The 144,179-nt window shown below is 43.1% G+C and overlaps 5 protein-coding genes across 8 annotated transcripts in view; 2 read left to right on the forward strand and 3 right to left on the reverse strand.

The window, feature by feature from the left end:
- The first annotated feature begins 4,436 nt into the window (after positions 1 to 4,436).
- On the forward strand, positions 4,437 to 13,825 carry LOC118771845 (6-phosphofructo-2-kinase/fructose-2,6-bisphosphatase 3-like). 3 transcript variants are annotated; one of them, XM_036519954.1, is made up of 15 exons: positions 4,437 to 4,811; positions 7,762 to 7,890; positions 8,297 to 8,390; positions 8,486 to 8,552; positions 8,956 to 9,030; positions 9,171 to 9,227; positions 9,514 to 9,638; positions 9,759 to 9,966; positions 10,204 to 10,350; positions 10,471 to 10,575; positions 11,142 to 11,271; positions 11,547 to 11,609; positions 11,700 to 11,764; positions 11,879 to 12,058; positions 13,487 to 13,825. In XM_036519954.1, the coding sequence occupies exons 1-15, from the start codon at positions 4,730 to 4,732 to the stop codon at positions 13,538 to 13,540; spliced, it is 1,581 nt and encodes a 526-aa protein (XP_036375847.1). In that variant the 5' UTR covers positions 4,437 to 4,729; the 3' UTR covers positions 13,541 to 13,825. The 3 variants fall into 3 exon arrangements, with proteins under 3 accessions (XP_036375847.1, XP_036375848.1, XP_036375849.1); XM_036519955.1 differs by having other exon boundaries at positions 7,765 to 7,890; XM_036519956.1 differs by lacking the exon at positions 13,487 to 13,825 and adding an exon at positions 12,276 to 12,332.
- Positions 13,826 to 36,530: 22,705 nt separating this feature from the next.
- Positions 36,531 to 58,751, reverse strand: LOC118771811 (protein kinase C theta type-like). The gene is made up of 19 exons (XM_036519869.1): positions 58,639 to 58,751; positions 52,977 to 53,106; positions 52,408 to 52,598; positions 50,429 to 50,628; positions 49,828 to 49,888; positions 48,242 to 48,416; positions 47,172 to 47,203; positions 46,980 to 47,065; positions 44,757 to 44,886; positions 44,062 to 44,171; positions 43,664 to 43,793; positions 42,798 to 42,955; positions 42,267 to 42,440; positions 41,896 to 41,987; positions 41,715 to 41,777; positions 40,687 to 40,825; positions 40,272 to 40,460; positions 38,162 to 38,290; positions 36,531 to 36,936 (listed from the first exon to the last, which is right to left on the reverse strand). Exons 3-19 carry the CDS (start codon positions 52,523 to 52,525, stop codon positions 36,778 to 36,780), a joined length of 2,145 nt encoding a protein of 714 aa, XP_036375762.1. The 5' UTR covers positions 52,526 to 52,598; positions 52,977 to 53,106; positions 58,639 to 58,751; the 3' UTR covers positions 36,531 to 36,777.
- Positions 58,752 to 80,123: 21,372 nt separating this feature from the next.
- LOC118772180 (scm-like with four MBT domains protein 2) lies at positions 80,124 to 122,742 on the reverse strand. Of its 2 annotated transcripts, XM_036520474.1 has the most exons (22): positions 122,656 to 122,742; positions 116,293 to 116,468; positions 114,977 to 115,071; positions 111,366 to 111,606; positions 109,854 to 109,874; positions 100,128 to 100,216; positions 98,464 to 98,707; positions 96,048 to 96,145; positions 93,776 to 93,877; positions 92,661 to 92,808; positions 91,848 to 91,930; positions 90,384 to 90,510; positions 88,656 to 88,769; positions 88,265 to 88,307; positions 86,510 to 86,577; positions 86,058 to 86,197; positions 85,365 to 85,474; positions 84,109 to 84,284; positions 83,126 to 83,295; positions 82,527 to 82,787; positions 81,795 to 81,923; positions 80,124 to 81,302 (listed from the first exon to the last, which is right to left on the reverse strand). In XM_036520474.1, exons 2-22 carry the CDS (start codon positions 116,426 to 116,428, stop codon positions 81,162 to 81,164), a joined length of 2,736 nt encoding a protein of 911 aa, XP_036376367.1. In that variant the 5' UTR covers positions 116,429 to 116,468; positions 122,656 to 122,742; the 3' UTR covers positions 80,124 to 81,161. The 2 variants fall into 2 exon arrangements, with proteins under 2 accessions (XP_036376367.1, XP_036376368.1); XM_036520475.1 differs by lacking the exon at positions 109,854 to 109,874.
- Positions 122,743 to 127,042: 4,300 nt separating this feature from the next.
- On the forward strand, positions 127,043 to 134,611 carry LOC118771670 (coiled-coil domain-containing protein 3-like). The gene is made up of 3 exons (XM_036519678.1): positions 127,043 to 127,422; positions 128,690 to 128,864; positions 134,330 to 134,611. The coding sequence occupies exons 1-3, from the start codon at positions 127,043 to 127,045 to the stop codon at positions 134,609 to 134,611; spliced, it is 837 nt and encodes a 278-aa protein (XP_036375571.1).
- Positions 134,612 to 142,478: 7,867 nt separating this feature from the next.
- LOC118772086 (calcium/calmodulin-dependent protein kinase type 1D-like) overlaps positions 142,479 to 144,179 on the reverse strand; it is a 60,442-nt gene continuing 58,741 nt past the window's right edge. Inside the window, exons 10-11 of the mRNA XM_036520337.1 lie at positions 143,948 to 144,110; positions 142,479 to 143,148 (exon numbers count right to left, since the gene is read on the reverse strand). Coding sequence (XP_036376230.1) covers positions 142,991 to 143,148; positions 143,948 to 144,110 — 321 coding nt within the window. The 3' untranslated portion in view covers positions 142,479 to 142,990. The remainder of the gene's footprint in view (positions 143,149 to 143,947; positions 144,111 to 144,179) is intronic.

Consider the following 144,179-nt stretch of genomic DNA (forward strand, 5'->3'; position numbering starts at 1 on the left):
TAAAGGGCTGTATTCAGTGTATGGCTTCCAGTAGTTGGTGATGATCAACATGATGATGGTGTTGAAGGGCAGGAGTGCTTACAGCCTCCTTGCAGCCCCTTGTCCTACAGTGATCACAATGGATGCACCTGCAGCTGTGAGCCTGTGCCCATAACACACCCATGCTCCCACATTTGGCTGACTTCAGAGTTACCGGAGTAGGAGCTCTGCCATCAGTTATGGCCAGAGAAGGCACTGTACTTTTTAGTTTTCCTTTTGGTTCAAAAGCACTCACTGTGTCCGCCAAACATGGCTTTTTAGACAAAGCAAAGTACCTGTATCAGTTTGCTTTCCTCTGCTAAATCACGAAGGTCATGAGCTCCTATCAATCTTAGGGGTGCTGCAGTTCCTAAGATTCTCTATAGTAACAAGACATTCCTCTCCACCTCCCTCAGCACTGACAAATCCATTTCCTCTGTTACTGAACCAAGTGTTCCAGGACCAAAATTCCTCAGCAACGTAAAGAGCAACCAGAATTTCTCACCGGAATCAGAAGGGAACACTTAACATTCAGATAACATTTCGGCAACACTGTGATAACTTTACCTAGATACAGACAGTCAGAACTATCTAAACAAGAGGCTCCTCCAGATTAACCTTGCACGCGAAGTCGATGCCCCTCTCAACCCCAGTCTCAGCCCTCACCCTAACTGAAATTAGAGCCCAGCTAGCAGGACATCCCATCTCTGCTCTGGGTCACTCTGACGAGGTTGCGTTTTTAGCCAGACCTGCTTCCAACAGCTGTCCAGTCTGCTGGGTGGAACTTGAGTGTGATCAGCAGTTAGACCAGAAATTTACACCCACTTAAGGGGAAAGCCTATCACCCCCCTTCCCCCCTTTCCGATTACCTAACCCTGATATCCCATTTCCCCTACAGCCCGAATACCTGTCACAGACACAACAGAGACAAAGAACCACTCCAGCACTGCAGAAAGGGCAACAGGGATTGAGGCTTGCAACCTGAAGGTAGTGGGTTTGATTCTCAGGTGGCATACTCCAGCTCTAGTTGTGAGACACTTCACCTGGGTTCACCAACTGATCCAGGATAAGGTGGTCTATCAGGGAAAAGAATGATGTAATGCAAAGCTGTAACATTCATGACAGCTAGGTGCTGCTGGTATTTGCCACCCCACCGCTGTCTATGTAAGGTTCTGGGGGAGGACAGCAGAACTGGGTCAGCTGGGTGGGGCAGGGAAAACTAGGTTATTAGGGCAAGTGAGATCTGATCCAGGGTCGAAAGAGAAACTGCTGAGTTTGCTACTTTACTGGCTTTAAGCACTGACTAGGAGGCCTCTGTCCGCAACAGCTGATCCAGAACCAGCCCACCCAAGCATAACTTTTATGCCAACCATTACATTAAAAAAAATATACCTGAATCTGATCTAGGGTCAGTTTTTGGGTAATAATCTACATTTTACACAGTCTCCACACAAACTGACACAGATTAGGTGAAACACTTCCAATGAAGCAGTGTCAAACTCTGCCAAAGCAAATGTAAGGTGAAACAAAAACTGAAAGCGTATGTTTCAAGTACCTGCAATCTGACAGAAAATATGTTTAATGCATATCAATATCAAAAATGCCAAAAAAGGTCAAATAAAATTGCATTTATATTTCTACATTTTTGGTACGTCCAGACTTGAGCCCACAAAAAGAAGTGCTTAACAATTTATTCCTTCAAATGCATTTGATTTTTCAGACATTGTTGTAGCTTTTCACTTGGACCCCATAGTAAGTGAAGGACAGCGTCCGACATGATTGAATTTGTATCCACGGTGAGAGGGATTGTGGGTAAAGAGTAAGTCCAGGGACCCGCTGTTGTGAGAGTCACAAGAGAAAAATCAGGAGTTAAGTGGTACACACGCTCTGTTCAGTCAGGCTTTACTGATAAACGTAAACCTCGATGCCCATGGATCTTGTTCTGAGCACTGTGTGTGTGCTGTTTTGGTGCACAATGTTAAAATTCTGCTTTCACAGACATGAGTGCACACAACATGTCCTCTAAAACTAAGGGGGGTTCAAGACAGTCTGTACCCGTGCACTAGCAATCCTATGATTTCAGGGCACACGTGTGTCCATATCACTGTACAAAGAATTACACATCTATCAGTGGGCAACATGTCTCCTCAACTCTATCTGTGGACAATGCAGAACCTTATACATAGCATCACTGAAAGTTTAGCTGCTTTGATTTTATTTGCAGTTTTTGTTTCTGTTCACGAGTGTTTTAATGGTTCTCGATGTGTTTGGAATCCCTATAGGTTAGGCAATAAGAGTTCCCCACGCGTATGTTCAGGGCATACCCTTTTTATCCTGTCCCATCTCAGCAGATGAGGCCATCACACAAAGTTCTTTTGCCACTAGAGGGCGCAAACTTGTGGCACTGGGAACATTTTAAATGAGCAATAAAGAACACTACACCGCACGTTTCATTACTGATTTCTGCCATACCACGGGTCATCAAGGCTAGGTTAATGTTAACGTTAACAAACTTGCCTGCCGCTGTCCCCTGGAGGGGAAAAAACGCAACGATGTTGCTGGTCAGTCTTTTTTGCAATAATAGGACATGCACAACTACAGCTCACACAGCTCCTGGGGTCGCTGACCTCTCATCTATGACTCAGGTATCTGGGGTTTAGGTCTGCAAATACTGTAGACCTAAGTGCTAGGCGACGGCAGATTTGGCCACAGCGCTGTAAACAATGGCCTTGCCAGCTCTCCGGGCAGCGGCACTGCGGGTTACAAAAAGTGTTTGTTTTCTATCCCTGCGGGGGCATTATGCTGTTGACTGAGGCCGAAACATTAAAAAAAACATTTCCGCCGCGGGGGCCACTGCCTCATTGGCAGGAGCAGATGCGTGTGTTGCGGCCACAGCGAACAAACGGCCTCGAGCATTGTCACCCCACAGTGACACGGGTCTTACATTCTCACCATTCCAAAACATCAGGCGACCGTAAAATAGTCGCTGCTGTTTCAGTATTTTGAATTGCGCTGAGGGGTGTTTTTTTATCTTAATAATGGACGAGGACAAAAATCCCCACGTGATTATTTTAAAGTAGGAATAGACACTATTCTTGTTTTTTTCTTCGGCGACTACCAAAACTCCGTGACTTTATAACCCTTCTCATTTTAAAAACCTATTTTATTTGTATGTCTTAAAGCTGACATTTGTCACATCTGTACGTTTACAATTATGATCACATGAAAGGTTCAAACAGTAGCCTAGATTTGTTTAATGGGAGGCCTTGTAGAGAAGCGCGGATGATGCTCCACGGAGAGGAACCACACCCTGAGTACGATACTCCCCGGCTGTTCCTCCGGGGACCCGCAGCGGTGCAGACTCGTCGCAGTTTTGAAACGACTCAGCACTTCATTACTGCATTGTTCTTGGAGAGGTTTCTCAAAGGGCGAAGCAAGACCGGTGAAGTCACTTCGACCCCCGTCCAGTTTAGGAATCGCGAACAATGAAACGGAACCTTCACGGAAATCATCGCTCAGAATATCCTAAACCATCTAACCCTACTGTTTTATTGCATTGTAACATTTGCACAATCTTGTTTTGAAATTAGACCAAAGACTTTCATGCATACACTTCAACAAGTTTTGGCTCCACATACCAAATTGCATCTTTAAACGTCCCGGAATCTGCTAATTGTCCGATTATTGTAGACCATATTCTGGTTATGTTTGCCGTTTTATGTCTAAGTAAAAGCGTACAACTGCAGTACGCTACAGCAGTGCAAACGCTGCAGTAGAAACGACGAAAAAAGAACATCTGTGGCGTGTGCGCCTTTCATGATGGATTTTTTTCACACCCCCTCCCCCCCGAAGGAGGGTTCCATGCTGATGTCTGAATCTGCACGTGCACCAGGGATGCCCATTCTGCTAGGAGCAATTTTTAAAAGAATCCCTACAGAATGAGTGACTCACGACCCAGACGGAATGCATGATGTACGTGCACCTTGGCCCAGACACTCCCCTATCCCGACTTTTTTTTCTTCGTTTTTAAAGATTGTTTTCTTTGTGCGTTCAGGAAAAACTTTTAGCAATTGTTAATTGTATTTGATCTCGTGTAATAAAATCAAGTACCTTCCGGACGTCCTAAAACTAAACGTTTATGCATTTCAGAAATACATACATACAGATTATATGGTTGCAACATGGTTTTCAGAGTACAGGTTACAATTTAAAATTTATGTTACCCTAGGATTAAAACAAATTACCTGTAATATAAATCTGAAATATTATCTCTGTCCACACGGGGGCGTAAAATGAATTGCAGTGAAACTGCCGGCTCGATCCACGCCTATCCCGGCGTCACGGTTGTCACGTTGGCCCTGCGTTTATATAGAAATCTAGGACGCACAGTGGATTATTTGACCGGTTCAGGCAGTTGATTGGCTTGGTTGTAGGCAGCAATAAGTAGGAGAACCCTTTAGGTTATTAAACAGCAGCTTTTCATCTGAAAGTTTTTTCCGGATATACGCATCCACCAGTAAGAAAACAAAGAGCGCATTCTAAAAAGAAGTGGACCATCTATAATTTTTTGTAATAGAAAGATGTGCTTTCGGCGTCTCGCTTGACGAGTTCGTAGGAATTCTAGTTTCACTGAAGTCACTTTTGGCTCTGGCAGGACTAATTTAATTCCGATTGGCCAAATTCGTCTCTTTTATTCATCACTCAATAAGGAATGCCAAGAGAGCTCACGCAGACAAGGATCCAAAAAATCTGGATTCCTTTTAGGGATGACAAACCAGCGCTACCGCGGAGACGTAAGTTCAGTATGTCTACCTGTATAGTGTCTCGTAACGGTCCTGTGTGATTGTTCAGCCGTTGGAATATGTCTGATGTCTGTGTTTGTCTTTTAATAATGACGCGAAACTACATATATAATAATATTTTGATGGCTGAAGGTAACCCAAATAGAGGGCAGAGAAAGTGCAAAGAAATATTAATTTACATTGCAGTCACGTCCGATGCACACTGAAAGCATTGGAATGCATTCTGCCAGACTCTCCACACCAGAAGCTACGTTGTATCAAACTCTACTGTTAAAATGCACAAGTTATTGTTTACTCACATATATCCGCTTAACAAATACGTCGTTCATAGCTACTTCTAAAATTAAAATACGTTCCCCGCTTTGTAATTCCGAAACAACTCTTTGATGCACAGTGCACAATGTTATATGGGTTGCAGAAACTTCAGTAGAATAAATAAGTGACTACGACATGCACACGATTGCACGAGTAATAATACTTATAAAAGTTGGCATGTTGCAGAATGTACGACGTCCACCCCGTATTTTTTGGATGATCCTGTTTTACGTGCTGGCCGGTACTTCGCTGCATGCTCAGACCGGTGATGGTCTAAGTATGCAACGCGTTGTTGCAGAACTGTGTTATTCCGGCCGGTCGCGGGTGCCGGTGATACGCGAATATCTAACTGCGGTTAGTGCACAACAATCTATTGTTGATGCAATCCTTTGCAATACATGGGGGGGGATTTTGTGATCATTTTGTGAATTCGTGTACATGTAGTTTAATTGCACGTGGTACAAGGTTCCAACCTGCAGTAATGTTTTTTTAACCAAATAAATGGTTTTCTCGTGTTTGCATACGAGATTTTGAACGGATAATTTAATATAGATTTAATCGCTTCGACAGACTTAATTTAAATCAAGTCAGATTTAATTTAATCTAACTTGAACAGAATGAAATATTTGTAAAACACCATTCGCATACCCCAATTTAGTGGTGACCTTTGAGTTTGTGGTTAAGCCCCAGAAATATAACGTGTACCTCAAACAGGTGGACACTGTATACCTTTTTTAAAAGGAGCCCAGTCAAGCACTTTTGTCTCGCACGTAATGTGGATTTCCATATATGGCGTGGTCTTCTGTTGCTATGGAAACGTCGACTCCATCACATCACTCCCGCGAGCCGGTACGGCGCTCGCATCTGAGAGCTGAATGGATCAGTTTGGGGCGTTGGCAGAGGTCCAGCTGGGGTGGGATTTGGGAAGGGGGCGGGGGCGGTGTTCAAAATGGAAGGAGGCTGCGTTATGATTGGATTACCGGCATGCGTCCGTGTGGTGCGAGGCTAACCGGTGCAAAGCGCGAAGTCATCAGCTCGAGCTTGAATAGATGCTGCTGATCAAATGACATCAGTGATTTAGGGGTCCCTTTCACCACAGCCTTGTCTTCATGTCCCGAAATTTATTGCATGAAGTGAGAATATGGTCCCTGATCGCTGCCGATATTCATAAGGACACATTTTTTTTCGTTTTACTATTTACTGTCATAACCATGCCACAGTAATACATTTTAGATATTTGATGTCCTGAAACTTGGGAACACAGCTGCTTCTTTTTTACTGTAAGAGTGGTGAATATTGCGATGCAAATACATGATGTTTTATCTTGTATTGGAATCCAAACCCTCAGGCACCCAGTCTACTAGTCCACACTGCTGCAGACTTAACACGGGTGCTTCAGGTGGCCCTTTACGTCATGGTGTTTTGTTTACCTGGAGGCTGTGGGACCATTCAGCAGTGCGGACGTGACTCAGGTGGTTTTAATCAGATTGCCTGCTTTGCTGACTGACTCCCTCTAAGACGTTTTTCCATAGGAGATGCCCGTTACTGAGATAGATTACTGGAGATCACAGCACACATTCCACACACAGCTACATAATATGAATATGCATAACCACTGGCACACCAAAATATGAAATATGACAGTCTGTGAAATAACTGAAGTGCATCCTGCAGGGAGTACACTGTGAATGATTAAGTGCCAAAATCACTGTGTAGTGTATGCCTGTGTGTGCTTCCAGAGTGATCCCATAGATGAATGTTTGAGTTACACCTGCTATGGATCCGAAATTTAAGCAGTGAAAGGTCTTCAGTGAAATATATTGGCTTTACCAGATCAGCTTTATTTAAATGCCTGTTTGAGTCTGGAGGCTTAGATAGAATGGAAAGTCTGTATGGCACCCGATGGTGTGAGTGTGTGCATGTGTGCATACGTATGTGTGTGTGTGTGCATGCATGCGCAAGTGTAAGGGAGCGTAAAGCGGGGGCAGTGAAGTGTACATGGTAGCTCCACGTGAGAGCCACGCACATGGGGGTCGAGTGGCGGGTTGGGGGGGTGAGGGGGGCACTGCATCATGCATGCACAGTCACGGATGGGACTGACCCAATTCCGTCAGCCTCCTCATGCCCCGGGGCAGGGGGTTGTTCCGCCGATCCATGGGGTTATTTTTAGAGCTGCTGGGAATCGTTTGTGCGTTTCCATATCTGTGAGAGTGACATGGCACATAGTTACAAAGGGAAATCCTCACTCATATCAGTTTCCACCTTCTATGTCAGTGATCTGTGAATATTCCGCCTTACACTGCACTAGACAGACAAAGCTTCTGTCTGCTTCTCAGGCTTTGAATGCAATTAATATTTCAACATCTGAATTTCCTGCACGTGTCATGATTGATATTTGTTGTGCTTGATACTTGAACTGCTACATTCAGATTATGTGTATGAGTGTGTGATTTGGGATGTATAATCTGAATTCATGTAGTTATTGTCCAATTGAAATCTCAGTGAAGCTGCATTTTGTTTGTAGATATGAGTGTCTTCCTAGATTGCGTGAGACCAGTTTAGATACTGGAAGGGAAGTCTTATTTAAAAAATTCTCTCTCTCTCTCTCTCTCTCTCTCTCTCTCAGCAGGGGGTGGACCCCACCTCGCCAACCCCCCCACTGTCATCGTGATGGTGGGCCTGCCCGCTCGAGGGAAAACCTACATGTCGAAGAAGCTGACCCGCTACCTCAACTGGATCGGACTGCCCACTAAAGGTACCTGCCAGTGCCAGGAATCTGCTGAGGAATCGGGGTGTGTGGGGTAAATTCCAGGGGAGAGTATAGTCAATCAATGCCAGCTAATGCTCACCGTTGCTGCAACAATGCTGAATGTCGAATATCTTGATTGAATGTTAGATATGAGTGGCGGAAGAGCCTTTGACCACAGTGCAGTGTTGTTTGGTTTATTTTTTTGCCCCCCCCCCCCCCACCCCTCCCCCAAAAAGCAGCGAACTCCTTCCTGCTGTTTTAGTTGGCCACTACAACATAAACCAGTCTTTTATCTTATGTTGCCTCTTTTGCTGCGGAACATTCCGGTTTCTGTGTTTAACGTCTGTTTGCGGAGCTGCCTCTTGTCCCTTTGTTTCTTATTGCTGTTTGTTTCACGCCATTTTGGTTTCAGTTTTCAATGTGGGAGAGTATCGGCGGGAAGCGGTCAAGCACTACAGCTTCGACTTCTTCAAACCTGACAACCAGGACGCGGTGAAAATAAGACAGTGAGTGATCCGGCGGATTTTTAGCCCACCGTTGAACCCGTGCAGGGCGTGAGGCGGCGGTGCTAATCTGTGCGTCTGGTCTTCTCGCTCTGCAGGCAGTGTGCCTTAGCCGCCCTGAGAGACGTCAGGACTTACCTGACGGAGGAGGGAGGCCAGATCGCTGTGAGTACAGCACCTACCCCAACCCCAACCTCCTGACACACAAACAGTGACGGCAGTGTAGCATAGTGCTAAAGAGCAGGACTCGTAACTGTAGGGTTGCCAGTTTGACTCCCCGCTGTGGCACTGCTGCTGTACCCTTGGGCAAGGTACTTAACCTAGAATTGCCTCAGTAAATATCCAACTGTGTAAATGGACAACATGTAAAAACTGTAACCTATGTAAGTCGCTCTGAATAAGAGTATCTGCTAATGGAAATAATGTAATGGAATCAGTGGCTGTGTATAAAACAAATTGGTGCTCATTCGATTCAGTCACTCAGAGATAATAATATAGGACTGGCTGTAGACACTCATTCTCTGTTAATAAAGCGCATTTTGGTCACTGTCAAATTCTCATCCCGCAGGTCTTTGACGCCACCAACACCACAAGGGAGAGAAGAGACATGATCCTTACCTTTGGCAGTGAGAATGGATTCAAGGTAAGGACATCTACAGATCTGTAATTCTAAGAAATAACAGCATCACACCAATGCGCTTACTGCGCAGTGGAATTAGTAAGGTGCATTTTTTGGCATAGTAACGTGCGATTAACACTCTGGGTGCCACCTCTGGTTGGCAGATCTTCTTCATCGAGTCAGTGTGTGACGACCCAGACGTCATTGCCGCAAATATACTGGTGAGTAAGAACTTTGTTTCTCTTCCCCTTTCTCCTTTCTGTACTACAGAAATGTAATTGATTTAGTCATCTTAAAAACCATGTGTTGAATGTGGAAGAGTATAATGTTGTCTATGACCTGCAGTTGAAGTCCCAGACAACTGGCATCGTTCTCGTAACATTGACATGATGTTGTGGTAGCAACGTGTTGATGTGGTAACATCACAGTATAACTGGGGTTTAGTGCGTCAGACCGATTCTGCTGTATTCAGTGTGTCACCTGTCTCTACTTCCTCTTTGCAAACAGGAAGTGAAAGTGTCCTGTCCAGACTATCAGGACTGCAACAAGGCAGAAGCCATGGAGGACTTTCAGAAGCGAATCGAGTGCTACCGGGTGTCGTACCAGCCTCTGGACCCAGATCAGTGTGACAGGTACTCACCCATCCTACCACAGGACAGTAGCATATGAAGCAGCTTGAAGATCCCTGTAGCATAGGCAGCTCTGTCTATCAGTGTTGACTGTGTTTAATCTCTCCCCCCTGGTGTCCCCAGGAACCTGTCCTTTATCAAGGTGATCAATGTGGGCCGGAGGTTCCTGGTGAACCGAATCCAGGACCACATCCAGAGCAAGATCGTGTACTACCTGATGAATATCCATGTGCAGCCCCGCACCATCTACCTGTGTCGCCACGGCGAGAGTGAAGACAACCTGCAGGGCAGACTGGGAGGAGACTCGGGCCTGTCTGTCCGGGGTAGAAAGGTACATAGCCACAGGAGACCACACTGAGTGACACGAGACCATACTACATTATATTACATTCATTTATCAGATGCTCTTACCCAGAGCGACTTCCAGCACAAAAGAACACAAGTGTATCTATATACACTTATATGTACTTCAACTATACTGAGACGCGAGAGACTATACTGAGACGCAGGAGACTGTACTGTGACACGTGGCAGACATGCTCAGACAGTTCTTTTTGGCTCCTTGCAGTTCGCCGGGGCTCTGTCCAAATTTGTGGAGGAGCAGAACCTGAAAGGCCTGAGAGTTTGGACCAGTCAGCTGCGCAGAAGCATCCAGACGGCCGAGGCTCTGGGCTTGCCCTACGAGCAGTGGAAGGCGCTCAACGAGATCGACGCTGTGAGTGCCAGCGCACGCCCTCACGTATATGTGTGTGTGTGTATGTGTGTGTGTGTGCACACCTCCTCTTTTCTGAATGCTGTGATCTCTCTCTAATAACATGTGTCTCTATGACTGCAGGGTGTATGTGAGGAAATGACCTACGATGAGGTCAAGGAGATGTACCCGGAAGAGTTTGCCCTGAGAGACCAGGACAAGTACTACTACCGCTACCCCACGGGGGAGGTATGTCATCACCACCTCTGCGCTGTTGCCACAGTGATCCCTGAGGAGCACTACATGGAGTACAGGCTTACAGTGCCCGGGGGGCTGGGGGGGGGGGGGGGGGGGGGGGTGCGTCGCAAAACAGTTGCAGGGACATGATCCTTACTTTGCAATGCCCTCAGTAAAGTCACCTTCCCCGCTGTCTGTGCAGAGACAGCAGGCAGGGCAGGCACATGCAGGTTTCTCACACTTTCTCCTCTAAAGAGCCCGAGGCTGGAATAGGTCGGTTACTCACTGCAAGTGTAGGATGGCAAATCAGCCAAAAATGCCAGTGGGTGTAATTGAGTCATTAAGCAGCCTGCTCAGTTCTCCACACGCAGGCCCTGGAGTCAGCGACTGCAGCCTTTTTTGTGTGCTGGAGTCGGTATTATGTTATTGCAGATAATTGAGCCAACCCCACCTCCCACATGGCAGGCAGTTGCAGTCACGCTAAAATATGTTTTTCCCAGAAATAGAGCTTTCCTGCGTGCTGCGGGTTTGGGAGTTGGCGTGACCGGGTGTCCGTCTGCCTGTGTGTCTCTCTGCAGTCCTACCAGGACCTGGTCCAGCGGGTGGAGCCGGTCATCATGGAGCTGGAGCGGCAGGAGAACGTCCTCGTCGTCTGCCACCAGGCCGTCATGCGCTGCCTGCTGGCCTACTTCCTGGACAAGAGCGCGGGTGAGCCGCTATCCCATCAGCCCCTGCTCCGTTTCCCACACTTATTTTGCTTTCGTTAAATTCCAGAGACCGATAGGTGTACGTCTGCACGCTTCGCAGAGCTTCAGGATTTCAGCTGTCACTAGTAGCGTTACACACCTTTGCACAATAAACTGCCTGTTCAGCTCAACTGAGTTTCCTCCTGGTTGCAACGTGGCGTAACAGATGAATGTTCACAGAATGATTGCTGTAAAGTTGGGCTTTTCCCTTTGTGACCCTTGACCTCCTTGTTCCAGATGAGATGCCCTACCTGAAGTGTCCGCTGCACACGGTGCTGAAGCTCACTCCAGTTGCTTACGGTGAGAAATGCAGAGCCCATCAGTCCTCCTCATTTCCTGTTTTTGCCTCTGTGTCGCCCTATTCACTGGGGTTATTTTTCATGTGTGTAGGGTGCAAGGTTGAATCCATCTCATTGAACGTTGAAGCGGTGAACACACACAGGGACAGACCTGAGGTATGTGACCTTCCTGTCTGCCCATCCATCTGTTTGTCTGTGACCTCGGGTGTTGCATGATGGGATGGCCTGACCCCTGACCCCTGACCCCGACCCCTTTCTCTCTGTGAGCAGCAGGTGAAGAGGGCTCCTGGTGTGCTCATCAGGAGGAACAGTGTGACACCCCTCACCAGCCACGAGCCCACAAAGAAGCCCCGCCTAGATGGCCTGGAGGACCATGCTATCCCAGAGAGCCCATCTGGCCCCTTGTGCCAGTGCCGCTCCGCGCCTCTCCCCCCTCACCTGTCAGGACAGGTGAGTTAGCACACCCTACAACCAACACCCAGGGGATTCCCCCAAAACCTCAGACATCTCATCTTACATACAGCCTGGTTGCCTCTTTGTTTCTGTCTGCTCCTTGAGGGCGAGTTTCTCATATGGCTTTAATTAGAGCCAAATTTTCCTCTTGCATGTCACCTCTTCTTTGAGCTGCTCCTTCATCTTCCCCGTCTTTCTGTTCTTTACTTTGCAGCTCTGGCTTGGCAAAGCTTCTCTGTAAGTACCACTGACTGTCCCATCCCTCCCGCCAGAAATGGTGTCAGATTACCCATTAGACACACTGAGGGTGTAGCCCGCGTTGTGTGGTAGTGTTTGGCTCCCTTCACGTTTCATGCACAGTCACATCCTTGGGCCTGGTATGAACAGAGCTCTCTTGTAGCTACAGTTTGATGGAATTCTCTTGTTGCACAACAATGCTGCATGTTTATGCATCACCCTCATTGTCTCTCGTTCTTACTCCCTGATGTCACGGTTACACAACAGTCTGACATATTGGTAACATTTCCCCTGAGTTTTTCCTGTTACGCATACGCCAGGCCAGGAGGCATAGAAAGACTAGTATTTATTAACAGTTTGGGTTTGTTTCTCTTTCCTGTTCCCCTTGTTTGGCCTGAAGACGCACGTTTTTCCATTATCTGAAAATTGTTGTGCTTTTGTTACAGAGGTAAAAGACCTGCTGAGAACTGGCTTTCTGCTTGTGAAGCAGTCCTGTAGTGTAGTCTGATAGATAAAGACAGATGCTCTGCGTTGACATAGGCCTCTAGTCTAGGCTTGTCTGTTGTATGCTGTTTAGTTAGATTTACGGTGGTATAAATCTGAAGAGATCATTGGGGTGGACCCCTATGAAGATCCTGTCCTCTCCCTCATCCTAGAACAGTCTGTCAGTGGCACAGCAGTCAGTCCCAGGATGCTTGTGGTTGGTTTGTCAGGAAGTTCCCTGCGTGGGAACTTTCTGGAGTTGAAGAGAGGAGTGGGAACTTGAGCACAAGCGAGATGATCAAATTAGAACCCAGGCAGCCTCAAAGTCTCCTCCCGACTCATTCTTAGAGCTGCTTCCAGCCACTGTTGGACACCGTTCTCAAGTGCTTATCTAAAATTTGCACCTGCAGAGGTGTGGTACCTGACAGGCAACCTCCATTTTGAAATAAATCAATATCAGGAGCAAATGGAAGGGATACAATTAGCCTAACATTAAGAGGTGTGGGAGAGCTGGACAAAATATGAATAAGGATGGGGACAATGACAGGATCACAATGCCTGTATAGATGCCTATATAGATATGTAGATGACCTCTAGAGTTTATAAAGTACGTGTACATGCTCTGATCTCCACCTGACTCTTTGATTGTTGAACATCATGTATTTCATGTCTGGGTGACCACTGTGTGTCTGTGTGTCTTTCCAGAACTTAAGGAGAAGCCCCCCAGACCTCCCTGAACTTCTGCAGCTCTGCCAATGAGACGGCATCAAAATACCGCCTCATCTTGCACCCAGGAAGTGATGTCACAGAGGGGACATTGATCCTTCCTGTTTGGCTGGCATGGCTTTATCTCTTGGAGATCTTGTGGGGACAAGTAGCTGCTTTGAGCACCATCATTCTCAGTCGACTTTCACAGCCATTTCAGTGAATGTCCCTGCACTGTTATCTGTAAGTGCTTATAGTACACATGTTCTTCTTCTGTAAATACATGATTCAGAAAGTCTCTGTAAATAGTGTAAAGTTTGTGTAAAGTGAATGTGGTGGAGGTGGATTATTTTGTGTAGACAAAGGAAAAAGAACCCTTGAAGTGAAGCTGAAATGCTCAATACTGTTTTTTAAAAGGTTTGTAAAGTGGCTTTATTCAAGAGTTTGTCATAGGCACTGATAAGCTCAGTACTTCATTGAATATAATGCATTGTAGCCTGGTGTGCAGTTTGCCACTGTAAAAACATTAATGTGTTTTTTATAAGGTTAAGGTTAAACACCCTTTCAAAGGCTCTGTAATGATGTTAACAGCAGATCTGGTTAGCTGTTTAAAAGCTAAATCCTTGTCATTCATTTCATTTACGTGATTCATGCCATTTTGTCATATTTTCACAGTGTTAACTCAACATGTTTGGGCGAACCCGCTCATATTTTCCACATTGGTGGTGCTCACAACAGTAGCAGCTACATGGTATTACAGTATGGAACGTTTCATTGTCTCCCAACCGGTTTGTTCCAGAATGGAGCAGATAGAACCGGTTCCACTGATTGACGTGCTTGCACACATATGAATAGTGTGTGTTGCATCCATCGGTGTTATAATTCCATGAGGAATTTCTCCTTTACAGTCTCTTTTAGTTCCAAAATCATAGTACAAAGAGAACTTATCAGAACTTGAGGTTTCTAAAAGCTAATTGCAAAATGACAAATGAATGTAAATTTAATTTGTAAACTCACAACCAAAAGATGATTATTTTTACTGGATTTTTTTAAAAATCCAAATTTGTTAGTTTTATGTGAATATTGACAGGTGTGTTCTTGGTCATAATGCAGGTGAAACCATCAGTAGTTAATCATTCTGATAGTTCTGAGAATTTTCTATTTTTCTGATACTCATCTTTTCAAAAACATATTTTTACATGTATGTATTTGGCAATGTTTTTCAGACACCAATAATCACTGATTACTATATTTTTACAGCACTTTATTACAGACTTATTCGAGCAGTAGTGCATTATACGTTACAGAATATTAGCTGATGCTTGGAAGAAGTGATGAAAAAAAAGTTTTTATGCGTGATCTGTTTGTGTTGTCATAGTCATTATGACGATGCATTAGCAACCGACAGTGATTTGTGTGTAGGTCTCCTTCATTTTTTTTGTCTCTACATGCTAACTTTAGTGACGTGATATACCCTCAGTGCCTAGGGCTTCTTGTGCACGGTCAGTGCTGCTACAGTAATGAGCGCCCAACACTTAAAGACAGCAGGAAGAAAACAGCTGCAAGTATCTGCTGCTCTTAGACTGCTCTGACTGTCCGTCTCTGTTCAACATGCTTTATACTCCAGTTCAACATATCTTCACGCAGTGTGTTTTATTTTTTGAAATTTTATTTCTTACTATAATTTGCTCTTTGTCATTGAATTGCCGTCAGTTCTTTGTATTACGCAGTGCTGTTGTAATCCAGGAGGTGACAGAGTCTTACATGTACTTACACTTTAGTCTAATATAATCTGTGGCAATCAGCTGTTTACAGGTATTTTTACTGGTATTTCTTTCATAATTGAGTTTAACATAAAAAGCCATGTACCTAAAGATGTAAGAGCATCAAGCTGAGAAGAAAAATTCAAGAAAGCTGTTGCACAATAGTAAAATATAATTAATGTAACAATGTTGAGGTGAGATAAGAATACTAGCATTGGTTTTGATGAGAAGTATGAAATACTGCACACCAGATTGGCTGAAGCTGTCTTTATGAAGGGCAAATGGCATTTCAGGGTCTGGTCACATGACTTTGCAGGTGTCTTGTCTTCATTAAATGGTATCATCAAAATATAGAAGCAACTTTTCATTGCTTGCTTCTGATACTTGAATTTTGTCTTGTTGCGAGTTTGGGTTAAACTATTTATTTGCATGTGGACATGGATGACATACTTTGGGTGGTGTGTGAGCACATTCGTCTGTTTTTCTGTGGATGTCTGAAGAGAGAGAGAGTACATGATGCAGTATTACAGGGTATGCCTTTTCAAATATCTGTGTATTTTGCAGTTGCTGGACCAATAAATAATTTCAACGAAAGAAGCAAGTTGTGTGGCGTCCTGTGCATTTGATGTTTTGTTGGCAATTCTTTCAAAGGTTCATTTACATTACATTATTGGCATTTAGCCAACGCTCTTATATCCGGAGCAACTTACATCAGTTACACTTACAGTACCTTGCCCGAGGGTACAGCAGCAGTGCACCAGCGGGGAATCGAACCATTTCATCATTTAGACTTAAGTGCAGCACAGTGCATTGTCTCTGTTAAACGAAGGGAATATTTATGGTTTACCGATGCTATTCTTTCCACAAAGCCCTGCTATATTTCCCTGCTGTATCCCGCTCTGTCGTCCCCATCACTCCGGCTCCCTGCAGTCCTGTGCCGTTCCACCAGGTGGATCAAACTGTGATTGATTGAGAGGGTCTGGTGCCCCAGATTTTGACTGGTGGATCAGCTTCCTCTTTCCTGCCCCTGTTCCCTGTCTAGACATGATGAGGATGTCTGCCCCACATCTAGCGCTGGGTGGATAAGCTTTGCACCAGTTGACCCCAGACATTTTCAGCTTGTATGTCCCATTTCCATCCTATAAAAATCAGCTGCATACAGGAGCAGGGATTAAGGCATTCTGACATGGTGTATTATGGGTTGGTTAATCTTTCTATAGAGAACTTCTGCTCATAATGTGCTTTGAGTAACGTACAGAACCATGGGAAAGCAGAGAAGCCCGTCTTAATTTCCTTTGTCCCTAGAGGATGCTATGCTCTGTGCAATAGGTCCATTTCTTCCAAAAAATAAAGATGACGAAAACAAATAAATGTTTTGATGTTCTCAAACAGAGCATATGATTGTGATTGTTGCAACTCTAAATGTAATGTTCCATTGTATACCTCTCTGGGTCTTTGGAATGATATAAACAATACAATTCCTCTGGGGTAAGTCTGTGCTTAGTTATTTTCAGGGGCAACAATACCGACTTGAAAAAAGCAGAATTTCTAGTTCAAGCTGTATTGCATATAATACATAGCATGATCAGGGGAGAGACTTCCTCTGCCTCACCGAAGATAACATGGGGATTGATAGGTTAGTGGGTGCAATGCTTGGTTATGGAGCGGTGAGCTGAGCTCCTGTGCTAATCCTTAAATTCCTGTATCCACCTTGGGCGGGCAGGGCACGGTGCAAGAACCCTTTTGTCTATTGTGTGAAAGGGAAGGAAACGAGAACTAAGCAAGTTTCTTTTTTCTTGCTTCAGCCAATTTACTGGAACTACAGCAACCAGGGAGCTGGCTTTTATAATGCAGCTCAAGGTTCAATTTCCAGGACTCTGTATTACAGAGACTAATGGAGGTTCAGTGGTTCAATGTAAATACCTCTGGATCCCTGAAAGACACCTACAAGACAAAGACTTTTAAAGCTTGAGCTGGAAGACTGGGACTTACTATTTTATCCTCCCTGGAGCAGCTATTGTTACAAGTGAAGTTTGGGGACTGATAAGAATGGATTGATATTTACATTGGCTTGAGCATCTTGGCATTTCATCGTTATCAAGTGCTGTTGCTCAATACAAGAGGAGATATAAGTGTTTCTCTTGGGGAGTAAATGTTTGGAGTTGCAAGCCTTTGACTTCATCCACCTACACTATTGTGTTTAGGTTCCTGACAACACCAACAGAAAGCAAGTCTTCCTGAAGGGACAGAGATAATATGGTGATCTCTATTTGGCTTGGTGACCTCCACTCCTAACACTGGTCATTTAGAATAAAAAAAAAAAAAAAACTTTTACCGTGACTCAGCTGCAGAAAGTGCAGAAGTACAGGAAGTGTCTACTGATAGGGTTGAGTGCAGGGTATCATGGGAAATGGACTATGTGACTGGTGTCAGGTCTGTGCTTGATTCTGCGTCATGGCCCGGTTTCACAGGTAATTACACTTTAATCCTGCTGCCTGCACCGTGGTGTCAGAGAAGACTTTTGACTGGTCTTCCTTGAACTGAGATCTGCGGACAACTTTTTATTTTCTTGACATGGGCATAGCCATCACTCTCTGTAAACGGACAAAGTGGAAACTGCTTCACATAACATCACCCCCTTCTCAGCTTCACACAGCTGTTTCCTGGTGACTAAGCATTTCCAGTTAATAAGGAAATCAAACGCTCAAGATCACTATAAGAGTCAGTGTCGTTTCATTCCTTGACTTTGCTGCAAACATCAACAACAGTCAACCAGGAGCAAATTCCAAAAACTCAATAATAAACCTCTAGGATATGTCCAGGGTTGGAAAAGCAAACGGGGACCAGAGGACAAACATCCTGAGGATGTGAGCACATGCATTTTGTTTGTCATGCTTAAGACTTTTCCATGTGTCCATCTGCGCAACGGAGAGCAGCTTTGCCTGACCCTCCGGTGGTAAGGACAGAGATGAGGCAGTCTTCCTGCTCTGGGCATGCTGTGTGTCTGTAGAGTCGCTTGGAAAACATTCGGCTTAAGCCTCCTTCCAGGCCTGGCCGGCTTTGGGGTCTGACTCAGGGTTTGGAACCTCGGCCCCAACCGCTCCCCTACGGTCCATGCGCCTATGTGACCGCTGTCATGTACGCCCCGCCACGCCTACTCTTTGTGTCACGTGACCACGGCAGCTCAGACTCTGAAGGGACGGGTCTGTGGGCGCAGCTGCCACCGGTGGCCCCTCGCGATGCCATGGTGGCGGGGGAAGGTCACCTCAGGTCACGTACTCATCCTTGGCATGCTGCCTGGCGGGGGTGCTCTGTGGTTTTCCATTTCCTGTTGCTTGTGAAAGCTCTTCTGCTTGTGTTCAAAAATCCACCCTTTCAGAAGTTCTAGCAGCTAAAGACATGCGTTTTGCGCCAGCTCCTCTTTTACCCTGGCAGACAGGCAGAAAAAGGTTTTTCTAATGAGCTCAAATGCCCAGCCATTACACAACTACTGAAATCAGTTCCGACAAAGCACTGCTGTTTATTTATCTATCGACTGGTTCCATTTTCTCATTGTAAATGGGGTGCATCCGAGACAGAGGAAGTCCATAAACACCTCGTCAGCTGAGTTCCACACAGTCGTGCCAGGCCAACGTCCACAAATAGAATCTTAATACAGATGAGGGATTTGGTGAGAGGCATTGACTGGGCACACGCTAAGTCCAGTTTCACACTCTTACGATCACGAACACAAACAAACTGTCTTCCACCCCCCCCGCCCCCCCCCCCCCCCTCAATTCCTCTCGCTCTCTCTAACCTGTGGAAACACAGAGTTTGTTTTCACTGGAAGTCATCCTCGGTGCCAGCAGATCGGCTCCCAAAGGACCACTTAAACAGAACACGACGGATCCGCCATCACTAATGCTGATAAACAAACAAAGTCACCTGATGGCTGTTTGTGTACCTTAATAAAAACAGCAGGTGACTCGCCGCATGTCATTGGCTGTAAGGGGGCTGTAGTCTTGATCATGCACACCAGCAGACTGCTGGACATTCACATTCATTCATGTGGCAGAGGTTATTAGCCAGATCATGTACAAAATGTGCATTCACCCGTTAGGCATATAGCCATATAGATACTCAATCATTACTGCCACAGATGTAATATAGTGCCATGCTGGGAAACATGACAGATGAGTGTTGTGTAAGGCATACAAACATATCCTACTTTCACCTCTCTGTGACAAGAAACCTGTAAGGCAGATAAAGCAAGCAGTCAATCATAAGTTTTACATAAGCAAAAAAAAAAATCTATTTTACCCACAATAAAGCTATAAGCTGGTTAATTATCCAACTAGTTATCATAGCTTGTTCATGTTCTAAATTAGGTTATTAGCTACAGCCAGCTAGCTAATTATTATATTGCCAAGCAGGTAGATAAATATTCATGCAGTTAGCAAGTTTTATCCATATAGATAATACAACCTGTCACTGAAGACAACTACTAAAAGCCTGTGTGGGTTTTTTTTTTTTTATGACATTAAAAAAGACGCTTTGAAAAACTAAACACCACTAAAAATTTGACTACAGATTTTCCAAAATATCATTCAGTCAATTTACCCTCTCTGGCAGTGAGGTGTGTAATTGCAAGTAAATCAAATTATAAAAAACACCACAGACATTCTTGTCTGGAACATCGGGAAACACACAAAAAAACACAAAGCAAAATACAGCGCGAGTGGCATGCAAAGCAGCGGCAGCTCCTAACCAAATATGAGCTGAGCGGTCAGGGCCTGGCCTTTGTAAAAAGGTCGATACAGGCAACCTGGCAAGCCAGGGAGCACAGGCTCTGTGATCACTGTGAAATGAGAGGTTGAGACAGATGTCACTTTTTTTTTTTAACAATGTGGTAAATACTCCCCAGCAACGGAAGTATTCATTTAAATATCACATCACACGCCCACATTTCAAAAAAAAAATGTTGTTTACGCCATCGCTTGGACTGCTTTTGCCCTGCCAATAGAGCGCCAATGAATTAAAGTGAAGTGAGAGAAAAGGGGAGAGAGAGAAAAGGGGAGAGAGAGAAAAACTTCAAAGGTAATACAATTGTACCCCTCATTCCTTCATCAGAGGAAATGGCACGAGTAACACTTTGATTTTGCTCCAGTGACAGTTTCATTTGTAAAGGTGAAGGCTAGGCCATACAGATCTGTGTTGATATGCATCATTGTGAAATGCAAAATCTAAATAATGCAAATAAAATTCAAGTGCATGACTATGTCGTAAGAGCAGGTGAAACCATCATCTCACACACACACACACACACACACAACTATGAGGACATTGTGACAGTAATCAGGCCTCTGTCTAACTGTGCTCTGAATTTCTTACAATAAACAAACATTACTGTCATTTAACAGATGCTCACATCCAGAGCCACTTATATAGGTTACAGTTTTTACATGTTAACCATTTATACAGCTGGATATTTACTGAGAAAATGAGAGGCAATTCTGGGTTAAGTTCCTTGCTGTTCCTGCTGTTCCTAAGTGTACAGCAGCAGTGATCCAGTGGGGACTCAAACCAGAAAACTTTCAGTTACAAGCCCTGCTCCTTGCTAGTATGGCACACTGCTGCCTACACTACACTGAAAATGCATTTTCTTCAAAAATGTAGCATGATAAAACTGCTTTGGATCAGAAGCAGAAGGTGACATTGCCAGGCTTCTCTCCCAGTGACCCTGTACAAGCATGTCATTCAGCGCTTGGATAATGACATTGTATCCTGCCCATGTATGCTTAGTGTCGGCTCTGTATCCTCAGTTCAGTGTAGGTGTCGGAGGAAGTGGAGTGGATTGAAGCCAGGCTTAGCTCCATTTGGAAAATTGCAAATTCAGTGGGCAGTAAGGTAGGATAAGGGCAAGGACAGTGTGAGAGAGGGACTTTGCTCTTAGTTAGCAGTTGAAATCAGGTTGAAATTCACAGAGTTAGATGTGAGCAGCATTGTAGCATAGTGGATAAAGGAGCAGGAGTTTTCCTTACTGGGGCACGGCTACTGTACCCTTGAGCAGTGTACTTAGCCCAAAATTTCCTCAGTAAATGTCCAGCTGTATAAATGGATAACATTGAAAAACCTTAACCAATGTAAGTCGCTCTGGATAAGAGCATCTGCTAAATGCCAATAATGTAGTGTAATGTAGATGGAAGTGCACTGTCTGTCAGTCCAGGGGGAATCACAGCATCAAAATGGCCTGAAGGATGACTTTCCACTAAAAAAAGACTTGCCTTGTTCACATCCATTACCACAATGGAAGTGCCTTCATGGTGAGGCAAGAGAAGTTTAGGGATCAATGAGTGAGGTACAGGTGTAACAGGACAGGGACTCCTTCTGGTATGGGCGTGGCTGGGCGAGACAGAGGTTGTCAGGGTGGGGTTTTCTGCTGGCATAGGTGTGGCCAGGTAAAATATGGGCATGGCATTACAGGCCAGAGGTGTTCCAAGGTGGGGTTTCACATTACAGTAGGTGTGTTCAGGTAAAGCGGTAGGTGGGGAGAAGGGTGGAGAGACCCTGAGGGGCGTGGCCAGGCAGGGCAGAGGTGCCGCGGGGTACGTGCCAGCCGGACATAGAGGAATGCGTCTGGGCGCGTGAGCGATTGGCATGCTTCACTGCTCGGCGTAACGGGTTAAGTTCCCTGAGCCTTAACGTCACGGAGAGACAGAAGAGGAGAGCGGTGAGGGATTTGTCAGACATCCAGTGGTGACTTTTCCCATTACACACTAGATTAGCTCTCAATGCTCTGCAAGGCAGAGCATCAGGGACCGGCGCCACATACTGGGTCATGTCAGTGGGGTCATGGTCACTCAGGCCCTGATACTTTGCCCCCATTGTACCTGACCGCTACCCGATCGTGGTCTGACCACAGTCTGACCGTGTTCTGAGTTTCGGATCATACATGTTTTCAGGAATGACATTTATCATTGCCGAGAAATGACCGGGGTCCTCATGACTTCATTCACAAGAAGCTGTCAAGATCCATGTTCCATCACCCCACAGCAATTTTATTTATTCCACCCATTGACTTTCAGGAGAGGATTAGTCAACTTGTAAAACATACCAATTACAAACCAAATCATTAAAAACATTTTTTTGGTATGAAAACTTCAGTGCAGTGAATATATACCACCTGTTAATTATTAGTATTGTTGTATGTTGTTCAGTGGAAACCCATGTTGGTGTGTATTGTACCTTTTGAGTCTGAGTGAATGTCTGAACTATTCAACTTTTTCAACAAATTCTTTGGTGAATGAAGTCAACTGAAAGTCTGTGCTTGTTTTCACAGTCTAAGCATTTTCTTGTGTAACCCTCTTCCTAGAAGAGATGAGCACATAAGAGTCTGCACAGGGCTTGCTTCCCATGTATATTTAATGTACTAAACAATGACTTGCAACTCTCAACATGGTTTTCACACAGTTTCAATTTTCAGTTAATCATTCAAATATTTCAATATGCTGCCACCTAAAGGAACACCAAGGATGAGTGCAACATGTTTAAATGCATCTTGTTTTGATAAATAACTAGATGCCAAATAAGAAAAAGATTAAAGAAAAAGATTAGTTCGTGATACACAGCCATGTGGTACTATCCAGTATTCAAACAATTCAAGACATGTGCACTCAGGATACAGACTGGACATGCATTTGACATGGGAGGAGATGCCAGGACCACTTGAATGGTGATTACTATGGGACTGATTTAAAATCAGTCTAACAATTCAATTTTCTGGAAGAAGCATCTTCAGTAGATAGTACGAGGATGCAGTGTGACATGGACGTATCATTAACAGCACCTGTATTTTCATAAGAGCACTGGGATTATGGAAAGAGGAGCTGGTGGCCACTGGCGTGTGTGTACGCACGTGTGTGTGTGTGTACATGTGTGTTTTTGCACTTGTGCATTTGTCTGCATGTGTGTGTCTGTGTGTGCGTGCACATGTATCTTTGAGGCTTTTCCTTTCGATACGTTGCCAAAGCAAAGCTCCCCGACTCACCGATTTTCTGGCCAAGGTAATCAAATGTATAAAAAAAAAACGTCTGAACATGTATATTCTGGGGTGGTGTTGTCTGAAGCAGTACCTGCTTTTCTGAGATGCAATTGTCAATTAAAAAATCTCTCTCCTCCTCCCTGTCCTCCCTCTCTCCCCCTTTCCCCTTCTCTCTTCCCTTCTCTTTCTCCCCCTCTCCCTCTTTCTCTCCGTCTGTCTACGGGCCCTTGGCATCCTCCCCTCTGTTGAATAATTGAGCAGGGAATGTGGAGAGCCTCACGTCTCACTCCGGCTCCTGGGGCGGGGGGGCAGCCCCAGGCTTTCTCTGCTGTTTATTCTGGGGGGGAATCATGTCTGTGCTCCTCTGTGCCTGCTGCTAGGACCCGGGACCACATCAAACCAGCCTCCTAGGATCTGACTCACCGTGCACACAGAGTATGGAGTGTAACGCTGTATGTGGCTGGGGAAATGTAGAGTAACACTGAATGTAAGCATAAATGTATGTATATAACTACATAGCATTACATACAGCTATGTAATTTATATGACTATACAGCATGGATGTGATGTAATGGATGTGACAGAGGGAATGTAGTGTAATACTGTAAGTAACAGAAGGAATGTAGAGTAATGTTATATGTGACAGAGGTAATGCAGAGTAATGCTATATGTGACAGAGGTAATGCAGAGTAATGCTATGTATGACTAAGGGAATGTAGAGTAATGCTGTATGTGACTAAGATAGAATGATGCTGTACAGTATGTGACTGATAGATGAAGTAACACTGAAAGTGAAACAGAGAGAGTGGTGACTGTGACATGGCAGCTGATGTTTGATGTCCGCTGTGTTCATTGATTAAGTAAAAGGTATTCAACACTCTCATGGACTGACAGTGTGGCCGGAGGGAATCTGGGACAGGGCTGGGATCAGGCTCACTGAAATACCAGCACCACTTCACCCTATTCATAGAGAGAGAAAAGAAGGAGAGAGAGAGAGACGACAGAGAGAGAGAGGGTGGAGAAAGGGAGGGGCAGGAGCAGTGGACGTGAGTTTCTTCACGTTGGTTGCAGGGGCTTAACTCCAAACTCCACAGCAGCAGCGTAGATCTGTGTCCTCTCTGCTGCAGAGGCTCTGGCTTCTGCGCAGACTTGATAGTATTATGGAGATGAGATGGGTGACCTGTGATAACAAGAAGGTTGCATCTGTGTCCCCTGCTCCCTGTGTGAAGAGGTTCCAGTGACAGACAGCTCCTGATGCTCACCTTATACATCTCAATCCTTCATTTCATTGATTATGCACAATAATCTGTTTGAGTGAATATACAGTTAGTATGACTGTGTCCAACAAGATTTCAAATCTTGTGTTCATCTTTTAAAAAAAATGTTGCATGTGGCCCATATGCCGCATGGAGGGAAGTCATGTGACCAACCAACATGCAATCACAGTGCGTTTATTGGCTGATGAGTGCTTTCTCACGTTTGACTCTTGAAGCAGCAGCGCTGCACCATGGGAGTTTAAACTTCCCTTTTGTTCTTTGTTCTGTGTTGACATTTGAATCTCCAGGTGCACAATAAGGGCTCCATTTATGGCCTTTAATTCCCAGGTGAACATGTCTGCGTTTGGTGCAATTTGAGCTAATGAATCATTCCCGCCTCTGTGTGCTGGTGGATGAGTCAGTGTTTGTGCAAGGCATGGAGACAATTCTCACTCAGTGGGTTGAGACACGGACCAAATGAGCTCATGTTAAGCAGGATGAGTGAGGCTTTGTGACTGGCCAGTGATGACAGAGGACTGCATTTGTGGCATTACTGTGGGAAACACAGGTTCAAAGCTGAACAATTGTTACCAGGTGGAGTTTGAGGAGCCAGACCTGCTACCAGCAGGTTGCAAGTTTAAATCCTCTGAGTTGCACTTCTGTCGTTCCAGAAAGGCAGGTACTTAATCAAAACTGCTTCAGCATTTATCAAGAGGCACAAATGAATGATAAAATTGTAAAAAATTGCAAGTGTTTACATTTCCCTTTATGAGAGAATCTGCAGCACTGATGGGCGTGCTGTTGCTGGGAGGATGTATTGTTGTGAAGTAAGATAACCACTTCCCTCCTGATATCCTGTGATGCACAGCTGCATTGCTCAAAAGGGGGGACAGAGGTCGTGTGCGTTCCGCATCTTGTTGGCAAAGCCGAGAGTCGATGAAGCGCAGCAACGGGGAAAAGGGAAGTGACAGCCGTTCTTCCTGGAGATCGAGTGTCCGCTCCGGCAGCATGGTGACTTTGGGGACTCTGACGCACCCTCCCTTGCCACCTGCTGTGCCCCCTCTCCGTACCTGTCTGCATGCTCACTTGTCCTCTCAGAACACGCTCTAAGAAACCAGTGACCTGCCACAGGTGGGCATGTTTTCAATAGGCAATAAGACATTCACACGGTGTCAATCCGGTGATGAGAAAGAGGCTTTTTAGTTCCCTGAATATCTCACACCTAAACAGTGGTGTTGAAAGACCTGTACATTTGTGTAAACACTGTCTCACACACACACACACTTTGAGGGTAGAGCAGGGGGAGGGGTGGCTACTAAGGAGAAATCTGGGAAGGGAAAGGAGAGGAGAGAGCAGAGAGAGAAGAGCAGAGAGAGGTGGGGCAGCAGCATAGGTACCAAAAATATTGTTTGCCTGGGAAACGACCACAGATCCCAGTAAACATCCGGAATAATATTTCCATTGAGCTAGATGAGATCATTCCGGACAAATAAAACCAGGAGAGAAGACGAGACATCAAGGCCCAGAGGAGAGGGTTTGAGCTGAGCCTACGGCTGATAATTAAACGCTGTTATATCACCCACACAGGATGCAGGCAACCGGCCAAACGTGTCACACTCGGTCTGCCGTTTAGAGCAGCCTTACGTAAACCTATTAGCGTTAACTTTCTACGTCCCCAGCACTGAATGGATGGACGCATATTAACATCTAAGTCGTGGATGTGTTTGTGCATATAAAAATTATGATGTGTCTTTGTTTCAGGCGAGGGATAATACTTGAACAGTTGCACAAATGCACAATTAATTGAGCAGTGCACACGAGAGCAGTATTTTCATTGGTCTGCTTCTCATTCAGGCAAGAAAGGCACTCTGTGATCCTTTGACCTTTTTCACCTTAAATCATCAGGTCAGCTCAAGGTACACATTGTCCCGGGAAGGCACATACCCGGGTCAAAACTGACTTGGCAACAGTCAGCAGAATAACAGATGAAACAAGCACTTACGATGCCCTTATAAGAGAATGGCACCATAGCTCTGATTTCCTAAAACTGATTGTACTGTAGTGCTCTGATCTGAGGGGATGCTGAGAACAGCATGTATGTAGAGCGCTCTACCAGGGTACTGTGCCAGGCACGTCTGAAATAGCACTCTGCACCAAGGTACTGTACTGTGCTGGGCACATCTGAAATAGCACTGCATCAGGGTAGAGTACTGGGCAATGTAATTGTAAGATTAGAGTTATAGGCTGGGTTCGTTTTTACTTCCTCTAAGTACCACTGTGCAGTGTCATCAGAGCCTTGTGGGGAAGTGCTCGCAGCAATGTCAAAATTGCACAACTGATGAGATGCAGCTGATCTTCTTGTTTACCTTTCCTTGTGATTATGCCTTTAACCGCAACATCAACAACTCCTTTTTCTGCTCTCACACACACATCAGATCATTACTGCAATAACAAACAATAGACCACTGGTCCAACTGCACACAATGAACGCCTAGTCCAACCACACAGGTCAAATCCCTGGTGCAATCACACACACCAAAGGGAAGTCCACTCACACATTAGGACTCTGTCCTAAAACATCCCATAAAGTTAATTTTCTGCACTCTCCTTTCATGCCACCATCCATTAAATGTCTTACCATGTAGCCCAATTAAAAAAAAAAAACAGAATTAAGAAATTTTGACCATTTTTCTTCAACATATTGGAACCAATTTTATTTTAAAATAATAACTAACTATCTGAAAACCAAAAATAGAGATGTGATAGATATTCCTGCTTGACCTTTAGGACAGGTCCAGAGAAGAACTTACTTTCTCGCTCACCAGTGAATATGGCTTTTCTATTTTTCTTAGTCTCTGCACATGCATTTCTAACACTCTGACCTCCCAACCTGCTGAGTGATTTAGCTTCTTCAGTGAAAATGATCGCTATCAACATCATAGTAAATTGTGTTTACAATGATTATCTGACAATTTTTAAGCACTTTAGCCATCTTTCTGTTCATAAATTAAGCATTCAGTCTGACTATGCCTATGTTATAAACGGCTTTCAGTGACTAAACTTTAAAGTAATACATGGCGGATAATATCTCAAAAAATGTGATGATTGTGGACAGAGTCTGTGGCTACTCATGGAATGAGAGATGCTTCAGAATGGCATGTTCTGCTGCAGGCTATATAATTAAAGTTAAAGGAACTCCTCAGTGGTGCTGAGGTCCACACTTTCATGACTAAGTGGATCTGTGATAGGGGGTAAGCAGCAGGGCGTGTAACCATGAGTTTGATTCCTTGGTGGGGCACTGCTACTGCACGTTTGCGCAATGTGCTTAACTCGAATTTCCTCAGTAAATGCAAGTGGACAGTATATAAAAATTGTAAGCTGTGCAAGTTCCTCTGAGATCATACATCTGCTCAGCAAATGTGAAAGCGGTGGCCTCTAATATATATATATATATATTCACTGCATACATCAGTCTCAGAGTCTGCCTTGCAGAGACATTTTAGCCTTGGCTAGCAAATCGCTAGCTGCAGTGAAAAAGCATGGAAAACTCCTAGCTGGAGACAACACGGCAAGCGGCACGTTGTCCAAGTGCTTCATTTGTATACAGTGCAAAGGGCTGCACCCTCTTGATTCTTGGAAATAAGCTTATACTGCCCTCTGAAAGACCTTCATTTAATGCCATTTTATTCATTTTCCCAAAATATACTAAACCCATGATGCATTTAGCTGGATATACCCAAGTGTCCTAAAGAGCACCTAACACAGCAGATCAAAATGTTAAATTGCCACTAAAGTTGGCCTTTAAATCTAATCTATGATCCAGGAGGGAGTTGAACGCTGCATTTGAACTCTGACTGTTTTAGTTGTCATTTAATTGACGCTGCATGCGTTTGGATTGGTGATATTGGATGAACTGGTCAAAGATGCCTTCCTTTCACGTCATTACCGGCTGCCCCATCTAAGCAGTTTTCCTTCCGTGTAACTGACCCCATTCTGATCTCATTTACCCTGTCTCTATTAGCCATGACATTTATATCCCGTGGGCTCCTCCCCTCACCTATCTGCGGTGGGACCTGGCCCTATCCCATCATGCGCCTCTAAATCCGACTCAGCTCTCATTCATCCCGTTGGGCCTTTCTATAAAGGTATTCATACAATGTGGCCCTTCCCCCAATCCCACGTACAGTCAGACTGAGAAAGCTGACTGACTGCTCTCATAGTAGAAAAAGGTTTTAAAGGAGATGTTTAAAAAATATATATAAATTATAAATAAATAAAGCAGGCTGAAACAGCCCTGTGTAAAAATGACAAAAAAAATTCAAACAAGAAATAAAAACCCCTCCCACCCCAGCTCTGCCCTTTCTCTTTGTGGTCTCTATTTATTTCCTGAAAACCCACCTTTCATTTATATCACATGGTGGGCGTGGCTAATCAATTAAGAATTTAACCAATTATCCAATGCCTGTGCAGCTATTCACACGCATTCTCATGCTTCCAAACTGACAAAGGCAAACTATTGACAAAAGCTTATATCGAAAGGATTGTAAACATTTGATACAGGGCCCCGAACACCCAAATATAATCACTGGTACTCCATATCTCTCAGGTCTCAATCTGTACCACGTCTCACTTTCACATGCTTTTATAGTAATATCTCACACATTCAAACTGAATGCATAAGATTTTACTTCCTACAGCAAGCGAGAGTGAGACAAGGTCAAAATACATGAGTCTCATGTCCAATGCAGAAGACTTGAGAGCTATGACACACTAAGAGTTCAGTTTTGTCATTTAAAAGTGATCTGTCCAAGTCTGTGAAGAGTAACCCATCCTCACACCGACCTTGACCCTGCTATCCAACAGATCCAAAAAGAAGACCTCCACTCTCTCATTGATGGTTTGAATCACATTGCTCGCAGATACCTTAATGAAACCCTTAAGTAGTGGAGGTGAAGTATTGTGGACCTGCGTCACTTCTTGGTGTGTAACCCCGTGGCCGCCGGGCAATGGAGGCTTATCCCTATTCCCGTAACCCTGTCCTGCTGGCACCGCCCCTGCCTCTCCAAGCCCTGCTGTGCCACACGCCAGGGCCCGGCTGCATGATCTTCCAGAGCTGTTCGCGGCGTGGACTGTTATAGTCCTGCTGTTAAGTAACCTTAAGCCCCCCCCCACCCCCAACACTGGAGGGCTTTAGTCCTGCTATTAAGTAACCCTAAGCCCCTTGGACTCTGGCGGGCTGTCCACACCAGTGCAGTGCAATGCAGCACCAGGCAGCTCTGCTGTGGCTCTCTGTGCCAGGCCTTTCCCAGGACTCTCGTGCAACTGCAGGCAACAGGTGCCAGGTCTGCCTCTGTGGGTCAGTCAGGCTCCTGATGCATTTATAACGTCTGCATCAAATGCCCTCTGAACCGATGCTGGTGCCATTGGTGTAGACTGTAGTGTAGAGTGTAGCACCTCAGGCAGATTACCATTGGGGTCCATGGGCACACCGGTAGGATGCAGCTATGTCTCACTTCAGGATCAATGGTAGGCCCTGGACACATGTTAAAAATTACTGTTGCATGCCCACATTGCGTGTGTAATGCCTGGCATTGTAGCGTAGCTGTAAGGAGCAGAGCTAACAACCCAAAGGTGGTCAGTTTGGCAAGGTATTTAACACAGATTGTTTTAGTAAATACCCAGCTGTATAAATGAATGTCACCTTAGCTTTGTAAGTCATTCTGGATGAGGGTGTCTGCTAAGTAAATGATGTAAGGTAACTTGCTCTATGCAGGAATAACATAAAAGGCCTTTTGTAATAAATACAGTTAGTATAGTCATGTGTGACATTTTAATAACCATTACAGTCAAAGCATTGAGTCTTTTTAATGACCAATACAGTCAAAGCATCCAGCTTTTTCGTGACCAGTACAAAGAGTCCAGCCTTTTTAACAACCAGCTTGGTCAAGTGTGTGACATTTTTAATGGCCATGCAGCACAGTCAAAGCATGCAGCCTTTTTCATAGCATGGTCATTCTCATCACTCTGCTCTGGTACTACACAGGTAAGGCTACCTGGAGGGACCAGGGCTGGACCGGGTGCCATCCTGCCTTCAGAGGGAGTGTCTCTCTAACAGGGACAGGAGAGCAAGACAGAGATTCACTTCATCACATCAGTCTGCGTCTGTCTGGAGGTAATGGCTTACCTGTACCCTGTCCTACTTTCCTCTGTCAGGGAGAGGAGCATGTTCTCTCTCTCCCTCTCTGTCAGTCAGATTGAGCAGGGATCTGATTGGATCCTCACCTCTGTCACACTCTGCACTAGGAGACAATGGAATAGGCTTTAAAATGGCTGTAAATTAGCCATGAGATGATTTCCACATTGCGCGTAATGTTACTGAATTCAGTATTTTGGGGAATGGCTTTCCAAAGAAAGGCAAAACCACAGGAGATAAACTACTTCATTTACAGTGAATTCCGTGACGATGCAAAATAAAATGCTATAAAAATAGTCTTATGGCATCACTTTTACTCAGAAGGTGACTCACTGAATTATAAATACAATTGTAATTCACTCACCCTTTAGCTTTCAGAAAGAATTTGTAGGCAAACATCTCCCTCTAGTGGTCGTAGGCTATAAATACAGATCCTGAAGCTCAAGTTTAATGTTGATAGAATTTATTCATAAAAAGCTGGTGCCACAATTCTGTGGGACCAAAAATTAGCAATGGTCTTAAATGAAGCACTTCCTAAACCTATATAGGCTTCACACCACTGGCTGGATGCCCCTCCTAACAGGATGGAGTGCATTTTGCACCCACAACCATCTCCTCACTGGAATTCAGTTTGACCCCTCTGCTTAAATTCCACATTCACAAATCATAGTTAATGAAGGATAAGGAAGGAATCTGATATTTAAAACCTTTTTTGCTGTCAGCTATTGCCTTTGGGAAAAAAACACACCCTCAATGCTGTGTGAATGTTCCAGTGTCTCTTTGGCTGGCTCATTCAGGGCCTATATACAGCACGCTAATCCTCCAGTGTTCAAGCCTTGATCTTGACCTGCTGTTGCCAAGGTGACGCAGCTCTGGCCAGCACAAGGAAGGGGGTTCTTTCTGTAATGGGATTTGTGGTGTGATGCGGCTCAGATTTCCTGGGAAGACCTGCGTCCCAGTATCCTCCAGGGCAGGCGGGTTAAGCGCAAGGAGCGGCTGTATTTAGATCTCAGACTTGGGTGGTATTTCGGGGCCCCGCTTCATTGGGGGCAGCGGGTGCCGTTTAACAAGGCTGCGTGATCAGCTTCAGGTAATCCGGTACCTCTTCTTCATCGGGACACGAGGACGCGCCGCAGTGAAACTGATCTCAATGAACGGCCCACCCCTGAACCCAGCAGCTCCTGAGTCACGGGTCCCTTTCATTCACGGTGAGATTTACAACGTGCCACTGCAGCCCTGAAGCATGTCCTGAAGGGAGGCTTGTGAAGCGTCTGTCGGTCTCCTTGCAGCTTTTAATATCTAACATGACACACCGGAGACAGAACTGGAGTCCACTTCTGGTGCTTAAGGGCTGAGACATTTGTCACCAAATAATGACACCTAAAACAGTCAAACTGTTATCCAGTCTCCATTTCCAATAAAGCAATTTATACCACCACTGGAAGAAAGACCTGGGCCCTGTGGGTGTGTGGTGGGTCTCGTGCCTGTTTGACTCATGTTTGATTCATTCTGGAGATGCCCCTGCTCTTGTTTCTTCCATCTGTATCGATACACAAAGTATAAATGAACCTTCTCCACAAAGCTGTATTCACTGGGTCTCTTATTTTGATATGCACACTTAACATGTATATTTACTTTCCTGTTCAGGTTTTATATTAGCTAATGAGTGTTTTCAAATAATGAAATACATTAACTAATGAGTTACTGATGAGTTTGCTAATGAGTAATCAACACAGGAATGAATTATAACTGGCTGAGGTATGATTGGTTGGCTGAGCTGACTCTCTCTGGCTGTACTGACGAGGATAAACCGTGATTTAGGACTGCCACAGGAATGTTTACACATAAACAGCTTTGAAGGTTTCGAGTCTAAAAATGAGATCCTTCTCAAAATGCCTACAAATAATCAAAGTCTGAGACATTAAAATTTGAAGTCAAGACAAAGTATTAGAAAGCATTACAGAATTTTTGGCAGCGTTTTACAAAAAGCCTGTTCTTTCAGAGGATTTGCTTTGAAATTCTTAAAGCCCTTTATGACAGTTTTCTTGACCCAACTGGCTGAAGTTTGGAGCTGGCTTTGGTTAGTGCAGGGGCAGGAGGAGACCTGTGACAACCAGGCTGCTGCTAGCACTGATAGGCCAGCAGGGGGCAGTCTTCCATGTGGACCAGATGAATTCAGTGTCCCCGTGCAGTGATGGGGATTCCCTGCAGCAGAAGGTGCCGTCTTTCAGAGGAGACACCAAACAGAGGTCATGACTCACAGTGGCCATTAAAGATCCTGTGACACTTCTCACAAAGGTATGGGTGTTAACCCTGCTGTCCTTGTCAAATTCTCGAACTGACTCTCTAAATCTGGCCATCGCTTCATTCCCCCTACAGCTGACCGGCTACACAATTCCCCCCTCACGTAAATTCCTGCAGCTTGTCCCTGAGAATATCAGGTTCCCAGATGAATAAAGCTCAGCTGAGGGAGCGAGCTAACAGAGGTGGACCTGACAGGAATTCACACAGCGTGTCTGCAGAGACTGGTGAGGAGGCGTTCTCAGGCAAATGCTCTGGTTTTACTCGCTCTCCTCGCACCCTGTGCCACAGGAAACTACCACCCGCCTGTGATGTCACCAACGGCATGCCACAAGCAGCTACTGGCAGCCTACTCATGAAAAAAGACTGAAAGCATTCTGAAGCCTATCCCTGATGCAGGGAAAGCCTCTGCACTGCAATATATGGCCATTGAGGCTCCCAGCACTACTCTGCAATGGACAGGGAGCCTCTCCATTCTGTCCTGTTTGAGAACACTTGACTGTTAGTGTGACCTATACTATGTTTCTATGTCAACTACAATCCAGTTAACTGCACCTATGACGTATCAAGCTCACTAGAAGTACCTGACATGTCTGACTTGCTCACCACATAGGACATGAGTGTGTCACTACACAGTGAGGTCACTACCTTACTACTACATTGTTGCGGTATTTGGGTCTCATCTGAGACACCTCAGCCAGTAAATTTAGAGCATTTCCCTCAGGCTAATGATCCACTCAAAGGCTACAGAATGACTGTGAAATGCTTACTGGAACAGCCCCTGACAGGCAAAGCTGAGATGAGCAAGTGGAGGGAAAACTGCAGGCTGGCTGCTTAAACTTTGCCTGGGACTCTACTCTATGCCCTCTAGTGGACAACGAGGGTACATGCACCACATTGGAAACGTCATGGGAATTCAGCAGATGGCACCTGTACCCAGCACTGTAGTGCAGCGGCAATACGCAGGTTTCCTCTTTCGGGTGCTATGCTGTTTACCCATAGGGAATGCCTCTCCACTCAAAAAGAATAACACCGCGTAATGCACTAAATTCTCAGTCTCGATCCTCCAGGTCCCTTTGAACAGAAACAGGCCTACTGTTCGATTAAATGTTGATTGGCAGTGTTGGAACCGTACCTACAACATTGATACAAATTTTTGTTGCTCCGGTTTCTCTCAGTGTGGGTCACGAGAGGCCGTGCAGGAGACAGATTTGTCACAGGAAGGCAACACAACAGCATCTGAGAGAGAGAGGAAGAGGCAGTGGGTATGGCAGGAAGATGGTGGTTTGGCGTTATAAAACTCAGCAGTGCTTCAACAGAATCCTCCCTGCCTCTACCAGACAAACAAGCACGACAGCCAACATGATAAACACTTATTATTCATATTTAATAGATGGAAAAAACAGCACTTTTGTGTGTGTTTAGAGATTCATTCACAATGCTCAACGGCTTCATTTACATTTATGGAACTTTCTGTATAGACAGTATATGTCACAAACTCACTTTAGTCTTTTACAATTCAGTCAGAATGTCTCTCTTAACACAAAGACAAATTATACAAATAAAATAATACAATTGCAAAAATAATATGGCACTAGAGTCTGGAATTTATTTAGAATTTAAATATTCAGGAAAATATCACACGCAATTATTAACAGATTGACGCATTAACTAATACAATGACACAATATCAAGTACATTCCATTACATCCAATTTTGAATGCCCTATACCTTAAAATCACAATTTGAGAAAAAGCAAATAAATGTAAACTAAACTCAGTATGTCACAGATCAGTGTGTTACATTCTCATTCATGGCTGTATACCTGTATACTAATATTTAATGAAAAAGTTTCTTTTATTCCAGGCTTCAATATCCAAATCAGTCACTAAAGTGTTTTACCCAGATTTCCCTTCAGGGGGCGTTGTTTTCATTTTAGACATAGAATGCATCAGAGGGAAGGGTCTTAGATCTCTTTGCTACAACTTCTAATGCAAACAGAGCACTATTGATGCTTGTAGCTAGAAGTAGTATTTTAAAGCAAATGTTATGTGGAATCATGCACCAGCCATTGGCTTTACCCTTCATTCCCACACGAGGCTGTATTTATGTCACAAGTATCATACCACCTTTTATCATGTGATTTGTAAAACTGGTGCAACCACAAGCTAGTTATTTAGAGACATCGGGGCAGTGCTGCTTGCATGGGTAGGGAGCCTGTTCTTGTTAAGACAGGAGGAGAGTCCAGGCTTTAGTCCACACCTGCTGAAAGGAACCATAAGCTAGCACTGAGGGCATTGCGATGGTCTATCTACCGTTTCTGTAGTGAGGTGTGGCACTGTACCAAGTCAAGAGGAAGCTCTGTCAGGAGAGGGAACGCCTCCAAGTGATAAAGGGAACGCTGCCAATGGATAAAACTCATTTTTCTCTCCGTCTTATTTCTCTTCATCAGGTGGGCCTGAACTGGAACAGTATTTACAATACCATAGCATCGATAATCTATCACGCAGTCACAGAGTCACAGGGGGTGAATTACCGTGTTAGGTGAACTACTGTACGTTTGATGTAGTGAACTAAACTTTTACCGCTAACACCATTAACATTGTTAATACTGACATTGCAGATGCATTTCCTTCTCCAGCGATGGCATCACTTGCATCCCCAAGACAAACCCACACGGGGCCGCCGTTCCTCCCAGCTGCCACTGCAACATTTCCATGACGTTGCCGATCCGTTGCTGTAACGTGCTAACAGCAGATAGCGTGGGCTGGGTTCCCGGCCCTGGCGGCGTTGCATCATTTCCTGCCACTCTTCCTGGGCTTTGAAGATTCCACACACGAGGGTGAGGTTACCTGCTGTTTTTACTACACCAAGACAGAGCTCATACAGAGGCATACATAAGAACAACATGCACATCAACACAGTTTATTCAGCCTGTCAGGTAAACTGAAGAAAAACACATCACGTAGCAGATATGAGGTTTCTGTAAATACATCTGAACTGTTAGACACATAATAATATATTAAGATAACAATTACATGACTCACAGCAATTTTAATGCACATGTTACGTTGTGGGTGTCAGGGCATTGAGGTAAACTATGACCTCTGTTCTTTTTTGTGAATTAGGCAACTGCTCCATTCTCTGTTGCATAATTTGTCATGGGGGGTTTTGAAGGTGGGACGGTGGGAAGGGGCTTGTATTGGTCCTCTGCTGAGGCTGCATCTCAGCTGCTTTTTTCCCTCCTTTCCCCCGTCACATAACGGCTGGAGTAACATGTGGCCTAGCCCAGCGCTGACTGTGACATGAGTCTCCGTGAAAGAAACACGACCACACCGGTTATGTAACTCACAGCTCCTCTCTGCTGGTGAACGGGTTTGAGCTGCTGCCAAGGTGGAGACACTCCTATTAACAACAGCTGGGAAATGCCCTAATCTGTCTGAACGTCCTCACGTTCAATGTATTTGAAAGGTATACACTTGAGCACCAACAAAAACATGGTCCATTCAAAGACGGATTACTGATTCAGTGCTGAATATCTGTTCTGAAGCTCAGAGCAGCCAGGGCTCATCCTTGGGCCATCCTGGGGTCAAAGTTCATTCCGTGGAAATCAAGCGAATTATCATCTCCCCCCCTCAGGGATTGATGATGTGTCGCAGTAATTGATAATAATTATTGATTGTCTATAATAACAATGCTGAGACTATCCAGCGCTTGACTATTAGTTGTTGAAATGTCTGTGATGTTGGCCGAGAACATCAGATGGTCTTTATGCGGTCCATCCTGGGGTTGACGAAGGAGAAGTTGTTGAACATGGTTTGGTCCACGCTGTTGATCAGGGTGCGGTCGGCGCACGACAGTCTGGGCTTCTCATTGATGAACTCCTTATCAAAGTTACTGCAGTCGCTTGGAGATTTCTGCAAAGGGACGGCAGATGTTCAAACACACTGCAAGGCAGACTAACTGCTGCACCCTTTAAATCAAAGGAGGATTAGGCTCCACAGGCATTAACCCAGGGTTGAAATACACTAACCTCATAATCATATGGATATGAAATATCTCAATATATTTAGAAATATGTCGTATTTACGATATACTCTCAGGCCCAAAAATTAAAATATATTAATGGAAAACAGAAATATATAGAAAATATATAGAAATACAAAAAATACAGAGTAATATACCAAACCATTTACATGCTTCAAATATTGAGCTAAATACATATCCTCTTAAATATACTATCTATACATTTTTTTGTATGGGTAGACTGCACGCACTACTAGGTGGAGTCTGGATTTTGAATCTCTGAATTTAGGATGGTGCTTTTGCATTTCTTTTGACTCCAAAGTGTTTTGAAGATCACAAATGAGACTCACAAAAATAGCATGTGAAATCTTAGTTTCCGTAGAAGAATAAACACTTTTTTGCACATATCACAGTGGTTTAACCTTGTATACTCTAAGAACTTTTTGTGGTGCACCAGTGTATTATTTTAGAGTGTACTATTGTATATCATCAGTATATTATTATATCTTTTTTGGGAGTGATGACCCCATCTCAAGGAAACTTTGGCACCTCATACAGTTGGCCCCAGAGCTGTGGTTAGGCAAAGCTGTGGTTAAGATCTGTCAGTTTCTATCTAGGGTGAAAAACTGAGGCGGTAACATTGAGATTTCCTTCAGTAAAGTATCTTCTCTGCATAAGTTAACAAACATGTAGGATGATGCTGTTCAGTTCTAGTTAAGGTGTCTCAGATTTGCAGTAGACATGTACTTTAATGTATGGAGCACAATGAGTGCTGGATACACCTGCAATAATGACGTAAGGATTTCTTCATTTCCATTATTATTTTTATATTTTCATATTATATTGTCATGTCCATTCAATAACATACATCCCAAATAAAGGGTGAAATGAATGAATGTATATGACCTGGGCTATAAAGGCTCTTCTAAATCTGATTGACATCCATTTACTTTCACTTTCACTTCAGTATGTGTGCACTTTGTGTGCAGTTCCGTTCAGAAATGGACAGGTTGTAGAAATGCAGTTGGACAGAGAGACCATTTTGCACGATCTGCTGCTTTTGCATCTATATTGATGCTGATCTGCGGTAGAGTGGCACGGGATAAAGTCGCTCACCACTGTGGGTCGGAAGGGTGGCTCAACCTGCCGGTTCTCCAGGGCGACCCAGTCCACGTCCCGGAAGAAGGGATGCTGCCGGATGTTGCCTTTCACCCCGAGCCTCCTCTCTGGCTCTCGGACGAAGAGCTGCAACCAACCACAGCATGTCATCAAAGCGGGTCAACACCCACCACTCCTGTTTCAGCCAATCATAGCAAAGGATCAGAACAGGGAACCACCCCCTGCTCCTCTGTCAGCCAGTCATAACAAATGATCAGAATTGGCCAACACCCACTGCTCCTCTTTCAAGCAATCATGGCATGCATCAGGGCTGGAAAACACCCACTATTTCTCTCTTCACAGCAGCCAAGGTACTGCTACATACAGGCAGTGCCGCAAAAACGCAGGGAGGAAAGAGATAAACGTACTTCAGGGCTTTCCATGGTGGTCTACAAAGCACACCGCAAAAGGGCAGATCACAATCTCATGTATCTTAGAACTGTCTTAAAAATACACCAGGGTTTGACTACGGTCAGAGCGACAATGGCATGGATAAGCACTGAACTGTCATCCTGGTATGATAAGCAACAGCTGCTTTCATAGGCTGCTGGTACTTGAGTAGAAATACTCCACTAACAGATCCACTGCTTTGTCAGAATTAACTTTATCAAGGGAGGTTTCAAAAAGGTTTCATACTTGTTCACCAGTAAAGTACAACAGCATAGCTTTTGTTCTTGAACAACCCTCCATGTCAGGAACAGTAAGGACAATTTAAATCTGCTCATTTAGTTTTGCCATTTGGGAGCTACACAGGCAGGCTCTGTGTTAGCATTAGAATGAGAAAAAGGAGATAAACCAGGGACTGATGAAGTGACTTCAGTTACCGGCAGGGTCAGTGCCATTGTGTTCTGGGTCGCTGCGGTTTCACGCAAGCGGGTGAACTAGTTAAGAGAGAGCCACTACGTGCACATTTGCCCCTGTCATCTCCTACCGGATACAGCGAGAGTGAAGAGTGCCCTTTTCCTTCTCTTACAACACAAAACACAATGCTAAATACTGTCTATCACACAAGGCAATGCCCACCATTACCGAACACACAACACAATGCCCACAATGATGATCGCTGCTAACACACGACACAATGCTCACTACTGCCTCACACACAACACAAAGTTCAGGTACAACAGTTTCGCAGGGTGCAGACTGTGTTTCATGTGCAACTCTCGAACAACCCTCTTCCCCTCTTACTTACTGCTTTGCAATCCAATCCATTAGGTGATGAGTTTCTGTGTATAAGAACAAGAACAATGGGTTCCCTGCAGTATGCATTAGACGAATATTGAGATGAGCGCTGGTAATTATACAGGCATCTGGGTGGGACATAGTCCAGGCCATAATGTTGGTAAACCTCACTTCTCAGCCTAAGCATTCCATTACATTACATTATTGTCACTTAGCAGATACTCTTATCCAGAGCGACTTACATAGGTTACGATTTTTTACTTGTTATTCATTTATACAGCTGGATATTCACTGAGTCAATTTTTGGTTAAGTACTTTGCCCAAGGGTACAGCAACAGTGCCCCAGAGGTGAATCAAACCAGCAACCCTTTGATTACGAGTCCTGCTCCTTACCACTTTGCTACACTGCCACTACAAAACACAGAATATCTAGAACCAGGAGCGTAAAGCAGAACGAAAGGAGAACAAAATGACCATTACAACACGTGTGACATGCTGTGATGTAATGGTGCTGTGATGTGACATGCTGTGATGTAATGGTGCTGTGATGTGACATGCTGTGATGTCATGTGCTTTGACATGGGCAGCTGTGTAGCACGGTGGAAAGGAGCAGGGCACGTAACCGAAAGGTTGCTGGTTTGATTCCCCACTGCGGCACTGTTGCTGTACCCTTGGGCAGGGTACTTAACCCACAACTGCCTCAGTAAATATGCAGCTGTATAAACAGACAACATATAAAACTGTAAGCTATGTAAGTCGCTCTGGATAAGAGCGTCTGCTAAATGGTAATAATTCAATGTAATGATATGACATGCTGTGATGTAATTGTGCTGTCATGTGACCGTGATGTGATGTGCTGTGACAATGGGGCCGGCAGGGGACGCACTTTGACCAGGATGTCGCGCGGATCCTTGGGCAGCCAGCGGGGGTAGAAGGGGTCGTCCGTGCGGATGGACTGGAAGAGCTCCTCCTCGTCCTGCCCGTGGAAGGGAGACTGGCCAATCAGCATCTCGTACAGCAGCACCCCGAAGGACCACCAGTCCACCGAGCATCCATACTTCTGCCCCAGCAGGATCTGCAACACCAAACCCACACATCCTGGTGTCATTTCCTGTCCATGCCATGTTTTTCCCCCCCACACCACAAGGTCTTTTTCATTAGCACAGCAGGTGAATGGGTCTGGGGGGGGGGGGGGGGGGTATTTAACATTCTGATTCAAACTCCTGATGTAATTAAGACGTGTGGCCATTCTATCTGCTGTGATCGGTATTGATAAAAGCCTTAAATGGAAATGGGGGTACCTCGGGGGCGATGTAGTCTGGAGTCCCGCAGAAGGTGGACGTCCTTGTGTCTCCCAGCATGTTCTCCTTGCACATCCCAAAATCTGCGATCTTGATGTGTCCATCTATGTCCAGAAGGATGTTGTCCAGCTTCAGGTCCCTGGGTTACACAGCAGCAAAACGGATTTTTACACAGTCTGTAAAATCTGCCTGAATATGATCAAGTCCCTCTAACTCATTTTTACATTAGGTGGCCCTGAAGGACAAAGTCACAACATTAAAAAAATGTACAACATTTCCAATACTGGCACCCAGCTGCCACAAAAAAGGAGCATACATTTAATAGTGTGACTCAATGTCTACAAGGGCAGTGCTGAACATTAAGAAGTGAGTGCATCTGAAAATGAGTCCACTGGTTATAAAAATCTGAGACAGAGGAACACGGTGTGCATTTAGGTGTTTGCTCCTCCTTTAGGATTTTAAACATATGGATGCAATTCAGGCCAGATGATGCAGTAATTACCAGTAAATTTCTAGAGTCTAGTTTTATGAGCTGAATATAAGACTGCACTATTGTGTGTATCTTTAAACATAATTATTTTATTTTTTCATAACTGTGACCCCGTATAAATTTATATGCTGTTATTAATGTTATAATCAACGGCATCACTTTTACAACTAATTAGTAAAATGTCTTTACTTATAGTTGCATCACAGTGGGAAAAACATTCGGCACATTAGAATTTTTTCTTCACATACATGAAGCTTTACATCTGTGCAGTAAGTTACTAAATGCTTTTGCCTGAAAGACTGCTGATTAATAAAAAATTGATCTCATGAATTGGGCAATTGGACACAACGCACTCAAATAAGGGAGTGTGCCCTTCAAGTATACCTTACTTCTCTGCTTGGACAGTAGAGGTAGACAGAGCATTTACCTGTCTGACAGGCTCTCTCTGTTACCTGTGCATTTACCTGTGTGAAAGGCTCTCTCTGTTACCTGTGTATTTACCTGTGTGAAAGGCTCTCTCTGTTACCTGTGTATTTACCTGTATATGATGCCTTTGGAATGGAGGAACTGGAGACCACAGATGATTTCAGCAGCGTAAAACCTGGGATGAAAGATCAGCAAAGTGTCAGGACAGTGCTGTGAACCTGAGCTCACAGCCTGCAATGTGAATTATAAACTCATTCCGTGTGTTTGTCGGGATGAAAATGAAGGTCTCTTACGTTGATCTCTGCGTGTCGAACTTGTGACAGTTCTGTATGTGGAACATGAGATCGCCCCCGTTCAGGTACTCCATTACGAAGAAGAGGTTTTCCTGTCAAAGACAATCAGTTCTGGTGAGAGGACTGTAATTGCAATTCTTAATGTTTATATGCATTGTAATGACATTGAGCACAGAGCCTGCACCGACAGACATTGTCATGTGTTTTAGAGTGCCTTGGTTTGAAAGTGCAGTACAGGTGTATGACAGGGGGGAGTGTTATAGTACCTTGGTTTGGAAGGTGCAGTTTAGGTGTATGACGGGGGGAGTGTTATAGTACCTTGGTTTGGAAGGTGCAGTACAGGTGTATGACAGGGGGGAGTGTTATAGTACCTTGGTTTGGAAGGTGCAGTACAGGTGTGTGAGAAAGGGATGCTCCCAGGCTAAAGACAGGACTCTCCTCTCCACCATGGTGCACTCCACGTCATCATCCATCAGAACCACGTCCTTCTTCAGAGCTTTCACCGCAAAGAACTGACCCGTGGTCTTGAGTTCTGCCAGAAACACCTGCAGAGGAAGCCCGAGGAGAGGCACAGTCAGTTCTCTCATATGTAACGTTCAAGTGCACTATTTTCAAATCACTTTCCATCTCATTACAGCACCAAAAGGGAAAGTTCAAGTGTTCAAATGCACTGCCTTCACCAGGACGCAGTAGAGAAGGGTCGTAACTGACAAATACCAGTGGATGTGACCAGAGAGTTGCAGGTTTGAACCCGATGATTTGAAATTTTGAAAAAGCAGCAAGTAATGCGTGAATCATTGAATGACAGCATTGCTGTCTGAAATTGGCTTTGTGTGTCCCACATCTCCTGCAGTGTGTGGTATGAACCCTGACCCCGCACGCTGTGCGGTGTGACCCCTGACCTTGCCGAAGCTGCCCTTCCCCAGCATCTTGTGCAAGATGAAATTGTCGATGGTGAACTTGTGCATCTCCTTCCGAGGAACGGCGTAGGTGGGTTCCGGAACAACGAGGGCAGGCCGGTCCTCTTCAGTAGGACTGTCCCAGGAGATCCCCTGCAGCTCTGGGAGAGAGAGAAGGGCAAACCACAGCAAACATGTACCATCAGCAGGGATATACTCCTAGTGGCACTAGGGCTGACTGAGGACACAGTCTTTATATTACTTTTTCTGACTTTTCTGAATTATTTCAACACTTCCTGTTACAATTTTTGTGACTTGATGTGGTATTGATCATTTTGGTATGAGACTTCCACATAAAAACATAATTTGCCAGAGTATGGCACCAATCAAATTGATTTGAATGACACACAAATCACAGAGGCATCATGGGAGAGGCAGCACAAAAACATTAACAGATTTAAATAGCTTACTGAAATATGTGGAGAATTATACATGGTTTACCTTTCAAATGAATAGTTTTGTTGCATTTTTTCATACAATTCCAGCACTTCAAAGTACGCAGGGGTGAATTCACATAAGGAGTGTACAGATTTTACATTTGTAAAGCTTTCACAGATCCAGATAAAAAAAAGGCTGTTCACAAACCACCCACAGAGGCTGAATCCACAGACAATGTGCTATTGGTATTGATGAGTAACTAATTTGTTATCCATTTGCATTTCAGCACTTCAGCACTGTGTGCACATACATGAAGCTCATTACATGGCATGTCCAAGATTTTATGTGACTGAGACTCAAACATAACAAAAACATGTGCTGTCTTTTTTGTCATGGCAACAAACACTAGATCTCAGTGTGAATTTAGGTACCTTTCCGCCCTGCAGTAGGGGCGGGGGGGGCACATGGGACCCACCCTGACGGCTCTCGGACCACTCCAGGCTGGCCAATGCCCACCGGGCCTTCCCGGGTGACAATGTCGTTGTCCCGTGAACTTCGGGCCTGTAGAGTTGAAACACCATATACACTTACAGCAGCAGCTTACAGTAGACTTTGCCCTCCAACACATGACCATATAGACTGATCACATCTGATACATGAGTCTACTACTGTTTGATATTAACTGGAACCCTGACCTGCTGGGTGATCTTTGTGATGACCATAACTCTGACCTGCTGTGTGATCTTCATGATTACTGTAATCATACTGAGTGCTGTTGATATTGACCATAACCCTGTGGGGTACGGTTGATAACTCCCGGAGCCATTACCTGCTGGGTGCTCTCGATCGAGGCCAATGCCTCAGCCATCAGCTTCTGGTTGACCCCACACAGGTTGGCTACTTTCTTCTCGCATTTGTGATGGACATTCATGCTGCACTCTGCAAGAGAAAGACACAGGCTCTGTACCAACACCGCCCCCTGTCAGTGGAAAGTAAAGCCCAGCTTAACTGTCCTGTAAGGGGGGACATCTGAAATAGAGGTGTGTAAATGGAATGAACCTGGCCTAATCTGAGACAGAGGTGTATATGAGGAATGAAGATGGCCTAATCTGAGAGAAAGTAAGATGAGCATTCTGGATATGGTAAAGCAGGGGCAAAAATGTGTTTTTCAGTGATGAAAGACTGTAATCTACAGATAAACATTCTTTTGTGCCACACCACTGGCAGGCACACTGCAGCAGTGTATAAGGGCCATACTCACAACCAGACCAAGTTAGAGCCTAACAGACCTTACTAGAAGGTTTCCCATTGAAACCCCAGTTGGAATCATTCTGCATTACGTTACTGTTTTGTCAATTAGATGCTCTTGCCCAAAGAAATTTCCAAAGTCCTAATAAACTACCATCACGACCCTTGGCATCAACTGGTGGGGAAGGGAGATGAGTGACACCAATGTCTGTCAACCCCCAAAAGGAGAAGTCATGAGATGGTGTCACGTGACACTGTGTCACGTGTTGCACTCACCCTCACACTTGAGGCCCTGCTTGGCCAGGCCCCAGAGCAGAGTCCCACAGTGTTCGCAGAAGGTCGGGCTCTTGTAGTTATACACTTTAAACCGGTGCGGCATGTCGATCTTGAACCTCTCCTTATGGATCTGGGAGGGAGGAGACACACAGGATTGTACTCAATATAATAAACAGACGGGATCACAGTGTATTATTCTGTCACTGGGGAACAGGGTACCTGGGAAACATTGTCCCATTGTCCCACACAGAATCATGGCCCACATGCACTATGCCCAGTTTGCCCAGCCTCTTCAATGTACTCATTTCAATGCATTACAGTGCCGGTCAAAAGTTTGGACACACTTTTCTTTGTTTTTTTTGTTTTTTTTTACAATTTTCCACATTTTAGAATAATAGTAAAGCCATCATAACTATGAAATAACACAAATGGAAATACGTAGTGACCAGCAAAATGTTAAACAAATCAAAATTATCTTATTTTTTAGATTCTTCAAAGTAGCCAAAAAATATTTTTTAAAGATAGTTTTTTGGAAAGAAATTCATATATAGGCATCAACGTCACTAATTACATTTGTCTAAGAAATACATTTCAAGCATTAAGTCTTTAGATAAAAATGTCTTTGAATGCATGTTTCCCATTATCTTAATCAGGTCTGTCCAAACTTTTGACTAGAACTGTATATTTGATGGGTTTCGTTCTGAGTGGATTGAACCAGTCTACTTGCACTGCACATTTTTAGGAAATCTATCATTTATAATCAGTTATATCAGCCATTTACAATAATAGAACTATCATTTGCAATTCACTCATATCAGTCATTTCAAAGACTTCACACTTAGTCTCATAATAAAAATGTTGCAAGATATCAGATATCAGCGTGGGTTATCACTTCGCAGTGTGTAAGAAATTCTCGTTAAGCTCTTTCAGAGTGCAAGGATCAAGGCTGTGGGGGGGGGGGGGGTGCATTTCTGGCAGGGGCACCCATCAGCTGCAGTTACAGGAAGTCATATTCAATTTCTCTCTCTCTGTAACGACTACAACCTCGTCTTTCTTCTCTACACTCCAGCTCCATAGGCGGACTGCACAAATGTCAGCCAGCCAATCGCGGTACACCGTTACAGAAAACAGAGGTCCATTCCAGGAAGTCTGAGTCATTTCTGTCTTAAAATGATAAGAATTCTCCTCATCAAATATACAAAAACACCATCACTTCTGGCTGCGACAAACTTAGCAGGCAACTACAGGAAACAAGGGGACTGGTATACCACCCTAAACCACGATGACATTAACGTTAAAAAAAAACACAGTCTTAAAGTAAAGCAACGCTTCCCTGTTCACTGAAAAAGAGTTGGGTGTCTGGAAACAGACAATGCTGTAGTGTTTACTGTCTTAAAACCACAAAGTCATTCCCCTTTGCCCTGCTGTCTAACTGAGATGTAGGACAAGCATGAAAGTGTTTTTTTTTCTGTAAAGTGAAACCTCTCAGAAAGTATCATTACCATATTGGCTTTCTTCTTCCTCAGGGTAGCAGACTACAACAGTAACAATTTGATGACATAAAGCTCTTTGGCAGATATGAATTTACGTAGAATGAAAGTGCACAGGTTGTTATTGATGTGGGTATAGTGGTATGTGTATTTGGCTTGGGGCTGGATGAAAGGATTACACCTGGTCACTGGCACGGCTGTTGACCCCCCGTTTGACATCATAAACAGGGAAAAGAAAGAAAGAAATTACATGAACAGGTAACACAGAAAGGAAGTGGGATTTTTTTTCAAATGCGGATGAGACCAGTTTGTCTCAGCTTGATTAACTGTGTAGGGACCATCTGAAAATTCAGCTCCAAAGTCTTTATTTCAATTCAATAATTAAAAAAAAGACGCACTGGCTATGTGTGGCACATGTACTTTATGTATATTTTTTATCTTTTATATTATCTGTATATTGCTTGTATATTGTGTATTATGCCTGTAAATAAGATGTACGTTGTCTCTGTATATTCTGTATTTTGTCTGTACTACTGAGAGACACCAACAGGCAGAACCAAATTCCTTGTGTGTGCTAACATACTTGGCCAATAAATCTGATTCTGATTCTGATGTGTCCCTTTAGCCTTTAGCTAACATGGCTCTAGAGAGATTTTTAAATGAGAAAATGTTACGGATTAGAGGTGTGGGTGTGCAGTCTCCTCGCTAACACCACCCTCCTCTTCGTCCTCACCATGGTCTCCTTGCTGTTGATGGCCGACCCCGTGCACTTGGCGATCACTTTGTCGATACACTTCTTGTGGATGGCGGCATTGCACTCTGTAATAGAGCGAGAGCGGGCGTCACACTGGGGTTTTCAGAGGGGCTACAATGCTGCAGTCACACCTCAAAAGGTCAGAGGTCGGAAACATTTGAAGGCACTCACGTCTGCACTGGTACCCCTGTTTGTTGAGACCCCTAAGGGAGAACCACAAAACAAAATAAAAGCGTTACTTTAGGTGGAAAACCACAGAGCTCGGTTGGAACACAGATGATAATTTGCATTAGGTGTGTAGCGCGCACAGTGTAATTATGTAATTAACAACCTCTGTAAAAAGTCACTTGTGTAATTAGAAAGTGTTAGATCTGAAAGTGGTTTTAGGATTAGGGGTGGATCTAACGCTAGTTATGGGCTTGGTATTACATTTCTAATTAGTGTAAGGGTTAATAAGAATGAGGTTTTACATAAATCCTGAACTTCTGCTTGATGTTGGTTTTTATATCCTTAAATTGTGCTTAAAAGTAAATTTTAATATTTTAACTCTTCATGTGTGTCTGCCTCATGTATGTTTTATTAAATCGAGGGATTATACCCACAGCCTTTTAAACATTCACTCTGGACTAATTCACACTCAGTGCTGCCTGTAATGCGAGAATCTGAATTCTCTGACACTTTTCACAGCATACGAAACTAGACTCTAAACCGAAAAACAGACTGTATGAACCTATGCCTGAGAAACACTGAGTTGGAATCCAAACAGACTGGAAAAAATCAAGGCACATGTGTATCTATAATAGTTAGAGATGTACAGTACCAGTCAAAGGTTTAGACACACCTACTCGTTGAGGACTTTTTCTTTTTCCACATTTTAGAATAATAGTAAAGACATCAAAACTATGAAATAACACAAATGGAATTATGCAGTGACCAAAAAAGTGTTACATCAAAACTTGAATAAAAAATTACAGATCTTATAAAAATCTAAAAAAAAATCTTAAATTTTAGATTCTTCAAAGTAGCCAAAAAATTTTAAATTAAAGTTTTTTGTGAAGAAATTCATACATAGGCATGAACGTCACTATTCATATTTGTCTAAGAAATACATTTCAAGCATTTAAATAAAAATGCAAATGCATTGTTCCCATTTTCTTATTCAGGTGCGTCCAAACTTTTGAATGGTACTGTGTGTAACGTAACAGAGGGTGTTTTAAATAAAGTTGTATTGAGAGACGCACCAGACGAACTCTTTACAGACGGAGCAGAAGGTGGGCTGGGGGAAGAAGGTGGCGGTGAACTCGTGGCACTTCACCACGTGGACCTTGGCCTGCTTGATGGCGCCGCGGCGCTGGTGCAGAGCGAAGAGGCCCTCCCTCTCGCCGTCTCCCTCTCCGTCACTCTGTCCCGTAGCGTCTGAGCCGGGACACAGGCACGGAGAACACTGTCATTTCCCCATATCGCTGTTCAGTACTGCTGTACAGCTACACAAATCGGGCCACAAAACCTTCCCTTGTCTAGACAGGTTACACAAGTTAGTTTGTGGTAGGGCTTGAATAGTGCTATTCACACACTCACTGGTCTGGGAGTGCTGTTAGCCTGGACTGACACTGTTGCTCATTTAAAACTTCTGTTCTATTGTGCTGGAAGCCGCACTGCATAAGAGCATCTGCTAAATGAATGTACTGTAATGTTATACAGTGCTGTAGTGCAGCAAAGTGTGTAGTACTGCAGTGGGGTACAATAATTGGCACAGCATTGCAGTGTGGTAAACAGTGCAGTATTTTAGTGTAGCACTACTGTTCAGCTCTGTAATGCAGCAAAACCCCTTGTAAACCAATTGGAATACTGCTCTTCCGCAAGACCATGTAATAGCAATCCTTCAGGAGTGTGGTGTAATACAACCCCACAGATCTAACAAGCAATACACAGTAGTTTAGTACAGTCGCTTAGTACTGCAAAGCAGCTGGCACTTCAGCGATAGTACTGTTATGAAGTGCCACTATTTAGTACTATAATGTAGCACAGCCCTTTAGGACTGTGATGCAATACAGTGCTTTCGTGCTGTAATGTAGTACAGCCCTCCACTACGGCAATGTAAAACAGACATCAATATTCAGTTGCTGTATTTGTTCAGAATCCTTTGCTCCACTGGGACAAGTGAGGCTGAGGTTATGGCAGGAGAGGACTGTCACCTACACGCGTGCACGCACACACACACACACACAAATGAATACACTTAATCTCACACAAACGCACACCCACACACACGCTGTAACTTGTGAAACAGTACGACAAACGAGCACAACTTTTAAAAACACACTGGCAATGTTTCCATTCAGTCACAGCTGTTGGACATTCCCACACGGTGATTCCCCCAGTGCCTGAAACCCGAAAAGCCTTCGCTATCCCTTCACTGACAGCTGCACTAACAGCACTGTGTCCCAGACAATGCCTCTGTGTGTGTGTGTGTGTGTGTGTGTGTTGGGGGGGGGTGTGAGTGTGGCTGTGTGCGTCCTCAAAAGAAAATGGATCTCATTGCCTGAAATTCATCAGATAATCTAACAATTTTAATTACACTTAATCGAATTACAATAGAGAAAACAGAAAATTAAAAATAGTGAGGCCCAGTATAACTCATGAAAGATCTCTACCCCACCGCAGAAAGGTCAGGTGCCTTTACAGAGCCCATGATCACGTCCACTGGAGCCAAAAACTGTGGGATATGCAAGTCTCTCACTCCCATTGCTAAAACCAAACTTCACTTTACAATTAAATCCAATCAAACGTACCACCAGAGAAGAAAGTCACTCTCTTTCAAACTCACCACTCTTTTCCAGGAAGTACCTGGCCTCCATTAGCAAGCGACCCTGAGGCCTTAACTCCACCTGAGAAACACATACAAAACACAAACATACTGTATTTACACACAGAATGCACACAAACACACTGTATTTACTCTCATGGTGCACATACACACACTGTATTTACACACAGAACGCACACAAACACACTGTATTTACTCTCATGGTGCACATACACATACTGTATTTACACACAGAACGCACACAAACACACTGTATTTACATACAGGAAGCACACAGACACTGTATTTACATACAGGAAGCACACGAACACTGTATTTACATACAGGAAGCACACAAGCACTGTATTTACTGTACATACACAGGAATAACACCAATATACTTTTTTGTGCTTTTTCTGTGCTAAAAGCCTTTTCAATCAGCTCTTCTCATAACATACACACCAGATAATGACATATCAGATATCTAATCTACAACAGCAACCCGAGGTACACCACATATCCACCTCACACTTGCCCCAACCACACCCTTGATGCCAGCCCCCCCACCAACCCCCCACGCCCCGCCCCACCTGCTTCACCCCGGTCGCCCCGCTCCCCTCACCCAGATCTCCAGCTTGCCGTTCTCCTTCTTGCAGCGGCTGGCCAGGGTGTCCAGCTGCACAGTGGCCTCTGTCTTCAGGTCGGCCGTCTTGTCCTTCACCACCACGTGCATGACCCGCCCCCTGTGGATGTGGGCGTCAAATGTGGAGCTCCAGGGCGGGTACATGGTGGGTTTCTTCTGCTTGTATACCTGCCCCTTCTCTGCACAGGAAGGAAGGGCAAAAATAAGCCCCTGGGCATTACAGCGGGCACCACCACTTCAGGTCCTGCCAGTCAAAAGTCTGGACACACCTGATTAAGATAATGTGAAAAGATAATGCATTCAAAGACATTTTGATCTGAAGGCTTATGCTTACATTCTTGAAATGTGTGTCTTAGACATATATAAATAGTGAATTCGATGCTTATGTATGAATTTCTTTCCAAAAAAACGTTATTTTCAAAAAATATTTTGGCTACTTTGAAGAATCTAAAAAAAAAAAAGATAGTTTTGATTTGTTTGACACATTTTTGGTCATTGCATGGTTCCATCTGTGTTGTTTTATAGCTTTGATGTCTTCACTATCATTCTAAAACATGGAAAATAGTAGAAGTACAGAAAAACCTTCTGTGATTAAATAGGTATGTCCAAACTGTTGAGTGGTACTGCAAGAGGATGTTTTCCATACAGAGCACAGATTTCTGAGGCATTCTAATGAAAACTGGCTTTTTTGCTTTCACAAAGTACCTGTAGCCCATTCCTAGCAAGCCGTCTCCATTTTGCTGAGATGGACAGTTGCCCTGTTTCACAATCTCTGAGCTGTGCTCTCTCCTCTCGACTCAAAACCGCTAGACAGCTATTCTCTCGCAAGCAGACAATGTGTTGCTCTACCAGATGAGGAAACTTCCTGGTGTACTGTGGGGCTGGTGTGAAAAATAGTCACAGCTGGCATGTGTGTATCAGAGGACTGCATTCACCATGCCCTGTGCTTATGCAAAGGCTGTAGTCATAAGAAGAGCCTAATGTACAAACGGAAATTACACAAGGTTGGGTGAAAAAGTTAAACAGTGCAAATGAATACATAATCTTATTCACTATGATTAATCACATATAATCATATATTGTTATATTCTTCCCCTGGAGAGGAGAGGAGGGGCCAGACAGCACTGCCGCTGCCCTGACTCTGATTGGTCCAGAACTCTGAGAGGAACTCTGTGGAATGGTCTGGTTCCTGCTGTTTTGCTTCAGTGACACAGAGCCAAACGGAGGTTTCAGAACCGCCACTGAAAGTCACTGAAATTCAGATTAGAGCTGGAGACCTGCTCCGAAGGGGAGCTTCTGCTCATAGTGACAGGTGACCACAAGCCCTCGCCCCACGCAGACAAAGCTGATGATTCAGGCTTAAAGTGATGAGCTGGAGGCTCGTGTCTCCGGGTTTCCACGGTGATCTCACCAGAGTTGCTGCAGGTTTCTCTTCCTAAATGCAGTGTGTGATTCACTCTGAACTTCACACTACCAGCCTCCTCTTTTAAACTCTCAAACAACTTTTTTCATTCATTTTAGCCACCAAAGAAATATCTTGCTGAGAGAGGGTTAGAGTGCGTGCGTAAGTAAAAGGTTTTATTTGTTAGATCAATACAATAATGTCAATATTAAGGAGCCACATTTCACAGACTGAATTACACTCTCAGCCTGAAACCTATACACCGCAAGCCTAAGAGCCCGGATGGCTTTTAATGATTAATGAGAAAGAGCAAAAGCCCCCTGTGATTCAGCCTGTCGATAGCCACAATGTGACATTTAACACCAGTCTGCAACAAGAAGCGGCACTACACGTGATTGAAAAGTGTTTAACGTGTATAAATATGTGCACCCTGGTAACTGGTACCAGACCCATTAAAGACGACGTAATTGTGAGATGTTAATAAAGCATCACCCCCCTTGCCGTGTTAGAGGTAACCAGTTCCGAAAGAGAAATGGGAGAGCGCCAGCCAGCCCACCTGTCTCCACCGCCTCCTTCATGTAGACAGCGCAGTACGGGTTCAGCACCTCCTCGTGGTACGCCAGTCCCGGGTCCATCTCGAAGTTCGAGAACCCGATTCTCAGGAAGGGCGACATGGTGGCGCCGACGTCGTCCCGGTGCCTGGGGAACTAAGACCTGGGCAGCCAAACGCTCGAGCGAAATGTTGTTCTTTAAGAGACAGACAGGGGAGAGGAGGAAGGAGACTGGTCAGTTATGAGCCCTTTAGTGAAATGAGCTCAGATGAATTAATGTGAATTTTCCTCATAAAAAGAAAGAAAGATAGAGAAGGAAAGAGACCGACAAAGAGAAAGCAAGCCAGACAGGGAGAGAAAGAAAGGGAGTGTGAGGGGGGAGAAAGAGAGAGGAGGGCAAGCAAAGAGACATGGAGAAAGATGGAGGAAACAGAGGGAGGAAAAGAGGAGCACGAGAGAAAAAACAGATGAAATCATGGAATAAGAAAAAGTAATGAATGAGAGACAGAGAGAAAAAGGAGAGAAGGCGAAAGAGATCCCCTGGAGAAGGGTGGGGTGCAATAGGAGAGCTCACCCTGTGCAGAACCCCTCCTGTAGGAGGTGGGGGGTCCGCTCCGCCCGTGTCTGCCCGCTGCTCTGTACACGCGCTGTGCTCACCCTGCAGTCTCTGGAGGAAGAGCCACCATTCAGCAGCCAAAGAAACCCTGTAATTCAGACGGACAAGAGGCAACAGAAGCTATGACACCATCCCACCCTGAACGCAATGTCACGAGCTCAGAGTCCCCCATGGTCAGCACTGTTTTCTCTTCTGTTTGTATGAAAGCGGTGACCTGACGGTTGGATGAGGGCGTCTGTGTGTCAGCAGGAATAGAGGAGACTATTAATAGATGTAACATTAAACTCTGCATCAGGAATCCATGAAGCGCGACCCCCCTAAGCCCACATGTGCATGCCTACACACACACACACACACACACACACCTATACACATGCTCACATACACACACACACACACACACATATACATACATACAGTGAGGGTTAACCATAAACCAGAATAATTTACATATTTTCTCATGTAATAGAAACCCTGAAGTTATAATATGCAGAACTCATCCCTGCCAATCACTCCCAGTCTGATCTGAGTATTTGTAAGACTATGGATACACACTGAGCTATACATCTGTCCAAAGAAGCACAACATCAAAGCAGAGCTGTGGCATGCTCCTACTGATAGTAACAACAGGCAGAATTGCTTTCAGTGGCCACTCCAATGACTGAAAGACCAGTTGAGCAACTGTTGTAATTGTCATGATCTTTACAGTCAGGATTGTGATGAGATCAAAGCAGACTCACATGCAGCGGCTGATATTACGCTCAAAACACACATGCTGTTCTCTTCACCTGTTTCACCTGAAAGACTGCAGATGAAAACAAGATGCCGGCACTTAAACTGAAACGCCCCAATTAGAAACACTGCCTTCACACAGTCGATGTGTTAGCTGATGATGTTAAAAGAGAGAACACGGCAGAAACGATCGGTGAATGAACCAGAGAAACAGCAGCCATTGAAACGTCTCTTTGAATGCGGTACTTTTTAGGGAGATGAGAGTCAGAAATGCCCGTTAGTGCCAGAGGCTCTCATTGCTACACCAACTGCAATGATGGACAGACGATGGACAGACACTGTGTAAATCAAACGGTTTCTCTGTATGAACTAGCTTCTTTGCCACAGTGCAGGCAAGAAAAGCTTAACATTTTCAGAGGCAACTCAATCTCAGTGTAGATGCTGACACAGGTGAACCAGTAAATTGTAACCCACATCACAGCCGAGTGACGACAGAGGACCAAAATACCTACAGACCTCTGCAGTTTCAGGTTGTGATTAGAGTTCATTCTTAAAGTACCAAAACACACACACACACACACATATATAAAAAACATGATTCTTTCCAGCACCATACCTCAAGTGTTGCTGTCCAAATGCAAGTAAAAATATATTTCTGGTACGGTTCCTATAATACTTCACTCCTGTTACCTTTCTACGGATATGAACGAGGTACTTGGTTACGATTTTCAGATAAGCTTTTCTTTACCCAGCACTTCCTGTCGCTGTTGAGTGACAGCTTGTGAACCACACTTCCTGTGCCTCTGTTTGCTTTTGAAAAGTCTGACAGGTGGATCTTTCCCTGCACAGTGTCAACACAGCTCTAACCGTTAATCACCAATCTAACCAACACGTTCCAACCGTCAATCACCAATCTCACCAACATGTTCCGACTGTTACTTAACATTTTCACCAATGCATCTCAATTATTACTCAAAAATTTCATCAACACTTTGCAACTGTTGATCACCAGTTTCACCAACTTATCTAACTATTAATCACTGATTTCACCAACACTGTTAATCACACACAGTAGGTAGTATGTGTTAAGTCTGCAATGACAAATGAGATTCTCATTCTGATCTGTGAACTGTTAAGGTGTTAAGAATGGCCATCAAACACCCTGTGCAGCAGCACGGCTTAGTGGTAAGGGAGTAGGCCTCATAACATGTCCAACAACCTCACTTAACCTGCATTGCATCAGTAAATGTTCAGCTGCATAAACAGATAAATAAACTACATAAGTCACTCTGAACAAGAGTATATGCCAAGCAACTATGCAATTTAATGCAATCCTTTGAACTACTGAAAAAGCACACTCAGTAAGATATAATGGATAGCACTGAGGAGGATGCTGGTCTTGTAACCAGAATGTTGTAAGTTCAATTCCCAGATGGGCCACCCTTGATCAAGGTTTTTAACCTGAATTGCCTCAGTAAATATGCTGCTGTATAAGCTGATATTATGTAAAATGTAAGCCATGCAAACCGCCCTCGATGAGGGTGCTCGCTAAGCAAATAAATAATAAGTATCAGTGATTTTCAATACTGGCCCCGCTGACGTCACCTGGTCCTGTCTCTCCCTGTGTTGCAGAGCTAACCACAGAGAGCGAGGAGTACAAACGCATATCGACCCTTTCATTCCCCCACAGAGGGTCCATTGGGGTCCGGGCTGAAGGTCAAACCCTGCCCATCGTCAGCGTTGACCTTTCGCAACATTTAAAGGGCCGTGCCCAAAGGTCTCCCGAAACGTATTTTCTTTGTTGTTCTGCAGTGGGCTGTGGGTGAGCCCACGGAGGGCTCCTCCTTTGGTGTTGGTGATGGGGGGGGGTTCTCCATTGCTGTAGCTTCAGCCACACCTCACCCAGTCAAAGCAAACAAAGGGAATACATTGTGTGTCTAAGAATGTATGTGTGTGCATATGGGTGCACGTGTGCGTGCGTGTGCATGCCTGTGCTGTGTGTGTCTGTGTCTGTGTGTGTGCATATGTGTGTGTGTATGCATGCATATTCGTGGTTTTGTGTGTGTGTGTCTGTGTGTGTGAATGTGCGTGTATGCATGTGTGTTTGTATGTGTGCGAGTGCATGTGTGCGTGTGCATGTGTATGCATGTGTGTTTGTGCATGTGTATGTGGTGAGAGTGGGTTTGGAGTGAGGCACGTTATATGTCCTGTCCTTTCTAATCTAGGCTGTTTCCATTAAAGCTCCTGACACAACAAGCTGAATTTCCACACAACACTGGAGCTAATGTATATGCCAGCTTCATTTTCTCCTCTTTCAAGCTATTTCAAAAATGAAACACACAAGTGCCAATTTTTCTTGGTGCAATCACACTAGTTATTTACCTAACTACCAATACATTTTACCTTTTGCAAGGCAAGCAAGGAAAATCCCAGGTGAGATAAAGAAACACTAATTTATTAATATGCAAATGCATTTATATCCCGCTTTCTCTGTACAGCTACAAATGGGCCGGCTCAGTAAATACTCCTCTCCCACTGTAGAGCTAGAACCAGTGGCACATTACACCCCTTTTCCACTACAGACCTGGAACTAGGCTGGCTCAGCATACAGGACCCCTCTCCTCCTGAAGTGCTGGTGCCATTAAAGTCATTAAGTCTCTTTTTATTGTGGGGCTATAACACCTCGCTCTGAATCCATCTTATTGTTTTCGCTCTGTAGTGCGATTATACAGTTGAATTTTGCTAAAGCAATTGACAATATAAATAATAAAGTGTGCTTGGAACCCACAACCCTCTGATCTTAATATGCTGCCCTCAAAAGTTTTCCCTATTGCTGCTCCAACTCTTCAGGTCACATCCCAGTCAGTAGCTACGGGAACCCGGCTCCACTGAAACGCAAGTCATGACAAATGGGCAGTACCAATGAGCCTGGAATATGCTGTGACAAAATGTATTGTGTAAAGCATATGCAAAACACATGTAAACATGGATGTGCCACGCTTTTATTTGGATCTCCAGACCTTAGAAAGAGGGAGCATATGCTTCAAAGAGCACTCTGAACACACGCAGGAGGCCTATGAGGGTGTAAGGATGGAGTGCACACCCTATAGGGCTGTGATGTACACAGCAGCTAGTTAACTCATCTAGCATGACTGTCAGTCATCGGAATTCTGACTCATTTTCCCTCTCACAGGGGAGAGATCAGCTGCTTGTTCACAGGCATCAGGCTTATTTTTTGGAATGAGAAGATCAGATTCGCTGATCTTTAAATCATCTGGATGTCATGTCCTGTTCATTAAACCTACCATTTCAGCTGATCTACGTGCAATGGAGATCAGTGAATCTATACTGCATATATGCAACACTGACCCAAAAAATGTGAAAAAAGAGCTGGCATTCATAGCAGGCACTGCATAGACTCAGTAACCTTTATATCAAATTGATTCATCTACCTAATAATCAACATTAAGGTACACAGAGAGATAATATAATGATCAGTGGATCTGTATGCTGTGGTTTGCCTGCTTTGAAGAGATACCTATGAACTAGCAACACTTTTTCAGACACTTAAAGTTGTTACAGACTGAAATGTAGCTCAACAGGTGTACACATGGAAACGTTAACATAAACATTAATAACATTCATCAAGCTCCTTAATTGAGTTGTATTAGGTGTTAAATCTGTGTTTTCACTTCCTACAAGTGGAGGAATGATGAATATATGTGCCTTGCCATCCACATTGCACATGACCCCCAACAGCATAAAAAAGAAGACTGAATTCAGATTTTTTAATCCAGTCCATGTCGTAACAGAAGGCCAGTATTTTTAGTTTTTAGTTCTCTTCTGCCATGTCACGTCACCTGCTGCTGTAAGTCTTGATTATCATTAACAAGAGTTTGTATGATTATATTTTTAAAAAATCACATTCAACTATATAATCTGTTAATCACCAAACTGTTCCACATATACGCGTATTTGCATACGACCAAACAAAGCTCACAACAAAAGGCTCTGTGTGTAGTATTATTCATTGTAATACATACGTCAAGGAAAAACTGACACTCATGTTGTAGAAAAAGGGCTGGATTAAGCTGCACATTTTGAGGAGGTTATTTCACTGGACCCTGGACCCGAGGGTTTGTTCGACCAGAACAACTTTTTAAGTACATTCCAATATGTCAATGGTGTATAAATAAATGCATATAAAAATAAATATATGAATAAATACCACAATGCACGCGTGTATACAAACACTCGTGCGCTCATGAAACACGCTGTTGGTCGCACTACAGCCCGTAGCCAGTGCACAGTACAGTTTAATTACAGCGATCAAGAGTTAAAGCGGTCTATAAACACCACTTTAAAAGGGTAATCTGGATTTAGGTTTCGAAACACTCAAATCACAGCGCTATGCTAAAACTTTGACACATCACACGAATCTGCTTCGCAACATACGGCAAAACTGAGCGTTGCGCAATTGCTTTACGTCCAGTAAGCGTTACGTGACATTTAATCTAAGGCTCTAACACTCACGAGCACGGCAGGCACCCGGTCTATTTCTAGGAGCAATTAAGTTCATTCTTGGACAAGTCAATACTTGACCAAAAAGAGAACTTGGTTCTCATCTCAAAACTGAAGACCATTTCACTGTGTTGACATGAATCCATGTCTAAAGTGTAATCAACCAAATATATTTATGGATATTATTCTTTAAATAAATAGGCCTACTTTACTTTAAATTGAAGCACAATTTGATATAAATGACATCTAAATTAAAGGACTAAACGTGCTAAAATGTAGTATGATCAATATTCAATGTTACGAAAAATGTTTTTTAAAAAGGCAGTAAAAAATTTTCAATAGTAAAAATAATAAAATCAAGTCTTACCTTAAACCTTCTTAGGGAAAAACGAACAACACGGTCATTTAACATGTAGTCAAAAAGGCCGGACTGTTTCGCCAACTTCAAGGCTCTCATTCGATACAATAGTAGCGACAGACTGTTACACTACTTTCGCTCTAAACTGAACTGGTTGTAGAAAGTGGCCTGGGCGTAGGGGACTCGACGCGTTCCGTCACGCCCCTCTTCGCATTTCATTGGCGACATCTTTCAGGAGTCATCAGATAGCGCTGCTTACAATTTACAAATTCTTTTTATTCTGTGAAAACGCAGGCGAACGCATACTCATGAAGAAATTTTGTAAAGCACACAAATACATAAAATTCGCACATTCAGTTTTTCTTGAATTATATGTTCAAATCACGCAAATGCGAAAACTTTTTAAACCAACGACATGTTTAATCCTTTCGTTTTATTTACCACGCAAATCATAATCTCAGTATAAAGAGCATGGAGTGGGAGAATGGCTTTCAGTTCCGTTTGATATTTTAAAAATACATTAAAAGTATGTTTTTCCACTGGAAAATATCGCCTCAACACCAGCATCCTCTTCCCTTACAGAGAGCGATATTTACACCCACACAAGAAGTGAGGGGAAAAAGACGGCATTTAACACACTTAACACTTGTCTCTGACTTAATGCTCATTAGTCAAGTAAGCATACACTAGCATTTATATCCACCTTTCCACAGCATTTCGACATATCTGTGTTTTGTATTTATTTTAAATTACTAAATGCGATTTCAGCACACCGGCGGCATGGCATTGTAAGGTAATTTTTTTATACAGTTTCTCTCGTCTGAGGTTTTGAATCGAACTCTTTAAAAATCGTCAGATCCGATGGTATTAATTACAAAGACAATCCATCTGTATGTAATTTATTAACGTATGGCTTCACTTCAGTAATTAAGTGACCCCTTCCGTAAGCATGACACAGGAACACGAAATGGATTTCTTTGTAGTGAATTGTTTTGAAATGTTTTATAACTGCTTTTATGATGTGGCATTATGTAACGTCTGAGGAAGGACCACAGATAGCTTCCAGTTAAATATATACAGTCTCTAACGTTTAACTGGGTTTTAAATTATTTTAGATGTGCAACAGGTTTACATTTGTGTTTGTTCTTACCTGATAAATGCATTGTAGAAGTAGCTAATTCAAGTTTGTGCACATTATCAGTAATAACATCATGGAAAAACAGCGGCATACGTTAAAAGAGGTCTGACTCATATATCCCAAAAGTGAAACATGTCTGTATAAATGCCGAAATTTATTTCGTAAAATCTGATTGTATGAAACGTTTTTACGCTAACAGGTCTGTTTTGGAAAGTCAAAAAAGGCTGCTGGCCCCCGTGTCCGTAAATAGAGTTACAGCTTTAATTTTGCTTGACCAGTGCGCTGTAATGAACCCATGTTTTTATTTTTCAGGATGTAGGAATCATGAGAGTGTTTGGAAAGAGAGCAAACACCGATCAGGTCGAAATATTCCCGTTGATGCCTAATAACATTATCCTTTAATTTTGCACACCAGGCATTTTTACGCCCATGTCATAGATGGAAAAACTCACTTCCTTATAACCTATCCACACCACAGCACATTGACACTAGTGACATAATGTACATTTCCACATTTGAAATATACATACCAACAGTAATTCAACAAAATTACTATGATGTGATAATCTAATAAATGTTGTCTAATCTAGAAGCTAGGGTACATTGGTACATTGACAGGGTGTGCATCTCACCCATGACCATCTGAAATAGCACCACCCTCAGACTAGTGTGTTATGCATCCATGCACACAAGGAATTCCCTCCAGAAAAGAGGAGTCATTGGGACAGAGTGAGCGACGAGAGCTTTCTTTTACAGTCTGGAAGACCGTCTCCACCAATGAGGTGTAACCAGTTGGCGCCCGGTCCTTAGTGACGTTTGTCAGGGGACAAGCTAAAGTGGATAAATAAGGGATGAAGAGGGTGTAATAGCTGGCCAGCCCCATGAATGCCACCTACTTGTTCTTTAGTGACCAGTGTGGGCTGACTCTGAAAGGCAGACAGGCTTTTTTTTCCTGGGGTTTTAAGTTAGCACTTCTAATCAAGAACCCCAGATGACAGCTCTTTGGGTTGGTGATCAGACCCGTCACTCTCAGGGACTCCAGCACCCGCATTTACCCCGTGTCAGTGGCAGTCCGATGATGATGTCACCGAGTTAGGCAGTAGTGTATCGGGCATGGGGGCAGAGCACTGTGTCCATCAGCTGATAGAAAATGGCAGCTGTATCATGCAGGCCAGAAGGCAAAGTCATGTACTGCTATAGACTGCTAGTCTATGCTAGCTCTCCTACCACTCCCCTACCAAAATGAAATGCCAGTATTTATTTCTTCTTTTAGCCTGTTTTTACAAACGTGTCAGGTTGAACCTAATGCAGCTTTGAAAACTGAAATCAGAATATCCTCAGTAACATAATTATACAGCATCTCATGTGCATGGTGTGAATGTTAAATATCTGCCCTTCTGTCCCTCTGAAACCATTACATTACATTACTTCGTTTAGCAGACGCTCTTACCCTTACAAATAAGTGCATCACAATGCTAAGAGTAGTTATCGCAGAGGATTATGAAACCACCCTCTGCCTGGAATGTTGACAAGTTCAACTTGTTGACAAGTTAAACAAGTTTAAATTCAAACAAGTCTTATCATTAATGACCTTATTACATCACATAGCCTAGACCTTTTAATGATTATTGAAACATTGCTGAAAAAATGACTGTGCTCCTCTTTATGATAAAAGTTTGTCCTTTTGACTACAACCAGTTTCAAAAGCCCAGAACAAATGGTGGGGGTGTGTGGGGGGGGGGGGGGTAGCTGTTATGAATAGAAATACAATCCAGTTTAATCCTGTTTTTCTACATGTCTTTTCATCTTTTAAGCAACTGACGTTCTCTCTTTCTGAGGACTTTCCTATGTTCTGTGCCTTAGTCTATTATCCTTATCAATCATTTCTGTCAAAATTCTCTGAATTTATGTCTAGGATAGTGTTGAAGTGTGACAGGACCCTGATTCTTGGTGACCTTAATCTGCATTTTGGTAATGTGTCAGATTCATAACTGGGGACATTCTTGGGTTGCTGGAGTCTTGATTTCATTCAACATGCATCAAGGCCAACACACATCAAAGGTCATACCATATCAGATCTTTTTTTTTTTTTGTATCTTTTTATGCGATTGCAACTTTAATGAATAAAAGACTACAACAGTAGCAGTGAAGTTTTCAAATGACATGACCAGGCCTGAATTTGCTGAGAGCTCTCCAAACCGATTCACAATAGATGAGCTGGTGTATGATTTCAACTGGCGTGTAAAAACATCTCTAAACATCATCGCTCTGGTTTAAACTAAAAGGGTTGCTGTCAAACACAGAACACTGCAACAGTGAAACAACCTGTGAATTAAAAAATAACCGTGGAAAAGCCGTACAAAAAGAGAGAACTACAAAGATACAGGTACATTATGAGATGTTAAAGTCTTTTTTTACTATTTACAATGAATCCATTACAGTTGCGAGACATAACTATGCTTTCTCAGATTCCCGAGGATAACAAACACAATTCAAGGGTTCTATTCTCTGCTATTGACAGTATATTAAATCTAGCTCAGGCATATCAGTTTATAAGTTACCACTCTTCTGCTAGATGTGAAGCATTTCTGAACTAATCTCAAGAAAAAAAATGAAACTATTAGTTTCAGTATTGCTTGGCTTTTAAAAGTAAAAAAGGGATGGCACCTGACTCCACAGAGGACATACTTTTACTGTATAAACCAGAAATAGCACTGCTGGACTCCTATATGTTCCAGACATCTGGTTCCAGAAGAGGAAACAGGCTGCCTTTAGTTTTATGCCCCAAAACTCTTAATACATTTTTGCAAATTATCAGAGACTCCTCCTCAGTTAATTTTTAAAACACACTTCGGTAGAATGGCATTCCAGTGATCTGCTTATTTTCCTTTTACTTATTTGTTTTTATTTATCACTTATTTATTATTATTTTTAATATTCTATGGACATCACTCTGGTTTCTGTCCTTTTACACACATCTTGTTAATTTTAATTTCATAAATTGTTTCAGTTTTTCTGTTTTATCTGTTTATTTTTTATTATTATGCCTGTAAAGTACTTTGTGTTACTTTTCAGTATGAAAGGTGCTATAAAAATGAATAAATTGAAAATGAAACTGAAATTGTTGGTGGTTGTAAATGCAGTCTTTTCATTGGTTGCAAGGGACAGAGGCATCTGCCATTGACCCTCATAAACTGGTCCCCTCTCATTGTCAGTATACAGCACCCTCTTTAAACACACTGGAAACCACAGACTTTCAGGTATTCTTTGTACCAGCCACCTGGCCATTTAACTGCACGGCGGCCTATTAAAATGTCAAAATGGATGTCTCTCAAACATTTTAAATCCCTACATGGCAACAAGCCATGGGTACAGTGGACTGAAGCCTGCAAAACTCATTTGAGATGCAGTCAAATTTACCTCAGCCAGGTAAAACTGGCAAAGACTGTCTGCACTATCTCGGTGTCAAATGCACCCGCTGAAAGAGGGTTCTCTCTCCATAAAGAGAAATGACAGGCTGCCCCCAAGAGGACAAAGCCGAGGCTGATGACAAAGCCTCTGTACTGCTGATGACAATTTTGAAGCTATCTACCTTGCAAAGGCAGCGGTGCACTTCTACTTGCCAGGTTGCCAAAGAAAATCACATTTTATAGTTACAAAAAAATGCTGTTTTTGAGTTTATCTGGTCCAGGGTGAGGGTGATACCTCCCACCCACCAAAAAACATGAGGGCCCCAAAAACTATAAACTGTTTCACTCATGGCCCAGTTTAAAAAGGTATCTTTACTTTGTGAGAAAATAAATACATACAAGAACAAGAATGGTGATTGAATGTCTTTTGTTCAGAAAAAAAGAACTCTATTAGTGAATAAGTACGATGACGACAATAAGTACAAGCACAATGTTTTTTCCTTGATGAAGGATGAAGGAGTCCCCATGGGTCAGACAAACTATACATCTGCTGAGGGGATTTTAAGATGGTAGCTCATTTTGTCACAGCAGCTTGCTTCCTGCCTGATCAGTCAACTGTTGGGTTTAAACATAATTAAAATCCCAGGCTAGAATTATAGCACTTGCTGGTGGGTTATCAAACACACCTTTGACAATAACAAAATGACCATTTGGATACAAAATGGTTTCTGGGGCTGCAAAAAGCACAACTTTATTGATTACAATTGCAAAATGTCATGTTTTACCACTGAAACTTGAATGATTAAATTTGCAGAACAAGCTATTTGTATCACAATTTCTAAGATCCATGTCCTTAAGGAAAGCCACGCCCGGTCTTAATTCTTTTATTTGGGTCAATACCTTATTTCTTTATTACTGGATGGTTAAGCTCTTCTACAGTCCAAGATACAAAAATAACCCTGTTATTGATACTATAACTCCCTGATACACCTCCCGAGACCATAACCAAAAAGTGTATGAGAACTCACCTCCATTGTGATTCTGGTTTTCTAAGTGAGGAGGACAATAGGCTCACATCATCCAGTACATCTCACTTTCAACAGTCTATTATCTGGGTAGCTACCCATGCAATGCTCTCACAACATACATTTTTTGTTTCATAATGATCAGTCAAAGATATCTCCCAAAAGTGAGAAGCAAATTGCCAACCATACACACACACACACACAGATATATGTATATGCTGTTAGACTGATTACACAAAATGCACAGCATGTCCCTCTCCATAATATGGCAGTACATATTTTTCACATGCAAGTGCAAGAAATGTTTCAGGTATATGTTTATACTGAAAATGGCCAGGTGTTCTCGGAAGGAGAAGGAGTGGTAAAATGAGACTTTAAAGCACTTTTATACCCTGCAGGTGGCACTGTAGTCTATCACAGACCAGAAAAAGCTCATAGTATCAGACTGTTTCACATTGTGGGTATGAAATTATTGTGTATTGTGAATGTGTATTGTGAAATTAAGTCATTTTCTTGTGCCTGTTTAGTTTTCTGTGATGGTTCCTCATGGTTGTAATAAAATTTTTTCAGAGGTAAAAATGTGAATTATGTAATCATAATCCTCATTGAAACTCAAGCACAAAGCCAAGCACATTCACAGTTTCATTGTAATTAAGTCCATTGTAACCTTCATAGTGAATCAATTTAAAATGAGAAGTAATTGGCCCTTGAATGTCTAAGTAATAAAACTCTTATATTTTAGATTTTTTTAAATTTTTTTTTGTTTTGTTTTGGAAAGAAATTCATACATAGACATATATAACCAGTGAAGCCGATGCCTAAGACACAAATTTCAAGCATTTCTTTAAGATATTTCTTTAAGATATTGAGAAACAGGCATTCAATCAGGTGTGTCAAAACGAGTAACTGGTACTGTAGGTAAAATCAAATCTGTAAGACTAACAACATGGGATCATCAATGCTTCTTAATGCTTTCCCTCTGCATACAAACCTTTTTGGATCTGCCAGCTGAACATCAGACTCATCTCTCTGTGACAACCTCTCTACTCATCCAGAAGCTCTGATGTGAGATGTGGATTTTCTCATGTCTCAGACCTGTTTCCTATTACACTACTTAAAAAGAAAGAAAGAAAGAAAATGCTATCTAATGGTTTAATGAACTTGTTATCTCTACCAGCTAGCTTGTACCTTGTCTGGCCAACCATTGAAACCTGGTCATGCTGCGCTTCAAATATTGTTGACTCCTGATATGGCTTTTTTGCTTGTGTTGTACTCTGCCTTACTTGTAAGTCGCTTTGGATAAAAGCATCTGCCAAATGAATAATTGTTAATGTAAATGTAGATGATTTCTCTCCTCACTTGTCATACCACAAGCCATACAGGGCACCACTAGAGTGTGGTTCTACTCACCTGACATCATCTGTGCTACTCCCAGGGTACCTGAGAGCAATAACCTACCTACCCCTATCCCCAGAGCAACAAAGGCAATTTATTCTTGGTAGGTAACATGGCCGGTGTTAAACTCCGGCCACAGGGCTCAGCCTGCGTTCAAGAACAGTGCCTTTCCAGCTAAGCCACTCGGGGGCCATTAACACTTTTAAAAGCTGAAGAAATGGGACATGGTCAAGCTTTATTTACTCTTCAGTGTTTTTTAACTGCAATAATTCATCAACCTTAAGATACTTCAGATCCACATTCTGTCCTGGACTGTGAGGGAGTTCAGCATAAGTTAGTCTTTCCCCCAGCACAGCCACCAATAGAAATGAGAGTTCCTAGTCTTCAAAACAGCAGCAGATCTGTAGCCCTACTTTGAGCACTCAGACAGGCAGGTCTGCCCCGCCTTACATCCCCATGCAACATCGGCTCAATTCTTTCAGCAGCAAACCGAAAGCACATCAGAAGGATATGGCCATTCATGTCAGGGCAGTTGCACAGTTTGTGTACATGATCAAGGCCACCCACTGTGCCACTTCAGAGTATCACATTATTCACTGCAACACACAGTAAATGTGGATGAAAGCCTGCCTGGTTGTGTTTGATGCTGACCACAACCCCTCTGGAAGGGGAAACAAGAACTTCGTTTCACACTATTGCCTCATCTCTTTAACAACCCTGATTCTGGTTCCCATTTCTTTAGAGCTGATATATGTGCCCCTGACATTGCAGTGATGCTGTATTGTTTGAATGGTGCTACAGTGTTACAAAAACGTTACAGTAATGCTTTAACAATATTCGACTTTGATGACATTTACACCGTAGGTGTTGTAAAAAGCCTTGACCGAGAGAGAAATCTCTACTAAATGTTTCTGGTATTCATTTGTTAGACACAGTCATGACTATCTGCCTTATAGTTATCTGACTTTGAATATTTCATAAGAACTACAACATCTCATTTAATAAGAAAGATGCTTGAGCACAGGTGACAAGGTGATTTATTCTGTTTAATATCAAACCTGGAGAAAATCAAGAGAGAAAAACACAAATCAAGCAAATGCCTGTGTGTTGGAGGCCAGACTAAGCACCTGCTGTCATAAACAGCCAGCAGCTTCCTACCTGGTAAGATGTTACAGTTAAATCAGGCCCTCGACAACAGGTCATGTCATGATCCGGAAGACCACAAGTGACAGCACCTTGCCCACAGAGAAGTGTAGAACTCCATCAAGAAGGTCTTCTCTTTACTGACAGCTCCACTGCATAAGACTAGCCTTCACAGATACGCCCTTGTTCATGACCTTGGCTAAAACCTTCATCTAGTGGTTTAGCAAGGGGATTGTCTGTTCAGGGGTTTCTCAAAGCAGTAGCGTCGTGAAATTCAAGAAAACGCCCACCTTTTGTAACACTGCTCTGGACTTCCTTTTTCATAAAAACCACTATGCTTCCCCGATGCCTCTAAACTCTTTGTAATGCCAGTTCAAAGTATTGAAATATTGCTCACCAATGAGGTGGACAGCCAAAGGTGGTTTGAGGATAAATATGTATAAATAAGTCTTTTCATTTTTTCACATGCTAAACAAAAAGAGGAAATTGCATCATTGATTTCTGTCCTTTCATGCCATTTCCTGGAGCTGGAGATCACCTGGGTCCACTTGCATCCCAATTAGCAGCAAGCCTCAGCTCATTATTAATAATTCTATTGCTGCATGTTATGTTACTGATTGTGAGGGATGGAAAAAGCTCATCCATGGACTGGTGCTGGGAGCTACTCTTGGATAAGAAGTTTATTACAATGCATTTGATTATCCTAATGTACAACTGTGCTGTCAGCTATTAAATTTAATCAACAATAACGTTGGAGTCATTGTATTTGTTTGATTCCCAGAGGGCTCCCACCTGGAGAGGACAATCAGCCAATCATTGTGCTCAGAGAGATCAAAAGGAAATAAAAATAGCTTCTTTTTCACTTAAGGTGCATTTGATTGAAGCCATGATACAAATGCTTTATCACATACAATAAAATATAATTAATTTATTATACTGAACTACAACTTGTTCCACAAACGCATACTTCCAGATTTGTCAATTCTCTTTAGTGTTCAGTGATAAAAAATGTCATTTTCAATTTGGATTTTCATATCTCCAGATAGTGTGCATTCTTTCAACCCACTATTACAGTAATATTGTTCTAATGGATGATAACACACATTGATGACTAGTATTAAATTATCTCAAATGTTCCATTAGAATCCAGATGTAGTATCCAAGCAATCAAAATGACTGGTACATATGTTCATATGTGCTGAGAACAGCAATGTTGTATGAACACACCTATCAAAGCATTCTCAACAACTCTGGGGAAACAGAGCCCTGTTTTTTTTTCACAGATCAGAGAAGGTTCTGAATACTGTATAACTCAAAATGATGGGCAACCAGAGTTTCCAAACAAAATACTGTAGGAAGAGAGTGGTTCCTCCCTTGACATTCAGAATATTTATAACCACACTCTGTGTTCTTTTTGTTCTGAGACTCATCCCTGTTTCACAGCTGCGCTCACGGTAGTGCCATTTGGAGAGACTTTGCCAGTACGTCCCGCTCCAGTTTTACCAATGAGGACAGACAGAAATGAACGGGGGCACACAGCCAGCAAGCAGGACCACACTCAGGTGGACTAAGTGACTGCTCAGGGTCAAAACTTTAAAATTGGATTTGCTTCATGCTTGTGCTGGAAGGTGCCGCTGGGGCAACACTGTACCCGAGGCTCTGATGTCCTCAGATGAGAGATTAGAGGTATTGCATACTGATTTCAGTGTTGCATCATTGGCTTGGATGTACTTTTTTTTAATTAATGCCATGCAGATGCCAATTGGCTGGGCTTTATAGTAAGGGAGCAGCTACTGTAACGGGAAGAGTAAAAAAGATGATCCACCCAGATTATATGGCACGCAATCTCCACAAAACTTTCACTGAACAAAACTGGCAGGTTACTCATATGCACTAAGCACTGATTATCTATAAATCTATAAGTGCTTATAAGTAGAAACACTTCAAAAACAGGTCACCCATGAAAACTATTGATTCTTTCTCTATATAATTAACCAGTTTGATTCTGAGGTCAGAAAAGGAAATGAACTGAGGTTTACTTGAACATCCAGGCAGCAACATCAATACTTGCAAGGTAGATCACCCACAGCTACTGCAGAAAACTGTAGCTGCTACACAGGAGAGAATTTGAATAGAGTAATACAATAGGAAGTGAATACTGTTATATTGGTCATTTAAACAAAATCCCCACTGCTGTCTAAGTTTTCATTGTTTAGTCAAAAATTTAGTTTTTAATTTTGAAGTTGCAGAAATGATCACCACCTTTGTTTACTGAGCCCTATCTCTCTCACACCCTCGGAGTGTATACCTCTGCTTTAACAACAATATGATACAACATTGATACCTAATCAACAATACTAACATCGCTCATATTGGAATACATCGAAGCATTCACTTTGATAAGATGCGATATGATTCCATAAAGTATAATTATGTAATGTCTGATACAACATAATTTAAAATAACCTCAAAATTATTGTATGCTTTTAAAGAAATGTAGAGTATCTAACCATTAGTTCATTTATGCCATTGAAATAAAACTGTGCAATCAAAGATAACTAGGATTGTTACAAGCACTCTATTTTCATGCAAATTGCTGCACTAATATGAATAAAAATGAATAAACAATCAATGGTATGTATGTATGCTCACATGCAACACCAATACGGCTGTATTGTTGCTTTTGTATTGATTCATTGATGTGCATGTGCACACATACACGGTCAGCTTTAGACGCCTATTATGAAAAACATCTGTAAACTGTGAACAGATAAATTTTGAGACTTGAACTGCAGAAAGCTGATGATGCAGCATTGTGTAGCTAGTATGTGGTGGAGAGTGACACAGCCATCAGTGTAAGCTGTGAATTTTTTTTATTTACTCAGAACAAGAGGAAGTCTTGCTTTTAACCACTGCGTCTCCACACAGCCAGAAATAAACTGCAAATAGTGCTTACACACATGCTTTTTGCACCTCTCTTTCATTACAGAATCACGTTTCAGTTTCTGCAGGTATGCTGGCAGCTTCCTACATAGCATACAGGTTCTATATTTCTGCATTGGCCAGGGAAACCGCATTGTGTCAGAATTAAATTTCACAAGGCAGTGTGTCTGATTCCCAACTTTGAAGAGCACAGGAATTCTTCCATACAAACATTTTTAAAAATTAAGCATCTGTCCAAGCTGTAAAAGCATTTGTGAAAAATAGATGTCTAATTTTGCATAATCAGGCAGCTCAGATTTTGGTGGATTAAGATTATCTCCAATATTTTTACTCATTTTTAATGCTTGTTTTCCTGCATTCCTGTCCCTGACTCCTTACTTAAGGGCCATTTACAGGCAGAACCATTCTTTTCAAATCTCCATATACTCCAGTTCTGATATTGGACAGTTATAACAGAGACATCGGAAGAAATTATATCCCAGGTGAAAATTCCTACAAAATTCCTGTAATTGAATAATTACAGCTGTGAATATTATTTAGCTAGTGTGGTATTAATAAACATCTGGAGCTCACTGCATCTCACCCACTTTCCCCCTCTCCCCTATCCTCACAGAGGACAAACCCCTCTCTCACATTAACAGGTTTTTCCACAGGCTCTGTTTGTCGTCCGGGGGTCTGGAAACTTTGGCAGGAGTGACGGGTGTGTTTTTCAGTCTGAGGGATGAGGGGGAGATTATAAAAGAAATATGTATTTATTTTTCCCCCGACAGGAGCGTCGGCTCGCATTGCAGCGGGACAAGGGGGAGAGCGTGCGCGCTCGCTACTCCCGTTCCCATGGAAACCAGCGCATCAGCAGGGGGCGGCTGCGTTGGGTTCCTCCACTGCGCGTGATGGATGAAAGAAATCAAAACCAGAGAGCGACGGAGTGAAGAGGAAGACTAATCCCGGGGCAGGAGAGATCTCGCTGCCTCCATGTAACTGCAGCTGCAGCAACTGCAGCAGCCACACCCGCAGCAGGCCAGCCACCACCCCCGTGCGACTCAGCCCCGCCCTGCCCAAAACCCTGCTCCAGATCATAGCTTTCATAGCTTTTTTCCTAGTTCCCTTTTTTCCTATTTCTTTTTTTTTGCTTGTCTTCAATTACGCTGCAGAGTGAAATACTCCAGATGTCCCCCAGGCTCCGGAGCCTTGCGGTGGCCCAGCCAGGTGAAAGGCCCTTACACGTCTGATTCATTTAGCTCTCACTTCTGAATGGAGGCTCACAGCGTGTCTGTGGAGCTCCGGGAGACACACACTACAGAGGTGAGCGTGAGAGTCTACATGCGACTCATCACAGGAATACAGCTGATGACATCATTCCGCAGGTAGCCACAGCCTTAAATTTAATGTGCCTAGTTGGCACATTAAGTGCGTCACAGTAACCGCTTTCATTTCTTTAAGATGGATACTAGTAGATTCATTTATATGGTCTGTTTGACCCGGAGTTCACAAAGCCTGCTTCCAGTGAGAAAAGTAGGCCTATATAACTACAAGAAAATCACGGGATATAAAATACACAGATATTGAAGACCCAGTCAGTTACTGCATACTTAAATGCACCGCCTACACAACCACTAAATAACTTCCACATATTAAAATGCACACCTACACAAACACCAAATAACTGCCACATATCAAAATACGTGCCTACACAACCACCAGATAACAACCACATTTTAAAATACACACCTACATACTATGTTTGCATGAGAACCGCTGCCATTCCCAATCAACAGGTAACAGCAAGTAGGAGACAACAACAAAAGCCTCCACCTTATTGCAAGCTGTCCGCATTAATTTGAGGAGTTTTGCATTTTGTGCGTGAGCAGTATCCCATGTCCTAAGGCTAGAATTTTGCAACTCACTTTTGCATTTCAGAAAGATGTTTTGAATAATGATTCAAAGCAAGCATAAAATAGTTGTAATAGAGCAGCCTGAATAAGCCAGTTAAAATGGTGGAAACACTGAGCAAAACAAAGCACTTGTAAGGCACTTTTGAATTCACAACTATTTTAATAAAGAGACAAAATGAAATTCATTTGCATGTAATTAGCGAATGTTTCTCAGCCAGTGCAAAAGAAAAAAATAGCATAATTGCTCTTCTCAAAGTGGAAAAAGATGAATCTGATAAAATGGTTCTGTTGCAGCGAATTCCTTGTAATCAGAAAGGAACTGAAAACTCAGAACTGTGACCTTTTTAGGCTCTGGTTTCGTGGGAACTTTCTTTTAATTAAAGGACTTATTGTGACTAAAAAAAAATCCTCTCAGATATGAAAAATATAGAAGTCGGTTGTGACCAGAAGGTCCTTTTATTTTCTCACTGTATCATGCTCCTCTCACGATGAACCAGTTTTATTTCTGGATGCATTTCTTTTCCTTTTTCCAACATTAATATGACAAATTTCCACTCCTCAGTTATGCAACCTTCATTAAAAATATATACAAATATATATGTAAAGGGGATGCTTATCAAAGTGTGCTTAAGATAGGTGCAAGCACCAGGTATCAATTATGCAAAAGACCAAGTGTAAATTAAATACTATTCATGTTATTGTTCTGAATATCTTCTTGTCTTGTTATTGTTTTTAATATCACATAGCTATAGTGATATAGGATAATTATTTTAAAATATCTATATATGGTAAAATTCTAGTCATTTACAGAATTAATTATTGGTGCAGAGCATGCACTTATCATAAACACATTAAGTGTCCTAAGCTGGTTTGTAAACAGTGTCATACCTGAAAATTATGTAGTTAAAATTGTGTAGTTAAGTATGTCAGCATTCCAAACACCACTGAGCTCTCAGATAGAATCACCAACAGAATAAGTCACTGATTATAATGAAACATAGTAAAAATACTGAAAAAGTTGTACATTTATGTAAAATTTTCATCAGTGTACATTTAGCTCCCTAGCCTCTTGATAGCAAATCTTAAGTGGGCAGACAGCATGCTGAACTCCCAGTTTCCCATACCGTCAAATGTTCCAGATCTGTAGTATAAAATTACATTTAAATGCAAGCAAATTTCCTCCACACACTTTACGGCATAGTTGCAGGGTTGTACTCCTATAGGTTGTTGTACAGTGAGGCCTTTTTAGTCTTGTTGTCACGCGATAAATGCCATGCATTTGCTCAGCACACTCAGGTAGACCTATTTGCAAATCTGCACATGTGCATCTGATATGCTGGAGCTTGGGGCGTATAAGGAGATTTCCAAAAAACAGCTTATCCATGTTTATGGGGGAGTGTGTGTGTGAGTTTTGCTAATCTTTTGTAATAACAACCTGTCACATCAGGGCATGTCTTTACATATAATGCAGAATATCTTAGATATGGTATACAGTATCACATGATTTTTTAATACAATAATTCAATAATAATACAATAATAAAGATTTTGATCCTTCATTATATTTTTGCTCCTCTTCTTTCATTCCATTTCATGCTGTATCTGATTTGCATACATTCTCTGTAATGCGCTCTGAAGCAGTCTCTTGGTTTCCTTGTTATCAGCTCTATCTCTTATAGTTTCCTTCTCAGAGACACCACAACGGTGCCCAATTTGTGATTCAGTCCCACAATCCCAGAATGCAGTCAGGATTTGACACTTCTAGAGTAACTCCTGAGGAATCGTTGCTCTGCTCATTCACATGTGAAACAGCCGGATCTTCCAGCTGCTTCACTTTCATGAACTGGGCATTTAAATGGCTTCATACACACTCTCTCTCTGCTCATTCTTATTTCAGACTCCCGCATTTTCCCCTGGTGATCTGCTCCCGCGAATTCATTTGCTTCACTCCTGCACTTATCCAAAACTCACCCCAGGAAGGTCATGTGTTCTGGTTCTGCATTTTCCACTTCCAGCCTCTAAACCCAGGAGGCCCGGTCCCTTTGCCTGGGGTTTAGCCATTTCATGTCCTTTCACCCTTTCACTTGCTAACCAGGTACAATTTGTTCTCAACCTGTCAAATAAAAACCGGCTGTGTTTCCAGGCGTTTCCTGTATTTCCAGAACAGCAGAGGACTATGGTAGATGTAGGCAAATATGATGTTTCTTTTTATAGTTCATATTTCCATATTTCCACGGGTGGCAAGCAGGTCAGAACACATTAACTCCAGGTGACATGCAAATAAGGAATAGCTTTTTGTGTGTTGATGTAAAAACCGTCACTGATCAGTTTTAACTTTTAGCTATGCACTTTTTAATGCTTTTAATTATGACAAATGAGAATGTCTGGCTGCCTTACCCCATAAATGTGCAATGTTCTGAAATGTAAAATGAACTTTTGATCATAATTCATAGTAATACACCATGGGTATATGGAATCTAATATGGAGATCAGTAGGCCTAATGTTAAGCCATGTTAAGCTAATTTCAATGGAAAAATCCACCTCACAAGCCCTTAGCTCTAATGGAAATAGAAATATCAGTAAAGCCCATCCACTCAATGGAAAATTAGTTGTCTTTGAAGCTGCCCATGCCTCAATCTGGCTGAGACCAGATTTAAAAATTCATTTTAAACTACTGGGCCTGCAGATAAGCTTCAAGAAGTATGAAGGTACAGAGACTGAGAATTTAATTCCATTCACCCTGTTGAAATTTGCCGCCTCACTCCCAGACAGAAGTAAGGCTGGAGTCAAATGAGAAATGAAGAGAAAGAAAATGGTGTCTTGTCAAGAGGCAGATAAATAGATAGCCTTCCCCTCTACCCTGAGATGAATCATAACAGTTGTTTACTCAGTGCTGTATCTCTGTGAGGGATGCAGTGAATAACTAAGAGCCAGACCGTTTTATATATCTGGGTGGGTTGCTGTGGATATCATTCCTGCACCGGTTTAACTGTGGAAATTGGTCACCTTCATTCCACCACTGCTGCATGCTCAGTGCAGATACCTTGCAGCTAGCGAGTGTGTTTGATTTACGCATTCACTTCTAGTTCATGCATTCATGCCTAGTTAATCTCAGATAGTCTGATGCTTTGCTCTGTGCTCGTCTATGGGTAATGTAAACATACGTAATGTAATGTTTGAGTGAGGTGTTCTCCAGGATCATGCAGTGCATGTTGTTACTATCATGTGGCCTGCAACAGAGCAGAGTACATGCTGGTGACCTGACTGCAGAGGCATTTAGCAATGACAGAAACCCACAGAGCAAACCACCGAGAGATGACAATCGCAGCCAGATACAGACTGCAGAGACGAGCCACTTCGCTGGAACCGTTCCACATCTTCCGGGTTGCCAGTAATGTAAGAGAAACTCCCATTTTGCCTGTGTTGGCACCGAGTTCAGAGAAATGGAGTCATTTAATCAGGTTTGCCAGTCATATAGATCAAAGTCCTGAGCAGAAATCAGCCAAAGAAGCCAACTGATAATGTGACAAAAAGTGGTCTCAATACAATTTTTCATAGAGAAAACATTTTCAACTAATTTTACTCTACTTTTACTTAAAAAAAAATTCCAAATATTCAAAAATAAATATTAGCTCTCATTCCATGAGAAGATGCAAGCTAGTGTTGCTAGATCAGAATTCAGACCCTGTTCTAGCCTAGATGATTCATAAGCAGAAAACATACACAAAAAAAACACAATGAGTCATAACCGGAGAGTGTTAGTCATAATGCTCCTAAAAGGGAAAGCACATTATTCAGGTAGATGAAGCATGACTCAAACCTAGTCCGTCTTTTGACTGAGCTGAGACGCATGCCAGTTTCTTTATTCTGATTGCACTGCATTGTGTCAGGCTCAGGAACCGCTCTGCCAATCTCATGGTTTTCCCCTGTCAGTGCAGTTACTCTACACATACGAAAGATGTCTTGAAGGACACCCTGACAGCTGAATCTGCACTGGAAAACACGTTCGGACTTTGAACCTCCCAGATACACACTCCGTCAGATATGTGTGCAGACAAACAGCTTTAGAAACGTATTGTTGTAATTAAAACATTGTTCTAATTATTGCTGTAATTGTAAAAAATTAATTGTTGGTGTAATTTAAAAAATTTAAAAATATATATTCTATGTAAAAACATATTCTGTCGATTAACTACAGTTTTTTTACTTTGAACTAATATAGGTATTTTGTGAAGTTTATTAAAGAGATAAGCATGACAACATACCTATATTTAAAAAAATATGCAAGATGAAACTCTGTAGCCAGGAGCACTGTCTTTCCTGTGGTGTGCATGTGTGAAAATTTTCTCTTTTCTGTTGTTATTTATGGTTAGGAATGACATGATGGCTTCGCTTTGAATGAGACTTTGAACAGTGAATAAAGAGAGCAGAAAATCAATTTGTTGAAAAGTTCTGACCTGCCTCGTCATCATAAATACAGAAGCTTATCGCAAACACTGGGCTTAGTCATTGACTCATGCACAACATTCTTGTAACATTGTTTAAATGTTTAAAAAAGGTCCATTAGCTGGAGAAATAATTGACTTGTAACTGGAAGATGGGTTTGGGCTCAGATTTAATAACTAACAGGAACAAGCTGACCTCAAGCCACGCCATTTACATTCTCAGGTAGATAGGAAGTAAAATATTTATGATACTAGAGAAAACTACTCCCAAGAAAGATTAGGAAAGCCCATAGTTTTGTCCCTTTATTCCATAAAGAAGCAATAAAAACAATACACAATCAGTGCTAAATGAATAAAATAGCCACCTCTGTGTTATTTCTTTTTAACATTTCTCACTGCCATGTCATAATTCTGGTAAACCTACGTGGAAGCAGGTCATTGGTTTGGGGGAAAACATATTTGGTCAAGCCCTTTTCTCACGAGATCGGACAGCTCTTTGTCACTAAGGTTCTCAGACCAAAGTGTTGGGTCATTGGAAAGCATGACCATTTTACTTACAACATTCCAATGTGGTTGTGGCTGTTCTTCAGCCTCTTTCCGTTGAGGGGAGACGACGGCGGTAAAATCGGCATCTGTAGCAGGTGGTGATGCTGTTGGTGTCAGCCCGGGCCAGGGGAAGCAACCTGGGTTTGTTATAGGTGATACCTCTTGTTTTGTGCCAACTGCAATGCTGCTAGCTGAAATGATGGCAATACAAGGTAATGTTTCCTCTTCCTCAAGTGCAACATCTAATTGCCTGGTGTTCTACGTATTAAAAATTCTCTCTCCTTTAAAAAATCCCTTTTGGTCATAAATCATAAGTGCAAACCTCACGGATTGTTCGGATCTTTGACAAACCGGCGGCAGATGGATGGCAGGAACGTTTCTGGCATTCCCTGAACTCTCGTGCACACGAGCATGAGGACCGATTCCCCACACTAAGCTATCAGCAATGCTCTTTCAAGTGTGAGAATCTGGGGTGGGTGTCAGCCAATAGGGAAAGGGAATGAGATCACATGTGACACATTAACTTGCATGTGACATGTTAATGTGATTGGGGAATGCACAGAGAGTAACACACATGTACTGTGTCTTGCACCGGTATGCAAGTCTAAATTGTGTGTTAGTTCCTGCTCCCCGGCTTGAGACAAATTCAGGACAAGGTACTAGAGGAAAACTGGTGGCCGTTGTATTTTTCCTGCCTTTATAACCTTTTTAATGTGGCCACAATGTTCTTCTATAAGGTGGTGCTTTTAAATGAGATTTTCCAGAATAAGTCATTTAATACCCTGATCCCTATATGTGTGTTAATGCTTGAGAGAAGTTACGAGTGCTTCCCATTTTGCAGCGAACATCAATCCATAAGCATTAATGTAAATTAGTGAATGATGAATAAAATGAATCTGTTCTACAATCTACGAACAGAACATTTTCAGCTTCCATTTTTTTAAATAAGCTTTTCTGAATTTATAATTTGTAAATTTATTTTTTTAAATTCATTACTGTTGATTCTCATTCAGTCAGAACCGGTCTAACTTGAAAAGCAGAAGTTTGAAGTCACGTTGCCTGGCAACGCAAAAGGAGACAGCCGAAAAAAACGAGTGCCTCAGTAGAAAATGTCAGTGGCTAGTTTCTTTCAGGATTAAATTTTCCAGGATAAAACATTTGGCAAAAACATTAACAAATGGTTGACTGGAAACATGCAAACTAGCTTCAGAGATTTGGAGTCTTCTCAGATTTCACCTACAGTGAAGTAATTAGCAAGTGTTATTGGGCAGGTAATGGTATGGTATGGATTTTGTTGTTAAACACATTTTGACACTTTATTATCATTAATTCCTCTCTCTTCATTTGTAAGTGTCCCCCATATCTGACATGTCAGACAAGTTATAATTCCCTTCTCTTCTTGTGGTTATAGGTCACATGTGACATTAGAAGGGGGGGAGGGGCACAATCACATGACCAGGCCCTTTAAATGATAAAGCTGATCCATTTTATGGACAGTGTACAGAAAGCGGTCCTCTTGGCCAAAGCTTTAGCCACTCTACTGGAATAACTGATTGGATTACACCATTCAGCAAACAACACAATACATCATGCCTGAAGTCATGTTAGAAAAAAAAAATAGAACACAGGGGGTTTATATAGATACACAACAGCATTTTAGAGTCATGCCAAAGTATGTAAATAAGATGTTGAAACGCAACAAAACTCAAAATGAGCTGATGCAGCTCATTATTATACTATGATTCGCTCATTCCCTCTGGAGAAATCTGTAGGCTGGTCCTTCTTTGGAAATGTTTTTATTTCATACTAAATGCTCAGAGCCTCCCTTTAAGTCAGTTCCCATGAGCAGCTGTGTTTTTGCACACCCCCTCTGCCCATGGTTACTGTATTTGTTTTAAAGGTCTCTGAACTACATTGTCTTTTAGCTGTTATAAAAGAAATTAGGTTTTTTTTATTGTACTTTAGCTGTTCTAACCAAAAAAATGTGTTTTGACTGTCTTTAATATCACCGGATGGGGGCTCTCCATGGCTTTCTTTTCCTTTGTCCTGGTACAGGGAAGAGTTTTGTAGTTAAAGACACAAAACATTATAGTTCATATATTTCATTCTCAATGTGCCATTTAATTCAACATGTACAAATGCATCTTCAAATTCTGCCAACAGTCAAAACAGAAATATGAATATGCCCTCTCCACATGTACATAAAATGACATACATGCTGGGATACCCTCCTGTGTTAACCCTCACCCATCAATTTCTCTTTGACTATGAAATGGAATTTTATATTAAACAGCAAAACCAGAAAATGAAAGCTGCATTTCTCCCAGAAAAAAATGAAAGCCATTACAGCAAATCACAGGTGGATCTTTGATGGCAAAACGTATGCTTTCAGAACCACGTCGATCTGATGTCAGCACGATGTGTGTAAGTCAGCCGCAAACAGCGGAATGCTGTGGATAAGCGCACAATAATCCTCTGGTCAGTGCTCTGCGTTTCACCTTGACCCAATTTAGACTGATTTTCAACTGGTTTAGACCGAGGCAACACAGACTCTCTCTGCTGACCTCATAACAAAAAACCATATTACACAGTAATTCAGAGGACAATTCATTTTCATTTTATGAAAAAAAAACATAATTGCAATTTCATTCCCCATTAGACAAAGGCCAGTGGATTAAGTACCTATCCAGCTGTTAGCAGGCCACCCAACAATAAAATAACAAAGATATTCTTTACAGCGGTCATTTCTGACTGAATACACCTGCAATGTGCTCACTGGACTGCTTTCATTCTTTCTGTATTTCAGTTTGTAAGGAATAACTCCCTGAAGTGCATGTTATATATATTTTTTGGCAGCGTGCCCCATCAAATATGTAAACGACACAGCCTAACTCTTCACGTGTACAATTCATAAAAGTCAGCAGTAATGGTCAGAAAGGACTGATGGGGATGTGAGACTATTTCGAATAGCAAGTACAAAATATTGGAATATGAACCATCAGTGTCACTCAAAAGCACTGTAAAAATATCATCGGTACAAAATGCGTTTGTTTCATTCAAAGCTTAAATATTTTTGCACTATGTTTTGCATAGATGGATATATTACTTTTCAAACTTCATTGTTTAATTAAAGGAAATGAAGTTGTCATAACAGCCAAAATTACTAGCAGTTGAAAAAGGCAGAGCAATAACTAAATTCATTTTGAATATGCCCACGATGAGGACAACATTTTTCAAGGTATTTTTCAAATAAATAAGAGACTCAGTAATAATTGGTGCTCACATTATATTAGATTATCATCTAAAATAATTTATTGATGTCCATAAATATATTTTGATGTATTTTTAAATAGCTAAAATAAATATAAGACAGAACTCAATCACTTTTAAGACCTCAAAGTGCCTTTCGGATCCAGGACGATCAGCCTCTCCAACGTTTAGGAGAAATTATACATTTATTCATTTTCATATTTTTAACATGTATGATTGGGGGGGGGGTAAAAAAATGAAGTGGAATGCACACAAATCTGTCAAATGAATTGCAAGCTAATTTTTTTAGCAAATATATTACTTTTATTCATACCTTAATTCTTTAGCATTTCCAAAATGCTTACACCAATTATGGCATACGGACTGCTGTGCATTAGCGGTGGCTGAGGTGAATCCCCCCACTTCACTGTAGAGCACTCTGAAAGGCGCTATATAAATGTAATCTATTATTATTATTCAATTTGACTTGGAAATCAAAATGTATTTCAAAATATGTGATAGAACAATAAATCCACAAATGAACTGTGCATGTACAGGACATACCTTACATATGTCTGTTTCACATATAAAAGGGTTTTCGGTAAAGACGCGTACAGTCTGCAGAAAAGCCGTCCCCAAAGCAGAAATATTCTTGCAAAAGAACTTGGGAAAAACCACTCAGTATGATCTTTGCCTGTCATTTCAGTCACATGTTTCTTGAGAGTTGAGATTTCCTGACTGTTTCACCTGAACTAGTTGATACTTTGTGCATCTGTGAGGTAAATTACCACAGAGAGGCCTTGGTCTGTAAGAGTTGAGCCGCGCGGTGCTTGACTTTCTTTCAGAACGCATCATTGATCTGCACCGCCTCCAAACTTCCAGAGGCCTACGATCTATGGTCTTGATGTACCATGCGTGAGATTTCACATTCGCTGCAAAGGGGAACTTCCAGTGCCTGACATCACTTCCACCAACGTACGTGACGTCATTTCCTCCTGCCATGAATTCCCACTGATGTTGGCCATGTTGCCAATAGTAACCACTGTTGACTTCAGCTGTATTTGCTATGGAGAATCTTGACTCTTGCGCCAAAGTGCTGCCTGTGTAACCAAACAACAAAATGATGATCCGGGATCCACCAAACAACTTTTTCAACATTCCACGTCTGCAGGGTGCACCTCTACACCAGTGGATTACAGAGTTCCGAAAAAGTCTTCTTCAGACAGCTCCAAACAGACTCCAAAGTGAACTCGTGGCCAGAGTGAAATGCAACACGGAGTGGCCCTCTGGATCCACGGGCGGCGGTGGAACAGGCCCTGAGGCTTCCTCCGCGTTTGGCGAGGGCATCAGTTGGCGTACTGTGCGTAGAAGGCCACTTTGACCCTCTCGATCTGGTGGCACAGTTTGATGGCGGGCCCCAGCTTCAGGTCCATGCACTCCTGCACTGTGGGGAGAGTGAGGAGCAGCAGAGCCTGGCCATCCACGTCCTGCAGAGAGAGACGAAATAGCTCACCTGCCACATAGGCCCCTCCCATATGGATGCAACTGTAATGCAGGCCCCTCCCACACTGATACACCTGCAATGCAGCCCCCTCCCACATGGACATGTCTGTAATGTAGGCCCCTCCCACACTGATACACCTGCAATGCAGCCCCCTCCCACATGGAAATATCTGTAATGTAGGCCCATCCCATATGTATACACCTGAAATGCACGCCCCTCCCACATGGACATGCTTATAATGCAGGCCCCTCCCACACAGACATGCCTGCCATACAGAGCTCTCTGACACAGACATGCTTGCAATACAGGCACCTCCCACATGGACACACCTCAGGGCGATGTGGCCTGTCTCAGTGGAAATCACAAATTCATCATTTCAGAAAGAGGGAAGATCTAACCCACAGGTGTATATTATTGGGCATCAGACTTTAAATTACATGCAGAGGTTTGGCTGGGTCTATAGGAGAGCATCTACCTGCTCCTGGAATATTTTGGCAAGTGGGGCACAGTCGGTAGACTTAATGAACCGGACCACGTCAGCCACTGTCCACTCCAGAGGGTTAGTGTCCAGCACCAGCTTCCCCTCCTCCTCGCAGCTCTCTACCTGCAGCATCATGGGAAATATGACATCACATACACAGGCATGTAGCCACATTTACGTAATTGATATACCAACTTACATATATATAACTAAACTAATTTTAGAGTCAGAATCTTTAAACAATGTATATTATATATATTGGTACTGTATTTTAAAGGCTATTCCTATCCTATCCACATACTATTCAATAGTGAACTCTACCTACGGTGGTCACTATTCACATTATGGTAGCCCACTTTTACTGAATAGCACCCGGAGAAACACTTGACCTTGCATAATCTTAAAGAACATGTTAGCATAAATGGTCAAGTTCCATATAAGCTACAATGCATCCTCTCACTGTTAAGTGGTCTCAGACATTACATGGGTCTTGCTGTGAAGATGCTGGCTGACATTGCACACAGAAATTAAAATGTACCTCAAGTTCCACTAGATATGCATGCTACCTGACAAAGCTATAGTAAAGCTGTTACATGACAAAGGTAAGTTAAAGCTCAGATGTATGTGATGAAGACTGAGTTGTTTTTCAGAGGCAGAGAGAGGCCTTTTTTGCTCTTGAAGGGACACTGCAGCAGACATTGCTGGCCACACCCCTTGCCCCCTAACCTTAGTGACCGGTCCCTTGGCAGGCTGGTACTTGGTGCTCTCTGTGTAGGTCAGGGAGCGGGTGGTCCTCTTGTGACGGGCCGTCTCCGTGCCGACGGTTGCCACGGTGTCAGTGTTCCTCCGGAGCGTGGCGGCGCGACGCGGGCGGCCGCGGACGGCCACCTCCACGGACGAGGTGTCAGTCTGGTCATCGCGAGGCTCCGAGCTGGTGCCCTCTTCGCTGCCCGACTGGTCCTCACCGTCCTCATCGTCTTCACTGTCCTGTAGGGGGGAGCAACATGCCAGGTTACAAGAGGAGCACAATTTCTAATGCAGCAAAATCACAAACATTACATCACATTACATTCATTTAGGAGATGCTCTTATCCAGAATGACTTCCAGCACAAAGGAGCAAAGTGCATCCATTCAAGCTGAATAAGCAAGCCGGTAAACAGGACACCAGTACACAGGAAGATCATGTCTACTTTCTTCCTGCTGAGTAGCTGGTGCCATTAGATACAAAGAAGACAGACAGTGACAGACAGGTAGGACCAGAGCAGCAGACACAGAGACCAGGGTGCACAGGGGTAGCAGGGGGATGGGGTCAGTCACACCTGACCTGAGATGACCCTGCAGGAGTGTAGTCCACGGAGGACAACCGCCGTTTCTTCTGGACGAAGATCGCCTTTCGCTTCTTCCTGCGGCGGGCGGGCTTGGTCACGCCGCTGTCCGGAGAGTTCTCCTCCGCTGTTGGCCCGCTCACCTTCCGCTTCTTACCGTAGTAATGTGCTGATGATGTCACAGAGAGAAAGGCCATCGCACCTTTGCACCCAATGCACCTTTACAGTTGGATTCTTTTATGTATTCAGGTGCTCCATGATTCAGAAAGTACCTTGAAGAACACGCAAGTATTGGAAACCTACACTTCGCTATTCAGCACCTGTACTCAGATTCAAGTTAAGTGACATTCATAGATCAGAAATGACAGACTTCAACCTGAATCAGAATGGAGCCCAAAGGGGTGATGCTATGTAAAGAGGCCCATGCAGAAATGATGAAGTGTGCGCCTTTCTCTGTTACATTACATTATTCTCATTTAGCAGATGCTCTGAGCCAGAGTGACTTATATAGGTTAAAAATTTTATCCATTTATACAGCTGGATATTAACTGAGGCAATTCTGGGTTAAGTAACTTGTTAAAGGGTACAGCAGCAGTGCCCCAGTGGGTAATAGGGTTATTGTCAGGGTTAGGCAAGCGTATGTGTGTGTGTGTGTGTGTGTGTGGCTTGCATGTGTGCAAGGCTTTGTGATCATGCCCTCATATTGTCTGCCCTGTGAGTGGAGGAAATCACACCTCACACACACACAGACCACATTTCATCTTAGTCACAAACTGATTTTCAGCCTTTAAAGTGAAACCATTTGTGTTCATTGTGTTTGCTCTGTGCTCAATCCTTTGAGACAAGCTAACCACTCATGGCATTGGTCATGTGTAACACTGTATGCAACACACTCATACACACACTCGCTTTAGTGTATTTGGTCTAAGTGTGCGTGCATGCACCTACACATACATACACACACACACACACACACTCTTACTGTATTTGGTCTTGGTTTGTACGGAGCAGTTGTGCGGACACTTGTCGGCCACCAGGGTGGGGCTAAAGAGGCTGGGACAGCACTGCAGCTTGAGGCAGACCTTCCGACAGAAGTCCCACACCTGGTCCGAAGTCCTCACAATCTTTATTGTTGACCGGTACGTCTTCCCTTTGTACCTGCAGAGACAACAGCCATCAGCACAAAACACACTCCGCTCCAAAGATCAATACATACATTACATTACTGTCATTTAGCAGACGCTGTTATCCAGAGTGACTTACATAAGTTACAGTTTTATGTTATCCATGTATATAGCTGGATATTTACTGAGGCAATTGTGGGTACCTTGCCCAAGGGTACAGCAGCAGTGCCCCAGCAGGGATTTGAACCAGCAACCTTTCAGTTACTGCCCTGCTCCTTACCATTATGCTACACTGCCAACCCAATATATAATTCACCGCTGTCACTTTAAAGTTTATGGAGCATACCAAGTGAACAGAAGTGCTATGGTGACATTGTTTCTACATTTTTTAAATGATTGATATCAGTCATCACTGACATACACCTTCTCCACATAATTCAGTCCCTTTGTGGAGAACAGGTGAGAAATGTGGTGCTGACAGGTAGTGCTTTAGTTTCAGCTCTGACTCTTATCATAAGGTGTCATAAGTGCCATTTCTACTCAAACTAAACCCACAACCTACATACAAACACCTACACACACCACTGTTAATATTTTCACTCATAACACAGTATATCTACCACCAATATGCTTTATTCAAACAGGATCTACGAACGGTTCCACTTTATCAGTGCTGTGAAACAGCTCATGTTTAAAACCATATTTACATTTTTAAGCAGCAACATATTCAAATGATAGGCCCTACTCTGCCAGCATGATGAGACAGTCTGAAATAGCCTTACATTCAAAGAAGCACTTAAGTAGCGTAATCATGTGGTAGCTATGACAACCAGACAAGGCTTTCAAATGCTCTGAGGAGCAGGTATTTACTGGTTGAACTGTCTGGGTTTTAATTGTTTTACTTTGATCTCTTCCACATGGTTTTAAATAACCTGCTTGGAAGTTTAAAAAAATGGCAAGGACGAATCTACTTTCATGTCTATGGTAGGACTGAGATGGACTTACTTTTATGCAGGAAAGAACACATTTTCACATCTATGGTAGGGAAGAACCTATGCTGTTGTGTGCAACAGGGAAGAACCTATTCAGATATCTATGATAGGGAAGAACCTACTTGGCTTTTAGAGTTTCCTCCTGGAAGTTCCACTGTGGGTCTTCCACCAGCTGAAGTTCCCTCAGGACCCGACCTGGCTTGTAGGCTGCATTGATGAGCATGCTGAGTACCTGCAGAGGCACAGCACTTCCAGGTCACAAACCATAACTGAAGAAAACACTTCCTGGGTCATGAGCAACAGCTCTAAAAAGAGGCTTACAACAATTTTGTTGTAATATCAGAACGGTTCCAGACCAGTGAACCACAGAATGTGACCAAAACAGTGAAACATACATCTGGGCAGGCTGTGGACTTGGCTCAGAGGCACACTCCTAATCAAGAATAGCAATAGCTACCAATGGATGTCAATATTCCCTTCTGTTATAACTGTGATCTTGTCTAAGTTTACCTTCCATTAATCCAGCAGGAAACCGTTGCCTTTGAATGACATATAACACCAAATATTATCAAGAATAGACCAACAGAATAATAATAACAAGGCCTTCCAATGGGTTGCAGAACCCTGCCTCAGATATCATCACACTCTTCTCCAACTCTACATCACCACAACACTGTCCTCCAACTTCACAACAATCAATGCCCTCCACCCCTGCACCACCATCACACTGCCCTCCAACTCTTCACCATGCTGGAATACCCGACTCTTCTAAAAACCCTCTCTATGACTGATAAACCCCCCTAAGTTGGACGTACCTCTCTGAGGACCAGCGTACACTTTCCAGGCCCCACAACCTGGGGCAGCTCCGCAATTCGCCCTTTGTTCAGGTAAGGCCCCGAGAAACAGCGGTGGTTCACACAGATCTGAGAGCAGCAGTACTTCCCATTGGAGGAGACTGGAGCAAGAGGTATCAAAGTTTTATTTGTGAGAGACTTGCTGAACCTTGTGAGGAGTACTGGTTATCATAATTTCAGTTCTGTTCTCTACATTCAGTAAGAGAATGAATACTGTGAAACTAGGTAATTGCCTATGATGTCTAGGAAGAAATTTACTAGGAAGAAAAACAACCGAAAATGAAGTTAATTAACTTATTCCAGCATACCCCCGAATATTAAATTTCCTGCAGAGTCACCAACAAGTTGAAATGAATATGAGAAAGATTTCTTTTCATTACAAACATGTTTACCAACTGGTCTGATCACTCTACCTGTTTCCAGTGCAACGCTTGGACAGAGGTTGTTTGGTACATTCTCCATTGCCTGTGGGGGAACCAACCTGTGAAAGGTAAAAATCAATCAATTGATCTGTAAATCATTCACCAATCAATTGCTTTTGCTGTACAGCATCAGGAAAATCAGTCCCTACCTATCTGAGTTTGCAGCACAGTTCCTTGTCCTGCCTCTTGTCATCTCAAGACTGGACTACTGAAATGCTCTCTTGGCTGGCCTACCTTCATGCACCATTAAGCCTCTGCAGCTGATACAGAACGTGGCGGTGCGTCTGATCTTCCATCAGCCAAAGAGGGCCCACATTACACCTCTCTTTGTCTTGCTCCACTGGCTTCCTGTAGTTGCCCATATCAAGTTCAAGGTCTTGATGTTTGCATTCAGAACAATCACCAAAAATGCACCTACCTACCTGAACTCACTACTACAAACCCATGTTCCCTTCCAACCTCTACGCTCCGCTACTGAACGGCATCTGGTGGTCTCGTCACATCACGGCACAAAATCACTACCCAGAACCTTCTGTGCCGTTGTCCCCCGATGGTGGAATGAACTTCCAAACTTCATCCATTCTGCTGCGTCCCTCTCTATCTTCAAGAAACCTCTTAAGACACAGCTTTTCCACGCTCACGAACACCTGAAACACTACCACCTAAAGCAATTTCTTAAACTTTGTCTTAAACTTTGTTTTTCTTAAAAAAAAGTCTTTTATACAGTCATATCTCTACCAACCAGCTTGTCTCTTGTCTGGCCAACGAGTGAAACTTGGTCTTACAGGGCTTCTCATATTGTTGACTCTATATATGGGTTTTTACTTGTGTTATACTCTGCCTCACTTATAAGTTGCTTTGGATAAAAGTATCTGCCAAATGAATAAATGTAAACGAAAATGAAATTTTTACTTCACATCCAGTCCTGCTACAGTCCATCGCAAACACCATCACATAATATGAATATTTTCTAATGATCTGACCGTACAGAGTGCTGGGCTGCAGAAATGGACTGAAGGGATGTAAAACACAAGGGATTTCAGCCAATAAAAATAACACGTCTGCTCAGGCTCACTGTCTCTGTCTGTGAGTGCATGTATATGTGTTTCATAGAAATTCCAGATATAATAACCCCTTTAGGCTTCTTGTAAAATATGACACACCAAACAATGAAATCTATTTTTCAAAGAGACGAGAGAGTGAGAGAGAGGAAAGGAAGAAATAAAGTGGGACTATTCCCATGGGGGTGGGAAATCCAATCACAGCACCTGCAGGCCTGAGTAGAGACCAACTTCCTCTTAATTCCATTTCTGTTTTCCTTCCCTCTCTCTCTCTCTCTCTCTCTCTCTCTCTCTCTCTCTCTCTCTCTCTCTCTCTCTCTCCCTCCCTCTCTCCCTCTCTCTCTCTCTCTCTCTCTCTCTCTCTCAATTTTGCTCTTTCACTTTCTGCTCTCAATTCATTTCAATTCAATTGGTCTTTATTGGAAAACCAAACCAAAGCAGCGTTGCCAAAGCTGTCATGCGCAATACACAGCAACCAATTTCAACTACAGTTACAGCATAGAACATGAACACAAAATACCACATATATAAACACCCAATATAACATACTTAAGAGAAAAAAACAATAAAAGGTAACATAATGGTTAACATTTGACCTTTTTTTGTAATGTCTGAAGCTAGTATCAAAACATTTTTCTTCTATGATCTTTTTTTGGAGCTGTTTTTGGATCTCCATCAAACTTACTGTTTCTCAGGCTGGACCACTGCAATCTTCTTTTGTTTCTGGCCTGTACCACAGCATACACAGAGAACACAGTTTTATGTCAAAATGCACAGAGGGAAACTGGCCAAACATGATTACCTCAGTGTTTTAAACCATCTCACAAATAAATCACACTCCTATTGCCGCACTCATGGCGACAAACCTGCAGAAATGTAAATAATGATTTAGGTTTCTCATTCGAAAAGCAGCGACAGCAAACACACTTTGCCAACTGAAAGCACTCATCTGCATCTCTTTATGCAAGCCTTTCCCTGCAATAATTTTTTTAGCAGCATCCAGTTACATCATTTAGTGGGTGGGGCTGAGGGCAAAGTGACGATGTAGATAGCGGTCACTTGATACGGATACGTACAAACAGCCCGGTACGGGAGGGTCAGCTGGTACCCATTGGCCTCACACCACCCCACTGGGAAGATGTCCATGGACTCCACATCCACAATGCATTCTGGGAGTGGCTTACTCAAACCTGCGGGGGAGGAGAGAGAAAGTCTCCCTGTAATTTCCCGAATAAAATGCACACACACATCGCACACACCCACAACTTAAAGAGAAATCAAACTAGACCGGAGGCACCGCTCAGGTTTCCCCAAGTCTTCTCCTACGCTGCGTAAAAGCATTTTCATTAGTCTGAACATGCCCACAGGTCATTCAAAGATCTGATTGTGACATCACAGCTCTAACAATGGGGTGATTCCAATGCAGCTGAGAGGAAGTTGCACTATGTGAAATGACTGAATCGAAAGGAACATTGAATTCAGCTCAAACATAATATTAAATTGCTATAGTTACTGGTCTAAACAATAAGTACCCTGACTTGAAAAGCCACATATATTAATGAAATCTCTCTCTCTCCCCCTCAGCCTACCTCTCTGTGCCTCGATCTTACGCGAAAGATGTAGACACAAAACATGTAAAGACACAAGAGTAATCACCCCCTTTAAGGCACACATGTGGATAAACTTAAGTTAAGTACAGAAATCACATTGGGGTTACCCAGAATGCTTGTCAAATATTTGTTTGCAGAAAAAAAAAACTGAAAATACATTTTGAAAGCCACAGATTTACTTGTGGCTTGTCACCAAACACAGCCATTATTTTCTCTGAACAAGTACCAAAGGTGAAGCCCCTTGCATGTATATCTCTCAGGCTGGAGTCACAGCTGGGGAAACCACCCCCCACACCATTATCGTCAATCCTGACATTCAAAGGGACAGCGCGTCTCTGCCGGGAGAGGCCAGACAGGGCTCAACAGAGCCTGACCGACGGTGACATTTGTGAGGAGCCCAAAGGTCAACTACGAGAGCGAGTCACGGATTTAAAAGGCCTTTGCTGGAAATGAAACATTCATTGTGACGGCACGTATGAGCTGAAAAACAGGAAACTCCTCAGCCGTCACGCCACCAAATAAAGACAGTTGGTAATATGATGAAGCCGGCCAGAAAATGTCTACTGCTCCGAGTAAAGCACCAAAAATTAGCACTGAAACTAACTCCTGCTGAATCTATTAGAGGAGCCTCAAAAATGACAGCACGCAGTTATGTTGTATGCGGCACTTACAATGTGATTACCAGGATTTCTTTTGGACGCTCGCAGAGAGAGCGTGGACACGTTTACTTCAAAGTGTGCCCAAGAGGAACGAATGCCCCATCATTCTGGCTGAATAATACTGAACCGGCTGGCGGAATGAGCGGAGAGCAGCTCCAGCATCTTCCAATCCCACCGGAGAGGGTATAAATGGAATTATTTACAGGAGCTTTCAGAAACATTCGGCCATCTGGGAGCGGCAAGCCTGTTCTGCTCAGTTTTTTACATGAAGGCCGCAAATGCACGCAAAGGTTACCCTTCCATATGGTACCGTTTCTGTTACCAACAGACAAAAGGGACTTTATCGAGGAGGCAATGAGCTTCAGGGAGTGACAGGGTCTCAAAACCATGTCTAAAATCGCTCTGTCAACACTGAATAATTTCTGTCATGCCGATAAGGCCCCAGTTCGTGTCCTTGAGAGAGAGGGTAACCCTGCGTACTGGCAGGTGTTTTGCGGAACAGGTGGAGGACTGAAAGGTGCATTGGTGTCCTTACCTTCCAGATGCAGCCACAGCAGCCTCCCTCGAACCTGCCGGACCGAAGCCACGCAGATCTCTGACGGCTGCAACGGATTCACTGCCTCCAGCCACATGCCCTCAACAAAGCCCCGACTAAGCGATGTCTGCACAGAGGAGCACAGTAATTGCAGTCTTCTTACAGGAAAATGTAATAATCAGACCCGACTAATCAATGTCTGAATGAAGGATGGCAAAAACATCAGAACCGATTAATTGAGCTGGACGCAGTAGTTTCCTGTAAGTGCTGATCCAGGACAATGTTCCCCAGCCAAAATTCTAACCTTAATCATTATAAAATAGACAGCAAATCTGGTCCTAGATCAACAATTACAGGCAACTTCATCCATCGACCACTAGTTGATACCTACACACAAGCAGACAAGACTATCATACCAGACAAATCAGTGTGCGCAGACACACACAGACACACACACACACAAATCCATCTTGACTTGTCAATGTCTGCACACAAGAAAGGGTTTTTTGAGGAACTGAAAATAATGGCCACAGCTGGGAGTAAGCTTCATTCTGTAACCTCTTTGGTCTAAGCAGAAAGGAAGAGCCACCCATGATGCCCCACAGCCAATCAGCAATCACACTCTCAATACAGGGACAGGCTGTACATCTACACTCTTCACAGTAAAATGCACTCTATTAATGAAGAAAATAGTCATGTCAGTCAGAATAAAAAAATCCACTCATCTTACTGTGACTGATTACAATAATGCAAAGCATTACATTAGTCATCTTCAAAGTTAAAATGACTCATAAATATGACAAATCCCTGATAAGCAGGTGAAGTAATTGGTGAAAATAGAGAGACAGAGGCAGACAGTTACATCATCCTGATGTTCAGCACTAATACTCTGTGGCTGTTTCCCTAAAAGCTGTAATCATGCCATTAGCATAAATGCTACAATGGTACAGAGGTAAAGTGGTGTGGCTGTGTGCAAAAAAGGACTCATCTGGTAACTGAACAGTGAAGCAGAATGTGAGAAAGGAGAGGCGTCTTTTTGTTCTGTTCCACTGATGTGCATAGACATAAAGGAGATTGAACTTTGACCCCAGGACAGACCACACAATTCCTAGGCAACATTAATGCCTTGTTAGGGCTCGGCACTCTTGGAGTGGAGTTCCTTTAGGTATTCTTCTCAGCTCTCTTACACACTCCCTGCTAGGGTCAAGGGGGGTCAAATGTTTAACTTTGTTTTTAATGATACACTTCAGCTTGAAACCTGTCATTGCATGAGACAGCTAATCCTCCTAATTGGTAAAATCATATTATCATAATTAGATAAAATCAAAAAACATTTGACTGAGATGTTCAGTGCTCACTGACAGATTGCATGCCCTGATATATGCAGACATCTTTTAGGAGACTCATGGTGAACCAGCCAACACATGGGGGCGATCAAGAAGAGAGGGAGAGGGCGGGGCTTACGTCTGGGAAGCAGGCGTCAGGTGCGGCCTCCGCCCCGCTCTGCTTCAGGTAGTCCGCCCAATCAAAATCCTGACTGAGGTAACCTTCACACCCAGTCAAGAGGGGGTCAAAGGCAGGAGGGGAGGGGATAAAGGAGGGCGAGGAGGGAGAGCACAAGATTAACTCACTTACTCCAATACATTAAAAACCAAAAATGATGAACACATTCAAGCACACATGCAAAAGTCTTCCTGTTAAAACCTGACTTAGTCCTGGAACAGCAAGTCATTTCAGAGCATTCTTTTTAGCATCTGACTTAGACCTGGAACAGCATCTCATTTAGGTGCTAGCATTGCTATTAGTATTTGATGTAGACATAGAACAGCCACTCATCTGAGGAAGAATGGTGAAGACCCACCTCTTCAGACTGCAATGCATTTACACCTCAGTCCCCACCCCCAAACACCTGATACTTGCATTACTTGGTATTTATTTTTTTGTGTAGTATTGGGATGTATTTTGTATTCTCTGATCTAGTGACTGTGATGTACAGTATTATACTTGGCTTCTGTTACCTAGTCAGGCTGCCCAGGTATCTTGTCGTAGGGCTTGAATAGTGTTATGCTCACACTCACTGGTCTGGGAGTGTTAGCCTAATCAGACACTGCTGCCCATTCAGCTTGTATGGATACATTTCTGTCCTTTTGTAGTGCAAATAATGTAATGTAATGGACTCAGATAGATGGAACTGCCCTGATCTGGTCAGTGGCTAAATGCACACATTGCCAAATTAACCCCCTATCCTTCCCCGTGCCGGTTGTGTTCAGGGCGCACCTTTGGGGCGCTCCAGGGTGACCCCATTCTTAAAGCTCCACTGGGGGGGCAGTATGCCCGGGGAGTCTGCATGGCACACCACAGAGACGGCCAAGGCCTCAGCACTGAGGTCATCCACCGTGACCCGGAAGTAGTATTCGCTGTAGACCTGCAGAGGGACAGATGTCAACATTGCCAGCATCATGCTACCCTCTAAAAATTAGCTTTTGTGAAAACAGTTCAACGTGTACTTTTTCATATCATAATGCTGCACTTTACTTCATACCAGAGTCCAGTAAAGGTCTTTCATAACATAACACTTCATTTTTGTAGAGCCCTTTGCCTGAGAATTAGAAACAGGTTGAACCACGGAATGCATAAATATAATAATGGGCAATCCAGTTAGGTGTATACTGAATTCATTGGTCTCTCACAGAATCATCAGTCTAGTCTATTCATAGGAAAAGACCACGATGTTCTGGTTAATCATCTATTGTCATGAATGTTTGCTTCCTTTTTTGACCTTGAAGTCAAGGCAGTGTTCTGCGAAATCATGAACATGAACAGAAACAGCCCAAGACACTCTAAGCAAAGGAGCAACGATCAACAAAAGACACGACCTCTATGTACTGCCATCCCACTCTTAGCAGACCCCAGGAGCAAGGAACCAAAGAACTGATGCACTCAGGAGAGAGCGACAGACAAGTCCTTGAGAGTGACACAGGGAAAGAGTGACTGATAGAGAGACCCTTGAGCGAGAGAGCGAGAGAGAAAGTGATAGAGAGATCCTTGAGAGACAGAGAGGAAGAGAGATATATCCTTGAGAGATGCAGAGTTGATCCTTGAGACAGAGGCATGCTTCAGCGTCAGCAGACAGGAGTACCACAAGGATCATGAGTGGGTGTGGCCTCATTATTGGAAGGGACACTGTGATAGATGAGTACAATCTCTTTGAGGTTTTCTCTAAAGCCTTTCTCCACACAGTGATGTTAATGACCTGTACTGTGAGAGGTGTATTTCTGCCTCCTACATGAACACACAGCCCTGGTCTGTCCCTCTGGGCCAGGCCTGCACTGAGGACAGTCAGTGTTTCCGGCCCCACTTGGCTCAGCTGGGACTGGCTCGGTTCGGCTTACCTGGGTCACAGACACAGGGCAGATGTGGAAGGGTTCCTGGGGGGACACCATCTCCAGCTTCATCCCCATCCGGAAGGAATGTTTCCGCAGATCTGCCTGATCCTGCAGCACAGCGCAGAGGGGTGTCAGAGTAACACACACACACACACACACACACACACACACACACACACACACACACACACAGCACAGAGTAGTGTCAGAGCACTCACAGAGTAAGACACAAACACACCTACACAACATCTGCATCTGCATCCGCTTTAGGTCAAAACACACAGCTCAGTGCATGACCACCATGCTGACAGCCCCAGTGGCGATGCCCCAATCCTGAGCTCTGAAGCCCCCAGGATCAGCTTCAGCACCACGCATGAACCAGCCCGAGCAGATCACCCTCCAGAGCAGGAGTGACATCACCATCTCCCACAGCGATCAGCGTAATGCTTCACTTGGAATATCCTCTTCTCCTCCCTGAGTCTCCAGTGGGGAGGGAGGGAGAGTGATGTACATGCCACCTCCTCCTCAGTCACATGACAAGTAGAGGCTGGGGGCTCAAAGTTGCCAAAGTTACTTTGAGGGACGCCTTGCCCACAGATGATGTAATCACCCTATAATGACCCAGTGGTTTCTGGGAAAGTCTACTTTTTTCCAAAAGGGTCAACACAAAATGTGTCAAAAAAACTGAACACTGCCGTTGCCGTTGTTGCACTGAATTAAAGGTCAATTTTGGGTCATTTAATTTAATGCTGATAGGAACGTTTCCTCCAGGGCTGCAGTTCTGATGAAATTCAATCCAGCTGAAACTCAAAACTCCTCAAAGCCCGGACACAGGTACAAAAACACAGACCCTGGAGCAGGGGGCCACCATGGTTGCACCCCCCGGTTACTTTAAGCCAGGCTCTCTGACAATCTGAGACCCCTACTTATTCTGGACCAGCTTGATCTATTCAATAAATGAATACAGATGCATAGCTTGAGCCTTGCAAATACATTTGCTCTTTAAAACACACAGTGATACATCCACAGACTACATTAACAAAATGAGAACTGACTTCAGTCTGTACAAGGGAATGAGAAGAGTCTTCAAAATGGTCCTACCGCACGCTGCGTTGAAAACACACTAATCGCAGCGCACTTGCTATGTTGATGCACACGTCACCTGTACCATTAAAAAATCAACTACACTCCATCCTGATGTGACTGTTTCAAACTGGGCTAAAACTGTCACTTAATGTCACATTGGCCCATTGTCACACATAACCACGGCAGTGTAATGGAAGCAGACAGGGAGAACTCACACTGATATTTACAATAGCAGATTCAGCCAATCACAAGATCAGAACAGGACAGTATTAAAGACAGCATTAATCTATCTGATTTGGCTGTCATTATAAAAGATACTGCACATTCAAATATAGACCACAGTACTCCCTACTCTCTACTACACCATCTTGTCAATGTGATTTGTGGATAAAACTAAGAGATTTTAATTAGCTATTAATCTTGCAAAGCCTTCAGGTCTTTCAAGAATAGGCTGGCATTTCGTTCTGAATGACCCACTTTGGTTTCACGAGAACGCAAATTAAGCTCGCAGCGTGATTGCATTATCATTCATGACTCTGGGCTTCCATGCCTTCGGAGGCCTCTCTGTGTTTTTACTGATCGCACCGCTCCCACACCTGCTCCGTTTTCCGCTTGCGCAGGGGCGTCAGCACACTCAGGGAGCGCCCGTCTCTCCTCGCCCCGTCCGGGGCGGGGGATAAGGCACGACGAATCGAGGGCGGGCCAATCGGGGGAAGTCGCCAGGCAGACATGAGGGGGCGAGCTTCACGATTCACAGCTGGGGATTTGGCGGGAGACGAACCACGCAGCTTTAAAGCTGTCAGCAAAGGTTTAGCGACCGTTCCCAACTGCTCCCCCTCACTGCTTTGTGGCAATAAAGAGTCCTTTCACAGTGGAGTACGCTGGGTAGGTACTACGCTGTACTGTAGTGTTCTCATCATATACGTACACACACACACACACATATATATACACACACACTATACCATACTACACTACAAATACTACATTATGTAACACCGTATGTATCTCACTATATATGTAGAGTGCCACCTCAAAAGGTGCTACTGTGAGAATGGCAAGGCAAAAAGAGGAAAACACCAGGATTCCCTGACAGCAGCATAAAACGCTGTCATAACACATACAGTCAAGGAGGGTCGAGCAAAGAAGAGATGGGACTGAACACCACTGGTAACGCAGGTGTCATTCTCACCTTAAACACCTCTAAGGGCAGGGGGTTCTTCTCCGCCTCTTCCCTCGCTCTGTCCAGGTCCTCCAGCCACTCGGGTGCGCTCTTCTCAGCCTGCACATCTGGCACAGAGAGGGAAGGAGCACAACATCAGAGCGGGAAGTGATCTCACACCCTTTGCCGCAGCAGTGTTCCTGCACAGAACACAGCAGCGCTTACAGGCAAGTTCTGGAGTGATATAAGGGTCAGGACTATTTAAAAATACACTGACATTTCTCTCCAGACGGAAAACTGGGGAGTCAGGCTTACGCTGCAAAACCATAATTACAAGTGTAGACACTCACACACTCTCCACTAAACTATACTGTCATTGACATTGATCAAATGGCAAGCAATTCATTTAAAATGCTGATCAAACACACACACACACACTGTATTAAAATACGTGACTGTGCAAACTCTATGATGGTTATGGCGAAGGTCACAGAGGGAATGAGTCGATATCCATCTTCAACATTCCCAGAGGTCCTGCTGCTTACTCTCAGACTGACTGCTGGCTATCACCAAGTTCAGATTCTGCCAATTTCCAAATCACGTCCCAATGACAGAAACCCAGTGGAGATAAAACTCATCTGTCTCTGACATCTCAAACAAGCTTCCCTCACACCATGCCGCGCACCTCCGTCTGAAGACAGATAAGCAGAAGAACTCATTCTCTGCTTCAGGAACAGCTAAATAAGTAAACGGAAGTAAGAGCTGGTGTCAATGGTGCATTACCTTATCTTGAAATACAGACAAAACAAACAGGGCACTTTTCAACAGGGAAAAACAAATGCTGACCTTTCTCTAAATAGTCTATGATAAGATTAAAGCTATAGTTTCCTTCACTTCTAGCCATACTGAGTGCAGGTCTGTGTATATTTACTGCAGGTACCTGCCAGTGCCCGGTAATACATATCTAATACCACTGTCTTACATTTCAAACCCAAATCCACTTTTACGTAATCAGAGGTGACCAAAGTCCCTGCCTTCAGCACCATTACCCTGTCACAGGCACCCATAAATCCTGGCATCTATTTTAAATCTCAAAACATCATTACCCAATCACCTATGAGTTACATCCTGCCTTCAGCACCACCACCCAATCACAGATGGCTATAACCTGTCACCTGTGTTACACAAACACAGACAACACATACCCTGCCTTCAGTGACGTTAGCCAATCACAGGTGATCAACACCCTGCCTTCAGCACCACTGCCCAGTCACAGACAGCCATAACCTGTCACCTGCACTACACAATCATAAATGATCAGCAACCTGCATCACCCAATCACAGGTAACCAATACCCTACCTTCAGCATCACTACCAAATCAGAGATAACTGTAATCCCTGGCTTCTTCTTTAAAATCTCAGCACCATTTGCTATTCCAATATGACCACAACCCTTGCTTTGTATTCAGAATCCTTTCCATCACCATCACAGAAGACTGACACCCTGACTTTGACACCACTACCCATTTTAAATATTCTCTATCCTTTAGACTTGGTGCTGCTGGCCTTCTCTTCTCTATGCCCCTCTTTACACCAAGTTTCATATCAAAGTGATTCCTTGAGAAACTTTGAATAACAGGTTAGACCTCTTTCCCCCATTGGTTTTTGGGGAGCCTTAAGCACTGTAGAGGGGAATGATAATCATGTGATTATATTATCCAGCTGCTGTCAAAGGCAGAAAACATCACACAGTGAGTCTCTCTACAGCTCTCTTTGTAGTTTCATCTCTCTCCAGCTGTGATATTAATTCATTCTCATTTCCGCTGAGATCTTCTCCATTTGAGTATGCATTCATGTTGCTAACTTGTTCAAGGAGACAGATGAAAAAAATGACTCATTAGAACACTATTAATCTTTTATCTATATGTACAGACCCATGTCCACTAAATGTCTCCCACAAAGCTCTCATTTTAGATAACTGTCAAATCTCAATCAGTATTCAGTTACTGCCCATACCAAGCTAATTAATGAATTATTGCAAGGAAATCATCACAACGCTGACACTACGCTGAAACACAAAAGGATATCAGCACACGGAGTGAAACACACGAACCAGTGTTGACAAACAAGGATATCAGCAAACAGAGTGAGGCAGCTCTGAGCCACAAAGGGATATCAGCACAAACAGTGAGACACTGAAATCAGGACTGAGCAAAGTGATGTCAGCACAAACAGTGAGACACTGAAATCAGGACTGAGCAAAGTGATGTCAGCACAAACAGTGAGACACTGTTAAATCAGGACTGAGCAAAGTGATATCAGCACAAACAGTGAGACACTGAAATCAGGACTGAGCAAAGTGATATCAGCACAAACATTGAGACACTGATAGGGAGACACTGTCTCTGTCCCTGGTCACCAGGTTCTGATCCAAACGCTGCCCTACCTGGGGGCGGCTCCACAGTAAGGTTGTTCTCCTGACACCAGCCCATGGGGCGGAGCCGGAGGTCCAGGTAGAAGAGCCAGGTGTCGTGGGTGTCGCCCTCTACGCCCACAGGGCGTAGGCGCAGCCGCCCCCCCACATTCTGGATGACCCGCGCAGGCCAGTAGAGGGAGGGGTTATGGAGGTCCCGGAGCTCCATCAGGGATCCCTCTGTGATCAGGTCCACTGTGTTCTTCCCTCTCAGGGGCTGGTGTGGGGGGGGGGGGGGGGGCACAGAAGGAGAGTCCACTTCACAAACACTTTCACACAGACACCATTTAAAAACCAGCACAGAGCTCGCCTTCCATCTCAATCATATACCCACTCACACTCTCACTCACGAACCCACTCACTCACCCATTCAATCATGAACCCCCTCATTCACTCACTCACAAACCCGCTCACTCACTGAAATACACCCACCTTCCTGCTCACCCTGTTATTCACTCAGTAATTGCTCTCACTGAGTGAATGCTCCTTGTGGGATGAATGTCAGTAAAAATGGAGTACCACTGCTGGGTATGAAGGCCAGCAAATTAGCCTGAGCTCTTTGAACTCAGCATCATCAATTCTTGTTTTCAGACTGGAAAGGTGTTATCTTACATATATAGGTATATATATATCATCTTATTAGTCTTTGTGAATTCATAAAAACATTCCCAGTGTATACTATGCTAATAACTTCTTGGTCATACACATCTTTAAGTAGTGTAGTACAGAAAGATACCATTCCATCCTTAAGGCCAGCACTGCTAGCCTGGGTTAGGGGATGTATATGATTGGAAAAGGCCAGAGTGAGACAGCATACTACATTTACCAAGAGACTGAAAAAACAGGCATTCCATTGTCCTTCATAAGGGTAGATAATAGTATACCATCAAAGATTCCACTTTCCTTAAAAAACATCAGATAAACAGTTTACAAAAAGTGACCCTGACATTACAGTACAAGTACATTAAAGATAATCAGTAAGAACCATACTTGTGCTCTTGCTTTGTCAGTTACTCTAGATAAGATCTTCTGCTGCATGAAGAAACACAAACATAAAAAATCTACCCTCACTTCCACTCCCAACCTACTGATGAATCTGATCGGACCTCACTCTGCACTGGAAAGGACTAGCCCTTTCATCTCTTCCTCTCTGAATATGTCATTATACTACTGAATCTCAGAACAGAAATCCCTGACACTGCAAGCAAACAACCACCTGGGGTTTGGAGACTGGGGTGTGTGCATTACTGGTGGATGCTGAGGCCTCTTTCTGAACATACACCAGTTTAAATTTTAGAATTTAGAATTTTTTCACCATAATCTGCCATGGACTCTCATAATGCTGGCATTGTTCAAAATCATAGAGTAATCATGTCCTGTCACCCACTCATCATAGCTTATACCACAGTGCATCATGGGTAGGTTCTGACACAAGACACCAGTGCTGTCCCTAACAACTATCTGAAGATACCATACTTTACATCACTTAAAATCATCTGATTTGTCACTCTACATGGGATCTTCTGATCTGTGAACATATGTTGCACTGAAGTCCCTTATGAAGGGGTTATTTTCTTCTTTCTGAAATTACTGGTAATCAAAGACATTCAGGTACCATCAAGGAAGGCTACACTCACCCCTTCGAGCAAGTTAGTTGGGGCAGTCCGAGAGCCCGTCAGCTCCTGAATCAGAAACTCGGTCCAGTCACTGTACTTCTCCTTTATGGCTTTTAAATATGAAAACAGACAATGGAAGGGGTTAAATAACAAAATATTCACAGGAAGTATTAAAAACTCTGTACGGTAAACTCACTGGAGGTATTCCCCCTTGCTGGGGGTATCCTATAACTCAGCGGTAGACTCACTGGGGGTATTCTAATACTTCACAGCAATAGATTCGATAGAGGTGTTCTAGAACTCTGTACAGCAGTAGACTCACAGGAGGTATTCTACAACTCTGGACAGCAGTAGACTCACAGGAGGTATTCTACAACTCTGGACAGCACTAGACTCACAGGAGGTATTCTAGAACTCTGTACAGCAGTAGACTCACAGGAGGTATTCTACAACTCTGGACAGCACTAGACTCACAGGAGGTATTCTACAACTCTGGACAGCACTAGACTCACAGGAGGTATTCTAGAACTCTGGACAGCAGTAGACTCACAGGAGGTATTCTACAACTCTGGACAGCAGTAGACTCACAGGAGGTATTCTACAACTCTGGACAGCAGTAGACTCACAGGAGGTATTCTACAACTCTGGACAGCAGTAGACTCACAGGAGGTATTCTACAACTCTGGACAGCAGTAGACTCACAGGAGGTATTCTACAACTCTGGACAGCACTAGACTCACAGGAGGTATTCTACAACTCTGGACAGCAGTAGACTCACAGGAGGTATTCTAGAACTCTGTACAGCAGTAGACTCACAGGAGGTATTCTAGAACTCTGTACAGCAGTAGACTCACAGGAGGTATTCTAGAACTCTGTACAGCAGTAGACTCACAGGAGGTATTCTAGAACTCTGTACAGCAGTAGACTCACAGGAGGTATTCTAGAACTCTGGACAGCAGTAGACTCACAGGAGGTATTCTAGAACTCTGTACAGCAGTAGACTCACAGGAGGTATTCTAGAACTCTGGACAGCAGTAGACTCACAGGAGGTATTCTAGAACTCTGTACAGCAGTAGACTCACAGGAGGTATTCTAGAACTCTGGACAGCAGTAGACTCACAGGAGGTATTCTAGAACTCTGTACAGCAGTAGACTCACAGGAGGTACTCTACAACTCTCAACAGCAGCATTGTGCTCACTTGAAAGCTTTTTTTTTAACTGTTGATTATACAACTTTGCAGCACCAGCAGAGTTTGCTTTGGTATTCTCAATCTGCAGCTCCTGCTGTCCTCCTTTCCCTTCTCTATTGGTTTCCCTCTCTGTGGCTCTTCTTCTCTCTGTGTGTCTATCCTTATCTCTTGTTTCTTTCCCCTTGTATCTGTATCCCTCTCTGTTTTTTTCTGACTCTCTTTTTCTCTCTGTCTCTACCCCATCCCCTCCCCTCAGGTCTGTCTCATTCTTGTATGCTGCGGTAAATCCCCTTCAAAGACTCCTCATATTAAACAAGTCCCTGCAGCACACCGCTAAAACTCATCAAAAAGACAAACACAAAAAAAGACCGGGACCAGATTCATGAAAAATGGAGCTGTACTGGCCCCAGAACAACAAAACCGACACAGTTGTTTTGAATAAATCCTTTTAAAAATGCATTTTTGCAAGTATTTTCATATTTGTCTTGTTTCAAGGTTCAAATCAAGAAACACGGGTTTCAGCACAGCAGCCTTTGTCTGCAGTATACTGTTCAGCCATATGCAGAGCTGTTGCATTTAAATGATCGGTCAGAACGCAATGTCAAACTCATTTTCATGAATTCAAACAGAAAAAAAAATCTACAAAACATCTTCAAGCTGGGTGCATGCCCTTTTTTCAACTTTACAATACAGTAGAAGTCAAAGGTTTGACTGGACAAACCTATTCACAGAAGGGTTTTTTCTTTATTTGAACTATTTTCCACATTTTTGAATAATAGTAAAGACAACTGCGAAATAACACAAATGGAATTAGTGCAGTGACCAAAAAACGTGTTTAACAAATCAAAACTATAATATATTTTAGATTCTTTACCAAAATATTTTAAAATTAAATTTCTTGGAAAGACATTCATACACAGGCATCAATTTCACTATTAATATTTGTCCAAGAAACAAATTTCAAGCATTTAAGCATAGGTCTTCAGATCAAAATGTCTTTGAATGCATATTTCCCATCATCTTAAGCATATTTCCCATCATCTTAATCAAGTGTGTCCAAACTTTTGACTGGTACTGTATATCGCCCTCTGTGATCAGTGACATCACGGCTCATTGGTCCAGCAGACATCATGATTAGCGCAACAGACCTCTGGGCTTCCCCTATCCTCAACTGTGATCACATTCTCTGTGGAAGCGCAGTAATATGTACCAACGAATTGCTGCATGTCCTTCCATTTCTCACAGAGAACAGGGTCATAGGGGCATTACGGTGTACTGTCCCTTATCTGACAGCGAAACTGCAATACAACTGTAACAAAATGACTCAAGTCATCTTATTATAGCAGTCATAGTATTATTATTAAATATGAGCAGCAGTCCCCAAACTCTCCCCTTGTAATATCCTCTGCTGTCTCATCTCTGGAAAGGAGATCAGCAGTGGTATTAGTTCACTTGCTCCGTGTGCAGTATTTCAGAGACTCTCCCAAGAAATGATTTCTTAAGTATTTGTATCAGCACGCTTCAAACCTTCTGAATCTACAGGCAATCAGTGCTGAATCTGAGACAGATGAGGTCTTCCTTCAGCGTCTCCTGCATATGGCACAGATCGATGACCCTCTGTTATTACACACATTTTAGATAGAAAAATGGGCAACCAGACGCATTTCTCCTTCCCTCTGGCTGTCACTTCTTGATAACACTTTGATTTCCTGTTCATTGCACTTTCTCCATTTCTCCATTTCTCACTCTCTTTTGATCACCCTATTTCTCGCTCACCCTTTCTCTCTCCCACCCCAGCCTCTTTCACTTTCTCACCATCTCTCCCTCCACCTAAACATTGTTGATCTCTCTTGTACAGAAATAGATAAAACTATTTTTTTTAACTTCCTGTCAAGATTAATCACACAGCCGTTTAAAAAAAAACAGCAAGCAGTCAGTGTGTCAGCTTTGACATCTGAGATGCAGCTTCAAATTCTTCCCTCAAAGGAGCTGCTTTGAAGAAGAAGCAGGAAGGGGGTGGGGCTAGAGCTGGGGTAGGGGGCGTGGCTGCACAGGCCTGTCCTTCCCATTCACTTAGCTCCCCTTCTTTACATTATGAAGGATATGCTCAGGTCATGTTCACATTTATGTTCAGGTTATGTCTTTGAGATGGTGGAAATCAAGAGTGATGGTTCACATGTCAGCCCTAGGACAGGGTTTTTGTGCATCACCAGTACACAACCAGAGACTTCAGATTTAATGCCACATCAATCCTTCTCACATTTCAAGATTTGGTTTGAGGATCTCAACCCCTGAAGGTGTCCTGTGGTATCTGGCACCAAAATATTAGCAGCCGATCTTTCAAGTCATTTAAGTTGCGAGGTGGAGCCGCCGTGGATCGGACTTGTCGGTCCAGCACATCCCACAAATGCTCATTCGGATTGAGATCTGGAGAATCTGGAGGCCAGAGCAACACCTTGGACACTTCGTCATGTTCCTCAAACCATTCCCAAACAATGTGTGCAGTGTGGCAGGGCGCATTATCCTGCTGAAAGAGGCCACTGCCATCAGGGAATACCACTGACATGAAGGGGTGTACCTGGTCTGCAATGATGTTTAGGTAGGTGGCACGTGTCAAATTGATGTCGACATGAATGGCCGGACCTAGGGTTTCTCAGCAGAACATTGCCCAGAGCATCACACTTCCTCTGCCGGCTTGTCGTCTTCCCACAATGCATCCTGGTTCCATCAGTTCACCAGGTAAATGGCACACATGTACACAGCCATCCACGTGATCTAAAAGAAAACGGGACTCATCGGACCAGGCGACCTTCTTCCACTGTTCCAAGGCCCAGTTCCAACACTTGCGTGCCCATTGTAGGGTGCAATGCACTGTGTGTTGTGACACATTCCTCCCGTAACCATCATTACAATTTTCTGAGACTTTCTGAGACTTTCAGAGCCACAGTAGACCTTCTGTCGGTTCGGACCAGATGGGATAGCCGTCGCTGCCCTCACACATCGATGAGCCTTGGGGCCAACACCCTGTCGCTGGTTTGTGGTTTGTCCCTCCTCGGACCACTGTCGGTAGGTACTCACCACTGCTGACTGAGAGCACCCCACAAGCCTTACTGTTTCAGAGATGCTCTGACCCAGTTGTTTCGCCATAACAATTTAGCCCTTGTCACTTAGGTCTTTACTCCTGCCCATTTCTCCTCCATCCAACACGTTGACTACGAGAACTGATTGTTCGCTTACCATGTAATCTACCCAGACTTTGACGTGCCCTTGTTTGGAGATGATCAACGTTATTCGGTTCACCTGTGAGTGGTCATAATGTTTTGGCTCATCAGTGTACAATCCCATATTGTTACATGTGTGTGTATATTTTGCCACAACATTTCATGATTTAAATCACATATTTAAAATTGCAGGCATGACTGGCTTCTGTAACATGCTAAACACACCACAGTATATGCACTGACTTGTGTTTGCCTTACTGAACTTTGGAATAAGTGATGTCATAAAGAGATCTGATCTCTCCCCTGAGTGTAAGCACATGAATCCAACAAGAAAATAAAATGAAATAAAACAAAAATATTCATGAGTACTCTAGCATGTCCTTTACTCCTTTACACATTAATTAATTTGGTGAAGGTGCAGGGTGTTTTTTTTTGTTTGTTTATTAAACACCAAATTGATGCAAGGTGACCATGTCTGGTTTTACTCAAGGAGTTTTTCTGGTAAATCAAAAAAAAGTTTTTCTCCCAAATCAATGTGTGTGCACTTGGAATATAAAAGCTTTTTGATTTCCCTTTTTAGCACCTTACAGTCCACCAAAGTGTTATTCGTGTCTTACTATTTTACAGAATGCTTACCTCTCAGGCTTTAATAATGGAAAATTTAACGAATGGTAACCTTGTAAAAATCTGATAAAACAGTGTGGCATGTAGCACCATAATACAGCACAATAAAAGCACACAGCTGTGCCGGGCTATGAAATCATATTTTCCATTTTGTAATGGTGATAGACTGATGTTGTTCTCTGTCCTCTCACAGTCCAAGAGACAAGGGTTTCAGCAGAGGAAAGTCAAAGTAAAAGCTGCACAGAGTAAAGGCGGAGTAAATTATGAATATGAGCTGGACTGTGATATTAACAGAAACTCGTTTTCTTCTTTTTAAATGTACCATGAGGCAGCGGATGAAAAGAGAGGTAATGATAATGTGCAGCTTCATGCGCAGACTGAAAGCATGGCTCTCTTCCATCTCCCCTTCCCTCTGCAGCTGATTAAATGAGTGATTTAATGAAATATCGGAGAGCGTGTCCTGGGGCTTCTCAAAGGACCGGACAGGGAAAAAATGGTGTTCTCATTATAAGAACACACATGCACTCTCTCGCTCACACACACACACACACACACACACACACACTCTCACACACACACACTCAAACAGACCATTGAGACACACGCATACACACCTATGCACACATCACACATCACACTCACACAAACTAGAGACACATATTTACACACCTACGTGCATACAAACACACACACACACACACACACACAATGCAACAAATTAAAGAGATGCTGACACCAGCACCTGAACTAGACACACAAACACAAATTTGCCAGACCACAGAGACACACACACAAACAATATGAAAGACTTGCCCTGCTCAAACAGGACAGATCTTCCCTGTTAGTTCACAAGTTTTTTTTTTTTCTGCTGAGGCATGTGAGCTTCTAAACCATAACACTGAGCCTCTCCCTCACACAGACTGAACAGCAGTTATAAATGTTTTGAAAACTACCGAGGACAAACTGCTTCAGACACACCAGAACAAACCACACCAAACTGCCAAGTCACACTGAGTAATGAGATTCATCTGGGGCTGTGTATTTACAAAGATACTCGCTCGGCTGCTCCAACACTGCGGATTCCCAAAGAAACAGAGCTTACAGGACTGAAATACTGCGCACCTTTACAAAAACATTTCAAGCACCGTTCTCACTTTACAGAACAGCAGCATACTACTACTGTAGATCCACAGATGACAAAGTGTAATGATAACATTGCTACAGTAATACTTGTGAAACACTACCACCTTCAACAGTGTGTGCCAGGCTCAAAACAAATGATTTCACCCATGGAAATACACTTATCCCAATTTATTTGCAAAACACACAGATCTCTCAGTCAAAAACATACCTTTATGACAGGTTATGCTCTGGCTGTTATACGACTCACATCTAGCATCCTCACCACAGCATTTCAGCACTCATGAGGCTCCTTCAGCAGAGTGTGGACCTCGATCCTCAGCAGCAAAGCAACTGAGAATGGACCATGTCCGCTAAAATGTAATTACACGAAATCTTGCAGAAATCACATACTGTACTAATGAACCCTTAAAAGAATGTGACTTTATTAGAGCGTTCCCTAATTGACTGCAGTAATGGAACTGGCTGCAACCGAGGTAATTGGATCTAGCGCATAGTTATTTAGAGAGTAATGACACTGCAAAATGATTACTCCCAACAGAGAGAGAAGGAAGGGCCATCATGGCTATTGACTAAAGTCTGAGTCATTGTGAAGAGGCAAAATCTGAGACATAGCAGAATACACAGGGCCACCTCAGTCCCCCATGCTCTCATATCCTGTAAACAGGGAGATGACTGTCTTTTTCCCCTCACAACAAAGACTTCTACAGAAATCTGCCAGATTGTGTCATTCTACATCTGACGCACACTCTGATACGCACTACATGTGATGTTTTGCTTAAGGACTGCAGTGCTAATTTACACCTCAGAGTGAACCATTTAAACCACAACTGTGCACCTTTGTTAACCTCGAGCACCAGGGGTAATACAAGCCTCCTTTTCGTGTTCTGCCTGGAGTTGAGATTATAAGACAATATTATGTTAAGACAGAAACACAGTGACATGTCTTCACACTTGTCAGTTTGTCAAGAGACTTTTTTTGGCCACTTTTTAAAGATTTTAAAGATCCTTTGCCTCATCGGCTCCACTGTGGTGAGTGTGGCTGGCTGCAGCCTGCATTTGGAAAGTCCAACGATGCAACATGTACACCAATGCATGATTCACCTGCTACATGGGCCCCTGAGGCAATGACACACAAGTGGACACACACACACACACAAAAACCCCTCAGACATATGCAGGCATGCAGCAGACACCCTCCCACACACACAACTTTTGGTAAACTGTAATCTCTAATTGTGGTGGCTAAGACCTGCATGTTTGAACAGTTTTTCTCAAAGTTCATATATTTCTGTGAAAATGCACTCACCCACTTATAAACGACTATTTTACATAGCAATTATATCTGTCAGACTAACCCTTTGTAAGCAGTCTCTACACACCACACCAGAGACCTGCAAAGATCCCAGCTCATTCATTTTCATTCTACAACACTACAGAGAAAAAAAAAACATTTTCGCTATCTGCTTCAACTGTGCAGTTAGGACTCAGAGACCTTCACCTCATGCGTTCAGTCAGGTTTCCATGGTGACATCTTTGTCAGCATCAGAACCTGTTGTCAGGTAACACTGTCATACTAGAACAGCTTAATATTGCACCAACAATTGCACTTCCCTGTGTTTAAGTGACAGCCAAGAGATTCAAGAGCAGACATTCCACAGCAAATCCTCAAATGCCAGCTTTACCCAAAGACAAGAGGAAACCGCTTTTAGACCGTTACCTGACCTTGAGCAGCCGAGATCAATTTAAGAAGCACCAGGTGGAAACCGCTGAACCCCCCACCTCCCTTCCTGCTGTCCGCGGTCAAGCTGTGTCACCTGACAGGAGTCACATGACGGGGTCTGCACAGAGCACCTGACTGCACCTGATACATACGGCAAATAGCTGCTCGAAACCCAGGTACACATCTACAGAAGACTACAGGCAGGCAATCACAGGCCTCAGCGTAGAAAATCAAGCAACTGCTGACCAGGAGCAAGTGATAAAGAGTACCTACAACTGTGCATCTTTAAGCTCCATGGGGTCACATACCTAATAATGAACTTGTCAAACAACAGTCATTATAGATATTCCCTTAAACCTCAAAGCAGCCAATAGCCTTTTCAGAAAACCCACAGTAAAGTAAAATGAAAATGTTGCAATGTAAATGGAGGCAATGCCATCACAATGACACAGACAGCACGTTTACCTGGTGGCCCACAATTACACTCCCAATCTGGAATAATTCTCATTTCTGACTCCATTTACACTCCTATCTAGAATCCATTCACAATTAATTACATAGTCCATTTACCTTCATGTTGCAGAAACTGGATCTGTGTATTACAGGACTGTTTGGTGAATGCAGCATAATTGCCACTGTCAGTACAGATGACACGTGTATTGTTACTCTGGCCTGGGGCAACTTATTACTTAAACACAGTTATAGAAGTTTAAGGGGAATTTTGAACACACCACAGTCTGTCATTTTGTCTGTCCATTTAAATGGATTATTGTGCCACTTATAGTCCTGTCCCACAGCAGCAGAAATGTACACGGGCTTGTACAAGTGTGTCTGCCAAGCAATTAAATGACTTTGCTTTTTACATTAGGAAGTGGAGCACCACAAAGCAAGTGTACTGCAGTTGCTATGCAACCCTAGGCTCCTTTGAGCTCTTCATTTGGTTTTTTCTGAACAGGGCGCGTGTGGGTGGGTCACTTTCCCCGCACGCGTCACAATGCCGTGTGGTGCATATCTCCGATTCGCCCCCCGCCCCGGCTCATTCTACGCCGATCTCCCAAGCAGCACCTGTTCAGCACGCTCACCCCGCAGTGCTGGATCAGGGTGGCTTTTAGCTCACCCTGCAGCTACATGCATCATGGCCACTACAGAGAGAGAAAACCAAAACGACAGCATCATATGACCCAAAATGACTGAGACCTGAATACACTGCTGATCCAAATTATTTCCACCGTTTGACAAAACTCACCTTCACCACAAAAAAATGCTAATGCTAATGCGTGTGTATAATGCATGCGGGTATTGTGCATGTACATGTAGTATTGGGTTTTCTGGAGCAGTGTTTCTCAACCCTCTCCTGGAGTACTCTCTGCCCTGCATGTTTTAGATCCCTCCCTGCTCCAACACAGCTGATTCAAATGATCAGGTTGTCATTAAGAAGCTTCAGGAGTTCATAACGAGTTGATCATTTGAATCAGCTGTGTTGGAGCAGGGAGAGATCTAAAACATGCAGGGCAGGGGGTCCTCCAGGAGAGGCTTGAGAAACACTGTTCTAGAGCATCAGCTATAACACAGTGAGCCACTACAAGTCACTCGCAAAAACAGCCTCCACACTACAGACACCCAAAACAGCACTGGGTGCGTGTTATCGTTCTGTATGCATGCCAGCAGAGGGGGGAAAAGGACAGAAACGGGCACAAAGGACAGGATGGGAGAGCCATGCAGCATGCAGAGGATGCATTCAGACCAGCCGGCGGAACACCCCTCCCTTCAGCACAGGAAACAAAGACGAGAAGAGAAAGCAGACATGCGTTCTGATGGCCGCGGTTAGCAGGCCGACAGCTTTGCTTACCTTTTCTTAGGTAAACGTTATCTGAGAAACAAAGAGAGATAAAAGACAGCTGTAACAAAGTAGGCCGGGGGACGTCTTTTGTGCAACAGTGTCACTTTCTTTATCGGCGATGATGAACGACAAAGAACATTCTCGGCATCCTGCCTCGTTTCTGTCCTTCAGGGTGGTACCCCACTCCCTACTCCTCTAAACGCAGGTGAGCCACTGTGTGTTCAGTGTTAAAAATGGAGGGTGCGTATCTTTTCAGGACCATTGCAGAGTTGTCAGGGTTGAAAGTGAAAGTCTGCAGCCCTGTAAGTGTAGCCCCTGCATTTGGATTCAGTGGCAATTCCTCATTTGCCTCCTGAGCTCAGCTTTAGTTACATGTGTAACAAAGGCATGAAAAGTATGAATTCACCCCAAGGCAAAGTTATTTTTTTATAATATGACAAGAACTATTACTCTGCCAACATCAGTGAATATCTTTGAGCAGTTATTAACACACACCAGTGTGCAGGGAACAGCAGCTATAAATACTTTATTACATGAGTGTATTGCTTATAGATAATCAGTAAGCTGGCAATAACTCAAAACTGAATGTTAAAACTGACATTTTTATTTCAAGTCATTCCATTACGAGTATCTCACAATCACTATATAATACAAACACAGCCAAATAAACTGAATAATATGTATATTCTTCTGAATATACCAAGTGTGACTTGGAACTCATTAGACTCACTTTCCTCAGTCTTCTCTTACCTACCCTGCACTACAACAATAGACACACACACACACACACACACACACACGCTCACACACAGGCGCACGCATACAAATCACACATGCCCACACTGCGTAGCCATGGCTCCTAAATTCTGAATTCTATTTTCAAAACAGTGAGGGAATTCATGTCATTCACAAATTGTGATAAATGATATCCATTAAAGATTAATCATTTGAAGCATAACAGGTCGGATGCACATCACAATATTAAAGAATACTCAGATTACTGGAGACCATCAGAAACAATGCACACTCTTAAATCAGGCCTAATGCAACTCTGGTCCATGTACTTTCACTCACTCTGTATGTGGAGGGTGTTCATTCATAAATTATACCAAAGGGCTCAATGATCCAGCAGCAATAAGTCAGACACCCAGGACATACAAGCACATTTTTACAGCATCACTTGTCCACGCCAGAACCTCTGAGACACGACTATTTATGAGTCTGATCAACGTTGCGGTGCTTTTTTGGGTAAAGCTGTCTCTACAAACAGATCGCTTGTATGTCTGTACAAATCAATGTCATGTATGACTCAATGCAGACGTTGATGCAAACAGCAGGTTAATATTTAAATAACAATGAACACCAAACTACAACTGCACACATTTGCAGCTGGAGGTGACAGGTTTCCGAGAGCTTCACTCCAAAAAAGCCCATCTGAGTTGCTATGGTTTGAACCACTGGCCTAACTTGGGTTACTACGACAACGGGCAGCAACAGTAATGCTTTGCTCTGTGTTCTCACCTTCTGGGGGCATGAGGACCTTGCTGTTCTGGGCGCACCAGCCGATGGGGTGCAGGTCGGCGGTCATGACGTCACACCAGAAGTCGGCCTTGCGGTCGTGGCCGTAGCCACTAAAGCGCAGGAGCAGGAGCTGGCCGCACGTGGTGATGATGGTCGCCACCCAGTAGGTGTCCGGGCTGCTCTTATTGGCCACCTCCAGCTTCATCCCAGGCTGGAAGCTGCTCTGTAAGCTGATCTCCACCTGAGGGAACCAATCAGAGCGTGTGAAACCACAAGTGAGATGGCTGTGATTGGCTGTCACCTGTTTCATCATCTGTTTCCAGCTGGAGTTGACCTGAAGTTAGACCTGATGTCATGCAACAAGAGAGTGTGATGTGAGGAAAATGACGCCTTCATTGAAATAAATACACTCTAGTCACTGTGTACAGGCAAACAAGGACTACTACTCAATACTACAGAGAGACAATCTATCCCAACAACTGCTCAGTCCTGTAAAGAGATTTAGTCTATACCAGCTACTGCTCAGTACTGTGGAGAGATTAAGTCTACACCAGCAACTGCTCAATTATTTAGAGTGAATTAGAGGGAATTTTTAGTCTATCTCAGCTACTACTCAGTCCTTCAGAGGGAAACTTAGTCCAACCTTGCTGTATATGTTTAAGAAGTTAAAGGGCCACTTGAGTAAGATTTTGAAGAGAACACTCTTAGTGGGTAAGGATTGGGTTTTATCTCTGCTGTTCGGAAAGCCTGCCAATCTTTGGGCGTGGGAAAGAAAAGGGCTATTATCAGAGTCAGGGTTATTAAACACCGCTGTTTATGCATTCAATACACTGCCTTCACCCACAACACAGCCACACCCCAAGGTTCAAGACTCAAAAAGGTGCCATGAATCAACTCAAGTCAACAAATCGCTCAAGCTGCACAGCATTACCATGTGACTAAATCACACGTGAGACACGCATGAGACGCAGGTGAGATAAAAGTGAGATGGAGAAGACTGTCCCGCCCTTGACTGGCGTACTGTTAAAAGAGGGCGTACTGAGGGTGTACTCTGTGAAAACAAGTCCCAGAAAAAGATTTACATACACATTTTTAAATCCGCCTTCAAAGACACTGCCTTACAATCCTTAGCCTAACAAACTAAATCCCTGGGATTCCCAAGTGAACGCTCAGTGACTCGTCTCTGAAAATTTGCAAACAACGTCAATCTCCCGCCAGGTACATTTTAAATATTTTTCCAAGTTCCCCGATTAGAGAGTTTCCAGAAAACCAGTAATCAGAAGTGCAGAGGGCTGATTTGGGAGTGGATTTATGGCCTGAAACGTGCTGGCTCAAATCCTGGCCAGTACTCTTGTTGTTGGGCGTTGCCGCCACAAACAGGATGTGTCACCTGGAACAGATGCAGATGCCGTCCCAGCAGTAATGACAGAGCCCCGAGTAACAGAGACACGCTAATATGCATGTCTCTGCAGAGCGGGGAGGGTGGCAAACAAATGCAAACTGCACAGAGAAATGTGTTCTCTCCACGCTACTTTCTGCGATGGCCGTACTGACCTATGTACTGAGCTCAGAATCAATTCTATAAGTGTCTCAAAATACTTAAAAGAATCCTACTCACTGCTGACAAAATGTGGCCTCACTGGAAAAATCTCCCATCTAAAACCACAGTAAACGGCCATAATTTAAGTCACTTTTGGAGAAATCCCGTAGATGGGGAATAACATTAGCAGACAAACAGAGTTTTGTTTCTGCAGCAGCGGAGGAGGACCCTTGCAGAAGAGAATAAGGTGTTTTCCAGAAAAGCATGGAAAAAAACGGCAGAAAGCTTGCGTTTCACACTTTGTGAACATCGCGTTTAGCGAATCTTCAAACGCCCCGTTTTCCAATGCAATCCACTTAACTCTGCAGGGGTTTCCCCGTTAGAAAACAACACAGTTCTCTTATTCTCTCACTTCAAAAAAGGTGACTGTCAAAACAGACTTCATTTCCAATTTAGAAAAATGTGATAGTAGTTTTGCATATTTAATACAGAGCAGTGACTTTGTACCACCAGACCTTCAGCTGCGGTTTGACTGGTATCGAGAGTAAACACTTTCACTTGGCACATTTATTCCCCAGAGTACAGCAGAGATTGCATAGATCCTACAATATTTTATCCGTAATATACAGTACATGGATTTACACTCTTACATTTATTAGAGTTGCTGCTTAAAGTACACAGCCTGGCTTTAAAAAAAAAAAAAAATCTCTCTCTCTCTCTCTCCTCTCGCCTTCTAAGAACAGAAAGCAAACGTTTTTTCCACTCACGGCAAGTCACATTTTATTGTTTGGCAAAAACAGGTAAGATCATTTCATCATTTCACTCTTTACTCTTGTAATGATACTCTCTACTCTCATGTCACCACACGTACATTCAATTAAACATACAGCACTTCCATTCTGTGTTAAATGCTTGGGAGAACGTGGTTCTTCTACTGTTTCTTTATGGCAAACCGCCCCACCCTTCTCCTCCCAAAATGACAGGAACAAACTTCTAAGACAAAATGCCTGACTGCAAGGAGAGGCTCTGTGGTTTTATATCTGTGTATCTGACAGAGCTTTCAGGTGCTTCTCCGGCATCTGCAGCACTGGTGTGAAAACCGCACCATACCTGAAAACATGAGCAGATTCTGCCGATGGAGGAACGGCTTTCACCCACGCGTGCTTTCTGTGGATACCTGTACCAATAATCCGAACCACATATTTTTGTACCTATTCAATCCAAAAACTCAATGTTTGACAACCATCTGTGACAATTTAAATGAGCATGACAACAGACAGTGCAGAACTTACAAACCAACGTAATACAGGCAATAGCCATCCAGAGGAAAGGTATCTGGAATCCAATGTTCCTTGGCTTTAACACAGCTTTTTGTCCTGTGTCCAAGGACTTCTTGGTACAATGCAGATGTTCAGAATTGACTCTGTCCTTGCTGAGAACAGTTCCAGTGCCATGTTTTAAGAGCTGTGGCAGATATGACCTTCACATTCAGTACTGACTATACAGCAAAGTTATTTTAGTCATGTTCTGTCCAACATCCTTTCATTATGAACAGAAATTTAAAAACAGTTGTGTTTCATTTCACTGCCTTTACTTTGTCAGATCCATTTGGTACAAAACAATTAGACCAAGCTTCTGCTGTTAGACTGTGACATCAAATCTGCAACCACATCCTGTTTGAGGATGGGAAAAAAACAAAACAACAACACCTGCACACAGGTAAGGCTGCCTATACCTTTACACTGCAGAGGAGATATGGGCATAAATTCACGTTTCACACTTTTTGTGTGTGTAGCATGGTTATTCATGTTTAAAGATTGTGGGAGATGTGGTGAATCAGATGAGTGGTGGTATCGTTATTTGTGTTTAAAACACTGCAGGATGAGGTTATTTACATGTTTTTGATACGTGTGGGTACTATGGTTACTCATGTATTTATAAGAGGTGTGGGGGCATGATTAATCACATGCTTAAAGGAGGTGTAGGAGTATGCTTACTCACATGTTAAAAGGAGTTGTAGGAGTAGGGTTACTCACATGTTAAAAGGAGTTGTAGGAGTATGCTTACTCACATGTTTAAATGAGGTGTGGGGTGCAGCAGTGCCATTCATTTCCTCAAGAAACTCCTCCCAGTTAAAGTCCAGTTCTTCATCCATGGACTCTTCATCTGTGGCAGCATAAAACACTGTTAATCCACACAGTTAAATACAATTAACCATCCTCAATCAACACAATAGTAATTTTGCTTTGTGCACTTACTAATTTTCCTGAAGTATGGTATATTATGGTATGGTAACCATTTTCTGAATCACAAGACATCTTACAGAGTTTTTTTTTAACTGATCAAAAAAATAACCATGGTAACACTTCCAGCTCATTTACATATGGAGGCAGTGAAACTGACAATGAGCTGATATTTAAATGCTGTCAGTTTAAATGTAGTTCCTCTTTTTCTGCAGAAAACTACAACCTGCAAGGGCATAAGCTTAAAAAGATTCATTTGTTTATTAAATACAACTTTGATTTCTACATAGCAACTCTTACAGTAAAAGGTTAGCAGGTGAAATTCTACATAACTTTAAAGATAGATTGACAGATAGATGGCTAGATACCTAGATAGCTAGACAGATAGCTAGATAGTACTTTATTGATCTAAACAAATTCCCTTGCCAACGATCAACCATGTTGGAAAGAGAGGTACACAACATAAAATAAACATAAAACAATAGGACAATATGTGTATTTTATGTTGTGTACCTCCATGCTTGACTGTTGGCAGGGTAATTTTCCTTTTTCCTATACAACAGCAACATTACATCAAAATCAGCTAGTCTCTCAGAGTCTGTGTGTGAGCCGCATTGATCTTCATCTTCAAAAAGCGCCCACGTTCCTTTCTTAATAACAGCTCACAGCAACTCTGCAGCAGCTTACAGCGAAGCTCTCCTTCGACAGCCTCAAAATCCTCTGCAATTCCACCGTTTTGTTCGCAGAGTGATGAACCAGCGGCGCCAGAGCACTAAATCACTGTTTCTGCACTGCGTGCTGGAGCGCGGCGTGACTGTTCCTCTCAGACACCAGAGAACACATCAAATAAACCCATTTACTCAAAAAAAGGGTTGTTTCATTCAAACAGGCTCCCTCAGGTGCTAGCATACTTTTCTCCTCTCCTCTGTCTGTGATGTTTGGAAAAAAAAGGTTTCAAAGTTTATAGAATGGAGAAACATGCACACAGACACACACACACAGACACACACACACACACACACACACACACACACACACACACACACACACACAGACCGACCCAGTCAGCAGGTTAAAACATACATATGAAATGAATATCCAGGACACTAAAAATTCACACAAGCACAAGCACATTTTCTCTCACCTGAGTTCACCTGTTCTCCTCTCCCATTGTCCGGGTTCCCTGCAGACAGCTGTGGGGTTGTCTCCTGCACACTGGCAGCACTGAAGGGGACAGATGACATGCTGGTCCCTCCCTGTCCCAGTGACTGAAAGTCCATCTCTCCACCCCTCTCACTGCACACCAGTCTGTCCTTTCTCCTGCACAGATTCATTGCACATGCTCAGTGTCAACGGCCAAGCAGAAACCCCAGCCAGCACCTCCCCCCCCCCCCCCCCCCCCCCCCCACACACACACACACACACACACACACACACACACCTGCGATCACACATTCTTATTCATACACATCCTCGTTCACACACATCCTCATTCAAATAAATGTGAATTCACACACATTCTCACTCAGACACATCTTAATTTACACACATCTTCACTCACACACGTCCTCATTCAATTACAAATTCATACACATCCTCACTCACACACATATTCATTCAAACATATTTGAATTCACACACATTCTGTCATATACATCTTCATTCAAACTCATCTTCACTCACACACATCTTCATCTAAACAAATATGAATTAGTTCACATCCTCACTCACACACATGCTCATTCAAACAAATCTGAATTCATACACATCCTAACTCACACACATGCTCATTCACACACCTCTGAATTCGGACACACACCTTCATTCAGACTCATCTTCACTCACAGACATGCTCATTCAAATACATCAAAATTTACACACATCCTTACACACATCTGATATATACAAATAATGAATGTTTCTCAAGGATCAGCCTACATTTGGAGGGCCAAAAAAGATGGGCCTGACCTAGGCTGTACACATATGGTTTTCACACATGACTGAAAGCTCACTTTCCAAGAGGCTTGCTGTGCTGTCTTTTGTATTTCAGTTTGGGGATTTTTTTCAGGGACCTTGTGAGAGTGATATGAATCTTTCTGTCTCTTGTGTCATTCCTGAATAATCATGTAGTAAGTGTCACAACAATGAATATTTATACTGCAATTTCTGTGCAAGTATATGTAAATGCAAATATCTACACCTGTATTAATACTTTATATGGCCTTCTTTGTAAGAGGGGTGATGTCTACCCCGTGTTCAGGAAAAAAGAAACATTAGATTTGATCTCATATAAATTATCCAGTTTATGACTCAGTAATTGCGAACGCACTTATAAAATTCGTAAAACTCAATCAAAATATGGGAACTACACTTGTGATCAGGGTAAACACTCAGTAAGGTTATTATGTGATCAGTCATAAATGATAATAACTGCATTGTAAAGCGAGTGTAATTTGCAAAGCCTCTGTGACTAGTCATATCGGTTCGGCTCATCAGTTTCAATGCGACTTACAGCGATGCATCTGACAACCTTACATAATTACAATTAATGTGATTCAATTCTTAGATGAAAGAATTAATATTTCAACATTTACATCCAGGCCGAGACACATGCTTCAAATGCATGATTATGGCAAGTTAAAAAAAAATCTATTTTTTAATGAATATGAATGGATTCATCTGAATGCAAGATGAAACTGCAGCTGCCTGGATGAACAGAGAGTTCTATTTAAAAATAGCACAAGCCTGATATCTGTGTATCCAAATAGATTTAAAAATACATGCCTAGAATGCACATGCAAAGAAAAGCAATGCAGTCTTACATGATGGGAAGCCATTTTTGCCCGGAACACAGAATCCAATGTTGCAGATACTGCTTCAGGATTCTGTGGGTCTCTGCCCTAATCTCCAAAGCCTGCCTCCTCTACCAAGTCTTGGATTTGGAGAGACAAAATTATTGATCGGCTACTCTCTCCGAAACCTGCTCTCTCTCTACGTTTTTCGGCTTATTCAAGCTTTGTTTGAAATTAAAAGATTAACCAAGATAACTTGACGGCACTGTGCTAATTTTATTTTCCCTTCTTTTAAGTAAAATCCTTGTGGACATCCCTGGGTCTGCTGTTCTTTTAAATCACAGACACAAAGGCAGCAATCTAGCCAACCACACACGTTTCATGTCAATGTTGTCTGTGATCCAGGAGGCAAATTTCAGTCCCTGTAGCCACGTTCCATCTGTGCACAACTCACTCCTTCACTGAAATGTAAAATGTATTTGAGTGAAAATGACAAATTCATTCCAAAGGGATGCCTGTATAGGTCCTGCAGCACAACAGCCTTCTACAGCGGACAGTGTGTTCTCTTATGATACACGGCATGGGACACTTCAACAGCCATGGGCCCTGGCTTCACCTGATGACATCACAATGCCTCTCAGCTCCGTTCCCAAGGAGTGCTACAGGCGGTGCACCAAACAAGGAAACCTCATTAACAGGCCCCGATGTGCTGCCTACTACATCACCGTGACGCTAACATCTCCATTCATTCAAATGACAGATTCCAGTCTTCTGGGAGGATGATGGTACTTCAATGGCTGATATACCCCCTCACCTTCTGTACTGCATCTTACAGCAGTACAGCAATATTTTCAGAGTGTTGGTTTTCCTGCACCCACTACTTCTTTGCTTCATACCCTAAGCATTGCATTATAGCATCACTGCATACATGCTCTTTATCCTAACACAGCAAACAGAACTGCAACAGAAATGCAATAGATACGCAGCAAGCAGACAAGAGAAATAAAAATGGTTTCAAACAACAAATGATGCCTCTACCCCGCACCCACATCTGCAAACTCCCTCCTAGCGCTGTCCTACATCAGCTGACTGAGTTAAAAATACAGAGTGAACAACAACTTCAGGCTGAAGGAAAGTCACCGAGGCAATAAGAGAGGCTGCTATTTAAGACACCTTTTCAGCCGGTCCCCTGAATGACAAATAGCCCACATGCCCTGTGACGCAATTCATTTTCGGCAGGTCATAGCATCGTAGCGAATGAATGTATGACAAGGAGATGGGCTCTTCTGTGCATCGGCTACACAAACAGTGCTGACGACGGCGTATTCTTAATTTATAGGCCAATGGCTGATTATGTAAACTACTTGCCTCCTCTGAATTGTATTAAATAATAAATGATCATGTTTAGCAGTTTGCATTTATAATCTTTTTGCTTCAAAGGGTAAACATATGCAGAGCAGCGTGGAGCATGAAAACAGCCCAAACGGAGGGCTTTATTAATTAGGCTGAAGCACAGAAAGGAAACAGTCACTTAATGTGACCAATTTACTGCTAACTTTGGGAATGCAATAATGGTCTTGTGAACCATGTTTTCAGATGTAAAGTTTCACAGCATCCTAAATAATATCTTAAATAGATATTTTGTGGTGGAGCAGGATTTCATCTTACAATTTAATCTTGCTTAAATTGTAAAGAAACTGAGTTCTACAGGATGAGCGAAGTAACAACTTTAGTACTTTGCATATCAAACTGAATAAACTTCTTAGAATAATGATCTGTGCAAATACACTCTTCATAGAGAGGAAGATGCATTTGGACTGCCTTCTTCTCATTACTTCTTCTTGTGATGACGCCTTTCGGGACAGTGGACCTCTAAAATGGCCCTCCACTATAAATTCTATGTTCAGCTGCGGTTCTACTATTTCACAGAACTAGAACTCAGGACGTGGTATTTCTCTCTTTCTGGAATATCTGGTTATGATCTATCCTTAAAGCTCTGCCCACAGGGAGTGAACAAATGGCGAGAAACAATGTGATGCAATATCACTCGCTTTCCTTTCGTTTCAGTTACTATTTTCAAAATATTTTGAATAAAAGATAGCAGTGTGGCAGTTTGCCATTTCAGGATCTGCTGTATTATAGAACCAAATGAAAAGCTGTGATATACAACTCATCACACAACTATCAACAACTGATGTGGTCCTCCAATTAGCAATTGATCGAAAAAGCAGTACAGTGATACTAAATAAAATAAACAACAAGACATGATTATCAAAGTCATATCAGCAGTAAGCAGTCAAATATCACCAAGCAAATAACCAACCAATATATTAACAGGCAATGTGTGACAAACAGATTACAAAGCTGAGGTCAATTAAATCGCAATGCATGTCACGCCAGTGTTAAAACGTAACTGTTCATGTAGTTTAATGCTTTTTTTTCCCAATACCTTCCCAGCACAGGAGTTGCAAGTTTCTCGCATGAAATACCAGTCAGTGCAACCAAACTCATTCCAGCCACCATCTCTGCCAAGGGACATTCATGGGGAAAATACTGTAAACAGAAGATGGTATTCTGAGAGGCAAGAGAAAGTCCTGACCGTTTGTAATGGAATCAGAAAAAGACTGTAAACTTTAAAGAAAAAAAATGGGAAAACGTCGCACTGCAACTGCAAAATAACCAATATAACTGAGTGATTGCAGGAGACGTGTTACATCTGTTGTCACTGGCAACAGTTCTGCTTGTACTGTACATGTAAAACGCAAGAATGTTCCTCTTCTGTCGGTTCATGAGGCTGGAATTCCAGTTCTTGCTATCATCACTCCAGCCGTAAGGTTGCTTCTCTCTCTCTCTCTCTCTCTCTCTCTCTCTCTCTCTCTCCAATTCAAATTTATATTCAAATTGCGTTTTTTTAACGTGACCTTAGTACTGCCGACGCAGGGTTAATTCCCCCCCCCCCCTCCTCCTCTCTCTCTCTCTCTCTCTCTCTCTCTCTCACACACTCTCTTCTGTTCTCTCTTTCTTACACACACACACACACACACGTTTTTCAAATAACAAAGACGGAGTAGCAATAACAGTGGCCGGAATGCATTACACTTCCTTGTTCTGAGACTATAATCGGTCCCAGTCATTCTAATACAAAAGCTATTCTTTAACGGCGGCCGGGAAGAGTTCTGAAGGCAGAGGTTCAAAACATGAGAGCATTATGACATGAAATAATATATAACTAGGCAGGTCATCTTTACTTTACAAGGCTTCGACAACGGTATTGGTCTTAATTCATCACTTTGTGAAATGCGAAACAGCCCCGTCAATTCAGGATTTCTGTTCGCTTTACCTTCCAATGGCTTTCAGAAGCGTTTCCACCCATTGTTTATATTTAAGACTTTGGAAGTGTGCAGGTGTGTCTGCAGTCTATAGGACAGCGAAAAAATGTAAACCGAAACAGACATTTTTCTGTAGCCTCTAAACAGCGGCATTATAAAAACCACACATGAAAAAATTAATCCCGACGAGGAATCCTCTGGAATAATGCGGTGCTAAACCCCGGATTTACGTCTGTCGCGCAAGAAATATTAATAAATAGAATAGAAAAGACCAATTAGTTAAACAAATTATCATGCTTTAAGCGAAATTAAAAACAAATGTCATTATGTAACAATAACCTCGCGTATTTCCCTTTCACCAAGATATTCCTACTGTTACATAATCCAATCAGGTGATATAGGAAATTAATGAAACTGCATCGTTTGTAACAGGGAGTATGAGTGTAGTATACGGAATGTCCTTTAATATGACAGTGTATTGCTTGGAATTTTTAAAGCGAAACAGGAAACATGCATTGCACGCACACGGTATCATCATGGTCCGCGCCACAGAAAACGCTAATGGATTTCATGTATTTGGCACTCCGCGAATGTACTTCGCACTCAAAAAGTATTGCAGCGGAAAAAAACCCCAGCAACGCCGTAGCGCACACGCTTTGTATTTAATTCATTAGAGCACGGCCGGCTGCAACTAAAGAAACTTGAACCGAATGCATAACTCCAATAGTTTTATTTTTTCCCTAGTCAAAGTATTTCTTTTCAGTTCCTGAACACCTTAACCCGCCATGTTGAAAAACGTTTGACAGATAAGCGGTGCCCAGCATTTTCGATGCATTTGCGCACCTAACCAGGAGCGAACGCATCGCACGCCTACAGCGTATTAACCCAAATAAATTTCATTAAAATTGAAGTCTCTGGAGCAAAGTTCAGTTCCATTAAACGAAGCAACCGTAAAATAAGCGTAGTACCTACAGAAAGGAGATCGTACAGTTTATTATTCCCTTCGTATAAATCAACAATTTTTAGACGAGAAGCTAACATTAAAAATGACATTTTTACATAATCAACAAATTTCCACCCTAACAGTTAATGAAAAGGGACAACACAATAAACAACGCGCTCGTTAAACCGAAAGTCAAATGTGCAGTCAAACGTTTGTATCGTCATACACAAAACAAACAATTACACGTAGGGAACAGTTTGTGTAACTTGCCTCCCCTTTAGCAAGCTACTCTATTTTCTGCTGGTAGAAAAACAGCCTCGGAACAGCCTACTATTTTAACCAGGAAAAACCTAACCGACAGAATGAAGCCCCGAGAAAACGACACTTCTGACGAAACGGAACAAATAACTACCAAAGAAAGAATCACCAGACACCTGTTTTACCTTGATGAAGTTTTTCAGCGTCCAAATTCGCAGTACCCGTTTGATCAGCGGAAGAAGGCGAGCGGTGTCTTTCTCAGCTGCCCAAGCCAAAGCTTCGTTCCAATATGGCATCTTACGTCTGCGCATGTCCAGAAATCTTCAGATTATTTTCCAGCCAACTCCTTCATTGACCTTTACAGCAGTTGCAAAATTTCTTCATAGCCAATTATAAGTAGGATATCGAAGTCACCACCCCCATCTCTGATACTTCACTGTCACTCCACGAAAACAAATACTGTATCTGTATTTAGTTGATGCATTTTATAGTCAGCCCACTTGGACCATTTAATCATTAATGACTGTCAAACCGAAGTTAGGGATTTGGTAACATAGTAATTTTTTAATATGTTGCATTTGTGAGATAGGAGGAAATGTTTTTTTTTTTTTTTTTCCAAAATAAAACAACTGTAAATTTCACGACCACGGTGATTTCATGAACATCTGTTTTATTCTTATTTACAGCGGTGATCGTGTTGTACAATTTCTTTGTCTGTTTTTACTGTATAATGTGAAATGAACACGCAGTCTCATCTGTAAGTTTCATATGTTGTACCCTTGGGCAAGCTACATAACCTAAAATCGCCTCAGTTAATATCCAGCTGTATAAATGGGTAAACGTAAAAAACTGTGAAGTCGCTCTGGATAAGATCGTCTGCCAAATGCCAATAATGTAAAGTGACATTCATATCCATTAATAATAGTATATTTTATTGTAGATCTACATAACTAAATGTAGCCATATTTTCTATATAGGCTACGCAACTTTGTTTAAATGCGGACTTTAGTAATTAAAATGTTAATGCTTCAAACAGAGCGACAAACTCAGTACCTCATGCTCCTACTTGTGTCCAAGCCAACATTTTATTACCCAGTTCGTTCCTTAGCACGTTCCAAAGTCCAGATTTATTCAAATGCTACGTGCACCTTGTCTAAAATTACAATAATAATAAAAATGACAGCGTCGTAGTTTATTGACGCCAAGCTCTTGGTTATATGTTTCTGTGATTTAATTTCACCAGAAAAGGCATCGCAGCAACCCTTCGTGATTTGAATTGGGCTTTTACAATGAACACTTTCCAAAAGACGAGTCAATACTAATGACATGTGTAGCCTTTAATTTCTTTTACATTTCATTACAGTTCTTCCATACAGACGTGATAAAGCAGCATTTTCTCAATTAAATACACTTTATCTATATCTTATTCGGCAACAGAATTTATTGGGGCGGGACATTACCTCCGTTCCTGCTGCCACACTGACCTCTTGTGGTCACCTGCGTGTGGTTCTATGTGCAAACTGTTTAAACCAGGTGTTCAGATGGACGTAAATATGACTAAACGGGTAAAGACACACTTTAACAGGCACTGCACCTAGGACACATGCAGTGTCGTAGCTGACCACTGATACTGTAGTTGTCTTTGGAGGATGCAATGATGTGATGCTCGATACTCGACGATACAACAGATTATACATACCATCTATAAACGTCTTCGCACGCCCCCCTCGCTACTGCCCCCTCAGTCACTTCATCCTAGCGCCGAGCCTGCTTGTTACCATCTTGAACTGAATGACGCCGAGTGTTGAATGACCCAAGTGGTTTGTTACAATCTCTGAGGGCGCTTTTAGATTACCTTGTCTCTTTCACTAGCTCATGGCTTGTCTTGACCTCTGTTAAGTAATGCCGTAATGCATTATAGAACGAAATCATTTAATCACGGAGACCGTCCTTTTCTGCCCGATGCTGTAGAATCTCATATCAGAAACCGATGAACTGCTTCATCAAATTGAGATAGAAATGCCTACAGACAAGTCAATACGAAGTTTACTTGAACTTTGCCATTGAGGTAATGTGTTCCACTTTTCTAAATTGATCTCATTTTATATTTCATTCATTCGTTCTAATGCCTCCCACATTCAGTAGTTACCTTAAACCATTTTACATAATGTTCTTTTGTATGATTATCGCTGGAGGAAGTGAAGCAGATCAACACCAGGAAATTATCTTCCTGTTATTACATCGCCGTGTGCATGTGTGTGGGTCGGTTATTGCACCTGTTCCTGACTAATAAAAATACCACATGCTCTGAACGTTAGATTAGCATCTATGAAATAGCTGCACTGCATTTCTAATGATTATACTGTACCTTGTTGTAAATAAAATCATGCCTTACAGCCAGACACATGATTCTGAAATCCAGCATCCACGTAAATATAACTTTGTTCCAAATGAGTAAAGCGTCTCTCCGGGGAGGGACAGAGCGATGTCTGCGTACCCATAACAAAAAGCCCACTGAAGCTTTGAAGATGTTTTGTGAAAGGTTCAGTTGGCTTTCTATGTCGTTCATTCCTGACATTCCCTGCCTCGTTTCCTCCGCCGTCAGATAACGTTTTGTTTGATAACTAACATCGCCAGAGTAAAGACCTCTCCGAGAACCTCACATGCGCACAAACGTACTACAGGATCAACTGAAACCTCTGCATGAAATGAACCAATAAGGTAATTATTTGCAAAATCAAAAACCGTAAGACACAAATTCTAAATCAAATGCAAATAAAAACTGCCATAATCCGTGACAAATGAAAATGATATTTTCACATCCTGAAAGCTTAACCTCGATTTCTGTCCAAGTAACAAAAACCGATTAGCTGGCTTGGATACGCATAGTGGCTTCGACATGAACACATCAGTTCCCTGGGCACACTTATGAAGGATGTTGCGTCGCAACAAGGCTAAAACAAAATCAATAGCTTTTATTAGCAGTTAGCAATTTCGGCAAACTGAACCTGGAGCGTCCAAGCAAAACAACACGTTGAATCCCAAGGACAGCAAATATTCGCATGAGGCGCTTCTGTAACGGTCCAGTCTATGTATTCAAAAACTGTATTTCTGGTAAATGTTTCAAAGCAACGCTGCTTCTCACGACATACATCTGATAATCTTATTCGAACCAGTGTTGCCTGGTTTTGACGTTGAAATCGTGTTTGAGACAATGGTTTTATTGTAGAGGTAGCGTTGCGAAATTCTGCGTAAATTCGCTGATCTCAGATTGTGTGAATCAACATATGAGATGGGTACAGCGGTATTGATGAGCGGTCTGAATCTGCACAGAATTTTACGCAGCAATACGCCTTCTCTTTCAGGCACACCTCTCAAATCTGTTGGCAATAACGGTAAATTCCTGAAACCGTGCCTCCAATTTTTTTTTTTTTTTTTTTAAGAGAGATTTCCCGTCAGCAATTAATTTTGCACATTTTTGATTTCATTCAGTTGAAATCGCCCTGTAGATAATGTTTGCTTCATTTTTTTTATGTAACATGCAGTTTTTACAAATCAAGACGTGAATTGGTTGCATTAAAACCTGTATGTGTCCACAGTCGAATGAAAAAGTTGTATTTATAACTGACTCAATAGCTGGAAAAATACCACCTGTCAAGTTAGCCACAAATTTTATATGTGTTCATCAAAATTAACCATTAGATGGTGCTGTAAGCCCTGAAATACAGACGTTTGACAAGAGCCGTATACCCCAGAGAAAGTCATGATGGACATTTTTCATAAGTTGCGATCATGTAAAATATCACAGGAGCAATCCTCATACTCTTCTGAGATCATGCTTAAATGGAACAAGACCGCCCAGGTGATGTGCGATTTTGTAGTGTGTCGTGTAAGCAAAGTGTAATTTTTAGTAAATGTCAGCGGGGAAACAAAGAAAAAACTTGTAAGTTTTGTCATTACTTTAACTCCGTCATCTGGGATTCCTTTAATGTTATGCAGGGGCAGAGAGTTACTATTCATGTGTCCAAGCAAGGCAGTCTGATATTTAATACTCAATAAAAAGTAATCAAATATGACAAATCTAGTAAAACATACGCATACTGTTCAAAGAGGAGCAAAATGCGTGCAGACGAGCAGAATGTCCCGAGATGTGTCGTTATTGGCTGATTAATCTTTGCGTCCGGCTGATTGGCTTCTGTAAACTGACTTTGCGAGAATGTTGTTCCCGGGACACTTCAGAGTGCGCTCACGAATGGCTCGGATGGGGAAAGTGCCCAATTCTGCGGGCGTCCCCGCACTCTGCGACTTGACCGCAGTCTTGTTCAGGGACGGGACAAGCGTAGCAGATTTTGCGCACTTAATCGGTCGATGCTGGATTGCTGTTATCAAACTCGCCTGCTTATTTTGATTACTTATGTCAACATGTTGCAACATGATAATCGGTGTTAATTAGCGTTCTTTAGTGGACTTAAATTGCGAGGAAGGAAAAGTTGGACCGGATTAATAAAAAGGCGTGTACGAAGAGGAAACACCTGCCGAACGGGGTTAAACGGGTATTAAGCGGACACCACAATGTCTTGGGCGCTCTTGCTGACCCTTGCCTGCCTGGCATGCCAAACAAGATTCGCCTTTGAATGCCAGATGCCGTCCGAGTGGCGACCCCTCAGCGAGGGATGCCGCGCGGAGCTGGCGGAGATAATCGTGTACGCCAAGGTGCTGGCCATCCACCCGGAGCCGTACAGCAGCAGCCTGCACAACTACCTACCCTATCAGTACGAGGACGCGAAGGACGGACTGCTCTACTCCGCGGAGATAGAACTGCAGTGCGACCAGGCGTGGGGCAGCATGCTCGAAGTGCCCGCCGGCTCGCGTCTCAACCTCACGGGACTGGGCTACTTCTCGTGCCAGTCGCACACGGTGGTGCAAAACTACTCCTACATCTTCTTCCTCAGGTGAGGGCGCGAATGGGAGGTAATTATCTTGCATTGCATTGCATTGAAGTTATCTTTAAAGAGTTAAAGAGTTCATTTAGAGGAGAATACAGACTAATGCTCCATCCAGAGAAATACTGTCAAATTACTGCTGACTACTATCGTTACACATAAAACAAATGCATATTAAATATAAAACGTTTTTTGTCAGTTATCGAACGACTGAAGTGGTGACGCACATGCGTCTGTCAGTTAAGCTGTCAGTGTGCGTTTGAGTGTTTCTGCGTGCCCGGGTTGGTATATCGGTCATGATTGCTGGTCTGCCTTGCCGTAAGGGTGCTTGAGGAGAAGAACCTGGTTAGTCATTACTGCTCATCTTGTAGATGCTGATGGACATGTCATGGAGACAGCAAGTTGACAGGTTTAATAATTAAGGATAAAAGTGAAAATCAGTTAGGATGTTCTCAAGTAAAATGTAGAATATGTCTAGACAGAAGCATTCATCCAGAGATACAGATGCTTGTCATTTTAAAAGAAGAATGCATTAGTCATCTCCACATTGCAGGTTTAAAACAGAAGAAGATGCTAGTTATCAAACAAAACTTGCAGCTTGCACCATTCCATGACTGATCCTATGGTCACTGCACATGTTTGAGATAGCCTATCAGATGAGGGCTGCAGCGCTCACATGTCACATCCAAATGATGTATGCTCTTTAGAGCCTGGGGTCTGCACAGGAGCTGAGACTGTCTTAGGATTGCATGTGTTTATCATTAAATCTCTGCCATAACACTGTCATTACTCAAAGCACTCAGATTGCTTACTGTGCTGACCCCGCTCTGAAGTGCTAGTCTATTCCCTGGCCTGTTCTTTATGTAACAGCTCAGAAGCTTACTGCCCTAAGCATATGCAGGCTGCACTGCCAGCAGTTCCCAGAATCCCCTGTGATGACCTGAAATGTAATGTCTCAGCAGACAGGACATTGATGAGGAGTATCTGTGTCTATTATCATTTCCTAGTGCCTGTCTGTCGAGCAGGTCTAATGTTTCTTTATTACACTATCTACCATGTTCTTAGCCCCTTCTCGCCCTAGTTCACTGGCCCATCTGCTATGCCTGAATTCCAGTAAAGACTGCATTGGGGATACTGGACAGTTGACCGTGGTCACAGGTTTGAACTGAATCTGGCTGTGTGAACGTGTCAGATCGTGGGAGGTCTACCACTGTACACATTAAATCCAGCTCACCGCACCTACACCAGTGGAACATGAAGGTTGTGTCTCCCACAGGATGGATGAAAACTACAGCATCCTGCCACACGGAGTCAACTTTCAGGACGCCATCTTCCCCGACACCCAGGAAAACCGCAGGGTGTTCTCCAGCCTCTTCCAGTTCTCCAACTGTTCCCACGACCAGGACTTCCAGAGCTTCAGCCCAGACTTTGAGATCCAAGAGGACAACAGGGTAAGAAGCCGCTCACCCCACCAAAGCACACTGCACGGGGGTGGGGGACGATCTCCCAGGAAACTGGCAGGATGGGGTAGGCCTCACTACAGAAGGAAAGGCCATGAATTATTCCTTACGGTAATTAGCATGTAAGTGTGCATGTATATGATAATGTGTGCGAATACTGCATACACCTGCACTCTGTGCCGTGTTTCAGGAATAATTAGCATGTGCATCACAGCTGGCTAAGATTGCAGTGCAGAGGACAGCATGCTTAGCAGCAGAGGAAATAGGGTTGTGTTCTTGAGCAGCTGACTGTGGGCCTCCAGGTGCTTGTAAATCTCTGCGGCCTGCTGCTGGATCTGGAGAGATGCTACAGCCTGGAGCTCTGCACGTCACCCCTCCGGGGCCAGGGCTCCACCCCTGCTGTTGAGCCGGGAGATGGCAGGTGCAGACTGGCTCGCTGTCCTCCAGATGTCTGGAGGTCTGCATGTGTGTGAGGACACTGACCACAGCAGTGGCTTCAGCTCTTTGGGTCTTCTGTCTATACTATGTACCACAGCACTGCTTTCAATGCAAGAGAATGCTCTCCACTCTGCTATGTGATTGGAGGCTTCCTATGTGATATAGCTGCCTGTATTTCTTGTGTGATATACCAGGTTGCATTTCCTGAGTGATGTAGCTGCCTGTATTTCCTGTGTGATGTAGCAGGCTGTTTCTTGTGTGATATACCAGGTTGCATTTCCTGCCTGATATAGCTGGCTGTGTTTTCTGTGTGATATACTGGATTACATTTCCTGTTTGATATAATAGGTTGTTACCCATGTAATACAGTGGATTGTGTTTCTTCTATGAAATAGTCCTGTTTCTTATGACTTCCTGAGTATTATAGGACAGAGACAGTCACACACTCTTGCACATTTGCACACACTTTTAAGCACAATTGCTCTGTAAACACAGATTAACAGGGATTATCAGATAAAACATACATCAGAAGGGAGGCCTGACTCTCAGATTTCCCTCACTGCAGGACAAATGAAAACAGACCTGTCTCTCCCCTCCTCGTCGTTTTCTCTCCATTTTAAATTTAATCTTAACTAAAATTGCAACACTGCACAGATTCCAAAACACATTCTGGGCCATCTGAATGAGGTGGTTTCACAACAGCTGAATTCACTTTAACATCACCATGGTTCTACAAGAACATCAGTCTCAAACAAACACACCAACACGCTGGAAAAAAGGCTTTGTGCAGAACATCTACTGCAGTCTGTGGGAGTTTGATTTGCAGCTATTGGTTTCCTTGTCTATTGTGCTGAACTAGAGCACAGTACTTTTCTGTACATAGGACATGAATATAATGACAGGAGCAATAGGAAACTGTCTAGAGTAACCATTAGTCTTCCCATCTGTAGCCTCTGTAACCTTAAAGGGCACTAGGTCTTTGTAAAGCAGATGTGCATATTTTGTTATGTTGGCCCAGGTTTGAGGCTGTGATGTATTTCACTGTGACTGATAAAGCAGATGTTGTGGAACTTTACTCAGCGCCAGACTGATAATGACACGGCTGGCTGGGTTCTTTACACTGTCGACATTCTTTAGGTCGTTGCATCAACCGTCCTCTCTGGGCAGGGATAAACACGAGGGTGTAACCTCCACAGAAACAAGGGATTACAGGGAAGTGACTTCAGTCAACCTGGACCTTGAGTTTGCTGGTGCAAGGACCGGACCTAACATGACTGCACGAAAAAGGCAGCTCCAAGGGCGTGACCTGACAATGACCACACATGAAAGCAATGCCAAGAGTATGAGCTAACATGAATGCATATGAAACCATCTCCAGGCGAGTGATCTAAATGACCACGTGTGAAATTGACGCCAAGGGAGTGACCTGACAAGTCTTTATGCAAAAATTACCCCCAAGGGGGTGACCTAACTGCACATGAATGAAATTCGTGAAATTCACAGACACGCTTAAATGGTAATCTCGCACCTTGAAACTGAGCCGCCCAGTTTGATATCTGCTCTTATTCGATCAATCTGGCACTCTTTCACATTGACTCCAAAACACCTTGAATTCAACCTCAGCTACTCAGTCAGCAAGTCCAGTACACTGCAATGGACTGGTTCTGGAATCTACAATCAACCTGACCTGTGGTCACGTTTTCCCTTTGAACCCCAAGGTTCTGGAACTCAGCAGTTAAGAAGTCAATCCCTTCTCGTGTGTGTCTTGGAATGCAATGTAGCATAGTGGTTAAGGAGCAGGACTCGTAACCGAAAGGTTGCCGGTTCAATCCCCGCTGGGACACTGCTGCTGTACCCTTGGGCAAGGTACTTAACCCACTGGTGCCTCAGTAAATATCCAGCTGTATAAATGGATAACATTGTAAAGAACTAACCTATGTAAGTCGCTTTGGATAAAAGCGTCTGCTAAATGAATAAATGTAAATGTAAAATGCAAAGGAGGGGGTGTGAAAAGGCTTTTTCTGACAGTGTTAGGAAAACAACATTTCACCTCAGTGAAAATTTTGGCTCTGTAACAGGTACCCAATGTTCTGAATAATGATCTTTCATGGGGTTTTCTTTTTTTGGTAATTTAGCACATTGGTTAAAATATTAAGGCTATGGTGTAAAACTGAAATCACTGAACTACATTGGAAACCATTTCCATTTTTCATCTAGGACAACGGTAGAGAAAGCAATGGAATTTAGAAAACTGATGTGTTAGATGACATTATTTCATTAGACTGTGCTTATTGGACTGTGTATATTGAAAATCCTTCATATTAGGATTAAATGAAGATGTGTGAGTCTCTGCCAGGCTCTGGATGAGTGCGCACTCTCTGCTAAGAGGAAAATTTGAAGTCACTTAAAGTCGTGGCTCAGTGCCTCAAATGACCACGTTACTTCGTTTTAAAAGAGTTGTATACATTTATGAGTAGCTAGTTATCATGCTGACCCACAAAACCTCTGTCAGGAACTGACAGTGTTTCTCTATCCATCAACCCCACTGTGTTTTATGACTTGGCTCAAAGTCACTGGTCACATCTGTCTGCGCGTGATAAGAGCAACACTCACGCCAAGGGCTACCCAGGGGCACTCTGGGCAATTTCCCATAGTTCCCAGGCTGAAATAAGCACCAACCACGGCCAGGGAAAGACCACTGCTTCAATGCCTGTGCTGGGTGTCACCATCGCATGGCCTGGGGAGGAGAGGGGGGGTGGGTCATCACTCTCATCTACATTTACATTTATATTTAGGTCATTTGGCAGACGCTTTTATCCAAAGCGACTTACAAGTGAGGAACAGCAAGCAAGCTACGGTAGTGTAGCAGACCTTGGAGTAAGCTTTAAGTGCAACCTAAACAACTAAACTCAGCTAAATAAGTCAAGGAAAGTAGAAAACAAAGGAAAACGAGGTGAAAACACAAGGATAGACAGGCAGAGAGGCAAACAAGTAGCGACAGGAGAAGGAAGTGCGAGGCAGAAGTGCATCCTCTTTGAGGTAAACCACTGTCCCTCGTTCTCTCCTGCTGCACCGTAATGGGTTTGTTCCTTTATTGCAGGCGTTTTTTTGTCACCATAGACATAATCGAGTGAAAAGGAGGAGACAGTGAATGATTCTTTCCGAAGCTTGAGGAGGTCAGACTGTCTCCACACAGGAAATTACAGCATTAAAGGACCCTGGGAAACATGCTGTGCAGAAAAAAAAAAAAAAAAAAAAAGGATTGAATCAGATCCATTACGTCATTCCAAATATTTCAGAAGAGAAGCACTTGTTTTTTTAATGTTCTCCTTGGTTTGATATGTCTCACCAGGGAGTGGAGTTAATATTTTGTTATAAAATCCAAAGTGAAACAACACTGGAAGCATCTAAGCCATTTAGTAACAAATCACATTGAGGATTCTGGATATCCTTCTGATGTGGGATCATGTCAGCCTTTGATCCTTTAATATTTTAGTTAATATTTTAGTTCCCCGAGTCAACCTGTTCTATGACGGCTCAGAAACTCAAAGCCCTGCACAACTGAGTTCCGTCTCTAGGCACCAGTGATAGGGGAGCACAGCCCTTTAATTACATGGTGCAGTACGTGGCCAGGCAGACTGCAGGTCAATGAGTAATTACACAAGTGCAGATTTTCAGATATCATCCCTGATCCTGGCAATCTCTAGGGCTACCCATGAGGCATGGCAGCATCCTTTAGGACCCCAATTATGCTTGAGTAGGTAGGGTGTGTGACTGAATTAACACCTAACCTTGCCACACCATTGCTACAATGTCATAATTGCTTATTAGCATTCCTGCATCGTGGCACCAAGCTTGTGAGAAGTTGTTTTGTGTGTTAGCAGCAGAGGTAGACACTGATCTTCTGTAATTCACAACTGCCTCACACATGGCACAGTGCAGAGATTAGACACATCAGGATATCATGTGTAAATTACAGGGATGTGAAACCATTTGCATCTTTGTTTCTCTTAAATTCCTTGAGAGGGGAGTTTGAGACATCGTGACTTGGAGAGAATGTTGTTTGTAGTTTGATCTCACTGTGTCTCCTTTAAGCGGTGTCCCCTCCAGCATCCATCAAATATTGGACCTTATCAGATAAAAAATATGACATTTGACCTTCCTAACAGCCGCAGAACACAGAGCTGTCACTGACCTGTCACTCTCTGGGGGCAGGGTTGCCGATAAACCCTCTAACACACAAGAAATGGTCATCTGTTCTAGGTCGGTGATCTGCAAAGAAATAGGTCAAATATGTCATTCCGTCCTGATCTTTGGATCTATCATTGGATCTTTGCACCACAGCAAGCCCCCCTATAGTAAGAGACTGTAGGAGATTATTACCTGTGCTTTATCCTGTTCCACTGCTCCTGGCTGGCCTGTGGGCCAGACTGTTACATGTGTTCCATCCTGGTCCATTGTGATTCCCTCTATCAGTCAATAAATCAGCAAATCAATGATTAAAAAAAAAAACCTCTTCATGAAAGATGCCACTGAGCATATCATACTCATCATTATGTTTAAATGAGGCCTCAGAAGGCTGGTTGCTATAGGTCAGCGTTTCCCAAACCTCTCCTGGAGGACCCCTTGTCCTGCATGTTTTAGATCTCTCCCTGTTCCAATACAGCTGATTTAAATGATCAGTTTGCTATTAAGCAGCTTCAGCAGTTCATAACGATATGATCAATTGAATCAGCTGTGTTGGAGCAGGGAGAGATCTAAAACATGCAGGACAAGGGGTCCTCCAGGAGAGGCTTGGGAAACGCTGCTATAGGCGATTCATTCCTCATATCCCAGCATGCCTGTAGATGCTCTCCCTTTCCACCATGCCCTGCTGGTTGAGACTGCTATGCTGCCCAGCGCTCTCATGCTTGTGTGTTTGGGTTCATCCTGTTCCAGTGCTGTTCCTCAGTGGCCGGTCTGCAGGCGGTGGGTATGGGAAGGGTTGTGTTCTCCACTGAGAGCGGTTTCTCCCTCAGCTCCTGTGCTCCTCGGTGCAGCTGGCACTGTTTGAGGAAGAGGAGCGGACGAGGAAGCTGCAGGAGCGCGTGGCGCAGCTGGAGAAGAGGAACCAGCAGCTGAAGGAGCGCGTGCGCAAGGCGAAGCGCTCCCTCCGCCGGGCGCGCAGGAGCGGCCGCCGCGCTGAGAGGAGCAACAGGGAGCTGCGGGAGAGACTAGCCGCCGCCGCATGCCAGCCTGCGTACAGCTACAGCGCCAATGAGCTGGGGGCCCCGCCCCGCCACTTCCTGAAGGGGAAGTAAGTGGAGGTTAGGAGCCAATGGGAAGCGAGGGGTGGACACCCCCAGCAATGCCCCCAGTCCTTACCAAGGCTGCTGGACAGCCTCTCTCCTCATTTATGCTTCAGTTTCTTTACATAGAGACAGTGTTTATATATGGCAGTCAAAGTACTCTCCTCCCTGGGAGAGATAATTACACTGTCATGCACCGACTACCATTACTTTTCACCTTAGTAGGAGATTCACTTACAGTAATTCCCTTAAAACCAGGAGATGTCAGTCATGTCATGGGAGTTTTTTTTGCACCTAATCTGTGCATAAAGTATGAACTGAGAGCTCGAAATGATAAAATATTGCAACAAAATTAAAAATCTATGCAGAGGGACTTTTCATCTTTGGAACCAGCTGTTTCTTGGACCATCATTTCTCACCTAAGCACAGACGTCTGAGGCTTTTCGGAAGAAAATTACAGGGTGTCAGGAACCACCTCAAATCTGTGACAGGCCAGCTAATTACAAACCTTAAAGTTTCGGAAGGGTAGCTCTGATGCCTCTCTCTGTGTTAATTTTGTAACATTTATTAGAGGGTGGATAATTGTTTTCACATGGTCCTACCTTGGTCCCACGGTCATGAAGGTGAACGCAGTCTAACCTGAAATTAGCTACAGGTTTCACACAAGACAAGCATGTCTGATGTTACCCAGGCCTTGGTTCCCTGTCATTGTTAAAAACACCTTGCACAGAGGCTGTCTGCAAGCCCTCTGAGATGACAGTGGCCTGGCCATTTTGCTTTCATCTTCCACATTGATTCACAGTGAAATTCAAGGGATTCCTTTACTCATTCATAATAAACAGTGTGGCAAGTTCAGAGATCACCAAACTTATTGAAAGTAATTGTGCTGGAATTTAAAAAAATAACAACTGACAGTGAGCTAAACGTAGTCCAGTGTAGTGAACTAATCTGGTTACAAAATACAGGTACAGTGTAATTGTTTTTAATAGGTTTCAACAATTTAGCTGTGTACTGTAAATAATTACTTTACAGTTGTTACAGTGTGTAATCACATGAGTATAGGACAACTTAATCTGAAGTGTAACCGAAAAAGCAGCAGTTGTGTTTCAGTTCAGTTCAACGCATCACTCATTTTCAATGAGGAAACTTGCTTGGCATCACATGCACCATCAAAGTCACCATCAGCTTAGTTCATTTATATATTCAACCTATAAACACACTTTCCCTACAGTGCAGTGATAACCTCTCAGCTCGTTAGCTAGCTAATAAAATTAAGTTATTGACTATATCTGCCAACTAGTTGTGTATCACTTAACCAATGTTAATAATGTGTTCCTCGTGTTTGCTAGGTAGCCAGAATTTCCCCAGGTAGAATTTCCCTGCTCATTAAAAGCAATGATCAAATTTATGCAAGACACTTGCAGCTAAGCTGAATGTGACAGAATATTCCTTCAAGCAGTGCAGCATACAAAATAGTGTAATTTCACAACTGTAACAGAAGTTATACTTTGGCTATATCATTCAGCTCTTTCCTATTTTTCCATTCAGAGTAACACTGGATAGTGCGTCATATCAAACAGAAGGCTGCTGCCAGTGTACTGATTGTACATCTATTATACTTCCTCAAAGCAAAAACCCAGGCCCCTCACCCTTCCCAAATATGTATATCTTAACAGGTCCAGGAGTCCCTCCCATTACATCACCCCTTACACAATAAAGCAATGACATACCTTCAGCTCCAGCTAAACTCCTGCCGGGACCTGTCATTTGGCTCTTGGGTTGGCATTGGGTTAGCCTTACTTTCACACCCTGAAGTGAAGGGAAGGAATTCCCCTGGTTAGTGTTGCTATGGTGCCCTCCTGTCCCACCAGGGCAGCATGAGGACGGTTGATTGATTTGAATTAATAATAATTGAATGCTCCCTTACAACACACAGGAAGCCAGTTCATGGAATCAGCTTCCAGGGTTTCATGCATTCTTTACCCAGAGGTGACTGGTTTGTTAGCAGGTGTAAATGGAAGGTATGGGAAAGGCTACAGATGTTTATGTCACATCAGTTGTTTGCCATTTTGATGTCTTACTTAGGGGCAATAGGACTGTTACAGTTCACACTTTATGCAACTGATTATCCAGCTGGAGTGATATGGACTGAATGATTTGTTTCACTGTTTGACCACACACCTCTCTACCTACTGCACCACACTGCTGCTCTGGCCATTTTGTTGACTGATTTAAGTTGCCTCTGCAAGGATGAAAATGTATTATTTGCTTTTTTCTGTTCTACCAGAGACCCCAGAGACCCACAAAAACATTTTTGAAAACCAACCAAGCTTAAACAAACAGACAACAGAACAAAAACTAACCTCTCCCTTGCCTTCCAACCACACACCTGTATTAAATAATCCTTCAATTATGCAGGTGTGGCTCATTAGCCAATAGGCTGGTTTCCAGACATATTACAATCATGCAAACAATTAGCAGATATGAGGTTGATGAAATAAGGTCTCCTATTGGTCAGTTCAAATCAGAATTTGATTGATAGAAGAAAAAGGGCCCTTGAACATTTAACAAATGATTAACCTAATCAACATTCAGCTTCTAGGCGGTGGTGATGTTCTCTTTCTCAATCCCTCAGCTATATCCTGAGGTGCTGGGTAGATGGTCAAGGCCAAAGGGGTGCACTGTCAGGGTGCCATACAGAGGAGAAATTGTGCTTTAATTAATTCTCATTAAATCTTAACGAGCTCATCTCAGCACAGGTGCTTGGAGTCCCGGTCACTGCTGCAGTGAGAGGAGTATGAGACCTGAGATCCGAGTCTCTGAGTGTATGCCAGCTCCTGTTCCAGCTAATAATCCATGAATTAGTTAATTAAGGCAAATGAATTAATTAGCTGGATATCCGTTTGCCTGCACATTGGCCAAAACACAATGAATAAAATAGTCAAGTATTTGTGGAGTACGTGGCACAAGAGTAATGTTAAGGTGTAATGTGTAGTTAAAATAAAAGGTAGCAGAACATATTGAGTATTAACCAGGCGAATAAAATGACGAAAAGGGAGGCTGGGGCAGAACCAATCATGCACAAACAGTCCTGTTCAGTCAGAGAAGCTGGTAAAGGCTGAGCTGCTGAGAGACATGCAGCTGGATACAAGGGATCCCACACTGGTTATAAAAGGAAGCCAGGACAGGATACACAGACTCAGCAAGCTCACACAAACGGGGACATGGTAGGGAGTGCTGAAGCCACATTGTGTACTCACAGCCTGGGGGCACGAATCTTTTTCCACTCAGACTGAAGCCAGCGACTGATGACACATTGGAGGGTGTGAGAGACCAGTTTCATCCACACACACACAAATCTTTACACCAGCACACAAACAAGCCCACACAGAGAAACCTATACACAAGCACACACGCACATAAACATCAATATACACACATCACACTTATATGGTACCACACCTTTCAAGCATGTACACACACACAGTAACAGATAAAGACAGAGAGGCTGTGCAATTGTCATTCTGAATTTATTAAAAGGAAGAAGAAAACACTAAGTTGCACTTCTATCATGATGGTATAAACTCTGATATGTGCACATGATTGTCAAAGGCATCTCTTATACACGCCCCATAACAAATGGCCACATCACAGAAAAAACTTGTATGGGTTCACTGTTTCCAGGAAACATGCAGAGTAAATATTTCACATTTCACTGGGCTTTGGACAGTATCGTCATGAAAATGTAGCAATCACAACACTTTGAGTTAGTTAGTTTAGTTCCTCTTTATATATGTATATAGATAAAAGGGCATATTACATGTGTAAACACTTTTAGAGTTGAGTTTTTAAGCTCTTGAAACATGCTCATTGCATAAATAAGTTCCTGTAAAGTGTTTGGACAGTTTCATGGTTTGTTGGTCAGCATCTTTATGAACACTTGCAATAATAAATTTTCTTTTTGAGATCAGAGCTTGTGGGATGTATTTATCAAATAAAAGAGCACAATTTAGAATGACTCACATCAACAGTCAATTACTGACCACTACTGAGCTCTTACTGAATGTGGATTGATCCTATAGGCTAAATTTGGTTTTAAAAAATAAAATGCTATATTTACCATGAATGTGGCATTCTGAAATCAGCAGCCTACACAGCAGAGTGAAAACAATGAAAAGTGATGGAAGATGTTCACTGACAGCATCTTCCATCTCAACAGCAGTAATACTAAATAACATTTACTTTTAGTGCTGTCTTATGTGTGACATTCAAAGTGCTCTCAGAGAACTAGAAAGGAAGATTGTGACAACAGATTGGAAAGTTGTCACAACTTTTGGCTTGAAACAAGAAGTAATGATGTGGTGCATATGATGTATTACATTTTACACAACTAATCGGGGGGAGAGGCTGAGGAGGAGGAACATTCTAAATACAATACAATCGGCTCTCCCTGATGCATACATTCACATATGTACAGTATGTCATTCTCTCTTATGAAAACGTGGTATTCACAGTATATTTACAGTGTCGTTTTCCAACCCCACAGTTCTTTCATTTGAAAAAGACGACGACGGCCGAGCTCGAAACACGCACACAGAAACGGCTAAGGTATAAAGTATAAATGATAAACAGCAAAGGACAGAAGACATCAATCCATTGACAGAAGATAAACCCATGGACCCTGGGGGTCCAGCTCACCAGTGCTTTTGTGCATCTCCCAGTTACAGCCCAAAGACCAGGATGCACCGATCTGTCTGTAACCAGGCAACAAGTAAACTACTCACAGTAGCGAGTGGATGCTTGTCTTTAAATGATCAACAGTCTCATTTGGTGGAAGAGAAATAACTGAGCAGTGATAGCTTAGACGGGGAAGAAATAAGTACGGAGACAGCGTCTCAGGCTGGATGGCATCTCCTGCAATCTCCCAACAGCAGCGTTTTCCATCCCTGGTCCTGCAAACACCTCTGCTTTTGCTTCAGAGAAAACCCACACAGTGTGTTCCCACGACCAGGACTGGAAAATACTGGCCTCCCACCACTAGGGGGTGCTTTCATAAGCTCCAGTAACACTGAAACCTATTATACACTAAAAACCATAGCAATCTACCATTTGCTAAGAGCCACACTAAAGGACATATTTAGATTAGTATTTGTATACTTTTGTATTTTTTACCTGGAACACTGTACATTATGTAAGTACTCAAAGTAATCATTGCTGAGACTTGATCAGCTATGATCATCCTGTACTACAGTATTTGAAATGTTTTATCATTGGAGTTATTGTTATGAATATCATTCTCAATGTGACTGAGACATATATAACTGTATACCTATTGATACTGACTGTTTCGCATCAGCCCTTAGCAAATAACCAATTGCAGGACTTCATGAGGATGTGTTTTTCCATGGGATGGGTAACAATTCTATAGGCACAAACAGTTCCAGAACATTCTTCTTTCTACACATGTCTTTGGTTACCAATTACAGCTCAGAGAAATGTCATTATACTAACATCAAGCAAAAATATTTGAAGGCTCTTCAAAATACACTCATCTAAATTGTACCCCACTAATGATATAAGAGACCATGTAATATATGATTGTATATACATTATTAACCATAGCATGGAAACAGTTAGACACAGGATGTATCAGTGAAGCCAAAGGTGGGCGCTAAACTGTTATATTCTGGTATATCTGGGGAAGAAAGACATCAGAGATTTCCATTCATCAGATGATGAGACTTCTGAGAAACAGGTAGACAGTGACAGAAGAGCATTAGAGACAACTAAGAGAGACAGGTGTTTAAAGGCATGCAAGAAGTGGGGATACCAGATACAGCCAGATGAGGAAACACAGGTGAAAATGTGAGACACTGGAGACACAGGTGAGCAACATCAGGTGAAGGTAAGAGACCACACTTGGGACACACACAGGGGTGTCATCTGTGCTAACAGATAAAGGGACATCTCCGGTATTGCACACATCCCCCCAACACACACGGACACACACGGACACACACACACACACACACACACACACACACACACACACACACACACACACACACATTCTATTTACATAAAAAGATGAAGACCTTACATTTAACTTTAAGCTTTTTCATCAGAGAGTATTGAAACTGTAAAAATATAACAGTAAATATACCAGTAAATAAAGTGGTATGTCCATCCAGTCACCAGTGCATTGCCCTTACAGGCAGTGCACAGCTTTAACTAAAACAAGCAAATCAGTCTTTAGATAATCATGTACAATACTGACATATACTAATTTGTTTAAACACTGTACATGTCTGTCATACATTTGCATGCATTTAATAGTGTTTACTAATGAATTTTATCATGTTGAACTCCATCGGACTGAAAATGTCAACCTCTGACTGAATGCTAAAAATTGTAGTGTATAAAGGATGCACACCTGAAAGCTGTCACCTATTTATAACACCAGGAGGAACAAGTGTGGCCCTCTCTGACAATCCGATCTGTCCTGAGTTTCATCCTAAAGGAACGACTTGCTGCTAACCAGCAAACCAAACAAACAAACGTTATCTTCACATGCTGCTCAGAAAAACTTTAGCTTAATAAAACAACTGGTAGATATCAATGGCTGTGGAAGTGGTCAGAACAGGAGAAGAGAAGGGCGGAACAGGAAAAAGATGGGTGGGGTAGTGAGAGCTGGACTATCATCCACATCAACAGAGTTCAGACATCTGTTACCACCTGGTTATTACAGCTATGGGGCTCAATATGATCGATCAATGTGATTGCCACTCTGTAGGAACTCAAAGGGAAGCACAGGGAACAACAGATTCTGGAGACACAAGACATCAATGTAGATTCAAGTCTTTCCATTTCATTCCTTTCCACTATGCTTATCATCCAGAGGAAAACCAATCATCCCAACACAAGACAACATAACACAACATTGATGGCACTTCAAAATGTATGACGTCATCTTTTTATTTGAGGTATGTGGTCCTCAGGATATTATCCACAATTGAGAGATCGTACCTTAATATTAGATGATGTCAATTATGAAATGCAACATGATCAGAGACAGCAAATATACTGGAAATCTCCTGGACCTGTACATCCAAGCATCAGCATGCTGCTCCCACCAGGTCACACACATTTGACCAGGACTTCTAGATCTGTGCAGGTTGGGGTTAGCATCACTTTCCTTCGCAGTTGTGGAATTCCCTGAGAACTTGTTAAACTGGAAAAATTAATTTCATATGCTGAAGTTATGGCTATCAGAACAAGAGTGATTGTTCTACCACCTTTAATCCACTCGCATGTAAAAATGACAGGAATAACAATGCTCTCACTGGTGCAGTAGATACATAGACCTTAACACCTTAATTCCCTCTTTGTACCATTTTTCTGTTCAGAACTCCAACATTTTGAAAACACTTGTATATCTTGTCAATGTCTCCTATATAGAATGATTTTTACAAAAGTCTCATAAAGTAAGAAAATAAGGAAACCTTCATTAACAAAGACATTGTACGATGCCATCCTTCCGTTAAAGGATTTTAAAACTGTTAACAATCTACCGCCTGGCAGATGTATCTGACTAAATGGCCAGCATAGGTAGTAGCTGTTCAGAGCATGCAATAGTTATGTCTGAGAATTCATTAACAGCTACTGTACAACAGATTAAACACTGATTTACAGAGAATGGTACCCTTAAAGTACCTCAGCAACACGTACCAATAGACCACCCACGGACGCATAAAGGTATCAGAAAACACAATGCTGGAAATGAAACAGTCATTCACCCAGTTAAACCTCCCAAGTGAAAGTGCAACTATAACCAGAGAAAGGAAAGAAAGTAAAAGGAAAAAAAAACAACAGCAGCAACTTAGAGGAGGACACACCCCACATAGAATTCCGCTCGAGTGTGTGACATCACCCTGTCCGATACCGAGTTCTGGATGGGGGAGCACAGCGCACAAACCTGGCGCTCCATAGCAGTCTCTCTCACCGATAAAGAATTCCTTTTGAACACAGATGTGTCTGTATCTTGTATGGCCATGCAGGTTTTGTATGCGTTGGACCTTACGAAGGGACCCACTCCTGTCCTTCTGTTTGTCTGGGACACGTCCCTATCCCGGCGAGGCTGGGTGTGGCAGCAGCCGCATGGTGGAGATCGGTGATTGGCTCTGCACACGGCAGGGACCTGCGTCTCGGGCAGAGCCGGTAGGAAATATGGCGATTCAAGAGTCCTCTGCTCATCCAGTCCTCCTGGGCACCTCGGAGGAGCAGGGCGAGGGGCGGGGTGGGGCGTGGTCACAGAAGAGGGGGTGGGGCCAGGGGTGGCCCCTCCTCTCACAGCGCTGTGGCCTCCCAGCTCGCTCCCCGCGGGGCTTGGCGTCACTTGGTCCCTGTGTGCACCGTGGTGACGGTGGAAGGGCGTGGCCGGTGCTGCTCAGCACCCCCCGCTGGCAGGGCCGCCCCTACAGCTGAGAGAGCCCTCGCTGGCGAGGAGGCCGCCGACGCCAGGCTACAAGGCGTGGCGGGAGGGGGCGTACCTGAACAGAGAGGACACCCACTGTTACAGCGCACTGCTCACAGAGACAGCTCACAGCACAGCAGTAACAACACCGGCAGCACACAGGGATTCCACAGGGAACAGGGAAAATGTAAAATATCTACTGTGATAGCATCCAGGCCATTACATCCAGAGACTGTACAGAGGGAGATGTGTGGCCAAAATCTGTGCTTTTCAGTTCATTACTGTATTACAACAGTGCTAGTCAAAACTGGATGTGTCTAAAAATGGCTGTGCGTTCTGTGATACGAATCTCACGAGGTCTGGATGGATGGCTCTACAGGCTCAGCCAGGAGTGCTCAAGGGACTCACAGACAGATAGTTGTGAACCACCAAGCAACACAACCAGAGGGATTGTGTGTGTGTGGGGCATGTTAAGAACTGCAATTAGCTGCTGTCTGCCGAATGCATTAGTTGGTCTGTGAGAGCTTCTGTTTTGGGTTGGTTTTGATTGGTCCCTGAGGGGAGCTGACTTAAGTTGGATTTAATTTGGTTTGGGGTGTGGGAGGGATGCTTCAGGCAGGATTTGACTGCATTGGCTGCTTTGAGGGTGCTTGTTTGATTTTGTCTGTGGGCAGGTAGGTGTGATGCAGATGAGAGACTTGGTCTGAAAAGATGATTGGGGTTGGATTTGATTGGTTTAATCTGTGAAGGGGGCTGGTTTGAGCATATTTTGATTAGTTTAGTCTGTGAGGGGTAATTTTGATTGATGGTCTATGAGGGGAGCTGGTTAGGTTGACATGAACTCTGCTGGTTGCAAGGGCCCTGGCAACACTTACAGTCCTTGAGCGGCATGGCGGGGGAGTCTGTGGACGGGCATTTGATGTGCGCGGCGTTGGGGTTGCGGTTCTGGTTGCGGTTGGGGTGGTGAGAGCTGTCGACACTGCTGCTCAGCTGCAGCCGTCTCATGTGCCGCACCACCGCCGTGGCATTAAAGGCTTGCTGGATCACAGAGAGAGAGAGAGAGAAACAGGTACGCCTGAGTCCACCAACACAACCACACACTATCCA

Source organism: Megalops cyprinoides, chromosome 25 (assembly GCF_013368585.1).
Source record: "Megalops cyprinoides isolate fMegCyp1 chromosome 25, fMegCyp1.pri, whole genome shotgun sequence".
NCBI lineage: Eukaryota > Metazoa > Chordata > Actinopteri > Elopiformes > Megalopidae > Megalops > Megalops cyprinoides.

Bases quoted from the DNA above. Each gene is read 5' to 3' on its own strand.
- LOC118771845 (XM_036519954.1), top strand. From the start codon at position 4,730: ATGCCAAGAGAGCTCACGCAGACAAGGATCCAAAAAATCTGGATTCCT. The intron at 9,639-9,758 runs GTACTCACCCAT...TGGTGTCCCCAG, and splicing joins GACCCAGATCAGTGTGACAG to GAACCTGTCCTTTATCAAGG. The intron at 12,059-13,486 runs GTGAGTTAGCAC...GTGTCTTTCCAG, and splicing joins CCCCTCACCTGTCAGGACAG to AACTTAAGGAGAAGCCCCCC.
- LOC118771811 (XM_036519869.1), bottom strand. From the start codon at position 52,525: ATGTCGCCCTTCCTGAGAATCGGGTTCTCGAACTTCGAGATGGACCCG. The intron at 41,778-41,895 runs GTAAGAGACCTT...CTTTCATCCCAG, and splicing joins TTCGACACGCAGAGATCAAC to GTTTTACGCTGCTGAAATCA. The intron at 38,291-40,271 runs GTGCGTCCCCTG...GGTTGGTTGCAG, and splicing joins CGCGCGACATCCTGGTCAAA to CTCTTCGTCCGAGAGCCAGA.
- LOC118772180 (XM_036520474.1), bottom strand. From the start codon at position 116,428: ATGGACTTTCAGTCACTGGGACAGGGAGGGACCAGCATGTCATCTGTC. The intron at 90,511-91,847 runs GTAAGCCCCGCC...TCCTCTGTGCAG, and splicing joins CTGACGCCTGCTTCCCAGAC to ACATCGCTTAGTCGGGGCTT. The intron at 88,308-88,655 runs GTACGTATCCGT...GCTGTGGTACAG, and splicing joins CCTCCCGTACCGGGCTGTTT to GCCAGAAACAAAAGAAGATT.
- LOC118771670 (XM_036519678.1), top strand. From the start codon at position 127,043: ATGTCTTGGGCGCTCTTGCTGACCCTTGCCTGCCTGGCATGCCAAACA. The intron at 127,423-128,689 runs GTGAGGGCGCGA...TGTCTCCCACAG, and splicing joins TCCTACATCTTCTTCCTCAG to GATGGATGAAAACTACAGCA. The intron at 128,865-134,329 runs GTAAGAAGCCGC...TTTCTCCCTCAG, and splicing joins AGATCCAAGAGGACAACAGG to CTCCTGTGCTCCTCGGTGCA.